The 113976-nt window shown below is 40.3% G+C and overlaps 2 long non-coding RNA genes across 2 annotated transcripts; both read right to left on the bottom strand.

Moving 5' to 3' along the window:
* Nucleotides 1-3583: 3583 nt before the first annotated feature.
* Nucleotides 3584-54318, bottom strand: LOC148222788 (uncharacterized). Its single transcript, XR_015805352.1, has 7 exons — nt 54262-54318; nt 47501-47732; nt 36636-36732; nt 20062-20160; nt 16339-16392; nt 8089-11512; nt 3584-5838 (listed from the first exon to the last, which is right to left on the bottom strand). It is a non-coding gene; the product is annotated as an uncharacterized LOC148222788 (long non-coding RNA).
* A 7147-nt stretch (nt 54319-61465) lies between these two features.
* Nucleotides 61466-67039, bottom strand: LOC148222787 (uncharacterized). The gene is made up of 3 exons (XR_015805259.1): nt 66723-67039; nt 65220-65392; nt 61466-61619 (listed from the first exon to the last, which is right to left on the bottom strand). It is a non-coding gene; the product is annotated as an uncharacterized LOC148222787 (long non-coding RNA).
* Between the last annotated feature and the right edge of the window lie 46937 nt (nt 67040-113976).

The raw sequence follows: 113976 nt of genomic DNA, 5'->3' as shown, positions 1-113976 counted from the left end.
TTATATACATATATATACACTTTACAACATGCACCAGCCCATTAAAAAAACACAAAACAGAAAACAAGAACCTGCACTTTCCATTTAAGAAAGTGTTATTTATCACCAACAGTATTTACTATGGTTCTATCTGCTTTATAGCATTTGTTAGGGTTGTCACCTAATTTTTCTGCAGTCCTTTCTTCAAAAAGTAGTGAGACCAAAATCACTGTGTGGTCTGGATGCTCTTAAGACAGAACACAACTGGCATTGGGGCTGGTTTTGATTCAGATTATCTCCCCACTTCCACTTAAAGGCTGGCCCCTTGTCTTTACATCTCAGTTACCTGTTTCTCCATTCAGCAGCTTGGTGAGCTCCTGTGAGCTGAAGCAGACCACTAACATGAAAGAAAGCTCTAGGAATCTGGGATGCAAAGTTCAGTCCCCCTTTTGAGAGTATCTCAAATGGGAAGAGGGTAACAGTCCCAGACAGGTTTCCCGTGCTGATCCTATTAGGAGCATTTTCAGAACGTTTTCCTGAAACAGTTTCTGCCCAGCTGGGATCAGAACCACATTTCACTAACACACATTCAAAGTAATCAAGGTTTATATTTCCTTCTTGAAAGGGTAATCACTCTTTCTGCAATTAGTGAGCCTGCTGCATAAATGGAAAATCACCTGGGGGAGGGTGCTTCAAGTGCATTCACTTTGTGTTCCACTTCAGCTTACCTTAGACACGGACCTGAACTTGAAATACACTGAGAGGGGAGAGCTTGTGTTGGGAAAGAATGGCTCACATATCCAAGGGAGCAATGAGCTATCCTTAAATTCATACCGGGGCTACTCAGCTTTCCTGGTGCCCCTGAACTTGTTGCAGCCGAACACAGGAGTACTCTGGTGCTGCTCCTTCCCAGTGGGAAGGGTGGGTAGGGGAGTCTGGATGCAGCAGGCAGGGGCGGCTGCCTGGGTCCCTGGATCAGCCTCAGGATAACTGAGGGCAGAGGCACACCCAGAGCTGTTCCAGGGAAGCCTTTTTCCATCACCAGAAGCCAGGCAAGGCTGTTACCTTGCACATCTTACATGGCTACAGAGATGAGGTAAAGCCAGGTCAGTGTGGTGACAGTAAAGATTTGCTCCCTGCCTTGGAGATCTTGCAGACTGAGCTCCCTGCACAGAAGTAATTCATTGTGCATACAGAGCAAAATGAAAGGAGATCAAATCCAGCATAACTTCACGAAAGCTCTGACATCTCAGACTAATACATTATCTCTCTTCTAAAAATACCTGACTTCCTAAACCCAGGAGATGGGATGGAGCCAATCCAGCTGAGCCCCACAAGGGAACACATCACCTGAGCAGAAATGGGGACTGCTGCAGGAGGGGACACAAGGCACCAACCACACACAAAGGCACAAATCCTGTGGGATGCTGCGCTGGGGCATTGCTGCAGTGCCCGTCCCCATGCTCAGGACAGTGCTTTCATCGCAGGTGCTTTGGGGGTTCCTTCAGCACCCAAGGGAGTGCAAGAGGCACTTCTGAGGCCTCTCCAGGAGACACTGTGTGCCACTGGTGCGCTCAAGAAGTTCCAGTGGGATCATGTGCACTACAGCACCAGAGTGATCAGGAGAACACAAACTCTCAAGGATCACCAAGCTTGAATTGTTTTTACCTCCTATAAACACAAAACCTGTGTATTTAAAAAGCCTGTTCCTGTAAATCTTCCAGAGTGGAGCATTAGAAAAGGCTCGAGGAAGAAAAGTACCCAAAAGGAGGGGTCATACAAAGGCACCCTGACTTAACTCACCCACAGTTAAAGACAAGAAAGCTGATTAGTTCTTCCAGATTAGCAATTTTTGAAATACTCTTTCTACTCATAGTAGAAATAATTGGGTAGATATATACACACACACAAGCAACAGCTGCCTTTCAGGCACAGTTGGAAGTTTTGCTTGCCACACTCCTAAGGTATCACTGATATTTTTAAATGCTGGTCCAGCATATTTTAAAATATTTAATCTTAAATTTCATTGAGATTTTAAATGTTACAGAGCTGCAAATTTTTTTCTTGTTTGGTAGTAAAAAACAAAATCCTAAGACCTCTGTTCTATTAATTCCACACTAAACCTCTTGTCTCACATCAATGGGGTTTAGAGCTGCCAGCAAACGAGACCCAGCTACTACTGCCTACAGGCACACATAGTCTGAAGCAAGTTCATATTCCCTCTCCTAGAGAGCAAGCAAACCCATGTGCTGAGTGGAGCACTGCTCTGCCAACAAGTTCAGAAGCTTGTTTTCATCACCAAAAACACGTGTCTTGTCCCCATGCCCTCCAGCCAAGCCTCATACTGCTGAGACCCCCAGGCCCTTGCCGGGTGTGACATCCTCATCCTGCCACTGGGTGATCCTTGGGGTGAGCCCAGCCTTGCTCTGGGGTCTGAAGGACAAATGGGACAGGATTTACTTCTCTGTCACTCCACCCCACGGCACAGGGTGCCTGCACTGGGGACTCTCCCTGCAGGCAGTTCTCTTGCCTGGCCCACAGCACCCACTGCATTAGCTGTCACTTAAAATAACCGAATTCCCTAAATTCCATTTCTGATTAGCCAGCCACAGTGGCCCAGTAGCCATCACTCAGGAGGAGGAGCAGGTGAATGACCACCTCTGGCCTTTGACCATCTGCTTAACACCACAAGCATTCAGGCCTTTCCAAGGCCACCAGTGTGACCCTGTGACAAAGCCACATTTTCAATGCCACCCGAGGTTGCTGGAGCAGGCAATGCCATGGGGCTGGTGAGTCTGGCAGTGCCTGACCTCCACTGAAATGCTCCCAAGTTCTCTTTCTCCTCCAAGACCCAGGCAGGAGCCTGAGATGCTGCATGGCCAGAGCATGGGTGTTTCATAATGACACAAGAGTCTATCAAATTAGAGGAGACTAAAGTTCCCTAAACTTTTAAAATTAACATAAGCAATGCCACTGAAAGAGCCATAATTTACAAATAAATCTCTGCTAAGGAAGAAAAAAACTGCCAAAGGAAAAGGGGTTCAGTTTGAGGCCTTGGCTGTGCTGGGGTGTCACTGTGTGTGTGACTGAGCATGGCTGAACTGCCCCAGAAACCTTCTGAAGCAACATCGAGGCAACTTGGCCATCCCAAAATACTAAATTTCATTTCGTGACTTTTAAACACACACAGTCATTACCTCTTCAGTCTGAACATCAGGACTGACTAGAGTTGCCACAGTCCATTTGTTTTAAAGCAGCACTTAGACTTTTCTTCCCTTGCATTTTGCTGGAATTGCACAGGTCCCAACAAAATGATATGCAAGAATTAGCTTTTTATGAACAATACAATTCTGATTTTAAATCAGCACATGAGACAATTAATTTTGTAAGATAAGGAATCTGTTGCAAATATACAGCAGTACACCCACACATCACCATCTGCTGTGGAGAATTAAATGTACAACTCACAAATTAAATCCTGCAAAGTTGGTGCAAAAAGGTCCTTGCTTGAATTTAAACAAGGCTGTGGAAACCTGCAAACACATTGCAAAAGATCATGAAAACAATAACAAATTTGTCCATCTGCAAGTCAGTTCTAGCAGGGTTGGGGTTTTGTTTCATTTTTTGTATTGGTGCATTTGCACTAAATGTTGCAGCTCACAATGCAACTTGTATAAACTATATTTGAGCTCTCCTGGCCAGGAAAAGTCACTCTTGGAAGTGCTCCTTACAAGTTCCATAACTTTTCCCCAGGTCTTCTATTCTTACAGGGAGGAAAAACAAAACCAAAACAAAACCAAAACAAAATTCCTTTTTTTTTCATACTCAGTTTATTGAAGAAAAAAAATTGGCAAATCTGGCAATTGTTGTGGATGTTTTATTATTAGATTTATTAACAAACACTGTTCCACTGAAGTGAGGAAAAATAAATATCAACAATTACTGCTGCCATGAAAAAACAATGACAAGCACAAATAACTGCGTCCCTTTGACTCCCCTGGAGCCAAGCCTTCATTCTCTGATTTTGCCTCCCATGTTCTTCTAACACACTGCTCTTAATTTTTTTTACACCTGGCAGAACCACCTGAGACTAAGTCACATTTCCTGATCTCCTGCACTGAGGAAGTGGCTATGAAACCTTGATAGCCGAGAAAGGCAGTGAAGCCTGTGGGCCTGGTCACACCAGTAGAACACAGGGTTGGGTGTGAGGAGGAGGCTGGAGCAGCCTGGATGCCAAACTCTTTGCACCTCTGCCTTTTCCACGTTTGGCTTTGATCTCCAGGTCTGCTGGGCACTCGCTGGCAGCCATGGGCTGTAGGTGAGCCTGGGACCTGCTCCTCACACTCTCACCAGCTGTGCACCTCAAAAAAGTTGTTTTTTGCAGCATTAGGATGACCAAAGCCATGCCAGTGAGCTCTGAAATGCAGGTGCCCTTCTCTTTTCTTTTCTAATGGGATGCCAGGAAAACATACTGGCATTTTCCCTGGTTACTACTTGATTGTATCAATAAAAGAGCTATAAACACGCTGTCTCAAAGCACACACACCACCAAGCCCATCAGCATCTGGAGTTCTACCTGCACGTCCCCAAACTATGGAGAATGAAATACAAGATACAGCATTCCCCTGCCACACACAAAAATTGCTCTGGGTTGGTGTTCTCAGGGATTTTAGCAGGGTGGGGTTTTTTGAAAATGAAAAGATTTCCTACACCTTTTTCTGAGATGCATGTGCTGCTTTAACACACACTTATCCTCTCACACACCTGGGAAGTGCTCTCAGTACACACACCCCGAGTATAATTTATGCTGAGGGCCTGCTACATGTTTAACTCAGATAAAGTGTATCCGTAATTAAGAAATGCAGCATCAGAGGTACAACGTGCATGGAAATTTGCGGAAAGGATTCTATCAACGGAACGAATGCTGCTGAAGACTATTTAAAACCACAGCCTAATCAGAATACTACGCCTCTCTATATTTTTATATCAATATCACCAGCCCTTTGACATCCTCAGCACTGCTAACACTCTGCCTGGAAGCCAACTTATCGCAGCTGCCTTGGGCACACTCGCATGCATAAAAAATCAAGTGACTTGATTAATCAGTGGAAGTTGCTGAATCATGGGCTTGCAGCCGTGCCTGCGTAGCCCTGGCTATCGATGGGAAACCAGCAGCCTGGGATTGAGATTAATCCCTATCAGCTGGTCCACAGACCTGTGTGGCCCTTTGCCAGCATTTTTATGAGAAATAGAATCTTAAAAATTTCAGACCTGAAAAATAGCCGTGTCAAAGGGGTGAGAGTGTGTGTATGAGAAGAGACTCCAAACACAAGTGTCAAAAGGGAAGTGGAGCTCAGGAGAAGAGAGAGGAAAGCTGTGAGTGTGAAAACCCTGACTCTCCTGGAAGCTGCCTCCAGCAAGCACAGCCAGAGACAGCAGCTACAGGTGTATCCCACCTTGAGCAAGCCCTGTCTGAAATTCAGCAGCCTCACCAAGGGAAGAGCAGGAAGAAATGAGGCATGTGTGATATGGGTAGGGGTGGAAAGCAAAAGTAGCCAGGCTGTAGCATCAATGCAACCATACCAGGAAAATGGGAGCATTTCTGGGCCCCCTGGCCATGAGCTACCTTGCCTTGGGCTTTCAGAAATCAGAGAGGCTGGGACAAAAAATATTTTTTCTTAACACATAAGGAGCAATTTGTCCAGAAGAAAAAAATAGGTGTCTAGGGGATATGTTTTGACACTCCCTGTAGAAGCTCCTTGAAAGTCTTACCCTGCCCAGTGTCTGGCAAGCTTCACCTGCTCTCAGGACGGCTGGAGGCTTTGGGAGAAGGAGCTTCCTTTCTGTGCCAGCCTGTGTCTGGGAAAAAAAAAAAAAAAAAACCAAAAAAAAAAACCTTGGAAACAATTCATTGAACCCTACAGGGACCATGTGCACCAGCCCTGCTGTCTGGCCATGTGCCCCAGACAGGAATGGTGCTTTTTTTTTGTGGAGTTCAAACCCTCCCATCCAAAGACATTATCCTTTGGTTGGATCTTCAGGTGAGAGAAACAGCCACTGCTCCTCTGAAGGACCCTGCCCCAGCTGCTTTCTGCTAGGAAATCAAGAAACTTTTTGTTTAAAGAAACACATTTGCCAAATCTTTACTGCCAGGCAGCTGGTCGAGGCTTTTGCTTTTTTTTTTTTTTTTCAGAGGGTAAGTTAAGTGTCCTTGAATGAGTGTCTGGAATAAAAGGAAAAGGAGGGCAAGCACCCTTTGTGCCAAACCTCTTATGCTTCCTCCAGTGTGACTCTGCTGCACTTGTGAATAATCATATTAACATATATTAGAGGCGTTGTGTGCCAGTAATGGAAGAGATTGTGAAACCACAGTAGCTTATCTATTAAAATAGCCAGAGCAATAATATCATGTCAGCTAAATTAAAAAGCAGAGAAGACACCAATCAGGTTGATCACTGCCTAAACCCAGTGTATCTTTGGCTACACACATATATTTCAATATGAACTGACTCTGTGTGTATTTTCAATATTAAGAGATAAAATACTGTTCTTTGCCATGTTATAAACTAAGTTTGTGCAATGGAACAGATTTTTAAAGCTAAGTTAAAACCTCTTGAGACTAAGGGGTTTATAATGGAAATGCTGACAGACTCTTAACTGCAGCATTGGGATCTCTCTTGCTATTATGACCAGATAAACCAACAAGGTAATTCAATGTAGTGTTCCAGCTCCAAGACACTAACACACTCCTTCTGGTCCCAGGTGCTGAGGGGAAGTTAAATATAAAACTTAATGAAACTGCTGTGACTGATTACAGGGCTGGATGGTTGGCCCTGCACCAGGGAAAGGTGAATTTCCCTCCTGGGGAGGTGTCTGAAAGGCAGGCAGTGACCGGCTGGTTCAAGTGCAAGCTCTGGCTGGAGCCTTCTAAACTTCACAGAAGTCAAATGGCTTTCTAAAGTCTAATGGGTGGCTAAAGTTGGGAAGCTGTGAGAATTAAACCCAGTCTCTGCACACACACCAGACCAAAAATTGGCGAGAAACGCAGAGCAGGTCCAACACTCCCACCATACACCACACAATGGTGCTGAGGGCAGGATCTCTGCTCACAGGGGCTGGGGTACACAGACTGCCCTCCCTTCCTGCAAAACTGCCACAGAAGCCTTCAGTTTAGCAACTCAAGTGCCAGGGAAACCAGCTCTGCTCTCAAAGCAAGAGCTGCAGGGAAGCTGAGGCTGGATGGGTGTTCAGTCCCTGCTCTGTTTCCAGCACTCTCCCCTGGCCCCAGAGGCAGGAGATAGCTGTGGAGTTGTGCTAAGCTGGCACAGCAGTTCTCCAGCTTCTGTCCAAATAGACAGCAAAGCTGCCAGCATCGGGAATGCCGTTCATGCCATGCTTTGACACCCAGAAAACTTTGCTACTCCTTGTTGTGCCACTTATTACCAAGATTACTAGGAGGTGCACACGCTGCCTCTACCTACACATGAAATCCTGAGCAAACGTCCCGAGGTTGGAGGGCTGGTAGCACTGTCTACTGTCAAGACCGTCTGACATTTCAAATTACAAGACTCTATTTTCAGCTGCTTATAACTGTCATATTTTGACCAGTAACTTGTCATTTTTCCATCCTGGGCATCTGCCGCAGGCTGAATTTTTTTGGAAAGCTTCAGCCAAAACAATATAGCTATTCCCAAGGGCAAGGCCAGGGAACAATGCACAGTTTTGTAATGGTAAAAGAGAAAAAGAACTGACATCCTCTTCTTTAAGATGCACCACGACTCCTCACAGTTTGGATAGGGGAGTAGAAATTTAGTCGATCTGTGACCTTTGTATTAAGGATGTGCCTTTTTGTTACTGCCATGAAAATCTATGCAACTGTGGCCAAGTGAAAGCATTTGGAAAAATTCCAACCTGACTTCTTCAGCAAACACTTTTCTTTCATTAAGAATCCTAAAAGCTCTGAGGATCCTGTTCTGCTGGACTCATCTTGCCCTCCAGCTTGTGCAGGAGGGAGTAGCCCCATCCCAAAGGCAAAGAGATGGGGAGAGAAAAGGCAGAAGTTGAGCAAGGAGGAGATGGAGGGGAACAGGCAGAGTGATTTGCACCCACCAGAGTTGCTGCCTTTCCAGGGCTGGGAATGGGATCCAGGATCCTGAGTCTCACCATCAGGAGGCTGCCAGGAAGTGCTGTGAGATCCCACCGTGCCCGGTTGGAAGCAGCAGGTTTTACAGCTCCGAGCTCGGCGTGGCTTTTCCTGGGTTCACAGCCCACCAGCAGGAATTGCAGCTGGAAGTGCTCCACACTCTGGAAATCAGGTGCCAAAATGAGCAGCAAACATTTAGCAACCCCATGCAAAACGCTGGGTTAAATGCCCTTCCCAGGCCCACAGAGCTTTTGGCAGGACCATCCAGGTGGCTGAACTGGGACAGCCTACCATGCCCAGCTGCTTTCCCACAGCCCTCTCAATCTCCACAGCAAACAAAGCAGGGACCTGTGGGAAAAGCACCCCTGACTCACCTGTGATCCAAACCCATCCTGAGCCCCAGCCTCTCCTGCACCCCGGGGTGGCAGAGGAAAGGTGTGACACCAAAACCACAGCGTGGTTTGCACACACAGTGGTGCAGGCGGCTTCTGTTTGTGGATTCCCTAAATTTTGACTACAGGAATACAATCCTTCATTATGCCCTTTGAATATGGAAATCCAGGAGAGAGAAAATGGAGGGTGCTTTCTTTCTTGAGAGTTGTCTTTGACTGGCACATCCTTCCTTTACAGAAAGCTGATGTTTACTACTGCAATACATTTATTTTGAAACTCAGTTCATCTGCTGTAAGAAATTACTCAGACCATTAATTTTGGAAGCCAATGCTGAGAGATCACGAATGTTAAGAATTCTAATTATGTTGGGTCTGGAAATTTTAATGAATAAAAGAGACTTTTCATAAGCATCTCAAGCCATAATATTTTAATGCTATTGGCATTAATTAAAATATCTGGAATTTTTAAAGGAGCCCTCTCCTTCTCCCTTTAAATATTTTACTTCTACCATTAGAACAGAAACAGAATTTTGCTAAAGCCACAAAAAAAGTGTTCTCTGTAGCTGATCATCTCATTTATAATCGTGTCATGGCGGGAACAACCTTTCGCTGAAATTTTGTTTATGCTTCAAAAATTTTCTCCTAATAACATCTTCCCCACCCCCCTTCCCAAGCACTAGCAGGCCTGGATTTGTCTTCTGTGCAGGGCTAGGAAGGTAAAAGTCCAGATGATTTGGCATGCTACAAGGGACTGAATTCTCAGTGCCTGATTAATGATACTATCCATCTCAGAAGGTAGTGATTCCCTCCTTTAGAGCTTAGGGGCAAAAAAATAGCCTAACCTTTGAATTTATACTTCATCATCTCCCTCTGGCATTTGTGGCTTTCTGCAGGACACAGGGCTCAGTGCTGCCCTGTTCCCCACACCAACCAGCACAGAAAACACCCTGGGAGAGAGGGGGGCACCTGCTCCTCTGCTTCAGTTTTGCAAATCCTGGTTCCCGTGGATTTGTTGCCATATCCTGGGTGCCCGGCAAAAGCAAATTTCTAGGGGACACCCTTGCACTGCAGGGTGGGCAGATCATGACTGCCAAGGTCTCTGCTGCTTGTGCTGTGACCAGTGGCAGCAATGCTGAATGCAGAGGTTAGACACAGCTCTGGCTCTGAGGTCTTGGGAAGTGGGCTCATTCCCTGACTTGAGAGCTCAAATGAGCTCAGAAAGATAAAAGGGGTTTTTTGTCTCTGATCTTAAGCTCACGGGTTTTTACTTGGATTTTTCTTAGTGTCTAAATATACAGTCACTTGCTAGTTAGTAATAGTGGGACCTCACCTTGTTTGATGGTGTTCTCAGTTTTTAGAGTGTCTAATTAAAGGAGGGACACAGAAACTGTCAGTGCTCAGCCATTGAGAAAATGGAGCCAGTGGGTTTTCCAGGCACTGAACATGCCAGGAACTGCCTCGGATGGAACCAGCACTGTGACATTGCCTGGGCAAGGCAGAGGCAGGTGAATGGAACATTAGGGGCAGTGAAGAAGCTGCCATGCCCTCAGACACATTTTAAAAAGCATTTTCCCCTGAAAAGGCCACAGCTCCAGTTGCGAAATTTGAAAAATGAAAACAGCAAAACAGCATTTTGCAGTGGATCAGGGGAAGCAGTTTCCACAAGAACAGCAAATAACAGAAGGAGGAGGTTGAGCTTTATTTCTACCAAATTGGGCACAGCCTCCTCTGTCTCAGAGGTGCTTGGCACACAACGAGGCTGCTCCTGTTGGGACGCTGCACATCACCATTGCAGAGAGGCAGGTCACTGTTTCCTGGCAGCTCTTTCTCCTCCAGCACAAACATGCAGATTCAGCAGGCTGCCAAGCCTGCCTGTGCTTATTTCTGTGCTGGGCACAGCCAGGTGTCACACAGGTGAGGTTGCACACAGACATACAGGAGGCCCAGAGGGCTTTTGTCTATTTTCTCCATGTGGCTGAGAGAGCACTCAAAGGCACCTGCTGATCTTGTATGTTCGGTGAGGAGAGGAAAATCGATGTGGGAACTACAGATGGCTTCAGTGGTACAGGGTATTCCAGCCTGCTTTCTGATGGAAACAGAGCTGATTTACTCTTAGTGGCTTAACTTCACTGACCATTATATTTTGTTTCATTATTCAAAGGCAAACACTGAAGAAACATGTTGTGAACATGCCCGGTTCTTTCAGGTGGAAGGAGGTGAGAACCATTTGTGTAGCATTTCGGAGACTTGTTTTAGTGACTTCACATGGTTTCAGGAAGCTTTTCTTCTAATATTGAGCTGTCTTTAGCAGGCCTTTTTTTTTTCCTACACCTTGGGATCCAGTATAATTTCCTTGTTTTTTCTGCACTCCAGTGCTATCAGCCATCCTCAAGTGTTTGTCTCATCACTTTCAAGACTGCACCCCTACCCAGGAAAACAGTGAGGGACAAACTTTCTGCTCTCTGCAGGCTTTTCTCCCAATAAGCTGGAAAATAATGTTTGTTTGGCTCATATTCTTAGCTAGCTGCGGACTCCCCACTGATACCCCCTGCCCTGTCAATTGCTAACTAATCGTGCCTGCAGTAAAAGTAATCCAAACTGGGGAGTTGTTCAGCAGCAGCAGCAGAAGGATCCATTAAAACAGATGATGCTCTGTGCTCCATTTCTGTCCTCATCCTCCGGGATCACCCTGCCTGGGCTCTGCCCCAGGGCAGCACAGGCACCCACGCTCTGCAGAGTCACCCAGGAGCGTCCCCTCAAAGGGTTCATCTGGAAGGGAAAGGACAAATCCAGGCCAGGGGTCTGTCCCTGAGGGACCTGGCTGTGAGGTGATGTTGACAGGCAGGCTGTCCAGGAATGCTCACGGGCAGGAAGCTCTCCAGGAAGCTGCTGCGATGGATTTTTAGCTTTCTTGTCCTTGACACACGAGCAGCAAAGCAGCTCTGTATTTGGTTTGACTGAGGCTTCAAGGGGAGAAAACCCCTATAGTATTCAGGCCCTAGGGAGGCAAAAAAAAATGCACAGTAGTGATGTTCTGGAGCCAATTCAACCTTGCAACTCAGTGGCTGCTTGGCATTGGGAGAGACCCCAGCCTGGAGTGAGGGTTTCTGATGGCCTTTGGAACAAGCCTGTGGTATTTCACAAAATCATAAACTCACAGAATGGTTTGGGTTGGAAGAGACCTTAGAGATCACCTCCTTCCACCCCCTGCCATGGGCAGGGACACTTTCCATTGTCCCAGGCTGCTCCAAGCCCCATCCATCCTGGCCTTGGACACTGCCAGGGATGGGGCAGCCACAGCTTCTCTGGGCACCCTGAGCCAGGGCCTCACTGCCCTCACAGGAAACAATTCCCTCCTGATAGCTAATCTATACCTGCTCTCTATCACTTTAAAGCTGTTCCCTCTGGTAAAAAGGCTCAGTCCAGATTTACATCCCTTCCCCTCAGAGTGGGTTGGTTACAAAGCCTTTATGTCTGCCCCGTGGGTTTCCTTGGCCCTGTGCAGACCCAGGCCCAGCACCTTGCTCCCAACATTGGCTTTCTGGAGATCTGTACAGAGTAACAATACACACATGAGTTTAATTCAGCCACCTCCAGCTGGGATATAGCCACTGCTAACAACACCAGGTGGGGTCAAGAGGCCCTGGATGCTGAGTGACAAAATGGAGTTACCTTAGCTGGGCACCAAATCAGCCACCACTCCTGCTCCAGAGAACACTGTGCACAGCTAGAGCTATGGCTGGGCTTCCTCTCCCCACTTTGTTTAATTGTGTGACATTAAATCTACCCGGAAGCCAGTAGGTCAGGAGCATGCAGAATGTACCTATTTACCTTGCAGGTTTTAAAATTCAAATGGGTTATGTAAAGCAGCAAAGTCTACACAATTTAAATTGGCCTGACTTCTGAAAGCTGCAGGTTCCAGGACCTGAAAGAAAGCCTGCAGCTAGGCTGAGTATCCAAGGGAGGTCCTCTTGGCATACAAAGATCAAGCACAATCTGAAATTCAAACATACCTTTACGCTTAGTTTTTATCTTATTTCAGTTTCACGCAAAATAATGTTGCCCTAGAAATGAAATTTCCCCATATGTCTGGCACAGCTCTACAATGGCCATTTAGTGGAGCAGTAAAGCAAAGCACCAGGTACTTGACAGCTCTTTTTGTGTCACTCGCAACATGCCTTCTAATTCTAGAGAGCTACTGCCATGTATTCCAACAGGGTTTCTTTGCTTTCCTGAAGCAGTTACATGACTTAAGAGTTTGGTCATCTTTGCTGCTAATAGGAAGAGCACACAGGTAGAAAGCCCTGCACATTAAAATCAAGATTGCTCAGGACACCACTAATATGATCCACGCAGCTCTGCAAAATGCATTTTTATTATTTTCCCAGCTTAACATGCTAGCATTAATATTTCATTACTAGATTTCACTGTGATTTTGGTCCTTTTACTGTCTCAACCAATTTATTGCTTGAGAAGGTTATTTTTAATCTTCAGCAGTAACTGAGAATATACCCTCAGAAAACCTTTCCCAATGTGGAATTTCTTTGCTGTTTCATTATAATTGAGGTGATGCTGTATCCAACAGCTCTTTATGAGAACAAAATATATTTTAAGAGAGGAAGGAGGTTTATCAGTGTCTAGCTGAAAGTCTGTATTGGCCACTTGTCTTAATTTGTAATTATAGAATTTCAGACATTACGAATGAGGAGAATGAGCTAAAAAGATTTGATTTGATACAGAAAGGCTGGGTTTAGCACTGAGCACTAAGGAAACTGGTTTCTGAGATGCTACAGCACTGGTGCTCCAGCAGTTTTCCTTTGAAAAATGAAGGTGTTTATTTGGGTTCTGATTCAAATAAGGTTGAGGGTGTAAAAGCACCAGCATCATTAGTCCAAGTTTGTTCCTCTCTAGGTCTGTGATTTAGGGCCATGTCTCAGAGACTGCCCTGGCAGCCAGAGAATGAGAAAGGGCCAAAACTGCACAGAGAGTCTGGTCTTGACCCCCTCTCCCACCAGCCTCAAGGCACCAGAACAGGGTTTAGCACACAGGCCATGCACTAACTGTAAGAGGAAAAAAACAGGTCTCAAAAAAATGTCTTTCAAAATCTGCTTCAGAGTTACAAAATGTTTCTCAGTGTCAAGCACAAGCAATTAGTGTTATTTATTCATCCCCTTAAAACATCTCACTCCCCAGTTCCAATTCCCTCCAGCCAGGTACTGCCAGTGATACTGCACCTCCCCTTAATTCCAGCCTGATGGATTTAGGACAGGATGTGCCATTTTGGTGCCTTATCCTACCCTAGGGAGTCTGCTCTCTTTGCTTTGTGGACAATTTCTTTGTCCTAAGTGCAGGGTTATTTTCCCAGCTGTTGTGAGGATGGGGCAGGGTTGCAGGCAGTTCTCTACCAACCACTGGCATAAACCCTTTACCAGCCAGGAAATTCAGACTATTCCCAAAGGTACACAGACAGGCACATAGATGCTGGCCTAGACACACAACAAGTAGATGATTTTCCTTTTTGCCCCCTTGGACATAAACTCAGAATGTCCCCTTGTATGTTGTCACATCTCCTAAAGGACTCTTTCTTCCTCAGCTCCACAAACCCTCCCCTAAATTCTACCTGGAGTAATACCACCCTCCATATGTACCAAACCACCTGTGCAGGGGTTCCCCTGGGCTGCCTTGTACCTCTCCAGACTGCATCCCCAGTAGTTCAGCCCAAAGGAAAATATGGATCTGTGTCTGTCTGTGCAGCCTGGGACAGCACTGACCTTGGGACAGCATCCCAAGGCAGTCTGTTTAATGATAGTGACACATGTCAACAGCTCTCCAGCAGACCTCAGAACCTGCATTTTGAGGGGTTTTACTGCTCAAGTGCTTATTCTAAAACCTCTTCTGGGATAATCATAGCATAACCATCTAATTTGGGGAACTTCAATTCAGAGCAGAACCAAAGGACAAAAATTTTTCACTCTTTATGGTTCTCAGACCCCTTCCAGCCTGCTGGTTAGTGGCCCAAATGGAAGAGATTTAATGAGTTGATCAGTACTTGGGCAAGTTTGTTTTGGGGAGAAACCAGGAGGTGGGCTCATCCCTTTAACAAACTCCAGGAATGAAGCTAATCCAAATCAGATGGTCTGTCTTTGACACAGCATCAAACAACTCATAAAAACCTTCCTGGATCCTAAATATTGGGTACATTCTTCATTGGGAAGATGAGCAGCAGAGCAGATTTTTCATTGAAAACATTTTCTTCTGTGATTTTTCTTGATCTGAGAATTGTAACGAGTGCATGGAAATTACAAGCTACTATAAAAATTACAGAGACTAAAACTACAATTTTATCCTGCATTAGAACAATTTTAACATTGTTAGAGGAATATATCTCTGCAATTTTAAAATTATTTGAGTCATGACAGAAAGACTCACAACTGCAATATTTATCTTTCAGATTCATCTTAGGATGTTCCTGAAGACTTGTGCGATGTCACATTATATAGCATTTTGTGGGGACTGGAGAAAGTCACTTTGACAAGCAACACACGTAAATTGGAGCCATTGATTATGGGGAATTTAATTTTATCTATTCTGTATTCATGGTACAATAAATAAAAATACTTCAGTGGTCACTGTAGGACTGCAACAACTTCTACAGAAATGCAATTTATAGTTGCATATTTTTAACAGCGAGCTTCGGCGTACATTTGATTAAATTCTGCTTTCCAGTGCACTTAATGAGAATTCTAATTCTCTAGAGATTTCTATAGGCATGCCAGGTAAAGAGGAGTCTATCAAGTCAGAGCTGTGGTTGTTAGTACAAGGAGCTTGTTCCTTTGAAGAGAAATAAAATTCATAAGCATGCATGCATATATTTTAATATTGCCAAGATACATATTGGCAGAGCAATAAATAGTAAGAAGATTTATTACCCACTCTATTTCCCAGTGTATACAAATGCAAGTGATACTTGTGAGGTATAACATCTTTCGGGCATGTGTTTGAACTGAGTGGCTGGAGCAAAGCTTATTTATTTTGGCTTCTCAGAAAATTCGAGGTTGATTCAGTCTAAATTTCTTCAAGCTATCCCATTGATTTCCCTGCCTACCTGATGAGGAAGGTGAAGAGATGCACCTCCAAGAGATGCAATGTCAAGTCCTGACTGATGGCCATCCACTTCTCTGAATAAACGGGGTCAAAAAATAAGAGAACTTTTTCTTACCTGCTCCTATTTGATATCTCTGTGCTCCAGCTCTCAGGTCACGATCATTTTTGTAAGGACTATCTCACTACCACAATCATCTTCTTATAGCAACCTGGAAAATAAGTTTACCCTTCCTGGCAGGAATATTGGGGGTGTCCAGACAGGACAGGTCCTTCCTTTATCAATCTGTAGCCACAGCCTCACCTCAGGTAAATTCTACCAGAGACAGTTTAGTTTTGGCAAGTGGTTTTTCCTTGGCTACAGAGTTGGGAGGACAAACCCTGCTGAACATGGGGACAAGTTTGCCTTGTTCCAGTCTGCCTTGTTTGAGCCTGGGTATTGGAAAGGGTGAGTGAGACCTTGGACACATTCACCTCAGTGGCAAAAGCCCTTTCATGGGATCAGGATTTCTTCCATGCAGGGACAGGTGTATCTGCCAGGTCTGTAAAAGCTATGATGGCTCTTTGTTTCCAAAACTTGTTCTGGTTTTACTGCACAGTTTATTGATTACTGGGTGTTTGTCATTTTTTGGTGTCAGAGTATGAACAAGATTATCTAGTCTTATATCACTTTTAATATGCATATTTCAAATTAACTGAGGAGTTCAGTAAATTTGCACTCACCTTTCTGGTGGGGGCCCAGTGGGAGCTGCTATTCAGGATAACAGAAGGGGGACACTGGCAAGACAGGGAAAGAACAGAGAGTGTGAAGCTGTGCCCCACACCACAGTTATCAGGTCAAAATGTTGTTCTTCAGGTGACTTTTCTTGCTGTCACTACTATTAGTCCTGGAATTAAACTCAAATCAGTCTCCCCTAAAGAATATAAAATAATATAATAAGCCTTGATTTTTGTCCTCTCAGCTGTTACACTCTGAACCAGGGCGTTATTGTAATACTGACCAGGGCTCAATTTCTAATTTTTACACTGGAATTTAAAAAAAAAAACACGTTGAGAGAAAAGAAAAAAAAAAACAAAACCAACCAACCAAAAAACAACCAAACTCAAAGCACAAGAAAAGAACAAATTAAATATAGCTTGTGCTTATGCTGATTTTCAGAAATCGGTTAATAAACATTGCTTAGAAGAAAGGAGCCTCAAGCGTTAAAGAAAGAAATCAGAAGGTCTCACTTAAGTGATTTTTTGGCAGGAATCAAATTAACGAATATAATATGGATTGCTGACAAGGTGCTTGATCATTCTCAGCAGTGAGGATTTTTTTATGTATATATTACATTTATTTATATAGATATATATATATGCATGAGTTTGTGTTTGAGTTGATTCCATTAACACTTCATTTGATAATGATAAATAGCATTTTTATTGAAAAGGAAAATATCATGAAGTCCTGATTTGCAAGAGCAAGTTAGAATGTATGACATTATTATGTCCTACTGCATTTTCTTCTGCTTTAAAAAACACAAGCCTTCAATGCTAGTACAAAAGAATGCAAACATTTTATTTAGTCCATAGACAATTTTCCTCTAATTCAATCTGCAAATAACAAAAAGTGCTTTTTTGTTGTTGTTGTGAGAGGGTGGAGGACAAAATGGAAAGGGAGGCATGAAAGAGACTTAATTAGATCATGGAACTCTTTCTTAAGTAGTTCAGCGTCTTAATTCCTGGTAAATTCAAGCAACATCCGTCTGGGGGTTGACTCTGTCAGTCTGTATCTGTGTCTGTCTGCCTTTATCCATCTCTCTAGGCACCCATGGCTGTGGCTTCAGAGCAGCAGCCAAGGATGCCGGGCTGTGCACGCAGCGAGCTGCAGGATCCAGCCCCTCTTTGACAATGATTGGGGCTGACACTGACAAGCACTTACACCCCATTCTCGGGCTCTTTTTGTATGGCCTCAGATACACGTGTTGTCTGGCAAAAGTTAAAAATAAAGCATTTAGGGCTAGGCTGTGGTCAGTTTTCCCGTGCCTCCGCAGTGCGAGGGGGAGGGAGGGGAGGGGAGGAGGCTCCGCGTTCTGCACCACTCGCATCAAGGTCAGCCAGAACTGCTGCGAGAGCAGAGCCGGAGCCACCCACAGCACGTGGTGAGCTGGAAAAAAAAGCTTTTCCTCCCAGAACTAATCACCTGCGGGTCCGGAGGGGCTGAGAGATGCTCAGGCATTGCCCCTCCTGAACCAGGCAGCGCATTTAGCTGGCCACACCCCGATGCAAGCAGCTCCTGAGCCTCAGGGTTCTTGGAAAATTTTCCATCAAAACTTTCAGGGGAAGTATTTGATTCCCATGAAAATGTCAGCATGTTTTTATTTCATTCTGCTAGACAAATTGAATATGGAAAATGGAAAAGATATTAGCGGAAACCCAGAAACCCTAATGGCAGGGGAAGGGGACAGTATTCATTTTGTCAATGAGAAGCTGATATTTCCGGCTGAAGATTTTAGATTAAAATAGTGATGGCCTGACTAGGCAAAATTATACCTGGACAAACCCACTTCTTATTTATGAGGAGTTCTATTTCAGATATTTATGCAGTAAAGTTGACTGCTTCCCACACCCACCCACCCCCCCCCCCCCCCAACCCCCACATTTCTCACTGCCAAAGAGGTGGATACAGGCAAAACATTTTCCTTTCTCCAGTTCCCTAAGGCTGTAGAATTTCCTTGCTGCCCCTCTCTGCCAAAGCTGTTGTGACCCTGCTCTGTATCAGGGGTGCTGGAGGCTCACCTGAGGGGACTTCAGGGGTAAAAGCTGATGGATTTATGTGAATATGGGACCAGAATGAATGAGAACAGGAGGATGGGACAGAGTCCAGTGGTCACAGAGCTCAGTGTGCTGCTACAGCAGACAGACATCTGCTGCATCCCTCAGACACGTACCCATCTCCCTCTCAGAAACACTGACAGGGGCTCTCCCACTGCTGCTTTTCCAGAAACTCGCATCTTTCATCAGAAACCTTCTTCTAAAATATAGGGTCACTTATTGATGACTACCTTACAGTTCTTTATGTATCAATATTGTCCAATTGTAAAACAATCCCCTTCATTCCTATCATGTTTATGGATGATTCTCTGCAGGCTTTAGTCTGCTAAGGCACAATCCCTCTTCTCCCATTGAACTATTCACCATTCTTTGCTCCTGCTCTAGGTTGAATTTCTTTCTTCCAAACACAGGTGGCTACGACTGGTCACCACGTTCCTTACTACAGCCTTCTAAAGGGTATTCATTTTTTTCCCAGTTTGACTGGAAATGCTTCTTTTGATGTAGTGCCAAATATATGCCCTGTTCTTCTGTATCTGTCCAACCAGCAAGACTTACCTTTTATTAGATATTGTCATTAGTTCACAGCTATCTGACCTTGCTAGTTGAACTGTTCAGTGTAATCCCATTTATATCTTCCAGGTCCCCGAGGATATTCTGTTTTTCTGTGTGCTGTCAGCCTCCTTGCTATTGACAAACCTTCCCACCTCCAGCCATCAGCACATTTCTCTAGCAGATTCTTTTTTGTGCCTAGCTGATTAATGAAAATATTAAGTGATATTGGTCCCCAGACTGTGCCTTCAGAAACTCCACTTTTAGCTCTCTCCAGCCTGGTATTTCCTCTTTCGGCATCATCTGTTATTATCTCCTTTAGCCAGTTTCTATTTATTTTACAATCCTGGGCCTAATCTTCATCATTCCCAATCAAGCAATTCTCCATGTAGCTCTGTGTCAGATGTTTTTCTCACAGTGTGTACACATCACATCTATTGCCATTTTCTTTGTCTAAAAAGATCAGGATAATCTAAAGATTATCAAGTTAATCTCGTAAATCTGCTTTCAGTAAACCTATTCTGTGTGTTATCCTACTTCTTCCATTTGCTATGCTCTCTGTTCCTCTGCTTTCCAAAAGCACTCTAATGCCTTGTGCACTACTGATGTCATGTTAAAATGCCTACATTTAACTAGAACACAGTTTTTTTCCTATTTTGAACACAGGAATCATATTTGAAATTTATCTTGCCACTCCTACTTTAACACAGTTCTAAATACCCTTCAAGCAGAAGTGCAGCTTTGAATGCCAATTCCTTCAGACAGCTGGGACACAGATGCTTGGAAACCACTCCTTGCATTTTACTTCTACCTCAAAGGCATCATTTTCACCCTTCCAAACTCACTCCCATAAAGGCAGTTTTCTCCCATCCAAGCTCAGAACCATTGTCCAAATTGAACATGGAGCCACAAAATCATCCCAGTTTTGGAAAGCAACTATGCCAATCTTAAACCCATCCTCCCTCAAGCCAATCTCACTGTTACTTTCCTTACTGTCATCTAATTTTGATGGCTGAAAACCCCACTGTTTTTTTTAAATTTATCTTGCTACTCTTGTGTTGACTTCAATTCCCATTTTACCTCTGTGATTCTGGATCTTAAGCTTCCTGTTGATCACTGTTTCCATTCCTGGGAGACTTTACCATTTTGAAATTTCATAATTTCCTCTCAGTAAAATACCTGCAATGGAACAATATCAGAATAACATTATATTCTAAGACATTGCCAAAATTTGTTATTATTCTTTTTACAATGTAACACATTTTCTTTATATTTATCGACTTCAATAATGTCTTATATTTGAAAGCATTGCTCCACACATTCAGAACAGCAGATTCACTGAAGCTGAACGTGCAGGTCTGATTGGAAAGCAAACTTCTGGTGCTGTGAGCAGTTGGACCAGACTTCTATATGGCCCATCCATCAAGCATCTTGATTCATGCAACGTGTCATTGCAGCTGGAAATGTCCCCCCATCAAAACAAAGCTCCCGGATTTAATCTTTGTCTGACTCTGTGTTAAGTTTGCAAGTCAAAAGAGGGTTTCTCTAATGTCACCTTTGAAATCTCACTTTCAGGTCTGCAGTCAAACCCTGCCTTTATTTCCTCCTCCCTAATCACCAGCACCAGGCTGCATGATTAGCAAATGAATGACAGTTCAGGACCCACTGCAAAGCCCAAAGTGTGAGCTCGTTTGATGATCAGGCCCTTTAATTGGAACTGCAGAAGGGATATGACAATCCATCCACTTCTCCATGGTAATTTTGACTTTGTAGGGCTTTGAGCTTAAAACTGTATTGTGGAGTCTAATGGAGATTGTGTTGACAGAGGGAAAAACAGCCCTCTAGAATATGCACTTGCCAGATTTCCAGGTCAAACACAAGGCTCCACATTTGCAGAGTCCTTTCTCTGGACATAGATGCACAGTTCTGGGGGTTTTCAGGTTTGGGGAGGGGAAATGTCTGCAATGCACAAAGAACCACGCTGTTGGTGTCGCCATGCAGTTTAGTCTCCAAAGCAATCCCATTAATCCATAGCTTATTTCTATCAAATCAAAAGCTAAAATAAAAAGTTTTGAGTGCTCTTGGCCACGGTAGTGCTCTTGTTTCACAGAGAAGCAGATTTATTTCAAATAATTTTTTTGTATTATCAAATCAGTCAATTCCTAATATTTGGTATATTAGATATGCTCAAGGATGCTTGATTGTAACTGTTGGAAGGTTTAGTACTTACAATAGTTACTTATGGAAGGTTTCATGTATAGGAATGGAAACATATAGATTCCATGATTTATCTAATGACAGGACTGAGATATAGCTGCCAAGTCAAAACTGAATTCACCATTTCAGCCTCATGCACATGGTCAGCTTGCTTTAATGTGAGATATGTCTGTAACTCATTTCAAAACTAACTGAGATCCTACCCTGCTTCATAAATCAGATTATAGTTTCTCTGTGAAGTAGGAATTAATTATTAAACATGGCTCCAATCTTAATTTTAAGTATCTCCTATTAGTACACAGCTATATCCTGGACTTGGTACCACTGAAAAGGCTATTTTTGTTTTAACATCTAGAAAAGATGATTAATGTCCTATACCTCTGGTGCTGTGGTATTGATTTGCTGCCCCACTTAACAGGAATATGTTGCTAAGGTAAGTGACATATTTCTATCCCTTTCTTTATTGAATTGTCCTTTAAGTGAAGAAAGCCGGCTTCCCTATACTGAAAATTATCTTGCTTCCATTAACAAGATGGCAAAAGAGAATATATTATTTCATGCTTCAACATTTCAAGTAAACCTTTCCATTTTGTTCATTGGCACACAAAGAAGAATATTTATTCAGATAACCACAAGGCCATATGTAATAAATGGATAATGTGACTTTTAGCAGTAACTTTTTTCTATCATGAATTTTGCTTTGATACTTGTCTTCTGTTTCATTTAGAATTCCCAACCCTTCATTATTAAATTATAGCCTACAAACTATTAAAATTTACCAATTAGAACTGACAGATACTTTTTTCAAAGTGAAGATTTAAGTGTTGATTTATTGCAAAAAATATTCACATCCTTCATGCACAAGCAGCATTTGCCCAGCTTGCTCACAGTAGCTGCTGAATTTACCAGCCCAGGTTCCCCCATGATTGCAGGTACTGTGAGGTGTCAGTGTAATGAACTTGTCAAAAAGACAAATAGAACTTTAGGATGCATCCAAGAAGGTATTTCCAACTGCAAAGGACTGACACCACTGCACAAGGAACTCATATAATCACCTCCTTTGAAAACACCTGAACATTCCCCCTCCTCAGATTGGAGAATAAAAAACTCAAACAGGTGCAAAGAAGGACAACTGAGACAAGAGGGATGAGAGGTGAATGCAAGAGAAAGAGGGATGAACAGTTTAACATGGAAAAAAGCCTTAGAGAGAAAAAAAAATCTCAGTTACAGATGGTTGCTGACACGAAAGAAAAAAGTATAAATGGGATAACTTAAGGAGAAGATTTCTAATCATAAGAGTGAAGTTGTTCTAGAAGAGGCTTCCATGAGAGTAGTGCAACAAAAGATAGTCCAACTACCTGCAAGATGGAACTCGGTATAAATCTACAGGATTATGTGATTTGAGCTCCAATAACAACTGGGGGTTTGGCTTCCTGCTTGTTTCCATTGTGCATTAACAATGCAACAATCAGACTTTTACTTGAACTGTATTATCAATAACAATGTGTAATTTTATGGTTTGTGCATTGCTAGAGCTCAGGTCATCTTCCAAACTCTCCAAAGGAAATGCAATGGGTGCAAAAGCAGCTAACAAACTGGTGAGTTTGAAAATGTGGCTGAAGTAGAATGTGTTATAAAGGAAGGAGGTGGAAAGTGACTGGATCACAGCTTAGTCCAAATTCCAGGTCCTTGTCTGGAAAAGCAAAGGTGGCAAACCACAGCAAAGCAAAATCTGAGATGGCTCCTAATGTAAAGAGAGCAAAGAAAACTGTCCTGACACATAACCAAGAAGAAGACAGAGCCCTCCAGAGGAACTATCCCAGAACAGGGCTGAGAAGGAGGGAGCACCCCAGTCACAAAACACTCATCTGCAGGTGAACCCCACAGATGAAATCAGGTTTCTGAGAGGGAGAAAGTGAGGTAAAGGAATGGTGAAATTAGGTTTGCTTCTACAAATTAGTATAGGTTCGCAGGCTGAGGGAGAATGGAAGCAAGAGATTCAACATCTAGATCAATACTGGTGGCTCTGTATGTTGGGTAACAGCACAGTCACCTTAACACAAGTGAGGCTTTGAAGAATAACTCTGAAAAGGAGTCAGCACCTCTATTTACCTTCACAATTCACAGCTGAATATTCTGAAATCTCAAAAGTGACGCATTAAGATCCTTCTAGTTCTAGCCTTATTTCTATGATAAGATTCTTTTGATATGTTCTGAAACCTAGAGGCAAGTGACTAAATATATTTCCATATGATTTAGCACCTGGTTGCATTAATCTGCATTCAATCCTATAGTATCGTTATTATCTTAAATAATAATTTTCAACACTTTTTAAAATATAATTTCTAAGTGAAAGGTGACACAAATCAATATTCTTTTCAGTGTGACATGGAAGGCTACAGCTACCTAAATCCATGTTCAAAGCAGAGATGGAAAAGACACTGCTTTTCTCATTATAGAGATGGAAAATGAGGAAGTTTGTCACTGAGATCATGTTGTATTTCAGCCACTGCAATGTGGTAGTAGGATAATTAGGAGAGGTGTATTGGTGTGACAGCCTCATGATAGTGATCACCATCATCTGCCATTGTTGATCACACCAAAAATTCAAGAGTTAATTGGAAAGCAGATGCTTCTTGCTCCTTATTCCTGTGATCAAGCTTCATATCCATCCCGGTATCAAATTAAAGGAGTCAGTTTTTAGGTCCTTCACATACCCATAGCATTTTGTTTTCCCTAGAAAACTGGCTGATGTCAATCTCTGCATTTAGTGTAAATGAAAAGCCATTTTCCAGAGGAAGGTCACTTCTGCAGATATGTCCCTGCAGGAATTAAAAATTTCCCCTTGTTTCAGACAGATATTGCAGCCCACCCAACAACTACAGTCAGAGCAACCTTCTAGGTCAGTCAAATCTTGGCAAAATTTCCAGCTATATGCTTGCTGGTAATTAATTATTTTGAGAAAGGTTTTGAGAAAATGTATCAGGAAAAATTAGAATCCATATATAAAATTGTCTTATGCCAGGTGTGAATTTTGTCACTAAAAGTGGCAATCCTCATACTCCACAAAATGTACACAGAGGTAATAAATCCAGCATTAAATAATTATTTCACTATGCCTTCGGCTATACAATGGTTTCAACTGCCTTTCTTTTCCACATTATAACCAGTCACTGATAAGTGTTCTTTAGATCCATAATGATGGCAAGGAGTTAAATTCAGGAAATATGAGGAGTTTTTCTTCATGACACTTTTTTTGACCAGAAGAACACCATAAGGAAACTTATCTTGCATTTCACTGTGACAATGTTTTCCTATCGTTTCACTCAAATTATCATTCATGTACAGTATTTATTTTTAATTTAAAATTAAAACGCTGAATAATTAAGTACCACAGAGAATACTGATGTGTGGAACAAAGTGGGACAAATAGACTCTGTCTACAAGATTTCTATGATCCTCTCTCCATTAACATAAGCATGAGTTCTACTGGGTATTTACATATTAGATTTGGCAAGCAATAATACAATGAGAAGTAATTTCTGCATTAATATTTTTCTTTCAAATAAGACAAGTTCCTGAACTTGTCAAACATAAATGCAAAATTATGAAAAACAATCCTAACCAAAAACTCTTGTTATTAAAATGCATGGCAACTAATTATTGATCTGATGCTATTCTGCATAAAGAAGATATGCTTGACTGAACAGAAATATTTTTAAATCATTAATATACATGTGTTTATTTTACTGAGTCTAAATTGGAAGTGGTAGATTATTCTTATTGTCTAACGAATTTGGAAGTGTGACAATACTGCTGTACAGCACTGATGTATGATATCTTTCTCCTTAAACTTATTAATTTCTGTCAAATTAAAACTAAAACACTACTGCAAACCTTGAACAGCCACAGTATGAAAATCAAATGTGAATTGCTATTAGAAAAGCCATAGTACCTTAGATTGCTCCAGGCAAACACACAGAGATACAATACTAAACATTGTCTTTGTATAAGAAAGGAAAGGAAAAAATCTCTTGTGGGACGTGCTGCCAGTTGAAGCTGAAGCCCTGTCAAAACTGCAGCTCTTCTGTGGGAACATGGTGAAATCGAAAATCTTTGTGCAGCTGGGGTTTCTCTTCCCTTCAGTTTTCCACTTAAAACAAAAACCTAAGTGAAATTCAGTTCACTGCAGATTTGCCAATGCATCATTTCACTCTAAGGACAGATTAATAATTTCTGAACTTATTTCAACTGAATTTCATGGTCAAGATATCCTGTAATTTTACACCTCCCCACAATGACCTTTATACTGTACTTATTTTACAAAATATCACTGCCAACGTTTTTTCCATTCCAACAAGCTTCAGGATACATATATCTTGATATTACTTTGGAATTACTATGGTGTGGAGTGCTCTGTAAATAATCAATGACATGTAGCTCGTTCACTATAAAATTCTGAGGAGCATAGTACTGAAGACTGTTCATCTTTAATGCATTTTTACAAGTCAAAGTTAACCTTTATGGAAGGTACAAGCTCATTTCGATGAATTCCTAAATCAGCCCTGCTAATCTAACTCTGGATAATCAGAAATGTATAATATAACAATAGCAACACAACTGCTGCACAATGTGACTTCCCCAGAGAAATTACTGCCACAGAACAACTCCTCTCCATAGCCTGAACACCCCAAAAGTTCTTTGATAATTCCTCTAAAAGCAGGTTCTGACACTCTTGGCATATTTCCTTTCAGTTATTCATGGAGGCAAAGTAGCAAATGCTGCTGTGACAGCTGAAAGTTTTTCTGAGTTTATATCCCACTGCCAGAACACACAAAGCACCCAAATGGTACGTGATGCACCCAGAGGCACCAAGTAGTTAAACAAGTCCCCCAGAGCCTTCTCTTCCAGAGAATATTAGCACATTGATACACTGCCTGCATATAGATATCCTATCTGGAAGTGCAGTGTTGCATTTCTGGAGAAAGATCCCAACACTCAGACTCCTCTACGTCCCTGATTTTGAGAAGAACTGGTTACCACCTGTCAGTAGTGTTGTACAGCATTTCTGGGGGCAATTTGGAAAGTTCTTCTAGAAGGTGAAATATACTCTAGGTTATTCTGGTGATCCAGGGGCCAGCTGGGTGAAGGACTGTCCACTGTGTCCATGAGCCCTTGACTTCCAAGCCTTTCCTTTGCCAGCATAAGGTGCTGCCCTGGAGGACACGAGCAATGAGTACCCTACAGACAGCACACAGATCATGTCCTTCATTAACTGCTGGTTTAACAACTCTTTTGGCAAGGTATTAATTGCTCTAGACCTGTCTGCTCTTTGCAATCAGGCCTCTTACCCTTCTCTGTGCCTTGTTGCTGCTCTGGCAGTGCTGGGTGTGGGACATGGTGCTGCTGTGATCCACTGCTCGTCACCAAGCCCAGGGCAGGGGCAAATGGCTCTTGAATTGTTCTTGCTGTCCCTCTGCTGAGGCATTTTATTGCTTTTGTAGATATTGATCTGCTTTTGGAAATGCTGGGACCAAACATTTTCCGTGAAAATGTCCAAGAGAAGAATTTGTTCAGGAATGATAAACTCCAAAACTATTCTCTGACAAACTCCCTATAAGCCATGGTTTTCAGAAGCACAGGAATGATTCATATGGAACAGACTACCAATAAAGACTGGAACAAGCCATGGTTCCTTACTATAACATGCTATGAAAAGGGATATTCAGAGTTCTAAACCAATATCTTCACAACCTGGAGCCTCTAGGCTATCTCTGGGACCAGTATCTCCCATCTGCTCTCTGACAGGAAAGCTCTATTAGAGCAGAGGTGTGACAGGCAGTACAGTGATTGCTGTTTTTTGGTGAAGTCACTTTGCCATGTCAAACATAAAATCAGATCTCCCTGAAAACTGCTCATTATATGTGAGCACAATTTTCTAACTTTCAGTTTAACAGGAGCTTCAATGCAATAGGAAACACCATTTTGAAGGGAATTGTTTAATTTCATTTACAAAGCAAGACTATACTAAGATTTTCCTGCTGTTTACTCAGTAGAATATACTTTTGATTTTGGCAAATACATTTTCTTCAAACTACATCAAAACTCCATTGCAAATACAAAGTAATCAACAAAAAAGGGCTGATGCAAAAACATCACCTCAGTACCGAGGGTAAAAAATCGTCCAAACCCTTTTCTTGCCTTCTCTCCTGTACAGTTATTCTTTCACCTTTATTACCTGCCACTGCTAGATGAGAAAAGCAAGGGTTTTATTTGTGTTGTGGTGGCACAAAAGAGCTCATCTCATAAATGGACCCCACTGTTTTATGTTATATAAACCTCTCAGTAACACATTATTTCTACAAATGAACACAGTTAAAATTGTAACAATTGGTCTCACATTGATCTACTCCTTCATCTCAACCTTTCCCATCACCGAAAATTGACTAGGATATAAACATGCAAAAGCAGAAATAAAGATTTTTAATAGGTCAGATCTCTATGAACTGGAGTAGCTGGGAGGAGGTCAATAGAGCTGTACTGATTTACAGCAGCTGAATATGCATCTGCCATGGCATACTGGCCCCATATGTATGTATGGGAAGAAAAATTGCTACAAAAAAAGGAAAAAGAAATCAAAAATACTTTTATAATGTTTTACATTAATCCCTAATGCAAGCAGCTCAATAAATGTTTTGAATCTCTACTGTAAGAATATAATGAATAGTGAAAATTGTAATGTTCTTTTGATGCATAAGTTGAGAGCTCTTAGTGAATCAACTCTATAATGAATTCTTTCAGATACTGATGAAAATGGTTTATTTACTAAGGAACTTAGCTTGATTTTGAAATTAATGTGATGATTTAAAACTACTTTGGTAAAAAAAGTTTAATGACAGCTGAAACCTGAAAAGTATAAAAGATGGAGGTTCAATGAATAAAGCATTTGCTCCTTCTGCTTTCCAGGTTTAGCTGATGGCTAAACAAGTGCTGTTTTCCAGGACTATTAGTTATTATCCCATAACAAATTGATCGAGTTCAGCTCCTCATATGGTGGAAAGGAAAACTACATAAAAACCCCCAAATAAACTCTGGCTGTGACAAATGTGGTGGCAGAACTCCATTATTTCCCATGTTCTCAGCTTGCTTCCAATCTTCATAAACTCACTGTAATGGCAAAAATTGAGCAAGAGAAATGGTGGTAAATGGTGGACTGCCAATTCTCTGCTAACTCATATCCTAGAGTCACAGAAAACTGCAGTATTCACTCTTGATGTCTAAAATTATCAGCAACAGGAACACGTTCCTGATACAATGTGAGAGATGAGGACAAGCAAAGGATTATTTTCAGAGGTTTGGATTTGGTCATCAGTGAAAAACTGTTCACATGACCATCAACAATCTAATCTTATTTTCTCAACACATGAGGAAACGATTCATTATCTAATCTTATTTACATCATGAGCATCCAAGTCATTCTCTTACTCTCTTTTTTAATCCTTAAATCCCAGCTAAATGGATTATGCCAGTACAATTTGTGTTTCGAAATCCTACCTCTGATTGCCTTCTGGGCAGAAATAAATACCATCATATGTATTTAGTCTAAACACTGGAGTCAAGTCCTCATGTGAGCTGAATTAGCAGAGTGTTGTCAGATGTATAGCAAGCTGCATCTACTTTATTTCTTTACAGCTATTGTTTTATTGGATGTTACTGTAGGCAGAGAGAAACTGAGGACTCCTCAGATATTTTCTTTACCATCTGAATGTAGTTAAGAATCATATTTTAACAATTTGTCCATAACTACTAAATATCTATAACAATTTAAAATCTAGAAATATTAAATGTACATTAAAAATAGCTCTCAATGGCACCCTGTTGGTATCCAGGTTGAAATAAAGGCAGAATGTGAAGTCTGAACAGCAGAAAGGAGTAGAAGAAGACTCTAGATGGTTAATGAAGAACTTTACATGTATATCTTCTCTAATTTTTTTAAGGCATCAAGTTACCCAAACAACCTGGAATATTTCCAGTCAAAAGGCATAATTTTTCCTGAAAGTCTTCATAGTAGCTTTGTTCTCAGAGGACACAGAATATTTTTTCAGAATGCAATGTCTAGTTACAATACAAATCTCCAGGGAATTCTGGCCCATGTTTTTAGCCCTTGTAAATCCTCTTCATACCTTCCTGGCTGCACTTGTTTACAAGGACTCATGAGAAATGTGGAAATCACATTTTTTACCGATAAGTGCAGGAGGCAAAGTGGTTTAATGATGTGTGGCTGCTCCAGAAAAACCTCTGTCCTTCCCTCCAGCTTATTTAAACCTAGGCAGGACTCCTGGCCATGTCTCAGGATTTGGTCATCAGCAGCTTAAGTCTAATTGCTGCATAAAAGCATTGCCCTTGCTTCCGGTAAAATGGGATTAAAATGAGCTTGTCATCTGAGCCCTTTATTTTGTTATATGGTCTCTATGACCGTGGTATCCAGTGCACTCAGCATTTACAGGGAACTTGTCATCAGTGAGAAACTGAGGCAAAGATAAATTACATGACTTGCCCTGAAACTGAACTCAATTGAACTCAAACTGAACTCAAATTTCCTAAGTCCCAACATGACAACTGCTGGAATCATCTGTCATTAAAATAATAAGAAACTTAGAAGAAAATTGTATGCTTGCCCATCCTCCTCTCTACTTACCTAGTATAGTGTTTGATTCTGTTTCTTTACTCTAGATCAGTATCTTATTAATTTTTAAGAACAAAGTGTCTTGATTTATGATAAGGTTCATAATTCTGAATCTGTTCCATTAAATCCTAGGAAGATTACATGACAAAATGTTTGAGGGAAGAAAATTAGGCTTGGCTTTGTCCAGAAACTAGGATCATCCATATTTACCTGGAGAGAAACTTTGTCCACATTACACATGAATTGTGGGGGTTGTTGGTTGGTTGACTGGTTGGTTGTTATGGTAGTGGTTTTTTTGGGTGTTTTAGGAAAAATATGAGCTTGTACCCCTGAGAAAATCAGACCAGCAATTTAATCAGGATTTTTAACATTCCCTATATCCCTACTCCGCTATCTTTTGACTGTCCCTAACAAGAATTTTCTCTATATTTATTAAATAATACAAATGACACTAAAATAGGGCTGGTCATTAAAACTCTGGGAGATTTATGTTTATAGAATAGCTTTGATAGCACTAATGGAAATGTGAAGGGCATAAAGGAAACATGAAATATAAAGCAGAACAGAAGATAAATTCCAGTGAAATCATCCAGGTTTTCAAGAAAAAAAATCACTGATTAGTTTCAATATCCTCCCTTCCTATTGCAATGTCCTCTTCTTTTCACAGAAAACTAGTGCATATACAGTAAATAATGTTGGTATTGAGAGAGATGCACTAAACTAAAAAAGGATGAGTTGGTAATGAAGTAGTTAACCTGAAGAGGAAAAAGTCCTGGGTGTATTTGAGTGATCCAGCTCATGCTTTCAGTTCAACAGGCAGCAGCAAAGAAGGTTGGTAAGATGCTAGTACACATTAAGAAAGAGGTATATCTGTAAGAAAGCCAATAAAATTACATTTTCGCTGTGTAAGACCCTGTGGTGGTAGACCAAATCTGGAATAGAATGTCCAATTTTGGTCATGAGAGTGGAAGACAGATGTAAATAAAATGGAGAAAGTACAGCAGAGAGCAACCAACATGATTAATGTACTGGGGAATGCTGGCAGAGTAGCTGAGAGAATGATGAAATGGGAATTATTTAGCCTCAAGGAAAGGTGATTAGGAGGTGAACTGACTGAAATATTTAAACTACCTGTGGGTTATTATAAAATTAAGCTTGAAGGCAAATTTGAAATTTTTTGAGAGAGCAGAAATGAGGGAGGCAGGATTAAATACACATTAAATTAATGACCTCACAGGTCACTGGGGTACACATGTTGGCTGCATGAGATGCCAACATGTGGAAACTACAGCACAGGCTTTGTGCTCCAACGTGTGGGTGCACAGGGGCTTTGAACAACCTGGCATTGCTGGCTGGAGCTGAGGGCTCAATCAGTAGCAGCATCAGCAGCAAACTCCCTTCTGGGCAGTGAGATTGCTCAGTCCAGATCAGGTCCAGGTGGAGTGGGGCTGCCTGCTTCTTTCCACACCTGCACAGTGGCTAAAAGCCTGGATCCCAAATGCACCAGTCAGTTCCTTGCCAACAGGACTGGTTTATGGGGTAACATATTCTGCATCACTGGATGCCGTGCTCTGAACCTGAAGGTGGGATTTACCACACTTACCTTTGGCCACCCAAGGTAAGGCAAGGCTCTGACTTTGAGCTGGTCACCTGAGCCCCCACTGCAGGCACTGGGGAGAGGAACTGCCAGTGCAGAGATCCCTACCTGTCCTAAGGCAGGTGCCTAAGACAGGGAACATCAGTTGCTCCCTGGAGGTGTCCTTCCATTGTCTCTGCTGGCAGCCTCACATGGAGCCAGGCTGGAATCCCAGTGCTAGCTCTTACTGGCAACCATGGCCATGATGCTCTGAGCTGACATGAAGAGAGTCCATGAGCACACAGAAAAAAAACAGGGACTACTGAGAAGTGAGGGTCACAATTTAGACCAGGTAGATGGCATTGAAAACAAGATTTAAGTCCCCAGGGTGAAGTGAGGGAGATGATGAGGAGAGGTAAAGAGTTCAAGCTCACTTATAGTCATTCAGGAATCTGGGAGTTAAGCAAAAATTTTTGATGAACAAACAGTTCAGTTTGTCACTGATGGATGAAGGCTCTGAATCTGCATTGAGACAGTCCTGACATGGTACTTAAACAATGCAGACTAAGAAAAATAAACTGTACATGAACAAAGAAATGAAGAGGACACAGTGGCTATTAACAGTGAAATATGGTGTTTTTAATTAGCAAATGCTAATTGTAGGACTGGATATACAGTGGAATGGAAACATTGAATCTCAGGTGAAAGTAGGTGATAGCAAAATACTATTAATCTGAAAAGGTATAATGAGAAAAACAAAGTAAGAGAAAATGGAAAGGCTGATTGTTCCTTCCAGCAAGAAAATGTTATTATCAATAAAAAAATTAAGTGAAGACTATTTTTTCTTTATTGGAACAAATTTTACACAGTATGTATAGTGCTTGAATTATATTTTTTGCATTAAGAAGCCTAAAAATGGACAATATTAATTTCCAAAATAATATAGACTTGAGTAAATCATGGAAATCCAATAATACAGAAAAAAATCCTACAGATTTCACAGCAGTGATATAAGCAGGAGAAGGGGAATATAAGACAGAAGAGCTAGAGAGTTATATGTATAAGTAAATCTTCAAAGCAGAGTATAAATGTGTAGATAGATTTAAAGATAACCAAAAAAGGTATCAAGCAGGATTATCAATTTTTACAATTTGAAAACTATGTTAGCAACAATTGGGGAGGTAAAAAACAGTAGAAAAACCATAATTTCTGATGGACTCTCTCTGTTTCAGGGTCTGTTGGGTTTATACCCCACCTGCATGAGATGCAAGAGAATCCTAATTGCCCTGGACTTTGTTTCCAAAAAATGAACAAAGCTGAGCAATAAAACACACAATTAGAATTCAGTGATCATACCATTAGACCTGAAATATTTGTAAGGAAATGGCAGTGACATTATGTAATGCTGTTATTACAGTCAGACTCTAAAAGAACACAGAACAAAATTTTAAAATGTCTCGAACAAAGTGTTGGAAAAGAGAAAAGAGATTATGGTGTACTGGTAAATATTTAAGAGCAGATAAAGATGATAAAATCAAAATTAATTCCATCAGAGCCCACCAGATTGCAGCTGAAGAGTTTGGAAGCTGCATACAATTTTGCTGAAGCATAAAATCACAGATAAACAGGACTAGTCACAAATACTGGGAAAAAAACATTAACATTAGTGTCTGCACCATACCTAATCTATTGATTTTTTTTTTTAAGGTAACATAAAATGGTTTGATTTTACTGGGTGGAAGCATAAACTGAATGTGAAGAGAAATTGCAGATATTGGGACTATTTACACTAAAAAAGATTGAGAGGTTATGATAAAAGTCAAAAAAGCAGTTTAACAGCCCTGCTCAGTTCGTTGTGATTGTGTTTGTCCTTCCAGAATTCAAGGAAAACACAGTGAGACTGAACAGTTACAAATTCCAAAACATTAACTTGATAACTCTGATACTGCTACCATACCAAGATTGTGAAGGTAAACTGCAGCAAATAGGCAGTATGCACAAGATAATTCTTTTTTTCCCTTCTTTTAATTGTTTTTGAAGCACTTTGCTTCAGAATCTGCACCATCCTTCACCTGTCAGGACTAGTGGGAAAGGATGGCTGACCAGAGTTACCCATAACTGCACCTCTGCCTGCAGGAACTGCCATAGATTGTTTTCAAAGGATTGGACAGTGCAAATCCTTGTGAGTCAAATTGGACAGTCAAATCTTCTTCTTTGTGTGTGTTTTCTGGAAGAGAATAAAGGACAGCTTAGAGAAGAATGAGAGAATCCATCCATATTTCAAGTACTAAAATTGCACATATGCACGTGTTTGTACAATGTATGCACATTTAAGAAACACGTGGGTTCTGCTGTGGAAACATAATTATTATAAACTTAACAACATCTAGACAGAAAGATATAACTCCTATCCTTACTTTCACCTTCCTATCAGAGGAGAAGGATGATGAACTGGCTCCTTTTAATAGCTCTAGAAAAATGGCAGTATGTTTCTGCTAGCACACTGACAGGGAAGGACTCGACTGCTTGAAAAAATAGTGGTTGCCAGCTGTGCTCTGAGTAAACTGGCAGTCCAAGTGCAAGATAGGAAAAGAAGCCTTGGCAATATCATGTAAAGAGAGGCTGAAAATTATTTCATATATTTTATCAAAACTGAACTCTGAATATGGCAGGTGTCTGCGAAGAGTGGAGGCTAAAAACAGGGTGCTTCAAAAACAGACTCATGGCTGCGTGGCCCCTGGGACAGTCTCTCTCATCTATCACAGGACCAAATGTGAACAAGTGTTGATGTAGCAACAGTTTTCTGTTCCTCAGCCCATTTGCTCTGTGCCTTCTGGAGGAGCATGTGAGGGGATGTTGATACTGGAGACATCCCCTGAAATGCTGCTGTGACCTGCAAGGCTGTGCAGCTCATTCACACAGACAGTGGTGCAGAGAGGGATGGAGGCCCTTGGGTTTTGGAGATTCTCCACCCTCCTATGCCATTGACCTACAGCATGATGGGAAGGATGCCAGCTAAACCCTGTGCCTCAGTTTCCCACTCACAAATGAGGGCAGCAAAGCATTTCTGTTGTTAGTGTAGGATAACCCTCATCATTACAGCCTAGAGCGTGTTCTGATACCTCAGGTAGGTAAACACAGATGAACTGCACAGCATTATCAATCTTAAAATGGCAGAGAAGAACTTAGGCTGTTACAAGGCCTTAACCTTTTTCTCCCACTTTGCTTTCCACTCAGAATGCCCCAAACACATGCTGAGGAAATAACACTGTGGTGGCAGCTAAGGAAGGGCCAGTGGGTACTGAAGTGTGGCTTTGTCAGTTTAATAAACTGCTGCTCTTGCAAAAATGGCTGCAGTCTCTAAACTTAACCCCTGAGAACTTCAATTATTTTATCTACCAATCTTTTGGATTACTGACACCCTCTAAGGGAAAAGCTGTTGTCTTAGATTAGCCAAAGCAACTACAATGCTGTCTTCCTTAGAGACGGAGGATGACTTAGCTGTCTTATCCTTGGAAAATCTATATAATCCGAAGATTAATCCAGAAGACCCTGATCTCTTTGCACCAAAAGGCCATTCCTAACAAACTGCTTTCTCTCTAGCAAAGCTAGCTCTTCACTTTCTCTTTCAGCCTAGAGTAAAAAGAGCTGTAATTGTCCTAATAAAAGCATTTTAGTGTCATGGATAGCAACTGTCATAATACAATTTCTTGCCTAGATAAAATTTATCCAGAGAATAAAATGGTTCCTACATTCCTTGCTATGAAAAAAAAAAGAGAGTTAATTGCTATCAGTTAAATGAAAGCACAGAGGAAACTGGATGAACAGCTTTCCCTTGGATCTCCTACAGGTGTCTTAGGCTACAAAATACTTGGCACTGTATGTGTGTTGACTTTAAAATCATTGTGGGATACAAAATAATGCACATTGCCTCTCTGAGCTACTTCATTAGCCTGATTTACCTCCAAGGTTCCTGTTTCAGGCAAGTCTGCTAGTCTTGCATACAAAAGGATCAGCCATAGAACTGCAGCGCGAGTCAAGCCTTTTGTCCTCCCTGTAAGAGGGAATAAAGTACAAAACAAAAACAAACCTTCCCTGCAAAAGTAGCCTGTCAAATTAGCAGGGCATTTCAAATACAAAGATCTTCAAATCCTCACTTCTGCTCTATTTTAGAGACAGAGGAGAAAAACCTTATTTAGCAACAAAACACAGTCCTTGACACACGGCTTTTAAAATAACTAATCGATCACTCTCTCCCTGCCTCTGTCCGTCTTTTAAGAGAGAAGATTGAATGCAGTTTGAAAAGAAATGTCCAAGAAAGCTCATCTGTGTGACAAAGCAAAAGCCAGACTAAAGCAAACAGTAAAAGCTGAAAATGTCCCTGCTCCTGTGGAAAATGTGGAATAAGAGGCAGAGTGCTGGGGCAGGGTGTGGGAGCTCCATGGGCTGTCGAGGTGCACAGCAAATGAAGCCACATAAAGTATCTCACCTGCCCCTACCAGTGACTGCGGGACATTTCAAAGTGTGACCTTTTGAAATGTACATAAAATACTGGAGATCATCTCCTCTCCTGAGGGCATCTGTAGCATGAGACTGAAGGTGGCCTCACAGTTGGCAGAAAGTGTGCAGGGTTTTCTGTTTACATTTATTTGTGTACAGACACTGGCTTGTTTGCTGCTTTTTCTAAATTACTGCCCTCTGCATTTCCTTCATTTTACATGCACTGCTGTTAAATCACTTTTTCTGATAAATATGGAAAACTTGATGAGTTGAAAAAATCCTTCCATGTCAATTCTGCAGTTCATATTCATGCTGAGATTGTATCTAATTTTGAAAATCTTCACACTTGTGCCCTGCCATCATGTGTAATCTTTTATGCATGGCTACCTCCACTGCTGCTGAAGCAGTTGCTATGCGACAGATGAACCTGCTCCGTGGGGCCCTGACATTAGTAAAAGCAAATTGACCACAGGAGCACTAATCTAGCATGAAAAGCAGTTGGTGCCGTGCATTTCCTAGAGAAGGATTACCTAATCAACAAGCAAAACCTCCTTTTAAACGTGAGCTGAATTACCTGGGTCTGGATTTCCCCATTTCGCACCTTTTTGCTACATCAAATCACCCAGAAGAGTGAAGGCTGCAAAGGTGCATTGCTCAGGAGGAGCAGGGACTCACCTGGGATCAGATTCTTCAGCTCTCACCCTGGCCTGCTGGCAAATTTGTCACCTGGACTGATAGTTCCTGTAACTTCTTTCTCCAAGGTTACCAAAAACTGGTAATGAAGACAAATAAAGACAAAAGATGGTCAGACTACAGAGAATGTCACCCTCTTATCACTCCACTGATAAGCCACATGAACTTTAAGTGTCAGAAAAGGGTTAGATGAGAAAGTGGTCACCTAATCCACATGGAACCCAGGGTATGATGCCTGCTCAAAAACCACCACAGCACACTGCTGCCTTTCCTGAAGAAAGTGATATCAGGGGAATTATATTTTGCCAGCCAGATCACTACTAATATCATTATTAGTGATTTAACCCTGCAAGTACTGGGCAATTTTCTTTGAATCCATCACCAAACATATGATTATATTAGAGAAAATGAGTCCTGACTCACATAAATGTTCAACTGACCTCTGTCTGGATGTTTCTGAGGAAGATAAGGCTGATAATCTACTGTTTTCTCCTAGAGGTAGAAAGGCTTTTTAACCCTTTTCTTGCCACAGGAGAACAGAGTCGCTGGAAAAGGTGACTTCAAAAGCCACTTTTGAAGAGGCAAAGGTTTTATTGTGTCAAACATTTTCAGGACAATTACAGGCACTCCTGGAGGATCCTCCAGATTTGGGGGATCCAAATTTGCCCAAGTGAGGTGTCTGCAACTTCATCACATCCCAGTGAGATATGGTTTTTTGCATAAAAGAGATCTCCCTGCCCTCCTGTTTCTATAGTGGTGCATCACAAAGAATTACAACAATCCAGTGTGCAATGCTCCCACGTGTTGGAATCAGGGATATTACAGAAACAGCATCTCAGGTAGAAAACCTGGGAATGCTGCAGTCAAGGTTAAAGTCATATCTTGACTGCATTTTGACTGCAGCCCAGTTTGTACCAACAGCTCCACATGCTTACCTCTAAGTGTAGATAAAGAGAGAATTTGATGACATCTTCATGGGGATAATTCTGAAAACTGTAGCATCAGAAGCCTCAGAAAAGGATGTCAGATAGGAAAACAGAAAACACCTCTTACAAAATCTTAATTCTTCATTAACTCTTTGTTTTCCTCAGCTTCTGAACACAACAGCAACTATAATACTTGCTGTTCTTAAATTAATAGTTTCATTTAGTTGACCAAATGAGTTTTATTTCTAGTGCTGCTGCTGCTTATGAGTAACTCTTCTAAAGGCTCATGGTACAAGGGTTACTGACTATTCACTGAGTGACGTGAAGGGACTTAGAGGAACAACTTCCATTAACCTTGATAGGATCCACACAGCTAAATCCCCACCATGAATATTTAACCTCCATGGTCTCTGTCACTTCTGGTCTGTATAAACTGCCTTGAAGAAGGAAATAAATAAATGCATCTGTGCTGCCTTTGGTGCAGTGCTTAAGCACTCAGAGCAGAGATTCAGCACACCTGCACCTGTGCTTGGGTTGGTCCTGCCCTACAGCCCCTCTCTGCCCCTCACACCAGCACAAGAGAATTCTTCCTATCAGCTGAGCTTCTCTTCTGTGCAAGGAGCCATCATGTTCCACGTTGTAGCAGTTTTATTTAGACCCATCACAAATAAATCAAGATCACGTGTAGGACCAGTGAGAGCCTGGGAGGTGAGAGTTCAGTTCACTTTCATGAAGGAGTTATTTAGTTCATACCAAACCAGTGCTCTAGCACAGATCTCAGGGCACCAGCAGACATCAACCATCAACTGGGTAAATCCAACAAAGAATTTCACTCTGTACTTTTTGCTATATACATTAACTGTGAAGCAACCTCTGTACCACAGAACCCCAACCTGGTGACTAGAACTTGGTCTCCAAAACACTCAGTAGTTTTAGGCAAATCCTCACTTCCCATGTCCAGACTTTGCTGAGGTTACCACGTGCTGTAAATCTGTTGCCACCCAAGTTCTCATCCACAAGGAGCTGAACAACTTCAGCTGGTAATACTGTGCTGTCCTTCAAACTTGCTAGTGAAAGCAACAAACATCTCCCATGAACCAGATTCAATATTCTTAATGAAAAGCCACTGCAAAACTGCTCCTCTGCCAGTTGGAGCTCCTACTGTTTTCATGACCACTTTAAGTACATCTTTTCTTGCCTCAGGTTTAACTAATTCTTCTTTTCTTCCTTCACTCACCCTTCCCCCAGTAAGCATGCACACAATTCAGTGTCTATCCTTATGAAGAGAAAAATTATACTTGTCTGGTCTTGACTTGAGTAGGCTCAGCAAGATTTTAGGCCGGGTGTTATAGCCCAAGGAGAAGAGTTGTGCAAGCCAACTCCAGTTCTAGAAAGTTGTAAAGGTGCTTCAGCACATCATTCCACCTGAGCAAAGTATTTATGCATTGCAGGGTGCTTCAGTGGAGGTTCAGGGCTCCACTGAGGCTGCTATTGGCAGATTTGAGTGCACCATCTGGATGTAGGAGCTTGGGCAGGTGCTAGCTCAAGGCTTTCTTTGCTGTACTTCAACACACAGAATAGACACATCCCCACTTGTCAGGCAGGCTCTCCAGTTCCCCCTTGTCACCCCACTGTCCTTTCCAGCACCTGTTTCAGCTTGACATTGTTTTGTTTGAAGGAAAATTATGAGAATTATAAGGGTGAGATTGTTCTGAACTCACCAGTGTTTTGTACAATGGTGCTAATACTTCCCTCTTTCTCCTGGAAATACCTGTCTTAATGGAGCTTGTGACCACATATGGGGCTTCTGCCCATTCATGTTAATTGAACGTCTCCCATTGTTCATCAGAGCTTTTTTTCTGCCCTAACAGCCACTTCTTTTTTTGGAGCAGTGACACAAATTACCATTAAGCAGGGCAATGCTCAAACCCTCAAGGGCTACAATTAGGTTTCAGGGTTCTGTGTGGGAGGACTGCACCAGAATACTATAATCCTTTCTTTATTCTTTAATGATCATTACACCCTCCATGTATTAATAAAACTCATTTCCTATCCTTCTGGATATGCAAGACAAAAGTAATTAAAACAAAAATTAAGAAGCTCTTGTTGTGTGTAATAACAACAAAGGTCCAAATTCAGTTTTCATTAAAGCTCCGACAGCTTGATTCTGTGCCCAAAAATGTCATTGAAAAATCTCATAGAATCACAGAATGGTTTGGGTTGGAAGGGACCTTAAAGATCATCTGGCTCCAACCCTTCTGCCCCAGGTAGGGACAGCTTCCACTAGCCCAGGTTGCTGAAAGCCCCATCCAACCTGGCAGTGAGCATTTCCAGGGATGGGACATCCACAGCTTCTCTGGACAACCTCTGCCAGGACCTCACCACCCTCACAGGGAAGATCTAATCCCAATATTTAATGCAAGTCTACCATTTTCAATTTAAAGTCATTGCCACTTGTCTTGCCTCTCCAGACCTTTGTCCAAAGTCCCTTTCTGCTCTCTTGTAGCCACTTGAGGCAGAGGAAGGTGCTCTAAGATCTCCCTGGAGCTTTCTCTTCTCCAGTCTGAGCAATCCTATCTCAGCCTGTCTCCATGGGAGAGGTGCTCCAGCCCTCTGATGATCTTTGTGGCCTCCTCTGGACTCACTTCAGCAGGTCCCTGTCCTTCTGTGACCTTCTCTCATATTTTGGTGCCTTTGAGTTAAGTTTCTGTCTCTTTCTATATGGCTCACCAAGAGCTGGGAACAGAAATGCATGAACTTCAAAGTCAAAGATGGGAGGAGAGGAGTGTCCTAAAATTTTGAAGCCCAAACTCATATGTTTCCTGTGATGAAAACTAATTATAAAATCAGAATGCATTACCATAATTGTTTATATCTGTGTTTTAAGGAATTTACTGTCTTCTGAATCTAATAAACGAAGGAACTGAAGCTTGACTGCTACAACAGTTTTTAATCTGTTTGGAAATTAATCCAAACAATGAAGAAATGCTTCCCAGTACTACAAGAAAACGTTACAGTAAGGAAAGAAAATGGAAGGGAAAGAGCAACCTTTAAAGAAAGAGGAAAAAAAAGAAAAAAACTAACAAAACACTTAATTATCATCTGGGGATAATTAGGGGCAGAGTGTTCCTGCTTCTCCTGGAGTGCAGGATGGGAAATGAGGGCATAGGAAGCATTGCCTTTGGCTGTCTGACCCCTCATCCCTGGCAGATGCCATACATTGCTCCCCAAGGAAGCAGGAGCCAGGGGCCCTTGTGCACTGGCCAGGTGGGGGTGGCAGGTTACAAATGGGGGATTGTGATCCCACCCCTCATAAAGGCTTGTGAGCTCCTCTGTCTCCCTAAGGTTCAGCTGCAAATGATTATGGTACACTCCTGGCAAGCTAAATGTGAAATATCTGTCAAATATCACTATCTCTGTGTTTTCAGCCCTCTCAGCAAGGTAGTCTTCAAGCACCTGCTCATACCTCTGCAGCTGAGGCAGATTAATTCAAAGGATAAAACATCAGATAGAGAATAATTGCTCAAGAGCAGCCAAAGCAGACAGAGGTTTAGTATAACTATGTTTAGAATTAGCACAGATCCTTCATCCTATTCTTGGCCATAAAAGAGAAATTATTCTATTTCCCATATCTCTCACTTCTACAGCTGTTCACCTCATCACGTTGTGCACAGAGTTGTTAGAGCTGCCGAAGATTAAACAAGTTTTTGGCAAAGATTGCAAGGTAGGCAGTTTTGTGTCAGATGGGGAGGACTGTGTAGGAGGTTAATAATATCAGGCACACCCAATGAGAGCAGTCATGGCACAGAGGCCAATAAAAGCCCTAAAGTCAACAGCACTTTTGAAATCCATCTCAACCCAATTTTTCACAGACATGGTCAGGAGGCTTTCGCTTGCTTCCTCATGAGAACCTGTTCATATCACCTGAGCTCAGCTCATTTCTGTAGTTCAGGGTCAGCAAAGTCTCCAAGATCCAAATGAGCAAAGAGAGTAAATAAATGGTGTTTTTATCCTATTCATGACCTTCCAGGTGCACACACAAATGCAGGAGTGGAGAGAAGCAGGCCAGCTAATAGTGCTGTTACCTGTGTTACACCTGCACAGGGCATCAAAACCCAGCTTTAGTTCCAATCTTTCCAAGCATGCACAGCTTCCAGCAGGAGCAAGACTGCTAATTTCATGGTGCATCTCCTCTGCCTAAAGCTGAGTGTCACTGATCCCATGCATGAATGCTGTGGCTCTCAATCCAATATTAACACCCACTTAATTATCAGCCAAGAACAGTAAACTCAGTAACTCCACACTGTAATATTGCAGGGAGTGCTCCAGAAACTCTCTAAACAAAAGTTCTGTCTCTGACTCAGAAACAAATCCTCCGACATTTTGTCTGCAGAACACAGCTAAAAATATCCTTTTAATCATGATTTGGCCAAAATAATCTTTAGCGAGGGTGAAACAGTGAGTGCCCAAGCCTTGCTGTAGAATGAATATGTCACAAGTCCAGCTGGGTGCCCAGCTGAGGCAGTGGTGGGTGCTGAAGGCAGAGATCAGCTGGTTATCCACAAGAGAAGGTACAGTGGGATTAATTTCTCACACTTTCTCAGCCAATGTAAAGTTCTCTCCCTCTTTTCTTTCTGAGGATGAAAGTAGCATTTGTGGCTTGCTGGAAAAAAATAAATGAAGCTTGCTAGAGGACATTCTGTTTCTAATGCAGTTTGTGTGCATCTCCTACATGTTCCTGAAATTTCTGCAGCAATAGGTGTTTGTTGTACTCCTGTATAGAATCTCAAATAACTTTATAACAGTGTCTCCTCAGATGTCTCATTACTCCTAAAAACAACGTTGTTTTAGAAGTGTTTGCTTTATCTCCTTTTTGTCTCAAGATTTAAAAAGGCAGCTGCTAGAGATCGATTTTCAGTTTTTAAAATACTCCACTCCTAAATAATACAGCATCATGTGGCTCTCAGATGGAGATCACAGTTTGGCTGTATGCTTAACCAAGCTGCTTTCCTTGGGAAAATATCACAGCTGGGATGTGACCTGCTTCTAGACTTTGATTTCATTTCTGCAAGAAGCAGTCCACCACAGCTTGTTAGCCCTTTGAGCAGGATTTGTGTATTACTCACTCGGGCCAAGCACAGTGTTAGCCCTCAATAATAATAATGAGTTGTGAAAGGAGTTCATAACTGGATGTGTGAGGTAAAGAATATTTGAAGAGCAAAGGTTGACAGTATTCTCAGGGATAATGGCATTATTTCCAGGGAATCTCTCTAAGCAGCCTGTCTGAGAGAAATTTGTCCCTGACAGACCACAGTGCCAGCCTGCACCTACTTTAGTTTCCCAGCCATTATCCAAACATTTCTTCTTCAAACCCTTTGGAGCCATAGACCTTCTGCAAACACAGACTCCCAGAAGTTTAGCATAATAAAAATAATTAAATATAATAAAATAAAATTTGAAGATAACAAAGCCAGAGACTGATTAGTAATACCTATGCAAACTTTGCTATTTGAAAAGTGCTACAGATTTTGTTGTACATTCTTCCTGCTAGGACAAGTACTTTGTAAGTAATCACAGTTTTGCTGCCTCAGAGAATGTGATTTCAGCTGCTTCCTGCTCAATAAAGTGAACATCCCAATCACAGTGGAAAAAATTTCAATCAGAAATCTCTCAATTTTCACAAATTTCTTCCAGGTGCTCTGCAAAGCTGCTCACGCAGAGTATTCTGCATGCTTTAATGAACTGTTTGTTGTTGCTACAACAGGAAGCACTGGTGTGAGGATATGAACTCCCTGGCAATACCTCATGCATGGGAAGCAGGACTCTTTGACCTTTTTCAGCCTCTCCATTTTCGTATTCCCATCAAAAGATTTTTACACTGAAATCAATGTGCACAAACTCAACACTATTGCATTTGAATCATACGTAGACATCAGCTTTCTTTCCTCCCTCCCATTTTCTTTTGTGTATCTTCCTGTGCCTGTAAAAGCCCAGGAAAAGCTGTAGAGTATATCCTTTTGGGTCCCAATTAAGATTCTGAACTGCTGTTCTCTGTATGATAACAACCTGAAGTGCTGACAACACGCTACCTGTCAACAGGCAAATGAAGGCCAACCATCTGTTCTACTATAAATTGTCTCCATTACTCTCAACTTGAAAATCTGCTTTAAAGACTCCCCAATTATCTAGTAACCTGAGCCAAAAGCTGCAGTGTTATTTTAACTAAAATCTTCATTGTATACAAGAAAAATAAACATAAAAAGCTCTGAACAAAGAAAGATATTTGAAAAGTCGGTTTATATCTGATTTTGTGTGTAGAGCTCTGATGTTTGTGCTGGAGCAGCTCAGAGTTGCAGAAGCAAAGAGTATCAGATTACTGCTGGTTGAAATCCTGAATTTCAATGGATAGGGAGCTGCCTATACCCTTATACTCAGAAGCTTTTTTCTCAAACAGGTTTGATTTTATTTCAGATAAGTTGGGCATGCATCTAGTCCCAGAATCTTCAAGTCTGAAAGTAAAGATCAGCAAAACCAAGCACTAAAGGAAGAGCTCAGCCTCTCCCTGCTTACCTGTGTCAGAACATTCCCTGTTCCTCGGGCTGTCCCCACACCCTTATAATGTTAGCTGACTTCTTTCTTAGGGGCATTCCCTGATTATTACAACACTGAAACCTCTATGGGGAGTTTAAAATGGGATGCAGTACAGAATTTATATTGTTATAAATGAACACATGCACTGAGCAGATAATCTAACCCAGATTTCCCCTATTCTGTAACCAAAAGCTTGCATCAGCAGCTGGGGCAAGCAAGCAGGCCAGTCTTAAACACTGCTCAGAGGATTCATCTACTGACCACATCCATTGAACTACATGTGACAGCATCCAGATTTTGAACACAGGAATCGTTACACCTCCATTTTACTCACAGAGCCAGAAAGCTCAGTAGATTTCCTATGTACAAAGAAAATATGTTTTTAAAATATCCATAGTTTTTAATGTCTCGAGATTACAAATAGCAAAGATATCATTGACTGAATGAAAAATTTTAGAAAAATACTTGGGCTTAGTTTGCAGATGCAAGAATTAGGATATGGGATTCCACTGGAAAACCTGCAGGCATCTTCAGAATCATCTAAGGGTGCAGGTGGTAAAATTGAAGATTCAAAGACAGCAAAGAAGAAAATCCAAAACAGGGAGACATAAGCATGTAAATGTTTTTGTGACTGTGGTGACTTTTTCAAGGCCGTTCACCTGTATAAGGCCCTATTGACAAGACAATGGTTGCAATTTGCAGTACTTAAATGACACAGAAACACTCCAAAATACTTAGCAACAAAACAGCAGTACTTGATCCCATGCTATGGATCCAGCAATAACTGCTTTTATACAGCCTTGTGTTGGAATAACAGTTTGTGCTCCATGGTATTTACTAGGGAAGTTAAACATAGAGAAGAATAAGATGACACAGTTGCCATCATTATGAATGGCTTTTTGAAGGTTCCTATTTCTTCTCTCATACAAAAGAAAAGCAGGAACTTATAGACTGTACTAGATTTTTCCAAGAAATTCAGGAAATGAGGCAAAGGTAAAAAACTGGTTTAATGACTCAGTCATGTCAGTGTAACCATTGTAACAAGTAAATGAATCAGATAATTGTCCTTCAACACAAGGTGCAGCCTTCAACAGTGGTACAAATTTGTGTTTGTGTCGTGACCCTTGAGATATTGTTTTCCATTTATGGACTTTCTTTTTCCTCCTATAGATTTCTGTGTAAAGGAAAGTCTGCCTCCTATTTTGATATACTAAATTATTTTGGGTTTTGCTGGCTGGCTGACCTGATGGGAGTTTTGGTTTCTGGTTAGTATGTCACTCTCCTTTGCAAAATCTGTAGCCAAGATTTTGATCCAGTGCAGTTGTGTTTGCCTTTGCACTTGCACCACCAATCTGTACTTGCTGCTGTTATTTACAACTTTCCACTGGTGCAAGTAGTCCTAGGAATTAACACACCCAAGTATTTCCAAAGAGTATAAGGCAGAACTGTTTGCATTTCTGCCAGTTTCCTGTGGTGTATAGTCTGAAAATATGCAGATTGCTTAGATTTAGTTAGCTATACCCAGCACGTATTCCATGAATTGTATATTGCCCAGTGCAGTGGAGCATCTATCCACAAACACTTCATCCTCTGACCACCTCCCAGTAGTCTGGAAATCCTCAGTGAATGGTCAGTTAGTACAAACTCTTAAGTAGGTGACTCATCCAAGAGCTAATCCACCCCCAAATAAATGCTGTTACTAACTAGAGCCAAATTGGAACAATATCACATTATCTTAAATTTAGAATTACATTTGAAACAAATCTGGAGATAATATAGGAAATCTATCTTATTACATTCGTGCCAAAGTCCCAAACCAAGGGCTATTTTACATTATGGAAGAGAAGGCATGTGTAGAGCACCATTTCTCAATGTCTCAAAGCAAAATAAGGCTAAATCAGGCACCAAATGTAGCCCAGGACAGATCTCACAGCCAAACACCCAGACCTCTGTGTTATTTCACACTGACATTCCATACTCTCATCTCTAGTCATCAACTGTTTGGAGATTTGGGGCAGGAGGAGGATCTCCAAGGATAAAAGTCTAAACAAATAAAGCCAAGAACTTGTTTGCATCACACAATTGCTTATTCTGTGAACTGCAACTACTTCATTTCTTGTTGTTTCAGTCAGGAACAATTCATAAAGGCCCTGGGTATCACCTTCTAAACAAATATGTCAAAACAACTATCCAGCAAAAAGTGAAATACGTGATATATAAATACCTATTAGCTGATGTAATGTACAGTAGGGGAAGGAGGAAATGTATATTCAACTATGTGACAGGTATTTCAAAGCACCACATAATTATCTTTGTTTAGTTATTTTAATTTTGTTTTTATCGGCAAGATGCAGCATAAAAAAATCTCCTAATTAGATAGGAAGTTCCCCTAAAGACATCTATCAACAGTTTCTATTAATATAGGCAACTGTGAGTAAGTAGGTACAACGGAAAAACATTCAAAACCAACTTTTAGTTAATTAAATTGAGGTCTGGATGCAAAATACTTTTCCCTCATCAACAAATGTTCAGTTACATTTCTTAGAAAATTGGAGTGAAAAATAATCCTAAATCTGAGGAACCTGTCAGAATTTTGATTTCCATCTACTTTATTTCTCATAACTTCAACACAGTAACAACAAGTATATTATCTCTATGATTTGTTGAGCTCCACAGAGAAACCCACTGTCACCAGTAGCAAGAGCTGTGTATTCACTGTTACAAATGTGTAGGATGGTAGAACTTTTTTAACACTTTCACTCCTTGGCTTTACATAGTTACAGATTAATGGTAATGGAAGTACCACCAACTGCTGAGTCTGGCTTCTCACAGACAGAAAACTTGGATCATTTTTTTTCTTCCCTTGTCTAAAAAATATACCCAGACATTTTGTGATACTCAGACCTTTTGTGATACTCATGCTGGCCAGCCAGCAATTGGCCATGTTGCCATCTGAGGGCTGCTGGTCAGCTGAGGTTCAATGGTGCCAGAATGCATCAACAGCCCCCAAGGAAATATTTAGATTTGGTGGGTTCAGTAAGACATGACCATAACTTGAAGACAGTGTACTCTGGTTCTAATGACCAGAGCAGCAGGGAAGGAAGCAGGGTGGTAGTAGTACACATTCACTGGATATTTGGAGTCTTTGTGCTGTTCTGCCTGGGCAGTCCAGAAAGGACAGAAAACAGCCACATCCTCTTCACTATGTGGGCCGGAGCAATCCTCAGTGGGCCCTTTGTGTGGAGCCTGTGCAGACACCTGGTGTGGCATTAACACCACAATTGGAGTTAATTTAATTTTACACTGCCATTTAATCCCCACTGAGCTTACCTGGGATGTGTGTGCTGGGTACAGGACCTTGCTGGGTTTGGATGGGCATCACCTGGCAAGAGCAGAGGCAACAAGGACAAGCACCTGAGCAGCAGAGGTGGTCATGGATCCCAAGAGTCCCTCCAGCCTTGAGACCAGGCTCTGGGTGAGCAGGCAGCCCAACATGGAGCCTGGATCCATGTGGAAATCTGGGGGAGTGTCTCCTTCACACACGGAGCCAGGCGGAGTCCAGCTGCTCGGGAAGGGAAGGATGCAGAGCCACTCACGGGAGATTGACAAGGCAAGGTCTGCTGAAGGACAATCAAACAGAGCCTGTTCTCCTGACAGATGTGCTACAAAGAGGGGCAGGTGAATGTCCAAGACAGAAAAGAAACCCTGCTTTCATTCCTGCTGTACACATCCATAATGCAGGTAGCAGGAAAGGAACAGCTGAGGAGTGGATTTGCTAAACAGATACAGCACACAGTGCTCTGTGTAGGATTTCTCCTCACATTTAGAAAATAACTAGATCTCATGCTTATTTTGCTTCCCTTCTCTATATCTAAATTCATATTCTTTACCACCTGCGTGTGCAGAATGGAATAAATAATGATTACCACTGTGATAGAGAGCTCCTGCTAAAATCCCAGTAAGTCATCAAATGGTTGTTACGTACAAAGATAATGCAGTCAATAGTGAGGCTTTTTCAGCAGGGTTAGGCAGCAACACTATATGTGCATGTTTTATTAGTTACAAAAATGAGTATTTCAGTATAAGCACCACATGTAGATCAAACTGACAGACTCCTTTGGGATTAAGCCCCATCGCCTTCTGAATGCAAGACAAGCATAAAACCACTGCAGCAATGGGGAAAAAAAATCAGCTTGAAAATAATTAAACAGCAAGGCAGCCACCCATAATGATATTCAGCAGAACACATTAGGGACAGTTTGCTGGGAATGCACAAGAGCACTCCAGTTGTTTAATTAACATTGAAACGGCGGTTCCACAAGAACTAAAAATCCTGTTAATTTATGTGTCTCTTAATGATGCTCATTTAAATACTGTCAACTTTTCTCCAGTTTAATATTCATGATTTTTAGTCATTAAAACACCACTCTCAGCTTGTGGATTCACCGAGAAACACAAATTGTTTGATGATGATGTCAGTTCTTAAAAAAGTTCTTTCCCCCCATAAAGTGTAAATCTCTCAATGCTCATCACGAGGGTCATTGTAGTCTGGTCTATAAATACCATTTTTATCATTTGTATAATATAATAAACCACAATGTTCTCTCTCACCTTCAAAGAGGAGCCCTGCTTGCATAGTCAGGAGTTATTTATGTAAAGGTAGTTATCTTTTTATGACGGAGCATCTCAGCTGGTTAATGTAATGGCTTTATATATTGGGATACTGGGCTCAAGTCCCACTTTAGATTATAAAAACTATTTTCATCCAGGGTAGGAAACATTACATTAAAGATAATTTTAGTGCTGGAAAGACGCTTGCAGCTGGATATTAAAAAGATACTGCCAGGGTAGGCAGAAGTCAAATTTTGACCTCCCCAGAATCAGAACATCCATGGTCTGAATGAACACTTGATTCCATGGAACCTTTGTTGACCCTGTCCTTTCCCTGTGTTGGCAAGTTTAGATAGTCTCCAATGGTGCCTCTTTGGCAGAAACTGTGATGGAGCCTACTGTGACTGGGACTTCATCAGAAAAATATTATATATTGATCTTTTACTGTCAGAGAAAATCCATTAAAGTTTTTATAAATTAAGAAAATATGGCTTAATTGTACAGTTAATCTTTTCATTGTATAATGAGAATTTAGATTTCAAGGAAAAGCTGAACGTTTTCAGCAAGACAGAGAGCAGGACATTTGGAACAGAAGTACGGACAACTACATCATTTAAATGATCTTCCCTTACAAGGGCATTTCTTCCTACTATTTTTCTTCTAAGTACCAGATCTTAACGCCTTCTTAATTCCTTCCTCTGGTGATGCCATGTTTTCCTGGGCAAGCTATTATTCCTTTTATTCTTCTTTTTAATACCCAAACAATTGGAAGTGTCTTTTATTAGATGCTTTATTTTTTTTCTCTAAGTGGATTGTAAAAAATATTAATAAAAGACACAGGTTCAGGCTTAAAAGAGGTCATATACAAAGAGCAGAGGAAATCGTGTTAGCACTCCAATTCCCACTGCATACTTTTAAGACCTAGCTGAGTTCCCTGTCTCAGGGTTTTTTTATTATTCCTGTCAGATTTCCAGTACACATTGAAATGCAACAGTGCCATATAATTTTTCTGAAAGACAGTTTGTTTGGCATTTTAGACAGACATCCAACACAACAAAATGTACTTTATTATACAGAGAGAAAAATATTCTGTGAACCAGGCAGCATAGAACTTACACTACCTGATTAGTAGCAAAGCCAATATTTATCACCTACTTCTGCTCATTTCAGTTTTTGCATTTTATTCTTTCCCTGTTGTTTCATATTTACAATCTGCACTTCATAACTAAATATCTTATTGTGGCTTGCCTCTGAAATAAACAGTCATAACTACATGGTCTAGACATAATCTTAATTACCAAAATGCTATCTCACGTCCAAAGGGCTTTTTATGCAGTTACTGTTGTTATTTTCTTCCAGAAATGTTTCAATTAAGCAAGTAATCTGTATTAACTTATTGAGTGCACATTTTAATGTAATATACATTATTTTCAGCATCATTCATCAATGAGGAGATCTTTCTATTTATTTTAGTAGTCTAAATGTTCTTTTTTTTCAGCAAAGGTTTCTTTTTCCATTATACCTTATGATGGCCTAATTATTATTTGCAATTCCTTGGGACCATAATTTTGGGATAAAGCCTGATACATAGTTCTAGCATGAAATATATTACTATCTTTATTCTCCTTTAGTCTGTAATAGATTTTCTCCAGTAAAAATACATTATAGCTCCAGATTGATCTATGAATGGCCTATGCAGTTCCAACGTCCCTGTTGTTTTTCATGTTGATCATAGAAAAAAAAATTACTAACATCTTAATTTTTTTTCTTTTTAACTAAAAAAGGATGCAAGTCTTAAGGTAAAATATATTAATTCTATCTATGGCAACTTGTTTACATCATTAAAGATAAATTCTAAAACAGAAACCTGATATGATAACTTACACAGGTCTTCCATTTTTGTATTTATACTTCCATATCCAACTCTTTTGACATTGCTTTCAGGAGACACGTGAAACTTAGGCATTGCCTGTAAACTGGTTCCCAAGTGAAAGTTTCCATTACATTAAATTGGTATTTTGTATAGCCAGCATGAAGTAATCAGCATATGATATCTATTCCCAGTACATTTATTTACTAAACTTCTTCAGTGTCCCTAATCTTTGGCACTAATGGTTCAATAATTGAACAAATTATAATGAACAGTCTTCTCTTGTTCCTTGTTTTTGAAGCACTTGAACCCAATGCACAAGGAAAGTCGTTTCACATGCTAATTCAATTCTGAAAGCATTTTTCATGTTTCTCCAACATCCCAATTAAACACAGAGATCCTACCAAGAAAAACTGAACACTTTCTCTGTACCTATATATTGTGAATAAGCCTCATTTTCCGAATCTGCCATGTGTTAAATGTTGCACAAGAATTTCTTGCACTTACCTAAGGGAATTCTTTTCCCAAAACACAGATTGGTTTGCATCAGCATAAGATTTCTTGTCTCTATCTCCACCAAGACCTAGTGGAAAACCTTTGGCTCAGGAGGGAGGTTGATTAGGTTCATCCTGATTTGGAAGGAGTTTCTAAACTATTCTTAAGGGGGGAAAGTTGTCAGCTAAGTATTCAATTTCCATGGAGAAAAGAGCCTTCTGAAAGAAGGAAGGTACTTGAGTCCCAAATATTTCAGTGGCATCCAGAAGGTCATGACTCTTCCCTATTTTTAATGTACCTATATCACATTTTTCAAATGTTTCAAAACCCTGCAATGTATCAGCTGACCCTCCATGTTTCCATATTTATTAATATGCATTTGTGCAGAGTTATGACACCTGCATTTTACAAATCTCTTCATTTTGCTTGACCTTGTTTCTGAGCACTCCTTGTTCTTGTAGCTCTCTCAGATCATTTATTAAAATTAAATCTGGCTGCTAATGTGTCTAACTTCTTCCCTACAGAGAAGAAAAAATGTCAAAGGCCACCAGTTTGCAAATAGAAGTTCTTTCTGGGTTTTGGCTCTTGTTTATGCCAGTAGTGGCTCTGTCTGAGAATGGATGTTTCACTTCTTTCCTCTCATGAAAGTCTGTCTCGTTATGGCTCCTGCAAAGTGCAGACCTGTTGCTCTAAGTCTACATGTTTGTGCCTATCTCATGTTTTTCCTAAATCCACTATGCGAGCAAACATATATCCCTTTATAATTGCTTTAAAGGCCCCTTCCTAGGATTCTGAAGATATATTCTGTAAGAGATGGTCCAGCATATAATTATTGTGTGATTTTCTGGTTTATTCACACTTTCATTCAGGGCTACTTAATCTTCCTCTTTTCCTCTGACTTGGACTTTATTTTTATGAATACCAATGCACAGTCAGAGATACCACTGTTCTTATTCTAATACTGAGAATCTCACATAATAGACTTTTTGATATCAAAATTAAATCACCTTGAGTATGTATTTTAAGAGATTCAGAGAAATAAATATATTCTGTTAAGTCATAGAAATCTTCCAAAGTCCATCAGCTCTGGGGTTTATACACTGATTCCAATATTTAAGCTTTTTCAGTGAAGCTGCTGGAAGACTTGTTTATGTATCCTGGGCTGGGCTGATGCATCAACAATTATCTGTGAATCCAGAGCTGCTGCAAGCACTAATCAAACACTAAAATTTTATATGGGTAAACATCAGTGACAAAGCCATCTTCTTTCTGCATCTGGTTTAAAACTTTTGCAGTCCAGTGCTACTTGTACAGGCATTAATAAAAGCACAGTTTTTAATGGCAGTAAAAAACACTTCTATAGCAAGCTCCCAGTGACCTTTTGGTGCCATTAATTTTTTCCTTCAGGTGAGCTTCCTGATGAGTCACTACCCATATTTCCCTGTTTTACTGGTTTTGATTTGTGCTTTGGTGAGTTTTGGCTTTGTTTGGGTTTTTTTCTTTTTAATAAAGTGTATTTTTTTAATTGCTTGCTTTTGTTCCATATTTAAAATCTGGTGTGCTGATTTCAGTTTTTACTCTTTTCATATTTAATAGCAATATTAAGCTTTATCTTTACTTAGTAGCATCTCCTCATTATGCTTGTAGGGGGTTTTTATGTATATCCATGTCTCCTAATCAGACTTCTGATTATATTCAACATTGTACCAAATTATGGCATAACTTGAAACTATAGGTTAGCCCTATGCTACATTTTTGCTTTGTTCTATGTTTTCTGGTATTCATATTAGCAATGACAAACTTTCTTAATGTTAGTTCTTGTAGTTGTTACTTGTTATTTGTTGGAAAGTTGTTTCTTAAACTATATCTTTATAATTTTAGCACAAAACTCATTATATACATTTTTTTTTGCCACCAAGGCAGTATTTTTTCACAGCACAAGCACAGTGTTTTATTACATTCAAAAGGCATATGAATTCCCTTTCTCCTATAGTTAATGAGCCCTCAGGTGAAATACACTTAACTTGAGTCTAATCAGTGCCTATTTGTTCTTGCTTCCAGCAACGAGGTCAGGAACTTTTGGACTTCCCCTGGCACAGAGAAAGCATGGGTTTGACTTACTTGATACATATTTAGGGTTGTTGAGAACTCTGGAGCATAGTGCTCCTATGGAGATGTTTGCAGATTTGTGTTAATCAAGTCCCCTTGGTTGTGCTCTACTGTTGTCTCTTTTGATGTCCAGAAAACTAATCACTATAATAATATAACTCTGCTGTGCCTGGACGACTTCATTTACTGCATCCTCAAACACTGATACTTTCTGAATTTTATTTGACTATAATAAGGCAAAGTTTTAGGCATCTGCTTGTCAAGTGGCCAATGAGTTGTGTATCTGTGGCCACGTTTTCAAACTCTGGTACTGTCCTCACACTCTTGTTTTTCAGTTCCATCCATTAGGTCATAGACTTCCCCTTGCTTGTTCCCTCTCTGTCCCCACGACTCTTGCATAATTGGTTTTACATTGGCCCACTTTCAGTTGGAGATGTGGAAGGTATCCCTTGCTAGCACTGTAAAATAGCCAATTTGCAGATAGGAAGAATGTTCTCATTGAAGGTTGGAGGTGGATGTTTGAATCTCCTCAGCTGGAGCAAAATTTAACCTAAATTCCTTCATTCTGAGAACATTCTCATCACAAGCTTTTGCTGCTTTGTCCTGTTCTTTCCCATGGCCCTTGTGCATTTTAAGCATAGCAAGTATTACTGTCTTTGTACCTTGTTCAGAGAGTTCACTGACTACAGACCTCAAAGAGCTCCTTAAATACAAAAGAGCTGGAGTTTTGGATGTTTCTACTTGCACTGCCTATTGCCTAGTTTGAGTTCCCTCCCATTGCTATGTTTGTTGGCTTAACTCTCTCTAGCCCATGTACAGAAATCTCAAGCACATGACTTTTACTTTTTAACTCTAATCCCACCACTAAGAACCCAGTTTTCAGTCCAATACTAAGCACCAAGAGCCCTAACTCCTTTTGGGGTATATCCCATGAGTTTGGCATGTTTTTGTCCTGGACTCCTGAATCTGCAGCCTAAGAACCATTTCTTTCCTACCCCAGACATACCTCTAGTCCCAAAGAAGCATCTCCCTGCCAGGTTCACCTGGGGACAGCTTGACCTCTAGAAAAAAATTGATAGAATAGCGTTATGAATTTTTCTTTCACAAAATAGCCAGAAAAAAAAAGACATCTTTTCTTTAAAATAGTAATTAAATAACCCTATCTCCTTCCTCCTAACAGCCTATTGAAGAGACATTTAAATAGGATAAGGCAAAATCCTAATCCATCCTGTCATAATGATGACATATTGTTTGGCATGGGCAGAGAATGGTGCTACAGTATAGTGATTAAAGCATCCATTTATAAAAATTATTTCTATTAACGCATGAGTAAATATTTAAGTCAAAATTCAGCAGTGCTTAAGCATATGTTTAAATCACACAGAGTATACAATCAGTGTGGTGCATACATTCTTTTTGTCTACAGTTGAACATTTTATAATTCTTGGCATTAGTTTGTTTAGTGGGTCAGAAACACACAAGGAGATGAAGTGAACCTAAAAAGATACAGTGCACAGTAGATTGGCAGTTATCTTTTGGCAGTTACCTTTTTTTTTTCCCCAAGTAAAAATCAAACTAAGATTCTAGATTCATAGGCATGAAGGGAAGGAGAGCACAGGCTTTCATCTTCTGGACCAGCAACCAACTTGACTAGGATTTCCTTGCAAGAATGAACAATTATTTGGTCAGCAAGGATTGAACAGATGTTATGTACTGCTTTGTACTAAGCTGAACTGGATCTTTGTGTTCATCCCATTACAGTGCAAAGCAGATTTTGGCTAAAAACAGGTTTAGAATGAATTCATAACTCTTTGCTTAAAGCGTCCTGAAGATGCCTCAGTACAACTTCTTCCACCCCTTGTGAGGAGCTGGACTCACATTTTCAGATGTGCTGGTCCTGCTGACAGCTAGTCAATGCCAAACTGACTGTCGAGAAAATTTCAGTGCAAATCCAGTGAAGATTCAGAGATCAGGTTTTATAAGGTTTTCCCCATCTCCTTCCTGCCCTTCAGGAAGCAGCAATGCTCTCTTCAAAAGTAGGATTTGAGTGCAAGGTGCAGCCTTGCAGTAATTTACAAACAGCACAGCAATTTACAAACATATTTCATTACAGTTATCTATTTAGAAAAATTAAAGTAAAATGTTTACCCTCCTAATTGACCATAGGGAACCAAATACTTTGTGAATGTAAATTATAACTGTGATTAAAATATAAGCTGCACTTTCTTAATATTCATAGTGATGTCTGGTACAAGCAACATTAACATAAATTCATATTTTCTTATCTCTCCAAACCCATACTTCTATTCAAATGAAAAGTTTATTATTTATTACTCTCTTGGTGGGAGTTGGGGTTTATGCCTCTATAAAGAATCTAAGCTGTCATATTTTCTTTATCCCATATTTTCCAGGTTGCCTTGTGGTTCATTTATTTGTTAAATGTATTGATCTGCTCCAACCATTATGCACTTCATAAACAGCTGTGGATTAATTGATATTCATGTGTTGGGAGTATTTTCTTAAAGTGGTGAAGTGATACAGTGAAGTTTATAACCAAATGATAGTTCAGTGCACTGTTTTTGAAGTTCAAATACTGATAAAGCTCAAGTTAAAAAATGTTGTAAGAAATAAGCTAATTTTTATAAAGGATTTTTTTCTGTTCTCTGAAAATACAAGCAAAAGAACATGAGAGGAAAGCACTGATCAAACCAGTCATTCAAAAACTACATAATCCTGTCTCTAGCAATATGTATGCAAAGAGTTGCACGCTTCTTGAACTCGGCTCCGGGTTTTTTCTCTTGCCCCTGGAAGGATGCTTAAAGCCAGTCCTGATTCTGAATAGAGCCATGCAGACCAAAACCACAGCCAAGATTCAGGTTCTCAACAAGAGCAATCTCTTGTTACACTGGGTTGATATAAAAGTGTTTTCAAGCAGCAGTTTAGCAGTCCTTGCCTAAGCCGGTGACTTTGACCAGCACAGGTAGCGAGTTAAATACCTGAATATTCTGAGAGATCCAATTTACATTCTTTTCTGAATTTACTCCTTGCATGGGGCCTGGCAGCATCAGCTGGCAGCAGGAGTTATCAGGAGCAGTCTCACTTCAGTGAACCACATTATTTTGATTCTACCCTGTGCCCTGCTAAGTTTTTCATGAGGCTGTCCAGCCTCACCTCCTCTGCTGCCAGAGGAGTTCTACTCTTCCTCGTCCAAAGAACAAATAATAGTGGTACTTATAGTGGTCTCAGGTGTTGAGAGCATGGCTAGAAGTCACAAGACTTATGGTTACAAGGTTTTTTAGGGATTTATTAACTAATAAAACACACTCAATGGAGATATTTACATTATTAAACTAATACTAAAAAACTCCATCTAATTATAGTGCGACTTTTTTAGCCAATCTTGTTCTGACACACAGACTCACTTTAAGATTTTTTGTTATTTTTGCAACTACTTTTATTTCTTTTATATCTTAAACTCTATAGCTAAACTTGTCTCTACTTGACATGTCTCTGCTTTAAGTTTTAAATCTACATTCTTGTTTCCATTACCTAAGCTTGGAAGCTTTTCTCAAGGCTTTAGGTCAAATTCTGTGCTCTTTTCTGAACTTTCATTTACAGGTCTAATGTTTTGCGAATTCTTTGCATTTTTAATTCCAACAAACACCACACCACCATTTCTAAAGAGTTGAGTGCAGCTCTGAGTGGTGGCTTGTGGCAGCCACCTCCCTCCCCTCCAGCCTGACCATTTGAGCAAAGGTAAATGCATTTGAAATGTCAAGATGAAGTCCAGAAACTTCTTTAATCACTTCTCAGCAGCAAGGAGAGGGTTTCCATTAAGGGACAGGTCAGCCTTCTTTCTGGGGTCAAGAGATGAGTTTCCTGAGTGTATCCACGCTGACATTTGCTGTTACCCATAGAAAGCAGCAACACAGAGCAGAGTCATAAATTGCCTGGTGGCTGAGTTCAGTTTTACTCTTTGTCAATTGTGTGGCTTTAGCTGGTAGAAATTGGGACTGAAGGCTTTTGAGCAAATATTAAATATCAACAAGTTTCCTGGTGTATAAATAAACCTTGTAGCTATACAGGAAATATTACATCTTTGCTTACTTCTGCTTTAAAGGCATCTTCACTAAAATCTGGGAATGAAAAGTTGTCCCCTTACTCTGCTAACATGAGAGAGCAAATAGTGATCCACTTGTATTGTGTACACTGTGAGAAATAGATTCATGTTATTATTTAAATTATCATCATATAAAACAGCTTTAATCATGGACTAATATTACATTTTGTTTTTGCCACACATGCACAGGAAAAAATTCTCTCTGTTCTACAAATGATAGAAGAGCCATAGAAAAACAAAGAGAACAATTAAAAGTGAAATGTTTATTTTTACATCAAATCAGTTATGCATAAATTATTGATCATAAAGATAAAATATTAACATATTAGCTATCTTCTTTTTTATTTTCCTTTAGCTTCAAAACAGAGCTCATTAGAGAGGTTCACCTTAGTTTGTCCATGGGCTCCAGTCAGTACCACTTTCAGGTTTTCACAAACCAAAATGATGTCTGACACATCCTTTACTATAAGGGAGTCTTTCCACATCTGAGGAATTCCACAGAGATTTAAACAAACGACAACAATCACACTAATGTTACTTTATACTGATCTAGTATCTGGAGTTTAAGAAAATGTGAATGCTTTTGAAATCTGAGAGTTTACCAGATTTCTAGGCTCTGTTCTGACCCTAGAGAGGAGAATATATTTCACCATTTTCCTAGGCTTGCAAGAAAATCACACGAAAATGGTGTCACCCTGTAGACTTAATTACATCTCATCACCACTAATAGAAATAGGGATGTTCTCCATGTGGCAGGCCCTGTAGTACAGAAGAAATAACTTCTGTTATTGTAAGAGAACTGAAACACAAGCAGATTTCAGAGACATTACACATGAGGAAAGGCATTGGTTTTGACCAAGACAAGGTGTTTTGTTCATAACCAATACCAGCAGAATCATCTGATTTACAACTGATTAGTTCTGCAGCTGAAATCCAATATGTGAAGAAGTTTTGAGTCAGTCTCAAAAGTGTTGAGCCACCTGACTCTCACAGAAGCCAAGGCACTAAAGTATCTACAGGGATGATGGCCTTGTCACCTCTCAGTGAGAGAAAGGCTCATAAGGCTGCTACAGGTTAAGTACAACCAGAAGTTGCAGAAACCACTAATCAGTCAGCTAATTAATTGCTGGTTTGTGTGGATATATTAGTGCTCCTCACACCTTTGCCCCCAGATCTGCTCCAGTTGGTAGTTTCAATCATCAGTGTGCTCACACTAAGGTTGCATTAGCCAAGGCAACTCGCAGCTGGATCTTGGGTTCTGGACTCATTCCAGGGCATTAACGTGTTCTGGGTGTCTTTCATTAATCAGAATGGCAAGAGCCACACTTCTACCCACTATATAAACTTAGAAATCAAGGCTGCAGAAAGGTTTGCAGTGTAACTCCATGAATTTCCAGATGTGCCCATGTAGAGACCAATGCCACACGCCTTTCACCAGAGGTTTTTCCTGTGCTTTGCATGCCTGAGATTTGTCTGGTATGACTTCAGAAAGTCATCCATTCCTTCATCTAGGGAGGACCTAATTTATCTTTGTACTTCCCCTGCACCTCGAGTCAGAAGACAGACACATTCATAATGCATGGCTTTATGATGTGTGCTCCATGACAGCTACAATCTGTGAGCCACACACCAAAACTCCTTGAGAAAAGCTCTTGCTGAGAGCTGAGGCCAGTCACACGTAACACCCCTCTCCTTCAGCCACACTTTACAGTGCTGAGGGTACTGTTTTCTACCCTCCTTCTCAAAGGTTTCACTGCTGGAAGCTCTTCAGCATCTGCATATTGAGCAATGATATAAACACACATCTGCCTCCAGTTCATATCACCCTCTGAAACAACATATTTGATTTGAAGATACATTTAAACAAGGGAGATTTGGAAAATTGCGTATCATCTTCAGAGTCAGTGAAAAATTTAACTGGCAACTACATTACAAATACATTTAATCCATTAGTCTGTCTCATGTAACCGAGATTAATAAATGCAAGGCTTAGATTTGTTCCTTCAGTACATGTTTTCTGACGAGTCATCTTGCTTTTCAGATAGCTCTCATTACAGGCTCAGAGAAGAGTGCAAGTCACTTTTTAAAATGTACCCACTCCCTGAGACTGCTTTCAGAACAGTCAGAACAGCAATCCTCTCGTGTTAGCAAGCTGTGGCTGTCCTGGAACGTGGATCCCACATCATCCCACCCCTTCTCCCCTGCCTCAAAGGCAGTCCTGCATGGGAACAGAGCCGTCCACCCACCCAGCTGGGCTGCACTCATGGGATCATTTCAGGTGAATGATCTGTCTTCTTCACCAGCTCCATGTCCCTTTCCAGTCTGCTTGGAGCTTACATCTGTGTTTAAAACCTTGAGCAGGTTATTTTCTCCAGCAGATCATAATGACTGAAATCAATGGGAGACTTTACAGTAATGCAAAATGATCCATATAAAGAGGCTGGAAAATTTCTAATGAAGGCATCTGCCTGAGGAATTCTGTATCTCTGGCTTAAAAGAAGAGGGGGGACAAGGTTCCATATTTTTTACATGGCTCAGTGTAAAATGTTCCTCTTAATTTGCACATTCTTTATATGCTGTGGTTATGGAATTTATGAGTATTGTCACTCATGGAGGCAAATGCTGTAAATAAGAATGTGACTTTAAAAAAGGAGGAATGTGAGGCCCTTTTAGGTAGAAGAGATGTCCTTCTGGATTATGCATGTGACACTCCAGTGTTAAAATTAGGGACTATTCGAACTAAATTTCTCTCAGATCTTTCTCCCTCTCTTTGCCAAGGCTTTCAGAGAGGGTTGTTTTTTTTTCTTTCTGATACCCTGAGGAAATACCTCTCATGTTGGGTCAGCATCTTGAGCTGTCTACAGCATTCTCAAGACTAGCTTCCGAGGTTTTGCCCTCTGAGAAAATCAGTAAAAAGGAAGGCATGATGTGATCATGCATTAGCTGGCCACAATCTCCCTGTATGGCTGCTCTTAGTGCACTGAGTGGCTCCACTGGAGCTGCCCTTCCTGAGCAACAAGAAAAGCCACTACACTGAGTGATGCACTATAGTCTAGCTCTCCTGACCAAATTAATGCAATTATTGTATTAATTTAAAACTTCAGTCCCTCAGAACCATAGTTCCCTTTCCCCGGTTTCCCCTGAACATTTCTCTATTGTTGGGCTGTAGCAGTTTAAGCTCCTGATCACTGGCCAAGGGCCTCAGCTGAGAAGAAGTTTCAAGCCAGGTCCCCTCCAGGTCTCCAAGGTGTGTCTGAGCAGCTCATGTCACTCCCAGATTTTGGTGTACCCATACTCCATGTAGAGGTGTAAGATAGGTTCTGGTTCATACCTGTTCCCTACCTGGGATAAAGTCTAACCCACAGCATTGCCATCAGTTAGTTTTCAGAAAACTAACACAGGTGAGATTTCCTCACCTTCTTTCATTAATTTTTCATTAGCGAGATCTCCAGAGTATTGTTTATAATGACTCCCCTCAACAGATGAGTCCAGGACTTGGTAATCACCACTGAGTGATCTGTGGAGGAAATTCAAGCTAAACTAAACAAGCACTTTCCATGGTGCACCTCACCCACTAAACAACCCGGCACATGGATGGAAAATTTCCTTCCCAATGTCCACAAATGATCAGTTTCTGCCTTGAAGCACTGAGCTGGATTCGATTACACTGAAATCATTATTTCAGTTCATGTAACTCCAGACTAGTAGTGATACCCAATGACTTTGGCACACTGGGAATTCAATCAAACATTTATACTAAGGGGGACTATTTACTTCAGCCCCTAGAGGTACCACTTTAAAAAAATCCCCTGAATATCGCTGAAATTAATATTAAGACTTTATACCCTCATGTATTTTTGAGGATTTATATATGTTGAGATATCATTTTTCCTACCACTTATCCTCTTACATACTCCCACAATATCTCATCTGTGGCATTTTCCCAGATGGGGCCCACAGCAACGTTCTTGTAGCTTTTGGCTCACTTAACACTCCCTCTCAACAAAATCCTTGATTTGACGAGGTCTTCTCTGCTACAACACCCAGCTCCACAGACCCCAGGCACTGCCTGTTGATAACTTACCTCTCTCTTTGCTGCAGGGCATCCTCTGAGCACAGCACACCCCAGAAGTGGCCATGGGTCTAATTCTCCTCTGTCCCACGGTCTCCTAAGGAAAAGGAAGCTCTGGGAGCACCCACGCAAGCCACTGCCAGAGAAACAGCAGAAATTTGGCATTCTGCATCTGTGTAGGCAACAAGACAAAGTGAAAGGCAGCAGATAACTGAGCTCTCTGTTGCTTCTCTACCATAATTTTCCCGTTTTCAAAGGCGTTCCAAATGGAACGACGGGGATGACAGCCTGTGCACTGGCTTCGATGGGCTCTGCCTTAGATTTCTATTTCTGGGTGTGAAGACCTAATTTTCAGAGGCAGATAATTTTTGAAACAGAGCCTATATCCCTTTCACTGCTCCTGATTTACATGTGATTTGTCAAACAATTAAAATGTGCATATTGTCATCACAAGGCCAAAACATCTCTTCATCTCTTCTTCATTTTCATTTCCCCACAGCATGGTTTTCAACAAGTGAACTTGGCACTGAACAAAGCCTCCTTGCCACTCCTGGCTGAATGGGGCTTCAGTCACCCTGCAAATGTTCACATGTGGCATTTCATGTGATTTCATCTTTGTGTATTCAAGCACACACTCTCATTTTCTTCTTCTGTTTTTTCCTCCCATCATGAGCTACTTTTATTCCTTAACAGCCCCTTAACTTGTACAGTCTCTTCTTCCTAAGCCATTTTCATATTTGTCTTTGAACTGAGCACTAGTGGTATGGTCTGTGACATGCAGATGTTTTTACACGTATCTCACAAATTCTCATTATTTCTTAAATTTCTAAAGTCAGCAAACAGGGCAAAACACCTGCCAATTATTTCCCTGAACTAAGCCAGCTTTTCTAAGTCAATCAGTGTGTTCCCATTCAGATATTTAATCATCCTCTGCTTCTCTCAACCTGCCAATTCATGCTGCACTTCTGGCAGACCAAACTGATATTTAGATACTATTGAGCATCAATTCACACGATTGTTTGCACACAGGTGTGCCATGAGGTTCCTGTCACTTGGTGCAAACATGTCAGGAAACTAAGCCACACATCTTATCCAGAACATTTGCCCAATGGAGATAAAAATTCTGCCACTCTTCCAGGAGGGACTACAAAAGATGGACACAATGGGAAGATTTGTATTTTTTGTACTGTCACAGACCCCATAAACTCTGTACTGTACAACTGTTTTAAACAGTGTTTTTTAAGAAAAATGAAAAAGTATGAAGAAAGATTGGGCACTAGGAGAATCAGCTAAAATTTTAGAGAATCACAAATAATTTTCTGCATATTAGACAATGTTCCTTTTACACTGTATTCAACTGATTTTTCTAGGAAATGTGAACATACAAGTGATTGCCATGTGTTCCCTGAAAATTGATACTATACTTAGGAACACAAGAATTTAAAAAAGAAATCTGCTAATTAATGAAGAATCTGCCAATTACTATAGCTGAGTTCTTCACATACAAAAATCTTCTAGGTTACTTTATTTTAAAAAATCTATTAATACTAATCCTAAATAGTATCAGAATTTTGTGATGTAAGTAAACTAGGCTTTCTCAGATGTGCAAAGTGTAACATTTATCTCAAAGGAAACAGCATTTCATGCAGTTTGTTCAAGACAAAGCTGGCTTCTCCTTCCTGAAATTTTTTCTGCAAGTCTATCTTCCATCTGTGCCTTGGCTTTGTCCTACAAATCATAGCATCACAAGGCACTGATCTTCAAAACAGCAACGTTTTCTTATTTAGATGCTACACATCTAATAAACAGCCCTTCCCTGTCCTTCAGTGATACCATGTGCAGGCTCAGCACAGAAGTGGATCACAGAGGACATTATCTAGACAGTGGCCTATCAATGCACCCACTTAACTGACGTGTATTTGGTGTTTACAGAATACTTCACTCAACATCCAGTTCAGATTTCCTTCCTTAGGAGGTGAACACACTGCCTAGGAGTTACAGCCAAAGTCATAGCTGCAAGTGAGCATCCTGCACAATGCCCCAGCAGATCTACAATACGGCCTGTACAGCTCACACATTGATAGAATCCACTCTCTTCCCATTTTTTTTATTTCATTAAAAATTACTGAGAAAACATTTGCCCAGGCATTGCTTTCCAAATACGGGTGGTCTTAGTTACTGGCAAAGATGTATAATCATTATCTCTCCCTGGGTAGGGTGGGATTTGTTTATCCACTAAAAGATGTTTTGGATCCTGCATTTCCACTGTGAAGTGAGCTCTTCCCAGGTCAAACTGATATAGGAAGGTCAAATCCCCAGAGTACATAACCAGACCACGTGCAAACCAGTCATCTCTATGGGTATTTGCATAAAGAAAAATCCTTCCATGGACAAGCCAAACAATTTGAAATATGTGCCAGGATATTTGTGTCCATCTTCTACATAAGGACAGAACACCATTCTTATAACTGGAATACAGTTCCACAAAAATCATGCTGGCTCCTTGCCATACCATTGTTTTCCAAAGATCTCTACTGAAAATTAAGATTACGCCCTTGGTTACTGGACAGCCACAGCTGAGATGATGCAGCTGCCTCCCCAACTTCTCCAGCAGGTTCTGCACAGTCATTCTCATGGCAGATGCTCAACCTTTTGGGGTGCCCAGTACCACACTGCAGTACTTACTACTAAGGAAACATCACCAGCCTCATCCACTGATTACTGCATAACAAGTCTTTGTCAAACACTTAATGAAGCACATATTGGGTCTGCTGATCTGACTGTCAATTTATTCTAAATGAATCCACATGCCAAAGGATTTAGGTGCCAAAAGCTGGAAGAGATTTCAAGATTATTTTTTTTAGCCCTGACCATGATAGCTGCACAGCAATATGCCATCTGAAGCAATAGATGTTTGAAAACTTAGAATACCAGGTAGTTCAAAATCAAATCAAATTTCTGTGACTTCCTCTGAAAAATGACTCTTTGGCTCTACCCCAACAAGCAGAAATGACAAGCCTACGAGATCCCTTTTTATACTACAGAGCAGAGGTATTAATTTTGTGTTGTAAGCATAACCTGTGACCAGCCTGGGAAAGTGGCAATTCTATTATTTTGTTTGAGTTTGTTTTGCTTCTGTCCCTGTTTTGCACAGCCCACATGCAGCTGAACTAGCAAAGCTTAAGAGGGAGTAAGAGCCCCAAAACAAACGACACAAAGGAAAAAAGGTTGTGTTTCACTGGCAGCAGATCTATTTTAGGACCTTCCCACTCCACTCCTGATCTTACACTCTTGTAGCTACTCAGTTCTGTGGCACACCAAGCCTGCCTCCCTGACCCTGCTCTGGCTGAAGGGCCGTGATGGGGAGAGGGCAGGCAAGGGCAGGAGTGAACAAAGGCTGCCAGGAACGTGGGAGGCCAGGCTTTCTTAAAACAGCAATGAAAAGATAAACTAATTACCAAGTGTGAAATTGATAAATGATAAAGCAGGCATCGTTTAGCAGTCCTTGTGTTGAGCACAGATGTTCTGTGTGCATGTATGAGGTGCTGCTGCTGGGCTTACTACTGCTACTCCTGGCTTCTCATTTCTGCCCTGAGCAAGGGCAAGGTATTTATCCCAGCTCCTGGCCTTTCCTTTCTCCTTGATTGAGGGAAGCAAGATCAGCCACCCCCATCTGGCCTTCAAAGCAGAACTGCCCATCACTCAGAGCCTTCAGAAGCAGAGGACAAGGGTTATTTAAACTCTTCTCTAAAACAGGAGGGAATATACATACGGGAGGATTTAGGATGAAGGAGGATCTCCAAGCACCTTAACTGATCCCAGCAGCTCCACCCTCGAGGATGCTGTCAGAGGGCTTTGGCCCAACCAGATGTTTTGCAGTGGTGGATGAAAGTTCTCCCTTCAGACTGCATCTTGCTTGGGTTTGGAGCCACTGAACAGACTGGGCTGCAAGGCATTTTCACAAAATGAACAGCAGAGAAGTTAATTAAGCTCTACACAATACAAGAATCCTTCTAAAAATGTAATAAATACCCATTCAAATGATAGTGGAACCCCAGCTGCATGTTGAACACTAGCTCATGGTTATTCCAAATCTTTGTTTAAGTACTTCAGGGAAAGAACAGCACCTCTGTAGCACTTAGAGCTGGTCATCAGAATGACCCTGATAACCCAGACTCATAAATACATGGAAGTAATAAACATGCAAGATAAAAAGCTTGCAAATTAATGTAAACAAACGGAAAAAAGTCCAGAAGGAAGAGACTCAATTATAAGTCAAATCTGCCAAGTTTCATTAAAAGGCTCATTTAAATTGAAAGAAATCAGGAATACTCCAAAGTTGGGCCAAAACACCATCCTTCATTTATCCTCTTGTACCTGCACATCAGAGCTAATAGTGCCTTCTCAGAGCAGTGGGTGACCTTATATACCAAGTGTGCTGCAATAACTAAATACAGCAGGGGTGAATTGAAGATGACATTTCAGCCTTTAACTGAATTTCCCACATTTCTTCAATTTACGCCAGACCCTTACATTATTTCAACTTATCTTTTCTCTGATAGCACACAAAGCCGGGGGTTCAGAGTGGCACAAACACACACACAAACAGCCACATACACACACCAAGCAATTACTGCCTTGCAAAATAATCTGCACAATCTCTCATTAAATATTTGTCTTCAGAAAGACCTGCAAGAACTGCTCTTTTCCACACACAGCCCTCTGCAGCCCTTGACCAAGGAATCCTGGAAGCAAACATCCGGCCACAGCACCTGAATTTAACTCATGCTGCACAATTAAAATGAGTCAATGATTTTGTCAATCCAGCAAGAAATTGCAAGTCATTTCATTTATAAACAGGCTTTTGAGGGATTTTATTTTTCAGTAACAGAAGGAAAAACAGAAAGACTTTCTTTACAGATAAATGTTGCAGGGGGAAAAAAAGGACAATTTCACAGAAATTCTTCAGCACTGTTAGCCTGTTGGTACAGTGTACACCTTGGCTGCACATCAGCTGTTATTGGATAGCAGAAGCTGTATCCATCTGTAACTTTCATTAAAATAGAATGCCACTGCATAATTATATCTGGATTTTTTAATTCAATCTTTTTTTTCATGGAATACCAGTAAATCTTTCTTTCTCTGTTGGAACACACACAATATGTGAAATCTGCGTTTACAGCTAAAAATGGGTGCACGGCATCAAAGCGTAGCATGGAAATTAAGCATGATAAAAACAAAGCAGCAAGAAACTGAAACATCAAATGGCTCTTACTTGATATTTCTGCCATTCATATCATCTCCAAATTAAAAAAAAAATAAAATTAAAAAGAGACAGGTCTGTTTCAGAAAAATAGACGTATCAGATATTTCCATATGAAAACTATAAACATCTCTAATTCCAGAGCAAACAGGGATAATTCTGTCTTCCTCTTGTCACACAGAGCACAGGCTCCTCAAGTGAACAATTCAGAATAAAGCTCCCTGCTTCAGGTAGTGCCTGGTTACCAACAGAATTGCCTTGATGCCTTAGCCCTGATGACCGAGGAATAGCAGGCAGACAATACTTCACATTTCGAGCTTCAGTCACTCTTGGAGCTGGCTCAGTTACAAGGAATAATTCTGATTCTCAGCAAGTTTAACACATTTGCATGAAAGAAATAATTTACTCTGTTGCACCCCCTAGTGGGATTATTTAGAGTAATCAGATCCGCATGGTTTTGTTATTTTTCTATTCATAGTACACGTTAACTAAGGAGAGTCACAAAAGGATGTACTTAGGTTCCCAAATTAATTTACTTCAAGGTTAACTGACATTACTCTCTTTTGTTGGTGGTTTCCAATAAGGAATAGTAAGGCATGTAGCACCCTGTGATACATAAACGTTGGATATAATCATGAATTTCTGGTTTGTGAGCTGGATTCCATTTTCAGTTTGAACCCAGAGTAGAAAGACTTTCTATTCCAGGAAAAAATTACTCATTCTCTTTTTAAGGTCAAGCAATACATGTAATGAGGAGAGATCCAAAGACAGGGGGAGAAAATGTGGGGTTGGTACATTATTAATGCCAGCTATCTTCAATGCATTCAATAAGTTTTCACAAATTGGTAAATGGCAAAAAGTCACAGTATTGTAAACATGGTTATTTGACTTTGTGAACTTACCTAGAAAAAAAAGATCAGACCCATAATAAATGAAGCAAAGGATGAAGGAACCAAATGACCAGGACTCAAATCCTGAAGAGACTTTTTTGCTTGTTGGGCTGATCGTGCTCTCATTGCAGAGATGTTTGTCAGCCACATTAGCAGGAGCCAGCCACAGCTCACAGCTTCAGCATGGCCAGGGCTAACACTGCACATGGACCATGTCCTGGAAGCCTTTGGAAAATCGGGCCCAAATGCTGTGTTCAGACCAGCAACACCTGGATAGGACACGGGGCTGGTAACAACAGCTGGGAGCTCCATCCCTCTCCAGCTTCCTCATGGCAGACACAGGAGTAGAGAGGCACAAACATGTCCTCAAAACCCCAATCTGGCCATTGTTGAACTGGAGCAGAGGAGCACAGACAATTTTCTCTTCTCTGGAGGGTCCTGCCCTGGCCTACACAGCACATTAAGTGCAGAATAAAGATCTGGTGTAGAGACAGGAACCACTGGGCTGATGGAAAGCATTTCCCCCTTCCACCAGGTTCACAGTCCAGTCTGGCTGAAGCTTTCACTCTCTAAGGGTTTTAGCTACACATATAAAGATGTACAGACTATCCCAAATTGCCTTCCTCGATGCATTATGATTTAAAATATCAAGGCACTTCCAGCAAGTCCTGACATCAGATGGCAAGAAGGAGCAAACAAAGAGACGTAGCTTATCTTTTGTGCTTAGATATATTTTATACCAGAGTATAAAGGAAATCAATATTCCCATCATAAATCTTGCTTACTCTCCTTATAGAGGTGATGGCTGACTTCCATGTGAAAATGTCAAAATAAAAGCACTTTGCTCTCCAAGAGACTTTGGTTCAATCAGCCATAATACAGCACAAACAACCCTAATGTAAATAAATGCACTGAGAATGCAAACATCCACAGGAGACAGGACTGTTAGAGCCCTCTCACTTCCACCAGGGATATCTATCCACTGCCTAGGCAGACGTGGGAGCATCTCCTGCCTGCTGCCCACCAGAACGAGCGAGCGCAGGCTTTGTAATCTGATGAGCCGTGATTTTCTCTCATTCATTAACATTCAAAATGGTTTCTTTCCACTTCCTTGCAGCCCCTTAGATGGTTGACCAGAACATAAACAAGAAAGACCATTCATATTAGTCAGGGAAGGCTGAGTCTGGCTCGCTGCCTGTGTAACTATGATAATAAGCCATTCTTAAAGCGTTATCAATGTAAACCGTCTTGAAATCCACACACGCTTTGGAAAACATGAATCTGTCCTGGTGAGCCCTCGTGACGCAGCTACTGCTCTTCTGCTTCCCCATGGCTGACACAGATCACATCAAAGCCATTATGACCAAAGGGAAGATAAATAACTTCTGCATTTCTAACTATAAATGTGTTAAGAGAACTATGTTTACGTATTTCGGATTAAAAAAAGAATCAACGCTAACAAATGACTTGAGAAGGTTATTACAATTTCACATTAGTGAATTACCAATAAATTATTTTGAGGAAATTGCTTTATTGTGAAACCAGGACACTGGAAAGAACAATATTATATATATAAAATTAAATTCTAGCAAAGCTAGCTGACAGACAATAGACACAGAAAGTATATATTTCCAATAATGGGCATTTGCAATTCACAATACTTTTATCTGTGTATGCATCTGAAACAAGAAGAAAACACAAGTGAAGATTTTGTAGGGAAGTGTTGATAACAGAGGTAACAGGCTGAAAAGAATAAAAATAAAATTGCTTCCAGTAACCTGGCGGCAAAAACTACAACACAGTGCCATCAATATCCATGACATCTGTGAACAGAGTCATCACAATGCTAAGAAAATCATATTTCATTTCCTCTGTTAAGGTTAGCCCTGCGATCTGGCACCTCTGTTTCTCGTTATAATGCTGTCAGTAGGTGAAATTCACAGGACAAGGGCTGTGTGTTACTTATGTCCTACTTAAGTCCACATTTACTCAGGGTGTGTACTATAATCTCTTACACCTAAATGCTTCTTTTCATCATTGATACTTCGTTTGAAATTATTCTGATCCAAATATTAGAGGCATTTTATCCTTTCAGTGACACACATGTAAAAGTAAAACCTTATAATACCATGAGTTTGGATTTAATTTTCCATAAAGAAGGACTTTTTTTTTAATTTTAGTGTTCCTCATTTCCTTACACTCATGCTGATATTAACACCTGTGCAAACTGAGTGTAGAATGCGATCAAATCACAATTCCCCAATCACATCAGCAGTGGTATTTTGCACCCGCTTGGCACAGATGCAATTTATTATATGAGATTAAACACAGTGGTGAATCAGGCCTTCTGTATTTAAAACAACAGCACACATTTTCACCTATAGAGACCATCTCCAGATCCAGCCAGGGGAGAAATAATGTTTTGAGTTCATCTAAAATTCTCATGAATCCCCGTAACTATCACTAAGTAATCCTGTGGCTGAAAGGCACCACTCAGGAGTAGCCCAAGAAGGACGAAGTTTTTATAAATCAGGCTCAAAATGCACAGGCATGGCTGTGTCAGTAAGATGTCACAGTGCATAGCTGTTACAGACCTCTTGGCTTTGAAAATATTCAGTACATGCAAAATGTAAAAGCAAAACAGTCAAAATGTCATGATAGTGCAACAACAGAACTCCGTAAGGAAATACTGTAACTCAAATTTTACTGCCTCTTAGGGATTGCTCATTCAAAGGGGGAAAACAAGCCGAGTTTCCATCTTTGAAAAATACCCTCCAAAAAAGGTTCCCTACGTCACATCAACATTGTCTGTAATGTGGAAATTGTATAGTGGGAGAATAAATTATCAGCAAATTAATTGGATATAAATAGAATGCTCCTATGTGTTTGGCTTTAGCTGTCAGCAGCTCAGTGCTCAGAGCTGATCATGGGTGTTGTTTTATTCAATCAAATAAGACCCTTTATATTATAGTGTTCTATATTCTGTAACTAGAACTATTATAATTTGAGCTGAAGCAGTTATCTTTACTACCTTGTGAATACAATCTGAAAGAGTTACAGAAAATGCTGATATACTTAGGATGACCTTCTTTGGTTCAGTGGTGTTACAGGCATACATTTTTTTCTTTTTTTGTTACTAGGAAGGAGAAAATTACGTTGGGCTAAAATGAATACTAATGAAACTCCTTAGTTAGCTTTCTTTGTGATAAGAATAAAAAATTGGAGCTATGCTCCTCTAGAATCTCAAGCAATTTTTGTCCTTTATTCTGATAGAAAGATTACTGACAGTAGAGAAGGAGAGCAAAGTAATTTCATAAAATATCTGCATTTTTAAGAATGCTTTTGTTGCAAAAATGTTGGTGTGCAATTTCTTCAATCTACTTTTAAGGCTGTAAAGAAAAAGTACCTATTTGTTCTGCACTGCAACAATGCCAGCTGCATTCAATCAACTAAAAAGCTGCAAGCCATAAACCTTCCTCCACAGCTATAGAAGAAAAAAAGGCAGGGCCATAAAAATTCATCAGGATAATGTAGAGATGAGGCGTGTTTGAATCACCATCCCTGCAATCAACCAATCACTCATCCTGTGGCATTTACAGCACATCTCATTCCCCTGTTCCTTAAGGACAATTGATTTTCCTGATTCCATTAGCATAACGGCAAGGAAAATGACTGCAGTGCAATATTTCTGGAAACTTCCAACAAGTATGCTGTGTGCTGGAGTGTGACCATAATAATAAGCTACCTAGCTAGCAACTGCGTGTGCTGCTGCTGCTGCTGCTGCTGCTATGGTATCACATCCAAGGGAAAAGGACACAGACTAAGCAATTTTGGGTTCATGCATAGGGGAAAAAAAAATTATGTTTTCACAAAATATAAACCAAAAACTCACTTAAGCAAATAAACATAATTTCAAGGCGGGCTGATCAGTAGGCAACATCTAGCAGGCCTTGAGCATTATTGTGTTATGGTTAATAATTCCATTTTCTGAAACATTAGTAATACTTCTGCATTCCTCAATGGCTTTTATACTCCTGTTTTAGCTTAGGTTTAAAACAGAAGAAAATGAAACTTTAATACAAGAGTTTTGTTATAAATATACAAGAAGAATGCATCAGTGGATTCCCCAAAGAATTTACAACCATTCACAGCACTACACAGTCATCAGCACTAAGCAGGGGTCTCCACATTTTTCAGGTTTCTCACCAAGTTCAATGATAATATCCACACTAGCTTAAATTATTCAAGATGATGAAACTTTATTGGTGAACATGCACTGCCTAAATTTAAAACTGTACATTATTATCTTCCCTTGTGAATGTATTTTAAGGATGTGTTAAGCTTTTTGAAGTGTAATTCAGAGACTACTGTATCTCAAACAACATAAAATACGTTTCATCTTGTGAAGGATCCTTTAGACTTCTAAGGTCCTATCTGTTGTACATTTTTAAGTCCCTTTATAGTTTCAAACCCAGTGGGTTACGCATGTTAAACTCAATCCCTAAATTGAATTCAAAGTTGATAGGAGCCTGCCTGCAGAACTAAGGAAAGTCTTCCTATTATAAGAACCAAAAGTCAATATTTTTAACCCCTCATTACATGGGATTTTTTTTCCCTTTATCTCTAGAAATGCTCCAATATTACTTACAAAAGGCCAAATAGAAAAAAAAAAACAAACTTAATTTCAATTGCATCCTGTGACAGAACGACCAGCATGGCTCAGACTCTTACAAGAATTTTTACTGTTGAAGTTTTTTACTACTATTATTTTACATCCTATAATATTTATTCATAAATTTGGATCCTTTCTTCCTAAACCTGATAAAGACAGGGGACTTGCAGAGGACTTAAAACTTACATACAAGAAAAATATATTCTAATAGATATAAACAGGAGAAAATCAAGAGTTACATTGCAACTAAGAGTTACATCTCAGTGTGAAAGCCCAGGGGTTCACCAGGATCAGACACAAGCAACCCATAGCTCCACCTCAAGCTTTGGTAGGGCTGAAAATTCATAACAAGGACAAATTCCTAACAATGTAAATCATGATCAAAACAAAGTGACCTACAGAAATGCTGCCTTCTGCACAAAGGCATCCCAGTAACCAAATGGCAGGCAGGGTGCCCCACTACTGAAGTACCCCATGGGGGATGTCAGGGAGCCTCAGGGAACAGCCCTGGGACAAACAGGAAAGGGATCTGGCAGAGCCCATGTCTTGGGGCTGGTCCCAGGACTGGACCCTGTGATACTGATGGCAGCTGCTCCTGAGCAGAGTGAGATCTTGTGGCTACTTCAGTTCCTGCCCAAAACTCCAGCAAATTCCAGTGTGCCCCTGGAACTCTGTGTTCTGCACCCAGTGTTTCCTGCTTCACTGGCTTCCACCCTCTGACTAACAGCACAGGCAAAGCAAGCACAACTTTGGATACACTCGAGACAATTAGCTTTCAGGAAAGGCTTTTGTCATCAATTCTGTCTATCTTACAAAGTTAGAAATTCCCCTGATACACTGCCCATGTCACTATGCTAAATAATAGCAACTATTCTTAATTAAAAATGATCTCTGGGTGTAGCTTTCCATCTTCATGGCCGTCTACAAAGAATCACAGTATGGGGATCACAATGACAGAAAGGACTAAGCCCAAATCTGTCTAAACTCTACAGACCTGGATGCTCTTCTCTTATATAAAAAGTCAGTGTGTCCAAAAAACCAAAGTCTTGTTTTGATTGTTTGCAGCATCTAATTTTGCCCACACAGATTAGCCCATTTTGGCCCTGGGTGCATGATTTTAATTTCTCTTGTTTACATCTCAGCCCAATGTTTTACATACTGCTTAATGTCTGCCAGGAACCAAAGCATTTTGCAAGCTGAATGCAAATGTCAAATAACCTTTTCAACAGAAGTAAAATGGTCTGAGGCGGGTCGTGGGCTCCTGCTCTGGCAGATCCAAGTTTACATCCCTGGCTGACAAATACTTGATGTACAGATTTAGACCAATGACATAGATTCTCTCTGCCTCCATTTTCTTGTGTACATAATGAGTATAAGGATATACCACTGCTTTGGAGAAGTCTTATCAGATTAGCTGATATTTGGGCAGCAGTGTGACATCATGGTCCATCTCATCACTGAAACAGCCATTCCAGAGTCTGCTTAAAAGAGAACAGCAAAATGCCTACTTGATATAAAAAGAAAATAAAAACCACGTGATTTGAACCTCTGTCACCCACTGTGATCTTACCCCACAAAATTATCTCCAGCTCATGGGTACCAATACCATGCAATGCTCCCAGTGACTGTCAGTCCAGGCCTTTCCTGGGTATATTCTGCAATTAAAGTGGGTGTAATTTTAAATTACAATTTATCCCTACAGCCAGGATAAAGAGGCATCATTTGCTACAGGAGCTCATGGAGAATGGAATTAGCACAACTCCTCCCTTAAAGCAGATTTCTCCTCCTAAGGAGGATGAGGATGTTCATGTGCACTTGTTCAGCACCTGGGATCAGAGCCACAAGCACAAGGCAGATTCATTGGTTTAAAATTTACACATCCCAAACACAAATTATATTCAAAGTAGAAGCAGACCAATATAAAGACGAAAGATTATTTTGTGGGGTTTTATAGTTGGTCAGGAACTCATCTTTATAGCTGCTCTGAAAAACAGCACTATCAGCAAAGACACCCTACAGTGTGAGGGCATCAGCTCTAAACTAACTCAGAGGGAAATGCAAATCTATTAAGTCAACACCAGTTGTCTCTGACCTATTTAGTCCTTATCTGCCCACAAGCTTATTCTGATTTACTTAAAGCAGTTTATCCAGGATGAGCTAAGCCCCTGTTACTAATTGGTGAGCATCTTGTTTCACGTTGGCCTAAATGTCTTAAACTCAGCTAAAAAACTCCAGTCTAGAAAGATCAAAGTGTCTACACAGCTATCCACATTGCTTTAACTGAGGTCTTTTTAAATTGAATCTTAAATTAGTCTGCATTAATTGAATCCTTTTAATTAAGGTGCATGTTTGAGCCCAAGACAGAGCCTATTTGCGTGCTGACCAAAGACCTGGTTAACCGGCACGATCCAAAGAAAATCCATTGGGCAAAAGACACCTCACATCCCAAATGTTTCTTTTCTGTTTTGCTTCCAGGCATCAGAACCATAAAGCCTCCAGGTCCACTGAAGTGTGCTGAACCTTGATCCTAGAAGTGCTGTCACACAGAGTGAAAATGAGGTACATGAGAGCATGAATAATATATATCACATTGCACTACATAGCTCCTTGGCATGCAAATGTCAAGAACTGGATCGTCAGCACAATATTCAGTCCAGTTCACAGGCTGAATAAAGTATTAGGTGCCGTTGTTTATTTTCTAAACTCTATCAAAAATGCCCCTCAGACAAGCTAACAGTTTAGGCCAAAATAGTAAGAAATGCCCCCCACCTCAGGAGCCAAAGCAGGGTAAGTCTCAGATGGGTCAGGGAACCCTGGCTCTGGTATAAAGCCCTCTGTCTCACCAAGACTGATGTTGAGCAGACAAGTAGATTTACTTCTTTATTTCTGCCTCCTTCCTCCTATTTCCCAAAGCTGCAGCTAACAGCTCCTCAAACCTCAGCATTGGCTTTTCTGCTACAAACCAGGCACTCAGAGATCCTTGCAAATCCCTCAGTGCCTGCACTCCTGCCCACATAAGGGCCTGAGTGGGGGCAGAGGGAATAAACATCAGAGTGGAAATTTTCAGGAAAAAACGTGTGAGAAGGGGTCAGGAGAGGTTCCACATTTTTGCTGCCTCTTGTTTCTCTGATCTGATTTCTTCCAATTCCCAGCATGGCCTGCTTCTCATCCCAGCTCTCCCTATAACCATTACTTATTCCATGCTCACATGAACACAACCAGTTTGCAAGGAAAACTGACATTGGAGGCAAACAATATTAAGCCTCACACTATGAGAAATCCCAAATTATAAGCTACACAAGCCACAACATGACAGAAGAATGGAAAGGGACCCACATCTCAGCCCTTGATCCATGTGACATGACGCTACCTTTGGTTGCCAGAAAAAGTCTTTTCTCTTTATGTCACCTCTCAGTCACTCTGTGAACTGCTGTTTATGTTTCTTCTTTCCTTGGACATGATCTGAAAAATCAGGTTCATATGCACAATGTTGATCTGCAGCTCCAGCATTTACCACCTCCTTTCAGCTGTAGAACCAGATTCCATATTCAGGGAGAAATTCTGCCTGCTCTGCTGAGGGCATCAAGGGAACCCAGAGAGAAACGCAAGTGAGGGATCCTTGTACATGTGGGACATTATCTAAAAAAGAACAAGGCAAACTCAGCAGACATCCCTGCTCCATGTGACAATTGACAGCAGGACTTGTAAGGTCAGTGTAGAAAGAGGGGGACCAGAAGAGACAGTTAAGGTGACCATTGCTTTCTGCCTTGACTTAGGAAAAACTCTCTTTAGAAGGAAGTGTCTATCCCTGGAGAACAGACACAGTCTTCAAGACAAGGCCTCCTGTTTTCCACTTGTAATGTGCCTTTTAACAGCGTTAAATTGCTCTGCACATTAGTGAGGTGGATAATTAATAAATAATAATAATAATGACTTGATGCTGGTTCCATCTGGCATCTGCCGGAGAGCTCAGCCCTCGGTGTGGCTTGGTAATGCTTTCAGCACTTACCAGTCAGACACCATCAGGCCACTCCAGGGCTGCTGGTAAGAGACAGTCTGGGCAGCTCAGGGGAGGAGTTTGTTGCTTAGAAGGCCGCGAGATTTATTTAGTATCATATAAAAGCCCTTAGAAAAAAAACCTTCCTTTCACTTAACTCCCTGCCAAGAAATTACTTGGGGGAATGGGGAAAATGCTCTTTTAAAGGCTATTAAATGTTATTGTTAAAAGAAAAAAGTGCCCATAATGCCTTCTCCACAGCAGTTCTTTCCTCTCCCCAGAACAGCATCTCAGTTTTCTGTTTGTTTTGCACTACCAAACTGAAGTTGACACTGTGGCTCCTGATGAATTGTTTTTTGATGTCATTGTCAATGTTAATAGTTCTCCAAAAGGAAACTATTTGGTTTTATAATTGCAGCAGCAGCTACATTTACGAACTCAGAAAACAAACAAAAAATATTATTTACCCTTTCATTTCTAGACAATCCTTAAGGTCCCTTCCAATCCAAAGCATTCTGTCTGCCTCAGAGGAAAGCAACTCCCTTTTTCCTTCAGAATTTGGGGGAGAAACTTGGTTAAATACCACCAAAGTCCTGCTCATTCGTCACTGCATGTGAAGGAGAGCAATGCCATTACCTCTGGGCAAGGGCTGACCCTGTGAAGATGGAAGTTCCAGGGCTGCCCAAGGTCACGAGCATTGCAGGCTACTAAAAGCCAACACTTCAAAGCAAACTTCCAGTATTACTTTTAATCATTTTCGCTCTCCATCATCACATCTGAGGAAATCTGAGCCTGATCTGAAGCTTGCAATCCTGACTAAATCTATTAAGTAAACTGTATAGCAAGGAGATTCTTCAAACTACTATAGCACTGCTAAACTCACGGGTAAGAGAGCAAGGCTGGAGTTTGTAGCCTTTGGCAATTTTTGCCACTTGATATGTATGTGCAGAAGCATGCAAATAGTACACAGAGGCTGGAGAGGTTTTTCCCTTCCCAGCCCCAGATCTGAGTGCCCATCCTACAGCAACTGGTGAGCTGGCACCAGCTCCAACACTTGACTCAGACTGGATCTGAATTTATTATACTGGTTTTAAGCAGACCAGAAACTAGAGCAAAACAAACAAACAAAAGCCAAAAAAGCAAAAAAACCCAGGAGGCCCTATTTTCACATTCTTGGCATTGATTTGACAACAGGCAGGTTTTTTTTAGCCTTGGTGTTGCTGTCTCACTGGCAGAGAAGTAAGAAGGAACTTATTTTTCCATTTTTTGTTGTTTTAAAAGCCAGTAATGTTTAAGTCGGCACTTGGTATACATACAGCCCCCGGGTGACATCACAGCTTTGAGGTTCAATGTGGAATGTGAAGCTATTACAGTGGGAGGGGAAGAGAAAAGAAGTCATTTTAAAAATCAGACTGACAGCCAGCATTCTGAATGGCAGCTACCAGCAGCTGTCCTGGCTTTGAACTGTAACTGTCTTATTTTTAAAAGTTAGATCAGGAATATAAACTCTCCATTCCACTTTAAGCTTTTTTAATAAAAATTCAAAGTGAAGAGTTGTGATAGCCCTGAGTAAAAGCAATCAAAACAGCTACAGTTGGCTACGAATTTGGAGAAAGGAAATTTTCTTGTTAAATTTCCAGCAGCAGTGGAAAGAAAATGAGAAAAGGGAAGGAAAAAAAAAAAGAAAACCTGGAGTGGTTAAAGGGTCAAGAAGAAAAAGAGAGGGACTAGTTCAGTTTGTTGTTGTTGGAGGACAGACATAGTCACCAGCACGCTGAGTGCCACTTGTATGTGAGCAGCACTGCTGACATCAGTACACTCAAGAGAGAAAATTCTGCCAGCCCTAGAACCCTCCAGTGTTTTCAATGAATTATCCCAATTCCACAAGAAATCCACAGAAATAGCCTATATCAGCATTGCTATTGGGATGTCAGATAAAAGAAAAATCTCCAGCCCCACCTCCAAAGTCTTGCTTTGTCCTTTCCCACCCTGGTAAATGGCTTGTCCAGCAACAAGCAGTGTGAGTGATCTGTGCTGGGCACTGCAGATGCCTCTAGGACTGGATGGAATTGCATATTCTAGGCGTCATGAAGTGGGAATGTGAAGTGTAAATGGACCTAATATCTTTACTGTGAAATACTGTATGCTAAAAAAAGAGAAATAATGAAACCCTAGGGTTATCCCTGTAACAACTCTTATTTTTTTTATTTGAAAAACTTAATCAGGAATTCTTATTACTCCCAAATAGTGTTTTAAAATAAAAACCAATCCCTTCCATCCTGCCTTGGGCATCCAGTGCTGAAACTTGCAGATGGAAGTCACTCTTGCAGACAGTGCTTCCTAACCCTGCCAGGAGCTGGAGTGGGGACAAGGAAATCTTCAGGGTAAAATAACGGGAGCAGAGGTCCTGTAGGACAAGAAGATGATGAATTCCAAGGGAGCAAGGAGAGCAAAACATCAGAGGAAGCGATTCTGGGTTAAGGAAGCAGAACAGCAGAGGAGGGAAAAGCCTGATGGGAAAACAGAGAAGCAAGAGAGGTGAGGCATAGCAGAGGAGAGCACAGAGTGGCAGAGCCACAGGGCCAAATCTGTAGATAGCTTTTGGAATGCTGGAACCAAAATTGCAGGCAAAGGAGGATAATATAAATTCAGAGAGTTGGAGGGGAGGTTATATCTAATAAATTACAAAATTAAGTTTATAATCAGGAACACTTTCTAAGCCTTTTCCATATGTCAGAGCTGAAGAAAAGGCACAAATCACTTGAGATACTGCTCATGGTGCTGAGAGTCACAGCCTACTGTGTCTAGGTATTCTCAGTGTCTTTAAATAATATTGAACACATTCTTGTACTCTGCCCACCACAAGTTAGAGCTAAACTGAGCAGCTACTCCTGGAACAAGAGCAGGAAAAATTCCTATTTTTCATCCACCCAATTTTCTCAAACTTTATTCTTTAGAGTTGCTGTTTTCTAAGGTTGGAAAACTTCAGTAAAAAGTATTCAAGTTCTTCCATGAAAAGACAGGAAGAAATGTATGCATCTACAAGAAGAAAGAAAACCCAACCTTTAGGGTTTTTTTAAACAGATGTGGAACCAAACTAAGCACCAAAGAAAGACGAATTCTGAACAGAAAATTGACTTTGCTGGTTCCCCATGGAGCCCAGCTCATGCGTTTTGACTCTCTTGGTTCTCACTCTGATTTGACTTTGGTTCAAGTCAAAGATTATATGTGCCACCATCTTTCGACCTTGTATTTTTGTCCAGTGTTAAACAATGAGTTCCAAAGATTAATTCTCTCTCTGTGCCATATGTACAATTATATAAATGGTTTTCTATCTAGATACAGAGCTAGACAGGAAGCTAAGGCAGACACCAACACAGAGATTATAGATAATCACTGTTCATTTACTGATCCCTACCCCCCACAGAACTGTGTAAGTTAATGAGCTCTGAAATATGAGTTTCAAAAAAACTTTCATTTCAATAATGTTCTACACCCTCGGGCACCTCTTAAACTTTTTTTGCAACAATAACACCATTCAAAGTAACATTCATATGTGAATTACAGTGATACTGCACCCCATGAAAATGCAGAGAAAATGAAATAGAAAATAAAAGAAAGCACAGTCTGCCAGCTATCTTAGCCACATTCAAATTAATCAGCAATAGTTCCCAAGGACAGGTAAATGGCCCCCAATAAAACCAGAAACTGCCCAGCCTTCCACCATACACTTAAAAGGAGCAGCTGGGAAGCAGAAAGATCACAAGATTTATTTCTGAGATTTTCTGCCCTGCTTAAAGTGCAGCAAGCACCAGCCTTCTTGAGGGACTTTCTATGAGGTTTTTGATGCCATCACTCCCCTAAAGAGATACACACACACTCCACACTGCTCATCACCAGAATTTGCACCAGCAATTCCGAGGTTAACCTTGCCCCAAGCCTGTATGTGACCCACACAGCAGAGACTCATTCAGTAAACTCTGCTGTTTCCAGCTTCACCCTCGCTTGCAGTGCAGCAGCTCCAGAGCTGCTACAAACACTGTGCAGAGATCTCCCCCAGGAAATCCCACGCATAAGATTTGCAGAAAGATCTGACTCACAAATTTATGCCCAATTCTGATGGGTGAAACTTGCCCTCCCAGATCAAGCCAGAGCCTGTTTTTGAAGTCCTCTGGCAACCTGAACAAATCAGCTAACACTTAATGAAATTCCAGCAGCTCAGTGGAAATCAGAGTGGTCAGGCACTTCTGTAATTCTGGTTAAGCAGCTACTGACACCAGCACCATTCAAAATGCATCTGTAGAGCTCCTTAGAAAAGCTGCCTTTCATATACTGTACATCATTCATGTACACATTGATTTGGGTGCCTATCCAGGAAAGCTACAACCCAAAAATAGGAGCTTCATGAGCAAAGAAGGCCAAACCCACATCACAGGACCCTTACGTACTTCAGGCCCACAAAGTTTGAATTCTGATCACAGTCCAAATATAATCCGAATTCACCTCTACACATCAACATCTGTGCTGGAATTTTTGCTGAAGCTTCATGCCATAATGCTGTAAGAAGAACCTAAGATTTCCAAAAGCAATAAGGGTAAGCCAAGATCACAGCAGGAACTGAGATCTGCCCTCATATCTCAGTTCCTTGAATTTTAAACCTTCAGGTTCCAGGTCTATTTTGCCTCTGAGCCAGTAGGGAATTCTGTTTGGTGACACGAATTTGAGCTGTCTAATGCTCATCCCAGGGCTCAGATATTTCTTTCCTATTTTAATTATTTGGCCTTGGATCTCTCTGATTCATAAAATAAAGTAAATAAGAATGAAGTGAATATTTTTAAAGGCACTGTTATTTCTGTCTCAGCTAATTGTGTAATCCAGTTCTGTGCAATAACAATCACATACGTTTTCTGTACGAGGTTCAGCCTTATACACAAAACCTTTTCAACACAGTTCTTTTAATATCCCTGTGCCTACACAATTCCAGTGCAATCCAACAGAGTGGGCTGGCCAACTCACAACTGGTGGCTGTTGATTTTTTTGTTTGTTTATTTGCAGATCATCAAGAGCATGTGAAGAGTGGGTATGTGTGAAAAGAACTGCAGACTGAGCAGCTTAAAATTGGATTGCTTGAGCAAAAAAACACTCTTTTTCCTGTTCAAAATTGTTCAGGACTGAATCCTGACCTCAAGGTAAAGCAGAGAAAACTGAATTTGAAAAGAATGGGATCTTCAACTATCTGAAAAAAGGAGCAGCTTCTATTTATAGGAGCAGATTGTTCTTTCCCAAGGCAAAGGACATGAGAAACATCATTCTGCACTGCAGCCCTATAGCTGTGGGGTAACCTTTGTATCTGCACTATCTGCAATCATCTTATCACCACTGTCTACATGTCTTGCCCACCCTATTTCAGAAGTTGTGGTGAGGACTGTACACAGAAATATCTCTGAAATTGCCTCAGCCTCACGCAGCTGATCCTGCCTGGTTCTTCTGGCTTCTGCAAATCCAGGGATTTGAAAACCTCTCTTCTAATGCTAGCCTGGAACAATGGGTGGACAGAGAGGCACCGTGGCTTGAAGAGAAAAACATAAAGATGTCAGATCCTCTTTCTTCCCAGCAAGGCCTGCATTAGCTTTGCAGCGAAGAATAATTATGGTATCTCAGAACAATTACAAGCCAAGAATCTCAAAACTGAAACAAGAGGCATTTTTGAATGAGAAGTCAGTGGGCTTCACCCCCATTGGCAAGTAAGACAGCATGGAGAGGCCCCCTGGGCTCTGAGCATCTCCTTTCCTGAGAGCAAGCCAGAAGCTGCTGTGGAGGAAGAGCTGCAGAGCTGTGCCAGAAAACCAGCAAAACCAGCATTTCAGTGGAGCCCTGAATCTCAGGTGACTCGGGACCCCCACTCTGGTGACAATGGGTGACCCCACAGACCCACAGCAAACAAGGTCAGGCTGCTCCCCACATCTGTCCTGCAGCTGGAGCCAAGGCAGGCTCTGTAGAGCAAGTGTGAGGATTTCCAGTGTGGAACATGGGTGAGGCTGGAGAGGGCTCTGACCACAATTAACTGAGTGCCTGAGGGCTCTGTCTCAGCCAGAGCACGTTAATCCAATTCCAAAGTGCATGAGTGCTCTAACAGTGCTCTTTAATCAGGTTGAGATGACCTATCAGAAAATGGGAGATGACTGTGGATAAATGGTCCATATGCTGAATACCAAGGCATTTAATGAAAAATTCTCCTAATAGAAAAATTTTCCATGCTCAATATTTTTCATTGACTACTTTTTTACAATTTTACCCATTTAATAGCAACTGTCATTAAGTTATTTTCTATGTAATATCAACTGAAAATCATTTATTTCCTGCTCCAAACAGCAATTAATGCCAATTATTTTACACAGCACCATGAACTGCTACAGATTTTTCAATTTTCCACTCAGCTTCTCTACATAGTTTTTTTTTTTAATTTAGTTTATTTTTCAACGATTTGAAATGAGGCTGAAGTGGTGATTTAATCTTTTTTGGCAAAAAAAAAATTTTAAAGGCCCAAGTATTAGAGCAACAGGAATATTATTAAAATAAATAATAATAAAGATGCACCATTGTCTTGCTGACTTTGATTTTAACATAGGGAATGTCAATATTCACAACAGAAAATCCAAGGCAGAGCTGTGTAATACTGCAATGGACATGGTGCCTTTTTTATGTTACAAATACAAGTTTCTTATGTTGTTCTGTTCCTATGACAAGGAGGCAAATTTGAGACCCCAGGACTGCTTTCTCTCTTGATGGTAGTAAATGCTATATCTTGAAGATTTCTTGATTGCCAGGCCAAGGTCAGAGCTCTGATGTTCAGGGAAGACTGGATCCAGGGAGTCATCCCAGAAAGTGTTAATTCTTTCCTTAGACTTAGCTCTGGTCTAACATGCTCAAGGTTGAAGAAGGACCAGCACCATCTGACAATTTCCTGAAAATTTACTTTTTTTTCCATGAAATTGACTTTATTGTTACAGGTAATGGAAAAGGAACTTTGGGGGTTTGAACATTAACAAATGTTAGGTTTTAATTTAATGAAGATATTTTCATTTTTTTATCAACTTCTTTAGAGAAGAAACCTATTTTCCTGGTTTGCTGCAGATGGATTTTGTGAATTCTGTTTCACAGCACTTAATGCTTCCTTACACTTCACAATCATTAGGTCTGGCCTAATCTACTGCTGCCTCCCCTAAATCTGCCAGACTTACACAAGGACCAGAAGAAAATACTCCAGACAGTGTCTTATGCAGTACAGCCTTCGAGCTCAACACTTTCTCCTTAATCCTCATATTTCTTGCAGAATTTCACCCTCAGTGACTAAAATAATGGAAAATCCCTCTTCAGAAAGTTTTTTTAATCAAATGAAATGATAGATCCATGTTTTACTCTCATGGCTAAAGTCCAAAAACACACACTCTGTCAATGGTGTTGAATTTAGCATTTTTGTGATAAAGTTCTTTGAGTTCCTTTTCAAATAAACATGTACAGCTTTAAATGAATAAATCATGCAAATACATGTTAATGTATACATAAATTAACACAACATAATAAGGAAAATGAAGAAACAAGATTACAAATTTTCTGCACCTCCAAAATATGAGAGTGATATTTGCTTTAGAAAGAACAAACTCATTTAGAGAAAAAGCTTATATAGATACAAACAAACCCAAATCGCCAATGAAAGCTAATTTTATGTTCAGCAAAGAAGGAAGATGTGCTTCCCACTACAATAGACAAAACCCAATTAAATTAGGCAAACGTAGAAACACAGAAACAAAATTTCACTTAGTAAATAAAATCTCAGAGTTTAATTCTGTTGTCCACTCTATGTTCACAGCCCTCACAAAATGAGTCAGAGATTCTGGGCAATAGCATTTATTGTGCATTTAGAATGAGGGAAGCAGCAGGAAAATCTGCCTCAAAGATTCAATTTCACAGATAGATTTTTCATTAAAAGTATTTTCTTTTTCCTGACTTATTATTTCAGTTTTTTTCTTTTTCATATTTGAATAAATTAAGACACAAAAACATCATTTGGAGAATACTGTCCACCAAACACCATCTCACCATGCACTCTCCATACAGACCCCCTCTGCAATGGGATGAGTATTTCCAAGCACTCCTCCATTGCCTAACCCTGTTCCCAGGACACATTACAATGGATGCAGAATTACACACTGCTGAGTGTTTTTTAAATTTCTGCACAGTCCTGATTTCTGTTATCACTCTTACCAACAAGCTGCTGTTTTTACTAGAGGTTCATAAATCTGTGCTTTTCGAGGTTACAAAGAATTTCTCTTGTTTTCTAACAGCCACAGACAGTAGTTTTCTAAGATAAACCCAAACTCCAGAACAATGCTGCCAAGTTTAGAAGAAAAACATCTCCTGAGAGATAGTCTACATTGCTGCTTACTGCCACATATTTGGGGGTTTGTTTATTAATATCAAGTATATTTTGACAAATGACACTCGGTTAGCAAAGACCAGATTTCTGCTGAATTCTGCATTCTGTTCACAGGAATCAAACAGTATAATAAAGACACCTCGCAGCTCAGAAATGTTCAACAGAAACATTTGCTTAAATCAGATGTCTTTCACCCTGAGAAACCTTCCTGAGAAGAGCAGAAAATTCAGCCTGAGTCTCCCTGATACTCATCTGAAGATGGAAGTTTTTATCACAGTGGAGCAGAGTATAAAGTAAGGACACCCATCTGATGCCTCTCATCTGTCTAATGCATTTGCCAGACCCTTATCACCGCACCTGGATGCCACAACTGACTCCATTTACCAGTCACTTTTGATACACAGACTCATAAGATGATTCTCCACATTACCACTTTAAATATCTGATTGCTTATCTGGAATGACAGCCCTGTTAGAACCAATTCATTCTTCACAGTGTCCTGGACCTTGGCCCTCTCCTTAAGCTGGAGTGAAGCAGAGCAGATTTTTGTCTGCAGCAGCCTGATGCCTGCTGGTCCTCTGCCCTTCTCAGCATGTCAGCCTTTACACAAATTCATATTTTTATTTTAGGATTCAATTCAGCATCAGATTAGAGCACATGGAAAAATTCTTACTACATTAAATGTTAGTTGCCCAGATTCTGGTCATTTTTCCACAGAGTGGTTAAAAAATAAGCACAGCCAAGAACATCCTCCTGCTCTGTCCTCCAAAACACCAACCATTTCTTCTGGTGATTCCAAGGCTAATATTGACATGTCAGAAATGTTCAGATATATTTCTCCTTCAGTATAAAGAATACATTATTTCCTGACAGACTTCAGTACAGAACTGTCAACAAAAATATCAGTACAATAAAGCTGCAAAGTTAACAACCCATTCTGTGGTTTCTGGAGATGTCAGTAGTTATTATAAATGACTTTCCAGTTAATTACCTGTTTTGAAAATTAAGGAGATTGGGGGTTCACAGCTGCTCCAATAAGTAGCTTCAGTGCCCGCCTCATCCCATTGAGTATGATAAATAATATATTCTCTACCACCCAGACTGCCAGACAGTGGCTGTGTCAAACTCCTCAGAGAGCACACTTTGTCTGCCATGTGTTATAGGCAACATTTATGACAAAAGTAGAAATTAGATGGTGGTTAATCTTGCTTCTCTGTGTCCCATGTGGGGCACAAGCACAGTTGTAGTGTGGCTTGCTGGATGACAGTCAGAAAAAATGATCTCAGCAAATTGTGTGTACGTCAGGATACAGCACAAAGAATGGGCTTAGGAAATTATTTTTGGTGAATTGGGCAATGAGGTAGTCTCTTAAAAGAGAAACAAGGTGACAGAAGAGCAAATTTTATTTCCCGTTTTAAAAAAAGCAAGCTTTACATTACAGTTAGATCACAGTGAAGGAGAATGAAATCATACTGCTCTGGGGTTTTTAATTTGCTTCTTATTGCTGCTTAGGCTATTTAGCTTGCAGATCATAATAAACTCTGTTATAATGACAGCACCAAAAGATGGATCCAGCTTTTAAAAATACTACTAAAGTAATAGCAGTAAGTTCTGCATTTTAGTTCCTTAGTGAAATGCAAAAGGAGCAATTCTTATTTCAGTTACATGCTTATAAACAAGGTAAATATGATAGCCACACTGAAAAATTAAGTGAGATCAGCTCTGGACTTACATTTAGGCTGCCCTCACACTGTAACAACACAGGACAGGAATCAAAGTTTTGCCTGAAGAGAAACTCTGAGGGAGTCCTCAGTAAGCCTCACCTGCTTCTAAACGAGATTTGATGCATCTCACGAAGTAACTTAAAGTCGAACCCCAGCTGTGACTTCCCTCTGAACACATTTTTAAATATATAATTGTAGCATGAAGATCATAAGAGGTTGCATAAGTTAAGAGAATCATAATTTTTTTAAGGAACTTGCTGGCTAGAGTTAGAGATTCCTTATATCAAAGCACAAGGACAGGTAACACTGGTATCACTTCATTCCTCAGCATCTCCTGTCTATCACACATCACCCCAAAAACGCAGCACCATTCATGACTAGCAATGCCATTTTTCATTTAGACTCCTGCTTCCAACAAAGCCATGTATTTGTATCAAGGCATTGGGAGCTGTGGCTACAATTCATATTGGAACTGTCCAAATTTCAATGTTTCTGCCCACAGCTGATGTATTTTACTGAAGAAAATAAACACAATTATGGATCTGAACACCACAAGGAGCTGCCTGCACATAACATGTTCTGTCTAAGACTGAATTAAATGTACAATAATGCCTGGTCTGAGAGGTGTTAGCTCATCTTGGGAGTTTCTGAGAACTCCTGGGAATTCTTTTAGGAGAAGCAGAATTTTCACTTCACTTTGATGAATCTTTTATTTCCTCCCTGATTTTTAATGAAATGCAGGAACTTTAACTCCTAAAAGTTGATAACAGCTGGCATCCTTTTGCTTTCACGCTTCACATCTTTTCATTCTTAAGAGCCTTGCCAATCTTGTTTTGACCCCTCAACTCTGTATTTCTTTCTGTCTGTTGATGCAGTGACTGGTTTACCACCACGGAAGAATAGTCATATAGGAGACCACTTGCTGTAAAATAAACTTTAAACTTAACATTTCTTTCCAGATCTGTGTAGAATACAGTAATTTCTCAAACATTCAACTTCATATACGCTAGGCTGGAATAAACAAACCAGCCTCCTGCATTCTCCTCTGAAGATTTTCAAAGGCTCTACAGCACTCGAATCAGGAATCACATTGATTTTCAGTAAATCCTTTCTCCTAATTCCTCTAAAGCGTTTCAGAAAACCTCCTGCAAAAAGCCTCAGAAAACATATGTAGTGCAGTCTCAGGGACATGAAATGGAAGGTGATGTTAAAAAATGTTTATATTTGCTATACCAATAGCATGCTGACATGAATACCCAACATAAATTTCTCTGTAGAAAGATACAGGACTACAGGGCTATAGCTTTACTAAAATGGCCTGCTCATTATCATGAAATCTATTGATCCATTTTCATTAGATAGAGCTATCTTTGCCTCTACTGGAAAGATCTAGAAATCATAATTTTTTTTCTTTAATTTCATAATACAGGGCCTTCAGCTAGGATGACAATTTCGGTCTGTAAAACCGTAAATATTTGTCTATTCAAAGGCAGCATTTATCTTACAAAGGCACACATAGCAGTTTTGCCTCTGACAAGTTCCTTGTTTATTTATTACTCTAATAACAAATAGACTGTCATCCCTGCTGGGCCTCAAAGATGAACTAAATCTGCTGACACAACTGATTGGGAGCGGCTGCAAATTATTTTATTAAAAACTGTGCAATAGCAGATTCATGGTGGGGAGAGTGTTTAAATCATAATTCTGTTACTGGTCTATATGTTCCATAGTAACAACATCCAAAGAAGCCAGAAACTCTTTTGTAACCCTCATGTTTATACTGCAGTTTGATTTTCATTTTGTCCAAACAGGAGAGAGGCAGTGAAGGGGAGACAGATTTCTTTTGTGTTGAGTGCTCTGTGTGCACACACACCAGGAGCAAAGCACAGCATCTTAATTAGATGGGTCCAGAGGCTCTGGCAGACAAGGGAGAGTGACAGTCACTGGACATGCTTGATAGCTCTCTCTAAAGCAGTGCAGAGACTTTCTGGGAAAAGCAAGACAGATCCATACATCTCCAATTTCATAGAGCTGAGCCAACCAGAACGTGATAGGAAAGGACGAGAAGACAGTGAGAAAAGATCCTGTGCACAGTGGGGGACAACAGTCCTCAGACACATTATCCCTTAGCAGGTCACCTGCAGTGCTGGCCTTAGGGCCCTTCAGCCTTCTGGATAGAATGGACACTGGGGAGAATTCACGTGCCTGGCAGTGGTACCTGGCTCCAGAGCCATGGGCTCAAGGCAGGGGAACCCAGCAGAGACCCACCCTGTGACCCACTGCTAGCCCTGGCAATTAGCTAACAGCAACAACAAAGAGGAAAATTGCCTCTTTTAATCTCTTTTAAAGAATTACCACATAATAGTTCTATTTAGCAGTATCATTCACACACCCTTCAAATGCAGGACGCAGATGTTTGCATATATGAACACTCAGGCCTTAAGAAAGAGTTTGTGACACTCATTGTCTTGACTGCCTCCCAGGCTTAATGCCTTCTGGGTTCTTACAAAGGTCTCACCCAGAATGAGCTTTTGGAGCAGTGGAGATTTAGGAGAAGCACAAAAGAAAGGGAACAGATTAGAAACACATAAAATTAACTCAGTCTTTTTGTAAATCACCTCCTTGTCCCACAGCTGTCACTGCTGCTCACAGAGCTGTGTACTAGAATGAAACCTCTCTTCCCACATTTGTGCCATAGGAGCTGCACAGCATTCCATCTCCTGGTCCATACAGCGAGCTGTACCCCCAGCTGGCTGCACACGAGCTGGTTTTATTCACAGCCCCTCCACACCCCCTGCCACGGATTACTGCCTTCTCTCGATTGTCAGCTTGGCTACTATTTCAGCCCAAAAGAAAGCCAGGCTAGCAGAGATGGGCTAATCACCCCACTTCAGACAAGCTGAGCTGTATGGCAAAGAGAAACTTTTGAGAGTGGCCTACCTGCAATGAGAAGGCCACATGTGAGGACAGTGGGATCCTTGTACACCTGGATGGACAATTCAGAACCTGGACTGGAGGAACCAAATGCCATTAAAAGGCTGTTGTGCTGCTTAGCTCTGGTTGGGGTTGAGGGGGAGAGAGAGACTTGGAACACTGCACTGAGCCAAGGATGGCTGCCTGACTCTACAGCAGGACATTTCTGTGCAGAATGAGAGTGAAGCAAGGGGAGGATTTTGTGTCAATAGGGTCTTTTCTGACAACATAAATTTCCTGGGATAAACCATTCACAATCAAGGAGGTGCTTAACAGCACAAACACACATTAACATCACTGAAAACGTTTTTCTAGTCCAGATGTTCAGGTACTTGCAGAGAATCTCTGCATCCTTTAGTCTTCCTTAAATGTATCGAGGTACCTGAACTTTATGGTGGACTCTGCCCTGAGAGGAATTAGGTGGGACCAACGTCCTGGGCACCTTCTCCCTCTCTGTATTTATTGGCTTCTGAGCTGGACAGGTTCTTACCCTGCACTCTGTACTGTAATAGCTGTTGTAGTCATTTGGTCATGTGGTTTGAGGCATTTCCAAGGAAACCTCTCAGCAATTATTTCTGGAGATGGAAAGCAGTCTTTTAATATGTCTTACTATCTATTCCATATACTTTATATTATAACAATTTATTCTGCAATGTGATTACATGTTGGCATAGACTCTGATTAGGGCTTTAAACAGGAACTAACAGCAGTTATGTTGAATATGTTTTTCATCTGATGATGCACAATACCATTGATTGGATGTAGATTATATTCACCATTAACTCCAGCTATATAAAAATATCACAAAGAAAAGTCTATCTCATGGCACAGAATACTCTTTAATTGCATGGATGCTTAGTACATGTTGTGACTTCTGCTTTTTAAAAAAATCCTGTACACAAGAAAAGTCATGCCTGTAACAGAAACATTAATCCAATAAATTACCAAGCATTGTTTACTTTTCCTCATAATCTCTGCAGTTTTGGGTTTTTTTTATTTTCACCCACGCACTGTCACATACCTAAAGTTATTGAAGAAAAAAAAAAAAAAAGCTGGATATGTCGTTGTCCAAAGATAAAACTTTAAAGTTCATCATGTCAGGATTCAGGAAATGTATTAACTGTTTCTTGCTGACTGCAGATGCACTGCAAAGCTCTGATAATGTTTTTTTTCCCTTCATAATACTCCTTGAAACTCATATCTTCATTGCACCTTATACTTTTGCCATCCTACAGACTCAAAACATCTTTAACAGATCTGTACCCCTTGGAGATGAGAAATGTCACTAAGTGTCCAATTTATTTGCCCATGATCATGGGGCCTGCAGCAGAACAGAACTGAATGAGGACAGGTCTCTAAGTTACTTTTTTTATCCCTGGAAACCTAACTGCTGTTGGCTTTCTAGAGCTGAGGAAGGAGGTTGGGAACAGATATTTCAGACTCCTTGACAGGATTTGATAGGATGTACATGACAAAAAAAATGAAGAAACTAACTGTGATATCACTACAAATTCAAGAAAGACTAAGCTGTGCAAAGACTTCCAACTGAGTTCTCTATATAACCAAAAAGGAAGGAAATGCTGGAAAAGGTAACTATTAAGAGGCAGGGTCAGATTCAGTCCTTCCTCAGCACCATCAAAGACAATGAGGATTTGCAGGTGTGGAATGAAGAAAGTGTAACCATGTTATGTCTTTGGGGAATTTTTGTAACGAATTCTGTTCTGTTTTTTCCCTTATTGGACAATTTATTCTTCATTGATTTGAGTGAAAATGAAGAAGGCAAAAAGTTAGAAGGAGAGGTAGGAAAGAACTGATCTGATAGGGACAGGACCAAGGGAGGAGACATAGGGAGATCCTGGTCATTTTTTTGAAAAATACAAAGAGGAATTTCTGTTTCCACTGCAATTACCTGCAGGCAGTGGTGAAGCCTCCCTTTTCCCTTAGGCCAGGTCTAGGGCAAAAACTTGTACCTGTGCTGTACCATTTGCAATTGTAGCAAAGTCCATGGGGTTTTTAAATTTATTTTTTACATTTTTTTATTAACTTAAACTTCTAATATAATCTTGTCTTCCATTGGTACACTTGTAGTTTTGCTAATTATATTTTGGGCCAGGTGTCCACCAGGAGTTCTTGGCTCCATCAAGGGGGCCAAGCTCTATCAGCAAGCATTTTTACTTTAATTTAGGTCTTACAAGGTTGAGAAGCACATCTTTGGTAGAAGGAAAATAGTGATTATCAATTGTACTAGAGAATACTCTGATTCATATTATCTGCAGGTAGAATCAATTGCAGAGTCATAGGAATTAAAATTGAAATAATCTTAAAGGCACCATCCCAGCTAAAAAAATTTTGGGAAAAAATATTAAAGAAAAAGGTTTATGTCTTATGAGAAATTTCTTTTCATCCTGACCTCCTGTAACATAGCGGTGTTATTTTTGCATTTAAAATTAAAGTAATTATCTTCTGGAAATTGCATGTAGCCAAAAGACAGCAAAATCAAAACAATAAATGGATGGAGAGAAGGAAGGAGAAGATTCAGTGATGGTATTGGAAAAAATTCTATTCATATACAGAAGGGTACAAGCAAGCTGGGGTTTAAGCAAAGTCCATTTAGGTCATTATTTCTGCAGAGAACATTATGAAATGAATATGCAGGAACAGGACAAGAGAAGGAGAGAGTCCAAACCTTCCCCAAACTGTACCTAATGTATTAGAAAAACTAATGGCTGGTGAACAGTTAGCAGAAAGGAAGACAGAACCTTTCCACACTAAGAAAGTTTAGTGCTAAAGCATTAGAGATAAAGGTTTCAATATTCATTGGTGGCATTGTGTCCACTCATAGCAGCATGGTCAATGGACCAGAAGGGAATATTTCATTGAGTTTTAACACAGGCAAAGAAATGCCTTTAAAATTTTTATATTAATCTCATCCAAGGTAATAAAAAAGCAAAAATGTGGTAGAAGAACGGAAGACCTTGATGTACCCATCAAGAACAGCTCAAGTGGGTTATTATGAATAGGGTTCTGCAAGAATTTTAACCACCATAAAGAGAGTAAGCATGGATAGGCAATTGCAGAAATGTACAGACACTACCAGGATGATATTAGCAAGACAAGGGCGAAAGAGACTGATATAATACACACCATAGAAAAAATAGAAGTACCATCAAAACAACATGAGCATGTGCACTTACTCTGTTGTTACAAGCCCTTGTTTAGAGGCTGAAAGCTGCCAGTTCCCTGACAGCAGAATGCATTGCTAATCATAGAGCAGGCTACGCTGGCGGGTTTTCAAATGCAAGTGAAAGTATTCATCTACAGAAGAAAGAAGGTCAAAAGTCAGTGAATTCTTTGCATACTTTAGTTCTTCAGATGCTTGTATGGTTTATCTTTCCTATTTGAACTGCAATGAGCACCAAACTACACAGAAGATCATTTTTAAGAATGATCTCAAAACTGCACTGACCCCCAGTTTCTTATGAAATTATTTCTTTATATTTTCAATATTCAGAGCAGAACAGATGACCAAAGACCACATGATCTCTCTCCTTCTTATGGTCACATCACCTGAAGGAAGCAATTTTTTCTCCTAATAAAAGCCTATCTAATAACTCTGGCCACAATATATCACATTATTTATATATCATGTGTTATACAATAGTGCCTTGAGGCCCTGCTCATGATGGCCCTAGTAGTCCATTGTGACAAGTAGACTTCTGTTTGGACTTGGATTTATTGTTGTCCTTTGTTGGCTACCTGAAGATTCACTTGCACCCCTCTTTAAATAAGGGGCTCTATAGATGCTCTAAACTGTAGAAGATAGTTGGATCTATTGTTCCTTGACACCTTCTCTTAATTTTTCATCCACAGACCTTTTAAATTTAATCATGTCAATTTTCTACTTGCTCTTTCCTGATCCTCAGGAGTTTCTTCAACTGACCACATGACAAAAACTGTAATAAATACTCTGGATAATCTATTAGCAAAATTTTAGTGCCTATCACATGTCCTGAGGTTCATCCACATGTATCACAAAGAAGCATCAACCAATAGATTATGAATGGAGACCGACATGGCTAAATACATAATCTATCTTGCATATATTCAGGAAAAGAATCTCTGTGACAAGATACAAGATTCAGACATAATGAATACCATTTCACAAATGTACAGGTTACACTGAATTAGAGAGACATACCAGACTCAGAAGAATTTTAGAAAGCTGCAAGAGAAAACAGTCTGATGTGTGAATTAATTATCTGACCCCTGCTTCAAATATGTCATATCCCTGTCATTTCATTTTATTAAAAGACTGTATAATCATGAACATAATCATAAATGCAATGTTTAAGGAAAATCTGATTTGAACCTTTGTACTTGGGTCACATGTAATGTAATTCAGTTTTACTCTCCTCTTAAAGTGATTCATATACAGAACTGCAACACAAAAATATAAAACATAGAGGAAAAACTCCGTTCCAAAGAACCAGTAACTTTTCAACCAAAATATTTAAAACAAAATGGGTAATGTCACTAATCCCATCACAGTACCACGTTATCTAATTGGACACAGAAATACTGACATTTTGTAGAACTAGATTGTAGCATGCATGACAAAGTCACATCATTCTGATGGCAATACTGGAGGCATAAGCCTTTTTTTTTAATTAATTAATTCTTTTTACTGCAATACATTTGAAATCATGTCCTTGGCCTACTACAATAGCCATAAAAGAAAAGCCTTGGAAGCTGAAGTAACTCTGACTTTGTTGTTGACTTTTGCTGTACTTTGCTGATGGAATGTCATTGCCCTGTGTGTACTCAGATGATCATTCATGCTCATTTGTGATCAGTTAAAGTATCTTCACCATTTCAATGTAATAAATATCAGTCTATGCTTTACAAGTCAGCAGGGATTGCTAGGAATATATTAGTCTGAATGAATGAGACTAATATTAATAACAGGATTTAGTACTAATCATTCTCCTCTCCTTACTTGCAGGACTGTTTCTTCCAATTTTTTTTCTATTTAGAGACATTGATGTTATAAATTTTGTTTGTGCCTGTCTTTCAAAGGTTTTCATTAAACACTGAAAACAGTTATTCTCTTTACTCTGCATTTGATATTTACAGCCACACTTCACAAAGCTTTTGTTAAAGATCTCCTGCACCTATTACAAGTCTGTAAGAGCACACTGTTTATGAATTTGAAATAATAGAGACACACCAGGGTGGTTTCCTTTTAGACAGCATATGGCACCTACCTGGATATACTGCAGTGCTATGGATCATTTGCTACAATTAATAGATCTAGCCAATACAAAGAAAGGGCACTTGGCAAAAAAAATACATCTTTTAAGGTTTTGCTCCAAATTGGATAGAAATGAAGATTTGAGACTTTCCAAAAAATTGCATTTTGAAAGGACTGAAACCCACTATTTCTCAGATTGTCTGGGAAACAACCATAGGAACCAGCAACATGAAAGGGAAAAGAATGGCCCCTGGTCCTGTTCAGTCTCATTCTACTCAGTGTGTTCATAGCCCTCTGCTTTGGGAAAGGTTTTCTGGACTCACTTCACTTGGCCCCAAAGTGAAATTCAAGGTGAACTGATCATTATGAAAAAGTTGCTCTGCAACTGCAGACTGGGAGCATCTGAAAGAAGTCCAGGCCCCAAGCTGCAGGTCACACCTCACAAGGCTGCCTTCCTAAGCAGAGTTTCATGCTCCCTGTTTCAGATGATGCTGCAGGAGGGCCCCTGAAAGCTCTGGAAGGCTCTGCTAGAGCTGGGAGCCCTGAGAACACCCCAACCTTGTGTGGAGACTGCTTAGATCAGCCCCAGTGTCGATTGCTCAGCTCAGCCCCACAAGCTGTAGCCACAGTACTTCCAGAGTATGTGGCTCTAGGACAAGTTAAACATTAAAGCACTGGTCTGTAGCCTTTGAAAATTTGTTCTTCACAAAGGAGTCCTTGAACCTTAAGAGACAAGGTCCGAGCAGCAGCTGCCACAGCACTCACAGCTTCAGAGCAGAAAGGCTGGAGCTGCAGGTGGTGAAATCACCTCTGGGTGTGGGCAGCCCACTCTCCCTGTATCAAATACAAAGTACTTCCATTAGCCATGGACACTGGGACACCCCACCTGAGAGCTGCTCTGAGAATGGCAGGGAATTTGCAGCCCCTCTCTTGTTGCAGCTCATGAGAGGCACCTCTCATGTTGTTCAGGCAACAAACATGAATCCCCAGTCCTCTGTGAGTAAACGTTTTGAAAATAGGGAACTAAGTGCCTACTTTAAGGCTTTAATGTTTCAAACATCATGATGAAAAATTGAAGCAACGGTACTTCCTGCGGAGGTGAGACAGAAATAAATCAGGGGAGTAATTTACTTCAAAGGTCTCTATGTTTACCTCTCCTTGTCTCCTAACTGGGACACCAATCTTACTGACTGAAACCAAGAATGTAGTCAAGGGAAAAATGTCCACAAAATGTTCAAAATAGTCCAAATGAATGTAAAGTCTGATGGGTTTAGAATTGCTTCTGAGAGTTTTGTATTACATGACAGTGTTAGGTGTTAATTTTCATTTTTGTTTGCATCTCTTGTCGCAATTAGGATCAAAATCTCCCTAAGCCAGAGCTGCCTTAGCAGCTTGACTCTGATCTGTTGGAAACCAATGGGAATGGGTGCTGGACAGACTACTTCTGTCTTCCATGAAGAGCCACAGCACTTGCCACAGGCCCAGGGGCACAGTTCATGCCAGAGCCTCTGGATAATCTGTGCCAGGGAGGAAAGAAGTCACAATATAGTACATGGATCTTTGAGATCCATTTGGGTAATGGGCTGCACTTGTCTGTCAAGTCCAGTGCCTGGGTCCTATAGTCATTCACACAATCTGCTATATTTTGCCTTACCCAAAAAGCAACAGGCTATTTAAAGTTGTTATATTTATTTCAGATTAAGAAAGCAATAAATCAAGAGAGTGGCAAAGGTTTTATAAGTGAACACAAAGAGAATTGCCATGTAAGAGGGAAAGCCAGACAACTCTAAAATGCAATAAAAAGGACTTACAGAGGAGATTGCCTGTTGCTTGTTAAGCACAGCAAATGGTGTTTGCTTTTATCAAAATACATATTTTTTGAACAATCAAATCTGACAGAACCATCCTAAAACACCCAAAAGTGTTCTGCCCAGATTCCCTGCCTATGTCCACCATACACAATTATTGCCTGGCTCTGCAAAACAGAATGTTTAAAGATTAAAAGGTGCAGTGCACAGAAAAATGAGACTTAAGAATGACATCATCAAACACAACACAAAATGAGGCAGAATTACTAAAGGATTCCCTAGAGCAACCACAAGTCCTGCTGAGAACATTCCTGCTGGGGCTCCCTAATTAATGTACCCATTTTCCACCTGTCACACAGCAGAATTAAACTCACTGCATCTCTGCTTTAATTCTCCACTCAATCAATAATTCGGATAACAGATTCAAAGTTCTGTAGATTCTATGTATTGATCTTCTCCCACCCTCAATTTGCCAGTTGTCTCCACTAACTTTGAGCAGTACGTCACTGAAAGTCCATTTCATTTAAAATGTAATCACTTTGCCAATGCTGAACTGCTTGCCAGTTTTATTAGTCTTCAGAAAACTTTCCCAAAATATGGAGCTGTGTGTAAACACATTGAGTATTGCTTAAAAACAGAAATCAGTGTTCAGTCCATGACTTCTCTTGCAATAAAAAATACTCTGTGCAGATACATAGGCAGAAATTCCATATTTTAACCACTAACCCTTTACCAGAATGAGGCTACTGCTTCAAATACACTTTTCTTTTTTTTTCTCTATGGCAACTTCAAGCAATTTTGCTGATTGGAGAAAAAAAAAGTTTTACTTACAATATTTGAACAAAAAAGGTTTGTAACCAAATAATAATAAAAAAACCCTACCCTTATTCTGCTGAGGCAGCCTCTATCTTTTGCAACCCTGTAAAGATAGATCTCCAAACCTCATGAGGTTTCACAGTAATTAATGCAAACCATTTAGATCTGATTCTGAAAGCTGAATGGACTAAACAATGGAAGGTAAATTACTTTCTGCTGTTTTACATCTTTTCAATTCCTCAGCAAGGGTCAGAGCTGACACAGGGAAGATTAAATAGCATACAGCACAAAACGACCCTTATCACTGCCTTTCTGGAAAATTTGTTTTCTATGTATGTAAAAGGTATATAATGCTCTTGACTAAGAAGATACATGGGCATCATTACTATGTTTATACCAAGTGAATAGAAATAGATCAGAAGATGCTCAGTTATTGGCGGAGAGATAGCAGAAGAAAGTTATTAAAATACAGAGAAAGTACTGTTAACAGCATCCAATGCAAGACAGGTCCCTGCATTGTTTTCCTGAAGATAAAATTCACCGAAAAAAAGTTAGCAGAAAAAAGTAAGTTTCTGATAGCAGTAAAGTCAGACATGAGTAAGGATTCCAACCCACTGTATTCAGCTCCTAAAGCTCAGAGTCTGGCTCCAGCAGTGCCACAGTGATGCGTTTTCCAGAAGAATCTGTGCCCAGCACAGTGCCTTTCCTGCAGGTGTGTCATGGGGAAAAGGCTGATACATGAAGCCTGGAAAATCTGCTATTTGGTCAGCTCCCTTCCTTTCCCTAGTAAAGGCAGAGAGATTTTTGATCTGTGTAGTAACTCTGAAGTACTACTAGAAAATAATTTTTCCTTGACCTACCAAGTAAGTGCACTACCAGTAACCTGTCACCTTGGAAGAAACAAGGGAATAACTTTGATCACTTCTATGAAAAAAGGAGTAGAAAAGAATTAGAAAGGCTCTTCCAGCTGGCCTGACTGCCAGTTGTGCCCAAGAGCTCATAATTTATTTTTTTTTAAATGTGGCATAGCCATACAATTATACATCAACCAGATTTGGTTTCTGGTAAGTTAGGAGTTCCCAAATTCAGGTCTCCTGTTATCCCAGGCTGCTCAAAACGTGTGTTAGAAGTGATCTCAGAGCTCAGATTTCTAAGAGATGAGATTTCAGATTAAACGTTAACCTTGGAAATTAATGGTAGACTTGCAGTAGAAGAAAGGATTAGATTTTTATTATAATTTCCATTCTTTAAAAAGGAGTTGGACTATTATTAATTAGCCTCGTTTCCTGGAAAAGTTCTCAAATTAAATAATCAAATATATTATAAGTGCCTGCAAGATAATAAGGAAATGGGTTACACCCAACAAAGATTTTGTCAGGAAGTCATCTTGCCAAGAAAGCATCATTTATTTGTTAACGAGATAATAGGCTCTGTGGATAAGGGAGGAACAGTTAATATTGTACCTTGAATCTAATAACATTTGCCATGTGATCTTACATGATAGCCTAACAAAGGCATGAATTGAACCACTGCAGGTTAGGTACACAACTCTTTGGATTATCATGCTCAAAGAGAAATTACCTCTGTCATTTTTTTTATACTTAGGCAAGATCACTGCATGGTTTCTGCAAAGAATTCGTCCTAAATGTTGCTAGGCTCAATACTTTCTGTAAAGGCACGATCACAGGACATGTAGCTGTCAGCTTCAGATGAAACTTGGAAAGATTGACAGTTTATCAAGTAACAGAAATGGATTTCATAGTAATCGTGGCAACCTGGAAAAATGTTCAGAAAAAGGGAGTAAACAATTTGAGATATGGTACCAGCTGTAGATGCATACAGTGTAAAATCACAAAGTAGTTAAGAACTTACACTCTAATTGAAAAAAAAAAGTTAGAATTTCAAATTATTTGAGCTGAAGATGAATTACTAGTAACATGCTGCTTCACAAAAGGCAGTCATGGCACAGGAGCACAGAGAGCCAGGCCTGTAAAGACCTTCCCACAACGATTCTGCTCTCTTTGCTATACTGTCACCATCTGCTTCAGAAAGATGCAGACAGGAATCCATAGCAGAGCCCACTGTGTCACAATGCCAGAGAGAAAACTCAAAAACGTGACCAGTCAGAAAACAAAGAAAGAATTCTGCTTGTTTCTAAAGAAGAGATACCTGAGAAGGGGTGCAAGCACTCAAAATAAATTCCTGTGAACATAAATAAATAAGTTAATAAATCATGCATACAGGAAAGGACTGATTTATGCCCAGTGTCCTTGAGAAGAGAACAAGATGTACACAGCTAATGCAGCAAGCAGGAGTCGGGTTAGACCAAGGTAAAACACACACTAGAGAAAAGGACAATGCAGCACGGGAATATGGTCCTTAGGGCAAGCTCTGAGTTTCCCCTGAGTAGAGACCCTTGAGGAGAGACTTGACAGAAAGCTGCCAGCAGTGACAGGAGGGGCTGAGGGGTGGACTGAGCCCAGCTCAGTTGCTCTGAGCTGCACAGCTGCATCTCAGCCAGATGTTCTGCAGGAAAGAGAAACACACACACACATGCAAGAGTTAAGTTATCTCTGCCCAGCAGTGGAAAGATGACTGTGCAGATTTTTATTAAATACATTAGTGGCCTTTCCCAGCCTTGCATGGACACTTGCAAAATTCTGCCTTCCTGAATTGGAAAATGTGTTTTTCCATTGGAATTTCAGACTGAGCGAGCAATTCCAGCCACATTATCAATGAGATCATGACAAAAATGGACAGGATCAATGCTTGTAGATACATGGCTATGCACAAACTGTGGGACCTGGGAGCCCTTCCAAGTTTTTCAGTCCCATTCAATGCTTCATTCACCTCCTGACTCAATGCAAACCAGATGGCAAATGCTGTCCCTTTCCTTCTCCATGGGGAAGCAATACAGGTGTACAAGCCAGGGAGAAATTTGCTTGCCATCCTTGCACAAGGCTAAACCTGTTGATAGCCAATGTATAACAAACAGTGCCTGGCTTTTCAAACTCGGATCACTCACTAGGATCAGATTATGATTTTTTTTGGAAGATTCTGGGACAGGTTTTTTGATGTACCATTTTGTTGCCCTAACCTTGAAGCTTTGGTTCTCCACACCCAAGGTCTTGGTGTTTAGCTACAATAAATCTAAATCAGTTGTTCTGTTCTATTCATTTTCTGTGGATCCAGTGCTAAATAAGTTGGTCTTGAAGAGGGCCTATTTAACTAAGCTAAAACAAAAAACCCCTATCCTGACAGTATTTATTAGGAGTGAGATCAGTAGCAAGTGGGGAAGAAGCCCAGCAGAAGTTATGTCTATTCTGCAGCTGGATTGAAGGAAAGGGCATTTCACTTACAAAAATTGTCACTCATTTACTATTTGAACAGAAAAATCTCATAATATATTAACCATATTTGTAAAGCCTGCAAAGTCACAGTTGCATTGATTTATACCAACAAATGTACTGTCTAAGTCATTTATTTAAGCTCTGTGAGAACACTTCTTTTAGAAAAAATGCATAGGATTTGACAAATACATAAAATTCCTTGGTTTTCTTCAAACAACAGAATCTTGTGGACACACTGAAAAATCATAGAATGGTTTGGGTTGGAAGGGACCCGAAAGATCATCTCATCACAACCCCCCTGTCATGGACAGGGCCACCTTCCACTAGACCAGGCTACTCAGGGCCCCATCCAACCTTCCCTTGAACACTTCCAAGTATGAGGCAGCCACAGCTGCTCAGGCAATCCTGTTCCAGTGTCTCACCACACTCCCAGGGAAGAATTTCTTCCCAACATCTCATCTAAACCTGCCCTCTGACAGTTTAAAGCCACTAAATAAGTGCTGCAGTAGGATTCATGCAACCTACTCAGTGATACCCATTTAACAAGGCTTTTTGGAGAGGTGAATAGAGGAATCCATGGGAGGTTTTAAATCAGTCCTTGACAATACCACAATGTTACCTCAGCTGTGGCACAGAGCACACTGCAGTAGCAGAGGTTTCCCTCAGATCCCACATGTATAAACTCAATACCTATTTGTGCAAGAGAAGCTCACTCTTAACAGCATCTCTATTTAGACTACAAAGTTTGTTTTGTCCTGATTAGGATATTTCTGTCATGTAACCATTTATTATTGAATATAAAGATGAAAAAAGTGTCACAGTACAAGGGTTTTAGACTGCAGTCTATCCTGCAATGATATAAGGCTCCTGATAAGACATTTTAGTTGCAGACTATATCAAAAATAAACCTTGAAAACAATACCTCCAAGCAGTGGTAGCAATGAGTTCTTTCAATTTCAATAAAAGCTTTCCATCTCGAGATCCTAAAGAGCTTTTTAAATATTAATCAAGCCTCTAAGAAGCCCTGGAGATGCTAAAATACTGCAGCCAATGATCAATTAAACCATACACAGTTTATCCACTTTATAGATAAGGCATGGCACAAATGCAGAAATACCCAAAGTTGCTCTGCACAGAGCCAGATGAGTCTCTCCTGGGTGGATGGGAGCCACTTTGGCATCTGAAATATCCTCTTTACAGTGTCCCATGATGACTGTACTATCCAGGCTTGTCCATTTATCCTGGGGATCCAAATCCCTATTAGAAGAGAAGTGACTGCTACTTCTATTTTATCATAGATGAGTGACTGAGGTACAGGGAGATAAATGATTTGCCCAAGGTCACACAAGAGACCGGTAGCAGAGAAATAGGGTATTGCTCAATATTCCTTTTTCTTCTCAACAGCCCAAATAGTTCTTTCTTTATTTTCCTTTTTTTTTTTTTTTTTACATCCTTTCTTCAGCATAGTCCAGAGGGTACTAAATCAGTCTGAATGACGTGTTATCTGGCAGTGTGGGGATTTATTTTTTGTTATAGTTTTGACATATGTAATGAGTAAAACATTCCATACTTGTAGCATTATTTATCCTCTAGCCTTAACTGCAGTGTTCAAAAACTCTCAGTGACTGCACCTTTCAGAGCACATGCAAGGGTAGCCTGTTATTTGTCAAAGCTCACAAAGGCACTGCTGAGAGTGCAAGCTTTGTTCCTCAGACAGAACGCTCTTCCCCCTTTATGCTGCAAATTTCTGGGCAGTGTCAATACCCATTTAAGAGGTCTCCCACTCTCTAGGCTCTTTCTGTCATGTGTTGACATCTCCTAGGAATCAGCAGATTTTATGCCTCTATTCAATTCACTTGACCTGCCTCTAAATATGTTCCCGGCATCAGAAAAGCCATTCCCCACACACACATATGATGAAGCCTAGATCAATAGCACAGGATAAAAACAAACAAGCTAACTAAGGCAAGTCTAAAGTCTTAAGAGCTATCCACAGATGCTGCTATCTGGACTGTTCAATATGATGTTCTGAATTGCACACAGCAGGGTTTCATTTGCTACAAATAGCTTTGCACCAGCAGCATCTTCAATAATTTTATCATGCAGTGTTCCCTAGATAGACCAATATTTCATTTAATAAACAGCAAATTAAAATAGCAAATGTAGTGAAAGACAAAGCATGAAGAGATTTGCTTCAGAGTTTTAAAGGGAAAGATTGAATTTTTTTGTTTTATTTTATTTTTTTAGTATTTCTGTAGTTGCTCATAAGGTCACCTTCATGACAATTCCAACAGGGGTTTATCTTGTAGTGCTCACTCTGACATACAGCCTGATGATTTATTATTGCTTAGTTCTTGATACTGTTCACTGCACAATCCAATCTAAGAGAGACACATATTTCTCAATTCAGGGACTTCTTTTATTTTATGAAAAATCAGCTTGGTGCTTTGTGGTAAAAACTAGACTTGGCATTTGATCTTAATTTTTTAAAGTATTTCCTTCTATTCTTTGTTTCTCTGCTGTATCTTTGATGTATTCCAGGATCTTTTTTTTTTTCTATTCCTTTGCTTTTCTCCTCTCACCCTATTTTTCTGTGGCTACACCCTAAAGAAAAATCTGGCACAGCGGCAGTTTCTTACAGACGCTCTTATCTAGATTTCTGTTTCATACTGGTGGGTGACATGGTGATAGATTTCATAGGTTTTCTCTTCTCATTTGGGAGAAAGAATATAATTATGCAAAGGAGGGTTAGATGGACAGTAGGAATATATCACTATTAACCCACCAGAACACATGCAGATTCACTGTGGTTATGTGCTTAGAGGGGGGGAACAAAAGCCCTTCATATGCTAGACAAGATTTTTTCCTCTCCTTGTATTAATATCAATTCAAGGGTAAGCCAACAATCCTCATCATGTCATTCCAGAGCCCATGGTGGTGTGATATGGACCTATTTAAGCTCTGCTTGGCACCAAAGCTGTCTCCAGTATTCCCATAGACTGTCTAAGCCATTTGGAATCATTAACCCACATGGACCAGGCTGCCCAGAACTCAGAGACATTCCTCCAAGGCTGCCAGTCATTAGCTGGTACGTTAAGTAGCTAATGGTGCTCTCACAATATCTGCTGCATCATGCAGGTGCAACAGAATAAACATTTTTTCCCACTGGTGCTTTGTCCTAAATCATTAAGGACCCCAATCCTGCAAAGATTTATGTCTGTGAATAAGTTTACTCACATGAGCAATCCTGTTTCAACCCTCTTAAACACACGCTTGTAGGGTCAGAATCTTGATGATCAAAATACCAGGTGGTTGGCTAAAAGCTCATGGAAATGCAAAGCAGCATCAGAAAACAGCAAAAAAAACCCACTTTCTGCTCTGTATTTCTTTGTAGTGGGAAATATTTGCAGAATTATCCAGCTCAAGAACAAAGATTAATAGTCACACCTGCTATCCTATGACCCCATTACTTCCCCACTAATTGATCAGTATATAAATATATATATATATCTCAAAGCAGTCTGAATATTCCCCAACGAACTGGCTGCTTGTAAGGGAGATTAACTGAGGATATGTAAATTATTAAAGCCATAAACTGCTTGTGGAACCTCCTGGCTCTCCTGGGTGGGGCTGGGGGATCAGCTGGCTGTCCCTGGTGGGGTTGGGCTGGAGCAGGGTTAAGGGAGCAGCCCCATCCCATGTCTGCAGCCACCAGACACCTTTGCTGCCTCTCTGGCGCCAAGAAGTCAGGCACCACCTCTACCCTCAGAGAAGCACAGGAGGTTGCAAATGGTAAATTTAATACCGCAGCAGGAGGTGCCATTTACAGTCCCAAAGGATAAGTCTCCCCCTCTTCTTTTTCATGCTCATATAAACAAATGGAGGCTGATGCAATTTTGAATCCTGTTGGCTTGTTTTGTTTTTAAATATGTAATTTCCTCCTTCTTTTAGCATCTAGGCAGGGTAACATTAAGGGATTTTGGTACACATGACTGATGGTTAAACTGCAATGAGGATTTGTATTTTATGAATCCATTAAAGCATTGGCAAATGCAAGTAAAAAAAAATTTAAAAAAAAATACCAGTAAAAAATTTGGGACTTATTAGTAATATGCAATTTGAAAGAAAAGGAGATTAAGGGGCCTGCACAGCCAGGTCTTACACAGAGTATTCTTTATCTTAGTTTAAAAGACAAAATTTACTGCAGAAAAGACTATCAAATATTTGTATAATGCTTGCCTGCTTTGCTCCATCTATTGTAGCATAGTCATTCTTAAAACAATGTCTTTAAAAGGTTAAAATCATGTAATATTTTCATTTTTTTAAAGCTACATGTTACCAGGCACTAATTGAAAGAATAAAATAATATCTAGTGAGAACCACCGCCTTATCAATTCAAAACACTCCTTTTATATATTGCTAGAACAATGCAAGAAAACATCTTTTGTATGATCAAAAATTTTTAAAAAATAATTACAGTCTATATTGGAAAGATGTTTCAAATCAATATTTTTACAGAGGGTGTTTGAGATTAATGCATTAATTAAATAATTGGGAAAATGCAGGGTGGGAGAAATATGCAGCTTCTAGAAACAGATACAGAGAACAAAAATTATTACATCTGAGAAGACTGACATGTTTTCAGAGGATCCAGGGCCACATCCATTCCTCAGTCCAGTTTCCTATGTGATGTGGGCCAGAGAATTCCACTTAGTGGCTTCTGAGTCATATCTGGTCATGAGAGGTTGGATGATCTCATCACTTTTAGAAGGACACCAATCCTTCTAATTAGAGAATCTGTTTTATTGCCCTGCAAACTCTTGCAGTCATCCAGTTACTCTCACTGCTAAAATAAATGGGGCAGCAGAGGGAAAAGTGCCTTGGCAGCTGTGAGTGACAGGTAGATGGCAGAAATGGGAAAGGAGAGAGATCACAGAATATCTCAGATTGGAAGGGACCCATAAAGATCATTAAGTCCAACTCCCAACAGGCCAAAAATACATCTAGAATTAGTAGACCAGAGGAGTGGGCCAGCACATTAGCAGGAAACATCGAGCATTTCCCTTGTCAGCATAAATATCTGAGACATTTCAGCTGTAAATCACACACCAGGCTGCAGGCTCCTGGCTGCTGTTCCATGCTGTATTGCAGCACAGCCATCAGCACTGGGTGGGATTGACCAGCTCAGCCTCCAGGATGCCCCAGAACCCCGAGCAGTGCTCCTGCAGGAGGCAGAGAATGACACCATACAGAAAACAGACCCAGGACTGCACACACCAAGTGCAGGCAGGCAAAGAGTAAATAATTAACTGCTACATCCATTCAAGTGAGGACGAAGGGAGAATCTGAGGACACGAGAAATGTTTTGCTCTCCTACCTCGCACACAACTTCCCGGTGGAGGCGAGGGCAGCAGTGAAGGCACGCAGCCCCCCGGGCTGCCCTGTGCTGGTGCTGCTCAGCACACCCACCCTGGGCTCAGGCTACAGCCACCGGCCCCCAGAGCCTCCCTACAGCTTTATCACCTCCACAGCCTCCATCTATACTGTAGCCCTCTCCCTATCCATGAAACGTAAATATAACTCTGATTTTTTTTTCTCTCTTTTTTGTCCACAGTTAAAATGCGTGATTCATCTCTGCTTCCTTATTAGTGTAAGGAAAGAAGGCCTGCATTTGACTGTCTGACACATCACAAAAACATGGAACGTTCATTAAAGATTTATGGCAACATCAAACATTCTGCTTTACTTTCAATTTTGTCACATAATCCCAATAAAACAGTGATTTAGCTGTATATGTTAAAGTTATTTGTCAGTGCTGAGTCCTTCCTGTATCACTGCTGACAAATACATAAGCCAGTGAAGTCAGCCTCCATGGGGTCTGTCTCTTTTAGGAGCATTTTAAGGATGCTTCTTCTGAAGGAGTATGTTCAGACTGGGCTCTATATTATTTAAGCTTTCCAGGAAAAAAAAAAAAAGAAGAAAATAAAAAAAACCCTCTTAAGTAATGCATTAGTGTTATTCTTATCTAGAGAAGGCTTGTGGGACTAAATGAAAAGATAAAGGAAATAACAGAGACATGTAGCAGTGCTAATGTTAATATTTGATTAGAAATATTCCAAACAAGATGTCAAGACAGATTCAGCTCTTGTTATGAACACACACCCAGCTCGTTGAGGTTGAAGTAGTGTGTTCAGAGGTACAGTTTAGAACTTACATTATTTGAAATGTTTGTTCATAAAATGAAGATCAAGTCTAGAAAAAACAAATAAAACAACACCTTAACCCTTCTCATGTAATGCTCAGAATTAGTTAGCAAGGACAAGAACTACTGCAATCAAATTCATACCTGTTCTTCTATTGCATGTTGCTCAGTTTAGAACAACACTATGTGCAACATCAAACCACTCGACTTTGTCTTCCCAAAGTCTTAAATTAAATAATGTGTCTAAAGTCCTCATACTTAACACATTTTCAATTCTCTCTTTGACCACAGCTGCCACAGGCATAATCTCCTGAATTTAAGTGGCATGACAGCACTATCCTCTGCTATACCGTGTCAGTTCACTCCCCTTTTCATACAGTTTCATGTATTCAATTGTTAATTGCAAATGTTTTTATACAGGACTTGTCTACTGCAGCAAGGAAGAAAACAATCTAAAAAAACAACCTGCCTCAGGTTGTAAGTCGCCGTGATGGTGCCAATATTGTCATTGTCGACAATGATGTGCACAGAGAAGATGGAGAAAGAAAGGCACACAATTAAGTCTAAGCTGATGGCATGATACCCAGAAGCAATTGTCAGAGAGAGAAACAAGGAGATGGAATTGGATGCAGAGCAGTCAGGAGCAGAGAAACAGAGCTGTGTCTCAGTTGGGTGAGGATAGCAGGTGAAATTATACAACTGGACAATATCATCTGGAGAGAAAGCAGGCAGAGTTTAAAAATGGTAAAATAAATAAAACAGAAAAACAGGAAAAAGGAGGAACTAAGGAAGAAAAGAGTTGCTAAGTAGGGATGAGGAAAGCATGGAGTAAGTGCCAATGGAAGCTGGAATGTTGAGAAGAGTTAAGAACTAAGCAAAAATTCAAGAAGGCTGGATATGGCAATCTGGCCAATAAACTATTGCTTGAGAGTTGGTTAGAACTGAACTCTGAGCCAGGATGTAACTCCAGGAGAAAAATTCACAACAACACTTCCTGACTGTGCTGTGGCCTTTTCAAAACACACCTTGGTGGGACTTAGGTTACTGGGTATATCAGAGGATTCACCTGCTCTCTCTGTCTGAACTCCCCCATTATCACACGACTGAAATAATAATGGTTTCCTGCATGGTAGTTCTGTAAAGATTGGGAGGGAAGACAGTACTGGAGTCATAGAAAGGCATGAGATGAGTGAAAACATTTCAAGAGAATGGTTGAGGACAGGTTTCTTGATGATGGGCACAGAAGTCAGCAGCAGCCAGAAATGGGAAAGAGGGGGAAGGAAAGGCACACCCAAGGCAGATGGGCTAGAGAGAATTGTCAAGAGCATCCAACATGGACAAGAAGCAATGAGGGCTTAGGCCATGTTACTGTGCATCTGTTAGAATTACCTACGTAGCCCCCTTTTCTATTCCTTCCTTTTTATATCTATTTCCTGTGCTCTCCAAGATATCTTTCATAGAAATTATGATTACTGCCATTTCAGGTATCTGCCTCTATTTCAAGATGTCTGCATGCACCTTGGCTTCTCTATCAAAGGTGCTTCACAGCAGACTTCAGGAAAAAGAAAGAGAACAGAAGTGGGAATCCAAAGCCACCATAACTAATAAAGCTTACCTAATTAGACAGTATACAATTATTTTATGATTCATGAGGTTGGCTGCAATAATTCGGTCAGTGAAACAAAGTACATACTAGATTCTTTCCTTCCATGAGAAACCAACTCTTCCATAACGTTTAAACAGCATTATGACCCAACCAGTAATAAATACAAGGTTTTCAAATACAGCAGCACAGGAACCCATAAACTACAGAATGGTTTGTGATGTATTTACTTCAGCTTGCTTCAAAACAGGACTAGCCTTTCTTAAAAAAGAAAAAAAATCCACAGCAAAGGACTGACCTTGGTTTTGCTGAAGAAAATCATTGACAACATTTCATGGGGAAAAGATAGACTGGTAAAACACAAAATATTTTTATATTAAGACATGTCAAGTTACATCAGGAATAGTTTTGGACTATGCAATTGTATTTTGTCTCAGGCATTTGCTAAACTTAACAAGCTGAAATAGACAACAGTAGAGTTGTTAAGATTTATTTCTTATTTTCTTCAAAACATCTGTGTTTATTTCTGAGCAAGAGGATGATTTTCCCATCCTGAGAAACAGTGAAAGAGACAGTATTTTTCAGTGTAAGCTGGGAGATGGAAATTAATGAAAGATACTTGTAAATCATTCATCAGCCTTGGCAGTTCCAGGCATTTTGCATTTCAATACCTCCATGGTTCTAAGAACAGCATAAGGTGAGTTTATAGACACCAGACTATTTCCTCATCAAATGTATCACGGATTTACCGGGAGAAGGATTTTCACCCCTTCCATCTCCTGATTAGGGAAGAGGCGACCATTGTAGCAGTTCTCCTCTGAAATGTTCCTGGCATGCTGACAGACTTTTTTCCCAGCACTATTACATCCTAATGAGCAAGACTGCAGCCTGCTGTAAGAGCTGCTTCTCTCGCTTACCACAAGGTTTTGGGCACATGTATGTGACTCTTCTGAGAATAAATTGTGCACACTGTGTTTTCCACGTACAAGTATTTCTTTTTTGAGGCACTGCATCTCCTCATTGAAGACATTCAGCTCCTTCCTAAGGCAGCAGGATACTGGTTGTCACATTATGTTTCAATCTTAGATGACAGCATATTTTTCAAGTGTCCCTGCATTTACCTCCAAGTTTCCTCTCTCTTGACAAAAATTTGCTCCTAAACAAGCAAGAAATTGTGAACTAGGGGATGATACCTCTTTTCTAAAGCCTAAAGCCCTTAGCAGTTCTTTGCTTTCTCTGATTGTCTTTCCTTTTCCTTCTTTCATAAAAAGTCATACTGCTTGCCCATATCAACATTTAGAAAGTGGTAATTTATTTTAGGTTTTTTTAAGACACATCTCTTTTGGTAAACAAACCAAAATGTGAAGAATGTGAAGAAGCAGAAATACTTCTGGTTCAGCTACAGCAACTGTGGTAGAAGTCTGAGGGCTCACTTATCTGAGTTACAGCATATTCCATAAACGTGATTGTGCCCTAATGGTGCCACTGTCCTTTAGCAAAGCCCTGGGGCCACTCAAAGTGTTCAGTGCCGTGGACAGCAGCTCATGTTTTGCACACTGCCTAAGGCCTAAATAGGCCTTTCATATACAGGCCAGATGTTCACTCTTTCTTAGGCCAGCTTAAGGCTAGAACAAACCTTTTCAACCAGGGTTTATCAGAGTTTCTAAATTACATGCTGGGAAGAAATTTAATTGGTTTAATTAAGAAAGTTTATTTCATGGTAATTCAGTTTTGTTATGCTGCAAGACTTAATGTGTCCTCTGATAGGAGTGATTTGTTATAAATATTCATAGCAATGCTCTTCTCATCCAAGCCAAAAAAAATATATATTCAAGTAGAAAGTTGCAAATTTTTTTTAAAAAAGAGTACTTCCTATAGTCTGGAGCATCTAATCTCCCCACAGTAGCATCCATGTCTATATAAGTCAGGGTAATCGTCATCTCTCTGCATAAATGACACAGTGCTCACAGATTCTTTCTATTTTCAACAGAAATGTCAAAGGCAACAAGGTCACATCCTGACTGTTTCTTTCCCATGAAGTTTTAGTCATTATTTTTCTTGATCAATTGCTGTGTGTTGCTGAGGTTTGGAGGTTTGTTTTGGATTTGGTGGGGTTTTTTCCCAAAAACCATCACAAGAAACAAAACATTTTCTATAATATTATTCAATACAAGTATCATAAAGCTGATTTATTGTGTTCTGAAGTGAGCCCTGCTGACTGAGATGCCTGACAATGCACAATTACAGCCAGGGGTAGAAAGGCAGTGTAAACTAGAGGCCCTGCTAACTCTGAAGGTCATGACTTAATCCTTCACACTGAACAGACACCATGACTTAGCTAAAAATCCGAGTTCACAGACATCAGTCACTACCATAATGGGTCTGCAGGTCAGGCAAGACAACAGGAGGAAAACTAATGTTGATTCAGTTGGGTTCTTCTGAGACTCAGGCATCCTTCACACTGTTCTCTCTTTGCCCCTCACCACCAATCATCACCACGGTGAGGAGGCTGCAAGGAACATTCATGTGTAGGATGCAGAGAAGATCCATACAGATCAATAATTCATTCTTTCAGCTGTAAATTTAGTGCAGACAAATGGTGTCCCCTGCCCACGTACCCACAACCACTGCTGGTCCCATCACTGAGCCCCCAAACCTCCCAAACTGGAATGAGGCAATAGTTTGTCCTTGTAAATCAAAATTAGAGGGAATTCTGCAAGAATATCATAGGAGACATCTCTCAGCCATTGTTATCACCATTGTAAGATTCTCTGTTACACTGATCCCTCAATGCCACATGCAGGATTCTGGATCTGTGTTTTAGCTGCTGTTCAAACACCGGTAGAAAGAGCATTTCCCAAATGAACAACTAATCTAAAACAGCACAAGAAAAAGTAGGAGAAAGGGACATGCCCGAGTGTATTACACTGAAGAGACAGGGAAAATATTTTTGATTAAAGCAACCGAAGGTGCTCAGTCCTTGAACTCCATTTACTAGGTTTTTTCATTAAAAAACCCCAACCAAACAACTAAGTAGTAATCAAGGCTTTCCAAAAACTTTATTTGCCAGTCACAGCATGACTCTGAAAGTCATTTATTTTGTGGGTCTCAGTTTGGCCCTGAGATAGAAGACATTTTTACACATATTATGCAGATTTGCATGATTTCCTCAAGGCTTTGAAAAACTGCAGCTCTCAGATATGAAAAAATACACAGGTACATTTTCAAATATTTCTTTTCAAACACTTTTACATTTCTGGCAAGTTAAGCAATGAAAAAATACTGAGATTATTTACTAGAATCCACAGCGGAACCTGAAGTCAGGAGTTACACTGTACAGATAAAAAGAAAACACCTTTTGTGCTCCAAGTCTATTTTGCCTTGTATGATTTGCAGGAGACCAAACACAACTCTTGATTCTGTATCTAAGGTGGAGGCAGGTGTAGTATCAGACAACATAAAAAGGCCCTTGAACACATTCTAATGCATTTCAATCTTATTTCTCATGTTAAAAAAAAATTAAAATAAAATAATGATCTGTAAGAATTTCAGCACAGTGTCTACAAAAGGTTTATTTTTAACATCCATCAGGTAAAATCGCTTTATAGGAAAGGTCCTGAGCTGCCCTCACTCGTATGTGCGGCCAAGAGAGAGTCAGAATGAAGAGCAAGAACAATTGTGTTTTAAAGGATGTGTGAGCTCCTTTCTTCTCTGTTAATACTATATTGTACATTTTATCACCCAATCCCTCTAAAAGCTGCAGTGCTTTCAGATATTCATGCCCAAAAAAAAAAAACCCAAACAAACAAAACATCAACAAAAAAAAGAAAACCAACCTACAAATAACCCCTTACTCTTCAGCAAACAGATCAACTTTTTCTCAGCTGGTTAAATTAGGGAAGTGATGAGCCTTCCCTAGGTTACTGAAACACATAAATCAGATATCTTGACAACACCTCTCTGCCAAATCATAACATGAAAAACAAATCCATTTACAAAAAATCCGATTGATACAAATGGTATTTTCTTTTCAGTTCCCATGGCTATACGAGTATTTGAGGCAACAAGAAGGTAGAATTAATCTTCTTTAATACTGCAAGGAACACATTTCAAAATAAACAGTATTATCAATCTATTCCTTTTTTATCAAAACAAAAAGGATAAAGAAACAGCATCGCTGAGTCTTATTGTGAGAGACTGGCAGAGCCAGGCATGTGTAGCTGACACGAGCACTGGGAAAGGAACAATCTGCCTTTTTAGCTGGCCTACCTGCACTTGGAGGTTAGGTAAGTGCACTGAAGGTTACAAAAGTGTAGTTTCCTCCCACAATCTAAACGTGCCAGCCTGTCACAGCACTACAGACAATGGATGGCTGGTGACTGCTTGCTCTCTGTCTGATTTGCTGCAGCTCCTGATGACAGCTCTTTCTCTCAAGTTTACCAGATCAGCATTGCCATAATGGCTTATGACAATGCAGCAATGCAGGACTCACCTGCACAGATGCACATTTATTCCTTCTGTTGCCAGAAACTTGATTCTATTTTCAGAATCCACAAGATAGCTCCCTACAATGAACTGTAGAGAACTCTCAACTGCAGTGAGTTGAGTAGTTTTGAGAACAAACTATTGGGAGAAGACATTATGTGACAAAAGCAGCTCAAATTCAAATGTTCTGTTTCCAGAGAAAGAAAAAAACTCTTACAAAAAATATTGTGACCCAGAGAACATCAGATTACATATGTGCACCAAAAAAAGTTACCCTTGTGAATTTCCAGAATCAATTTTTGTATTTGAATGTAATTTTTTAATCCTTCGTTTACATTCGTAAAACTCCTAAGAAAAGGAAGTATATGGAGCAACCTGGTTGCTAGCAATGCCATATTCTTGGACGAGTAATCCACTGAAAGGGTTGTAATAAAAGAGGTATGGTGAGGGGAAAAGGAAGAAAATTGTAACACAAAGTTATGAGACCATTATATGAATTTAAAAGAATGATATAATGGACAGAAGCAGAGACAGCAGGTGTGACAAGAGAAATAAAAGGTTTAAACTTCAGTATCACGTGCAGAGAGGGAAAAGCCCATCAGGAGCAAAGTCTTCCAGATGATGGAGGAGATCATTTCTGCTATGAATTTTTTAATACATCAGAGAGAAATGAGCTACGTGCCAAAACAGACAGAACGAAAAACTCGCTGAAGTCTGACCAGAGACACCACATCTTGTTACCAAGATGAACAGTTGTGCTGCAAAAATCTTAGCTTTTGTTTCAGACAGATTTATCAGTTCTTCAATAATATCCACTTAGACACCTACAGCAAAATTTACTTAATTCACCTCTCTGACCACAGGTAAAGTCGCTATATTAAAAACTTGCTGTTAATATTTTCTGTTTCCCCTCAAATGCATACCTTTCTTATGAATCACTGCAAGTGTGCTATACTTTAGTTTTAATTCACCTGCAGATTTATCTGGGAAAAAAAAAAGATTATTTAAAAGAAGTCATTTTAACATTTCACTACACTTTTACTATTGCTTTCAATGGA

This window comes from Sturnus vulgaris, chromosome 9 (assembly GCF_052056855.1).
Source record: "Sturnus vulgaris isolate bStuVul1 chromosome 9, bStuVul1.hap1, whole genome shotgun sequence".
Lineage (NCBI taxonomy): Eukaryota > Metazoa > Chordata > Aves > Passeriformes > Sturnidae > Sturnus > Sturnus vulgaris.
Note: the sequence above shows the minus strand (reverse complement) of the source record. Positions and strands in the feature narration are given on the sequence as shown.